We start from the raw sequence: 144,179 nt of genomic DNA on the forward strand, positions 1-144,179 counted from the left end.
TTAGATTTTAATGTAACCATCTTTGGATTATCTGTGGTGAAACGTTCTGTTTGGGTTGCTGAGTGGATCCTGTCTGACTGACTAACAGATCCTGAAACGGATCAATCCTCTTCTAGAAATCAGCTCTTGATCTTCTTCTCCAAACTCACCTTGTGAGACTCCACAGCGTGCCTCAGCTCCTCAGCCTCCTTCTCTCTCTCCTGGATACTCTGCTGGAATTGTGTCTTGTTTTCCATTAGCTTCTTCTTAGCTTCTTCTACAGAAACACAAGCCCATAATCCATCCACACAGCACTTAGAATGGAACATACACAGTATTATAAATACTGAAAATACAGGTTCTTTTCATCACTATTTAAAGCCTCAGAGTCTCACTGTATAAACCATTCCTGTTTCTGGAATGTGTCTGGAATGTTTGTGTTGGTGTCGTTTATCTGGTTGGCTGAGATTCTGGTACAGACAACGTGTTTAACAGGCTGGACTTAGTAAAGTCTGCTACAACAAACATCCTCAAGGTTTTATTTCAGCGAAGCTTCAAATGTTCACCGGCTGAGTTGAAGTTTTTATATGAAGAATGGGAAATTATTCCATTGAAATCGTAGGTTCTATAATGTATAAAGTGCTTTCAGATCTCGTTTTGCTCTGTTTCAGTTTAAAAAGACAACATTCTTACCTGTTTCTCAGCTCATGCTGCTGCAGCTGGTACTGTATCATGTCCTTTGTGGTCCTCCATGGTGCACAGCATGCAGATACACTGCTGGTCAGTGCGACAGTAAACCTCCAGATGTTTCTCATGCTGAGAGCAGATCTGCTCCTGGAGGCGTCTGGAGGCTTTGACAAGCTTGTGCTTCTGAAAGGCAGGAGATTGATAGTGAGGCTGGAGGTGAGTCTCACAGAACGAGGCCAGACACACCAGGCAGGACTTGACGGCTCTGAGTTTCCTCCCAATGCAGGCGTCACAGGTCACATCTCCAGGTCCAGCAGGCGAGCAAGCTGGAGAAGCAGCACGGAGCTCCGTCTTCTTCAGGTTCTCCATCATTTCAGCAAGCATCACGTTCTTGGATAAAACAGGTCTTGGCGTGAAGGAGCGTCTGCACTGAGGGCAGCTGTACTCCCCCTTCAGATCCTCCTGATCCCAGCAGCCGTTAATGCACACCAGACAGAAGCTGTGTCCACAGGGAGTGGTCACTGGATTATTCAGGACGTCCAGACAGACTGGACAGCTGAACTGATCCGCTGAAACACCGGCCATTTTACTGCAGATACACAAGCACCACGACAGAAACACCAGCGCAGTCAGAGATCCGTACAGCAGCAGCTCCGCGGTTGAAAGGAGTGAAGTTTCTGTTTCTCTGAACTGAAGAACAGAGACGTTTCCTGGTTCTGAGCGAGAACTGAAAGTGAAACTAGTTTGTCTGTCTGAGAGCATGCCTCTCAATTTAACCCTTTAACAGCTGAATAACTAAAGACTTGGTACTTCAGACCCACAGCACAATAAATATACTGTGAAGAAAAGCAACGTATAAACAGAAATAAACCTAAAACTGTAATAGTGGTGTTGGTCACAGCTTCTTGAGAAACAGGATATTTCAGACTGAAGCAGCTGATACTCCAAATGTTTAACACATTATTTGCAATGGGCTCCAAAAGTGCGTAAATAGATGTCTTTATTTCTAATTAACTTTCTTAATAACAATAATAAGCAATAAACAACAACAATGGTATTAATAATAATAACAATAATAATAGTAGTAGTAGTCATAGTAGAGATAATAATAGTAGAGATGATGAATGGTGGGAATGGAGGTTTGAGGGTTCAAGGTGACGCCGTTCCTGTTTTTCTGAGATACTTGGTGAGACTGTTTCTTCTTTTTATGTGGAGAAGATTATACAGCTGTGGTTATACTGAGTTGTGCATCTGTAATTAGAAAAGTGCAGGGCTGGTCAACAGGGCTCAGACTGTTAGACGCTCCAGGTGCCCTCGCCTCCAGCAGCAGATCCCCCGGCTCGAGGCGAATGGGTGGCGTCTTGACTGTTAGCTCTAAATCTAAATGTAATTAATATCAGATACTTCAACCAATTCACAATGAAAGCACCTTTGGTCTGAAACCAAAATTCAAGAGCGTGAGGTGGATCTCCACATGATCCTCTGGATACTGAATCTCTTCCTCAACAGGGAGCAGTTTGCAAGAGTTCATAGCTCCGTCTTTCCCGTCATGCTCACATCTACTGGTACTCTGTCTCCTCAGGGATTTCCCCTGCCCTGTTTTCCCTACATACCAACAACCTGTGGGCTCAGATGGTGTGTACATGGCCATGAAGCTTGCAGTGCAATGGGTGACACCCAAATAGTCCTGCCCACTTTGAAGGAAAGTGCAGTGGTGTGAGGAGCACTTTCCCCACGTGGTCTTTCTGGAGAAAGGCCGATTCTGTCCCACTGGTGACACTCAGGATGACCTTCAATGATAACACACAAACCATCTTCAAATGTGCCTGGAGAGGACTTACCTCCTAAGAAAGCTGAGGCCTCTGGAGCTTCACCCATCTTTCATAGCTTTTATATCTGCCATATAGAGATCCTCCTTTCTTTTTCTTTCGTAGCTTGGTGTGGGGGGCTCTCCGAGATCAATAATGCTAAACTGATCTTAGAGGGGGTCTAAGCTTTGCAGGAAACATTGTCTCTATGAAGAAAGCATGTATAATCACAAGGGACCCTGCACCATGTTGGTCCTGGAGGAACGTCATTTTGCTCCACTGTGTACCTGTACCCAGATGGGAGGACAATAAAAGCCTCTTGACTTGACTCGGCACTCAATTCATAACCCGAGCACCTGCCGTCAGGTCCTACCCTCTGGTAGGAGATATGCTGCCCATGTATTTAATACAAACAGGGTGGAGTCAGCTTTATCCCCCCTGCTGACAGGATTCCTAACAAGCATCACCCCCTGGGATCTCTGGGAATGCCCCCTCTGACTAGAACTGGATCTGCAGTGTTAACAACACAGCCACATTCATTTGAGCAGTTCCTCACATGTAATCCTAGTACACATTCCCTCTCTATATTTCAAGAATATAAAATGTCAGAGCAATACTAAAACAGAGATTTATTTCTGTTTGTGTTTCTTTCATCACATTCCCACTGGTTCGAGTGTTTACACATGGTGCCTTTAAATTGTTTAACTTGGTTGAAACTTTTCAGACGGCCTTCCACAAGATTCTCAGAATAACTGGAATTTTGTCTCATTGCTCCTCCTGAACTGGTGGAACTGAGTCAGGTTTGTAGGCCTCTTTGTTCGCACGTATTTTCTTCAGTTCTGCCCATTAATTTTCTAAGGGATTGAGGTCAGGGCCTTGGAAAGACCATGCATTAACCTTCATTTGTTGTCCATAAGCCATTTATTTTATCCTGCAGAACATGATGCTGCCACCACCTTGCTTCTTGGTTGGGATGATGTTCTTTGGCTTCCAAGCCGTCCCCTTTTTCTGATCACATAATGATGGTCATTATGGCCAAACAGTTCCATTTTGTTTCATTAGACCAGAGGACATTTCTCCAGACAGTAGGATCTTTATCCCCATGTGCAGTTCCAGACTGTAACCTGACGTTTCTATAGCAGTTTTGCAGCAGTGGCTTCCTCCTTGCTGAGCAGCCTTTCAGGTCATGTCGATGTAGGACGTGCTTTACTTTTGATCCAGATGCTTTTGAACTTGTTTCCTTCAGCATCTTTACAAGGTCATTTTCTGTTGTCCTTGGATTGATTTGTTTGCTTTGCACCAAGGTACGTTTATCTCAAGGAGACAGAACATGTCTCACCTGTGAGATGTCTGCATTGTCCCATTGTATTTAAACTTGTGTATTATCAGATGAATGAGGTGCAGAGCAGATGAATGTGGTGTCTTCAGGCATTTGGAAATTTATCAAGGATGTTCCAGACTTGTGGAGGTTCTGATGTCTTGGCTGATTTCTTTTGATTTTGCGATGATGTCAAGCAAAAGTTCAAGTACGTCCAATTAATTCAAATAATGTCATTTAGCCCAACAGAAACTTCTAAAGCAATGATATCATTTTCTGGAATTTTCTAAGATATTTAAAGGCACAGTCTTGGTGTTTGTAAACTCAGTGTATGTAAATTATGATACATTTGAATTTTGATGTATTGGAATTATGCATTAAATAATCTGTAAATATTTGTTGTTCATTGTGCCGAATGCAAAGTAGAAATCCTAAACAACTTGCTAAAACTATAGTTTGTTAATATGGAATCTGTGGAGGGGATGAATGAGTTTTGATGACTTCAACCTAAGTACAACTGTACTTATCTAATGTCTGCTCTTCTAAGTATCACAACTGAAGGATAAAAGAGTTCCTAATTCTAGTCATTTCTATTCACTATGTAGCCCATATGATGGATCATACAAAATACTCCACGCTGATCTTTCCACACTTCCTATAGGCTGTTGTGAAACCCTCCTCCAAAGATTGACCTACAGTCTTGGAAAAAATTTGTATCAATCTCCGCGATCTTCTTTAATTTCACCAAAAGACAACTGACCCATGCTGTTGCACAGCACTGCATCTGGTCATATACAATGTCTTCCATATTCTGTGTATCTGCAGAAAGCTGGGCGATTGCTGGTCAGACTGGGACCATTTCTCTTCCAAAGGATTTTACTACCAAAGCACTGATATTATCCAGACCAGTGGCTTTCTCTGTGTTACTGCTTCATCAGCAGCAGAGCTTATAATCCTGCCTAAGCTGGTTGGTATAACAGCCCTGAGAATATCAGCACATTTATCATCAGCGTTCACCATTTCAAACCTGGTGAAATTATCGTTTTGTAAGTTTGGAAATACAAAGTCATTTTCCACTGGAATTGGCTTCCTTGATGATGACATTCCCATCATGTTCTATATAACATCCCTCTTCAGGGTCTCTTCAGGTTCTTAGTTGTAAAAGAATCTTCCAGTCTTTTCCAAGCAACCGTAGTTATCCAGTCAGACGAATAAAACCAGACATGGTCTTACTTTAAGGGTTTCAGGGTTTGTGGACGTCGTCCGCCTCTGGTCATCATTGTGCCTCTGTAATGTACCAGTGAATCCAAACCTGCTCTGCCAGTGGAGATGAATGAAACCAAACTCTGCCGTTTTTCATCTCACCTGGATTTCAAATGCAAATTGTTGTCGATGTCCACCTGTGTTTACGATTCAAATTACTTCTGTAATAGACGGTTTACGGAAACGCCTGCTGGCACATGAGAAGGCTGAGAGTGAAAGGTTACAGAGGTCGACCTACTGAGTAGATCTGAGCTCATCAGACAGTCAGTGTGTTACTGATTAATTCCACAGATTAAACTTTCAGATCACAGAAATAAATAGTGAATTATGATCCAGAACACAGACCGCTTAACTCAATTCAGTTTGTATTTTAGCACCTTATAGTTTTTAATCCTGTCTTTAATCAGATCTCAGCTCATCCTGCCTCTACGCCTCCTTTATTACAGGAACGCATCAGAAGAGCTTCAGCCCAGAGAACTCGGCGGCGTTTCTGTGTGTTGTTGATTTGTGACTTGCCCTGTGCAGAGAAGTCTTAACTTGCACTGGCTGATGCAGCAGTGAACCGTGTTTTTGGACAGTGGTATGTCAAAGTATTCCTGGGCCCATGAATACCTAAAATCTTTGCAAACGATCATTAAGCAATGTTGTTTTTAAGCAGCTGGGTTATTTGCGTAAGGGGTGAGCCTCGATCCATCCTGGCTTTCATAGGCCTTTCCTAGATTCTCCTTTCACACCCAAGCACCAACTAATTACCTCTAAATTTCAACAATATCCCTCATCTTAAATTGCTGAGAAGCTAAAATTTCTTGTCTTTGTACTTTGTTCATTTAAATACACGTCAGATTGGCTTAACAAATCACTGCTTTCAGTTTTATTTCACAAACTGCTCCAACATTTTTGGAATTGGGTTTATATTAACAGTCATAGGATCAGTAGCACAAGTAAAAATCATAGTGATAGATAGATAGATAGATAGACAGATAGATAGATAGATAGATAGATAGATAGATAGATAGATACTTTATTGATACCGAAGGAAATTTAGCAGCCAGTTGCAGACGCACAACACAGTACAGTAACCGTAAACGGGTGTAGACATATAGCAGAATAAATAAACCAGATCCTCTACAGGCAGATATACAAATAGAAAAGATACCACAGTCTGTGATAAAATCTATAACCTGAGATGAGAGATTCAGTGCAATAATGACTGTACAGAAATGTTCAGATGACGGCGTATAATGACCACAGAATGAATAAATAAATATGGGCATATATTGTACCCAATACATAGTGACACTGGCAGTAGTCATAGAGTAACATATAGACTAGCTGCATGAATTTATTTACATCCTGACAAAGAAAATGACAAAATGACAATCAAGCTATAAATGATTATTTATATATGAAATATAATAAACAGAACTAAAGGCCTTTCGGTCCTTTTTAACGTTGGTACAGATGGTGTTGTTGTTCAGACGGAGTGTCAAATAAAACCCAGGATTTTAGAACCAGCTGCACAGAGAACTGGATTCACAGCACAATGCAGTCTTTAGTTTGGGATCCTTTCCTAGAACATGTTACTGTAATATAAGCACAAATAATTAGAAAATGTGTTGGTCATTATACTTGTGTGCTTCTCTTTAACCATTTCTCATGTGAAATGAAAGGAAAATTTCCTTCATACCGAGTTTGTCTTACCAGGAATAGTTAAAAGCACTTCTTGAGAGTGAATGTAGTTTTGTGCCCTGAAGCTCATTTAGTTGCAGCTTGTTTCTTGAATCAGAGAAGTTGTAAACTGTAAGATTTGAAATAATTCATTTAAATTTCACGAGATCAGATCAGTGGCACAGTTAAACTGCAGCAAAGCCACACTATAAACTCTACACACCTGAAGAACTGATTTGACGAAAGATTACAAGCCCTTATTCATTCTGTGACAGCAGAAATTGAAGGTCTCTAGAAGCTTTCGCCAAATATAAGCTGTGACTGACCAACCATCACGTGAACTGTTGTCCCAGAAGAGAGATGATGGTGCAGACGACGTCCAGTCCAATCCACATCCAGCTCAGGGAACACAGTTCAGCATTCCAAGTGTTCTCGTCCAAAATGAGCGGAGGAAGTGAAGGAGCACCTGCGCTGATGGTCATCTTTGTCTGTCTCTGGAGACGAGGAGAGACGAGGCCGCTGTCCTCCACGTTCTTCATGTGTCACAGGTAGAGAACCACTGCACAGCTGGACGCCAACATCACACACAGACTGAACAAATATAAGGCTAATGTAAACATGTTTATCTAGTCCACAGCGCACCCTGGGTTTCATCCCTGAAAGGATTTGTTAGATTCATATTGAATTATATTATAAAACATTCTACAGTGTGTTCCTCTTAAACCAGATGAAGACAGAATGCTGTAAAGGAACAACCTGGCAGGAGTGAAACACGTTCCTCCAGTGGCAGGAGGTAACGATGGTCATCACGGTGTACGTCATATCATAACTCTCAGAATCAAAGGGCTTATCATATGTAACAGGTACGAATTTTTAAAAAAATGTCTTTAAAAACAAACTCATTAATAAACTAAAGGCTGCAGAAGTGAACCGTGATATTGCAGCCAATAAGCGATCCCAGTAAAACCTTGAGGGGGTCTTTCAGCTGCTCTGCTCCTTGCTGTGCAACCACTATGCAGTAGATGAAAAAGATGTTCAGAAGAACGCTGACCGCAGAGAAGGGCACGTTCCATGAAGCGAAGGCTTCAGCACTCGTTTCACCAGAGAAGTGACAAGAGGAATTAAGAACCATGCTTGAAATATCGTCTTCCTGAAACAGCAGTGGCCAAAAGCATGGCCTGATGTGCTGATCTCAGACACAGGATTCAGGTTCCTCCTTCTTATTTTCACAGTTCCTCAGAAAACCCAAGAGGTTCTCCTGTCTTGGAGTGGACTGGCTCTTCAGAGGTGGTACTCCCCTCAGACTGGTTTTTGTTGGAGGGAGGGGAACAGGCTGAGCAGGATAATGTCTAAAATCTCCATTGCATTTTCTAAGTAATTGGATCAGTTTATGAAAACTACATGTGCCGCAGTGTAGATATTTCTTTGCCTCTGTATTTACAATGCAAATCACAGTAAGACACTCTGGAGATTCTCAGCTGCTTTCAATAGGCTGAAGACTGAACACTTCCACACCAACTTTCTTTTCCCTGTTTGTTCTACATCATGTTTTCCCCCACTGTATATTATCTTTCTCTACTTTTAGCCAAGAATACAAACGTCATAATTATTTATTATTATTTATTACACATTTAACAGTATTAGTAGCCTTTTACAACAATTAAATGGTTAGTTAGTTAGTTATGTGACCCTTATTAGTCCCACAACAGTGAAATTTCACCTCCACATGTAACCTGTCCAAGGAATAAACTGCACTGAACACGAAAAGTTTAAATACAGGCTCAGCTTCAGAAAAGACCTGTGGTTGAACATCCAGATCATCAGGAATTACCATACTCAATGCATTCACCTCAACTTAAATGAGAATGTTTACATGCTTTTACATTTACAGCATTTAGCAGACGCTCTTATCCAGAGCGACTTACAAGAAGTGCTTTGTCAGTCTAGAGAAAGTATCTTTGCTAGTTACCAATAGCTTAGAGAGAAAAGACGGTCCTGAGCTCAGATACTGCTAGAAACACAGTCACTGCAGACACCAAGAGAAAAAGAAAAAGAAAGAAAAAGAACCAGAGTTGAGCGCAGAACTCTGTGCCATTCAATGCAATACAATAACAATAAGATACAATACAATAAACTTGCAAGGGACATACAGCAATAAGTGACAGTAAAAACATTCCTGTGTCTCAGCCGTAGTAAGCTAGCAGTGTTGACGGGTTCTTGTTATTGGGGTGCGGCTTGAAACGACACCACAGTGCAAAGGTGAAACAAAAACTGTCTTGTGTGTAAGAACAAACTCATCAGCTAATGATAAATTAGCAGCTACTACAGTCAGTCTGCACACTTTCTGTCATTAAGGTACACCACGATCTTCTCTGGGAGACTATTTTTTAAGTCCTTTAGTAACATGAACTCTTTGAGCTCTTCAAACGTAGTGACCTTACTAGCCGCACACCATTTCTCAAACAAAACGGTCTCCTCCCTGGCAAACTCAACAAAGGTCTGGCTGGGGGTTTTCGTCAAGGATCTAAAATTTTACCTGTAGACTTCGGGCACCAGTTTGTAAGACCTCAGAATTGTGGCTTTCACTACATCATAATCCAAGCTCTGCTCCAATGAGAGAGAAGAACACACTTCCTGAGCTTTCCCAACCAACTTGCATTGCAGTAACAGGGACCATAGATCCCTAGGCCAACAAAGAGTGGTAGCAAAGTGCTCAAATATGGGAATGTAAGCATCCACCTCATGTTCTCTAAAGGTTGGGACAAGACTAACTTGTCGACTGACATCAAACTGACCAGCGCTACTTTCGGCTGTTGCGCATGCAGGAGAGCGGGGCTTGGGCACGGGTGGAGCAGCAGCTGCTTGAGGGCCAGCGGTAGTGGGTGACCAAGCCGAGAAAGAGGCAGTGCTCTGAGGGAGAGGGACTGGCTTGTCACCTGCCAAACTCAGCCTCCTCAACTCAAGGTCCCTCTCGGAGCTAACTTGTACCGCTTTCAGGCGGAGAGCCTCTGCTTCACGCTCTTTGATTTAAATCTCCAGCTCCTGTTGTTCTTCATTATGCACCTAACCGAGAGATTAAGACTGTGTTAGAGACTCACCTTGTGAAGTTGGGCATTCTTCCTGAGAGGGGTCCCTGGGTGTTGCTTTATGCCATACTCTGGGTGAAGAAGCGGCAGAGTTTGCAGATGGCTCAGAGCACCAGCTGCACTTGGATCCTGGTGGTGCCCTTTCTCCTGGACTTGATCCTCAGCCGAACACCCAGGCACCTTTCCCTCTCAGATAGTATGCCCAGCCTCACAAGGTGAGCCTCTAACCTGATCTTAATCTCTCGGTTAGGAGCGGAACAAAGAACAACCATTAAAAAAAATCAGCCGGCATGCATCAAATTGTTCCCAAGTAGAGTTAACAACAAACTCTGAAAGATCAAGCCTAGCCATCATGCCCAGTGTGCTATGCTATGAACACTCGAAGACGTTATTAGACGAAAGCCATTAAATCTGGGACGGAAGAAATCAAAGACTCTGGAGAAGCTTTCGCCAAGCATGAACTGCTCGCTGCCGGAACAGTGACTGACCAACCATCATGTTAACTGTTGTCCCAAAGGAGTATAAAGAGATGATGGTGCAGAGGATATTGCCATTCCAATCCACGTCCACATCAGAGTACTGTGTTATAATCTGAAAGATTATAAGCCCATCTGAGCAGAGGAAGTGAAGGAGCACCTGCATTGTGATGCCTGTGATGGTCATCTTTATCCGTCTCTGGAGACTAGGCGAGATGAGGCCGCTGTCCTCCATGTTCTTCATGTGTCTCCACAGGTAGAGAACAACTGCACAGCTGGATGACAACATCACACACAGACTGAGCAGGAAAATGCCCACCCTGATCCAGAAGCCCACCAATATTATCTCCTTTACCTGCAGGGCATTGAACAGTGCATTCATTGCATCATCTGAGGAATTATATGCTATGTATAAGTTAAATATTACAATTTCATAAGCAGCGCTGACAGCCATTCCAAACAAACAAAAAATGCTGCTTAAGATCAGAGCAGAGCGGATTAAGCCTCTCATGTTCCTCTTAAACCAGATAAAGACAGAATGCTGTAAAGGAACAATCTGGCAGAAGTAAAACACGTTCCTCCAGTAGCAGGAGGTAATGATGGTCATCACGGTGTACATCATAACACTCAAAGTCAAATTATGCAGAACATACGATGTGAACCAATTCGGGAAAATCTTATACAAGACAAAATCTGTCAAAACAATTAAAAAGCTGCAAGAATGGATAATAATGTTGCAGCCAATAAGCGATCCCAGTAAAACCTTGAGAGGGTCTTTCAGCTGCTCTGCTCCTTGCTGTGGAACCACCATGCAGTAGATGAAAAAGATGTTCAGAAGAACGCTGACCGCAGAGAAAGGCACGTTCACTGAAGCGAAGGCTTCAGCGCTCATTTCAACAGAGAAATATGAGTAGTTATACATCATGCTGGAGGTTTTATTCTTCTGAATCACAACCGATTGAAAGCATGTCATACACGCTGTCCTCAGACACCAAGTCCTTCCTCTTAGTTCAGCGCTCCCACTGACGTGTGATGGATGGCAATGTGTTCAAATTTTGTTTGCATTGTAAATACACACATATACACACACACACACACACACACACCATCTAATCCACTTATCCTTCTGCGTTACGGTGGAGTGCTGGAGCCTATCCCAGCTGTCACTGAGCAGAAGGCATATTGTTAATATTCAGATCAGTTTATAAAAATTACACCTCCTGTTGGAAGCCAGTATTTGCAATGCAAACTACTCGTACTGGTAATTCACATTGACGATTCTTAATCACTTTCCATGGTCTGGAATTTGAATAGACGGCCAAGCATGATGTGACACTTTCACATTTTCCTGGTTTGTTTAGGGAGCCCAGCACAGCGCAGTCTGTAGATGATCAATCCACTACACTAGCTCAGGGGGCACCCACCAGCTTTTGTAGTCAGTGGTCCACAACAAAGTATTCTATAGCAAACCGGCCAGCAAGTTAGACCCCCACACACAACACTCACCTCTGTGCTGGAAGGTCCTGTCATCTCACTGTCCTCCTGACCTCCTTCTGCTTCCTTAATACAACAGCACCTGTACTATCCTGCTCAGTTTTACGTCTGCATTATCATCTCTAATTTCTACACGTTGAAACCAGAAAAGTGCTGTATATCTTCTCACTTGCTCATCTTGACTCTGTGAATGAAATAAAATCTGAATTCAGAAAGTCACACATTTGAACTGATGCAACTGATGGATTGTAATATTGTTCAACTACCCACGTAGGTAAACCCCTGAATTCTACGTGAGAATAAATGAGGCGCCTGTTATAAATGCAATTTTAAAATGGCAAAAGACAAACTACACCACCACAGCAACGCCAAGGACAATTCAAATACAACAACATGCTCGATATTGATGTCAAACATATCTCTACAATTACTAATCCTACACTGTCTCACTGCTCAAGGCTGAGCACCAGTGTTAGCGAACATTAGATACTGTAGGACATTGTATATTCGCAGTGAACTGCCAAGCCAACACCAAAAATGAAAGTGTGGGCTATCTGCTAGCTAACATCAGTTAGCTAATATTAGATAAGAAGAATGTTAGCTTTATTAGTTAATTAGCTAAACTGTAACTTCAGGCAAAAGTTAGCAATTAGCTAATGTTAGCATTCATCCATAGATACCTGACACAACCTAATCTAGAATCTCTGAAGATGAGAAAGTGTGAAACTACTTACGTTAACATACTGTATCTTCAATCTCCACTGGCATGCCTAACAACAACACTGGAGCATGGACTGGGGAGAACCATGTTGGTGAACGAAGGTGCAAAATAAAGGGGTTCCTGTGGGGTCCTGGGGGCTCTGGGGCCTCCTGATACACGTCTTGGATGCCATGAATGTGTAAATCTAAGTTTTGGGGAGTTGTAATGCTCTCCATTTGGGTACATTAGACAAAGCTCAGTGTTTGGCCTGCTTTTCCCACAAAACAGTGAGTTTCTGTCTTAACTAACTAGAGCAGCAGCATTTCTCTGCCTCAGGGTGGCAATACTGCAGGTTGGTTTACCCAGTTGGTCCTAGCGACTGTAACTCCACCTGCAGGTTGGTTTACCCAGTTGGTCCTAGCGACTGTAACTCCACCTGCAGGTTGGTTTACCCAGTTGGTCCTAGTGACTGTAACTCCACCTGCAGGTTGGTTTACCCAGTTGGTCCTAGCGACTGTAACTCCACCTGTAGGTTGGTTTACCCAGTTGGTCCTAGCAACTGTAACTCCACCTGCAGGTTGGTTTACCCAGTTGGTCAAAAACTGTATTTGCTGAAAAACTTCATAATGTGCTGCAGCATATTTATGAATCTGAAAACTTGCCCAATTTCCCACAAGACTGGCAGAAAGAATTGTTATTCATTCCCCACACTGAAGATGAAAGAGATGTGTAAGATGTCAGTTAATGTGTGGAAGAGCGCATCACCGCACTAGAGAGGAGCATTTTCAGAAGAATTGTTAAAGCAATCAACCCCACAATGGGCAGTGAGTTAGGAGCCCAACTGGAAAAGCCAGTCGACATGGGACCCCCAAATACCAGGGAGTATTTCACACACTATGGTGAACTAAGGCTACCTGTTCTAGCTTCAGTGTATGAGTCAAGGGCAAACCTGTGATTATAAGTCAGCATACTCTCCAGAGTCAGGGAATGTTCTCTGTTTGCAATGTTGAGGGAGTGAGGGAAGCAGCTAAGTTGGTTCACACCCACATCTACACCTATATAGCCACTAGTGTACTAGGGTCAAATAACAGCCAGTGCAACACTGCAACACTGCTGTGTTGTGCTGGTGTGAGTGGATCAGATACAGCAGTGGCGCTGGAGTTTTTAAACACCTCAGTGTCGCTGCTGAACTAGGTGAAGGCTCAAGTAACTAGATGTGACCAGCTGAAACAGGAGCAGCTCAAGACTTACTTTTATCTCCACCGCTAAAGAGCCTCCATACTGGTTGTTTGATACACTGCATCTACCAAACTATTACACCTGTCTAGACTCTAGAAATTTCAGACCTAGTCTGGCCCAACATTGTTCTTTCACCGCTGCTTCCTCAGACCTCCAGAAGTGGGAAAGGTGTTGTCCTGATTCAAATTCAAGCACAGGTGCAAAGGCACGCCCTGTTTCCTGTGGATGGACAATGTTTATATCACCCCACTTCAGTGTAAACAGACTGCATGTTAGCCGATTACTGAGTACAACTCAAAAATATTCATGCATGAACAGCCACTTATGGACAAGTCCAGTATAAAAATGAATCAAAAGCAGAGATGCTCAAATATTTCACATTCCTTCTTTTAACTGAAAAACTCTTAATACTTATGAGATTTAATTCTGGTTGTTTACACATGACGTGTGTGGATAATGTTTGTTTTGTTCACGTCCTTAGGGCTGGATTTACACGATGAAGCTCAGAAATCTAGTTGCATGGTGTGAGTTTGCTGGTTACAGTTCAGAAACAAAGTTGCAGACAACTCATTCATTTTAAAGCATTATTCAGCCAAATTAGTAGCTTGAATGTTTCATGCACCATATTTTCTTCTTGATATAAAGTCATCTATGAGACCTAATTAACTATGTAATCATCTATAAGATGTAATTACCAGTTTTTCTTGATCTTTTTTCATATATTCTTCCAACTGTTATTGCCTTTATTTTTGTCTATATCTGTATACCTGTGTTTTATCTGTCTCTCTAGGGTTCTTCACTGCATATTTCTGTTTTTATCTGTTGTGTATGTTAAGGCTTTGAAAATTAATATTTAAGTAGTCGTTTTAGCCCATTTCTGTCCTAGAAGCTCAAAAAGTTCATTAAGAGGTGCATCTTTTCCTCTACATCTGCTTTAATGATCATTGTTTGGATCCCAAATGAATCTGAGATCTGTATGAAATTAGGACGATTCAGAGGACAAAAGGAATCTAGATGTGTAATAATAATAATAATAATAATAACATCAGTGGTACAAGCAGCCATTTAAACAGCAGTAAAGACACACTGTCTTGTTTGGGTTCTTGTTAAGTTCATTCAGCCCTGCTCTGCTGGATCCATTGTTGTTAATGAACTGTTCGCCGTTTCTACACCTTCACTATCACAGTCTGTTCTGTTGACAAAGCCTTTATTTTTTCTGTGTTTCTCAGGCGTCGCATCTTTTCACTCTGTTTAACTTTCCTTCTATGGGACACTGACCTTCAATCTTCTTCAGCCTTGCTTTCTGCTTCTATAATAACTAAACTAAAATCTGCTTTAAATTGCACTTGTCAGGTGTGATACCCGTCCTCGCCACCAGAGGTCAGCCTCACCCGAATACTGACATTCTCCCTCGTTGCACCCTGACCCCTCATCTGCAGCTCATTTCACCTGACTATTTAAGCACCTTCAGGACACTGACTCAGTGTGAAGTACTGCAGGTCTGTCTGCACACGGAGCTGTGGCTCCTCACTGTTTATGGTTTCTGTTCTCTTGGACTCTTCTGGATCTCCCTTTGCTGCTTTTGCTGGTTTGGATTTTTCTAGTGTTTTGACCTTCAGACTGTTTTTGGATTAAACGGGATTATGGATTCCAGTCAGCCTGGAGAGTCTTCCTCACAGCACTGTTTTTTTATTTAAAATGTGACCTTACAAACAACTAAATTAAAAACAAAACTGGGTGAGTGTAAATAATGTAAATAATGTAAAACTAATGTAAATAAATGACATTAAAAATAATCCAGTTTTCCAGTATGCTGTACTACCCCACTCTTCTGCTTGCTCAGTTTCAGTGGCCTCTTAGAAGAATCGCTTTAATGCCGTTACAATATCTTATACACCCATTCGGTTCACAAGTTAAAGCATCCATCCATCCATCCATCCATCCATTATCTTCCGCTTCTCCGGGGTTTGGGTCATGGGGGCAGCATCCTAAGCAATGAAGCCCAGACCTCCCTTTCCCCAGCCACTTCCACCAGCTCTCCAAGGGGGATTCCGAGGCGCTCCCAGGCCAGCTGGGCGATATAGTCGCGCCAGCGTGTCCTGGGTCTTCCCCGGGGTCTCCTCCCAGGTGGACTCGTCTGTGACTCCTCCCGAGGGAGGCGTCCAGGAGGCATCCTAACCAGATGCCCGAACCACCTCAGCTGGCTCCTCTCGATGTGAAGAAGCAGCGGATCTACTCCGAGTCCCTCCCGGATGACTGAACTTCTCACCCTATCTCTAAGGGAGAGTCCAGACACCCTGCGGAGGAAACTCATTTCGGCCGCTTGTATTCACGATCTTATTCTTTCGGTCATTACCCAAAGCTCATGACCATAGGTGAGGGTGGGAACGTAGATCGACCAGTAAATCGAGAGCCTTGCCTTATGGCTCAGCTCTTTCTTTACCACAACAGACCGGTAAAGAGCCCGCATCACTGCTGACCCAGCACCAATCCGCCTGTCAATCTCCCGCTCCCTTGTACCATCACTCGTGAACAAGACCCCGAGATACTTGAACTCCTCCACTTGAGGCAAGAGCTCATCCCCGACCCAGAGAGGGCTCTCCACCCTTTTCCGCCTGAGAACCATGGTCTCGGATTTAGAGGTACTGATTCTCATCCCAGCCGCTTCACACTCGGCTGCAAACCGATCCAGCGAAAGCTGAAGTTCGCGGCCTGATGTCCCCAATAGGACCACATCATCTGCAAACAGCAGCAATGTGACCCTGAGGTCACCAAACCGGACACCCTCCATCCCTTGACTGCGCCTAGAAATTCTATCCATAAAAATTATGGATAGAATCGGTGACAAAGGGCAGCCCTGACGAAGTCCAACTCTCACTGGGAACGAGTCTGACTTACTGCCAGCTATGCGAACCAAACTCCAGCTTTGTTTGTACAGGGCCTGAATGGCTCGTAGCAAAGAGCCATGTACCCCGTACTCCCGAAGCACCTCCCACAGAATACCCCGGGGAACACATTCGAATGTCTTCTCCAGATCCACAAAGCACATGTGGACTGGTTGGGCAAACTCCCATGAACCCTCCAGAATCCTGGAGAGGGTGAAGAGTTGGTCCAGTGTTCCACGACCAGGGCGGAACCCGCACTGTTCCTCCTGGATCCGAGGTTCGACTATAAGCCGGACTCTCTTCTCTAGTACCCCTGCATAGACCTTACCAGGGAGGCTGAGGAGTGTGATTCCCCTGTAGTTGGAACACACCCTCCGGTCCCCTTTTTTAAAAAGAGGCACCACCACCCCAGTCTGCCAATCCAGTGGCACCGCCCCCGATGTCCACGCAATGTTGAAAAGGCATGTCAGCCAAGACAGCCCCACAACATCCAGAGCCTTGAGGAACTCAGGGCGGATCTCATCCACCCCTGGAGCCTTGCCACCAAGGAGCTTCTTAACTACCTTAGCGACTTCGGCCTCAGTAATGGACAAGCCTATTCCCATGACCCCAGACTCAGCCTCCTCACTGGAGAACGTGTCGGTGGGATTGAGAAGGTCCTCAAAGTACTCCTTCCACCGCCCAATGACGTCTTCAGTCGAAGTCAGCAGCACACCATCTCCACTATATACAGTGCTAGTGGCACACTGCTTTCCCCTTCTGAGTCGCCTGACGGTTTGCCAGAATCTTTTCGGAGCCGACTTAAAGTCACTTTCCAAGGCCTCACCAAACTCCTCCCATACACGGGTTTTTGCCTTGGCGACAACTGAAGCCGCAGATCGCTTGGCCTGTCGATACCTGCCAGCTGCCTCTGGTGTCCCACAGGCCAACCATGCCCGGTAGGACTCCTTCTTCAGCTTGACGGCATCTCTCACCTGGGGTGTCCACCACCGGGTTCGAGGATTACCGCCCCGACAGGCACCAACTAACTTACGGCCACAGCTACAGTCAGCCGATTCAGCAATGGAGGAACGGAACATGGCCCATTCTGAGTCAATGTCCCCCACCTCCCCCGATATCTGGTCAAAGTTCTGACGGAGGTGTGAGTTGAAGATCAATCTGACAGGTTCTTCTGCTAGACGTTCCCAGCAAACCCTCACTATACGTTTGGGCTTGCCTGGTCTGACCGGCATCTTCCCCCACCACCTGATCCAACTCACCACCAGGTGGTGATCAGTTGACAGCTCAGCTCCTCTCTTTACCCGAGTGTCCAAAACACATGGCCACAAGTCTGATGACACGACTACAAAGTCAATCATTGAACTGCGGCCTAGGGTGTCCTGGTGCCATGTGCACTTATGGACATCCTTGTGTTCAAACATGGTGTTCGTGATGGACAAACTGTGGTTTGCGCAGAAGTCCAAAAACTGAACACCACTCGGGTTCAGATCAGAGAGGCCATTCCTCCCAATCACACCCCTCCAGGTCTCACTGTCATTGCCCACGTGAGCACGTGTCCCCCAGTAGGACAATAGAGTCTCCAGGAGGAGCACTTTCAAGCACCCTTCCCAAGGACTCTAAGAAGGCTGGGTACTCTGAACTGCTGTTCGGTGCATAAGCACAGACAACAGTCAGGACCCATTCCCCAACCCAAAGGCGTAGGGAAGCTACCCTCTCGTCCACCGGAGAAAACCCCAACATACAGGCACCGAGTCGAGGGGCTATGAGAAAGCCCACACCTGCCCGCCGCCTCTCACCATGGGCAACTCCAGAAAAGAATAAAGTCCAGCCCCTCTCAAGGAGATTGGACCCAGAGCCCAAGCTGTGTGTTGAGGTGAGCCCGACTATATCTAGCCGGTATCTCTCAACCTCGCGCACCAACTCAGGCTCCTTCCCCGCCAGTGAGGTAACGTTCCAAGTTCCAAAAGCCAGTTTCAGCAACCAAGGATCAGAACGCCAAGGCCCACGCCTTCGGACACTGCCCGATCCACAACACACCGAACCCCTACTACTGCCCCTCCCATTGGTGGTGGGTCGATGGGAGGGGGGACTCATGTAACTCCTTCGGGCTGGGCCCGGCCGGGCACCATGAGTAAATGCCCGGCCACCAGATGCTCGCTGGCGAGCCCCTCCCCCAGGCCTGGCTCCAGGGTGGGGCCCCGGTAACCCTGTTCCGGGCAGGGTACACAAGTCCCGTTTTTGTGTCTTCATAGGGGTTATTATGGATCACACTTTGTCTGGCCTGTCACCTAGGACCAGTTTGCCATGGGAGACCCTACCAGATGCTTTTGCTCCAGACAACATAGCTTCTAAGATCATTCAAGCACGCAAACCCCTCCACCACGATAAGGTGGTGATCCAAGGAGAGGCAAGTTAAAGCAATTCAAGTTAAATCTAAAAAATTAAACTTGTGCTGTTCTAACTCAACGAAGGATGCGTCAGCTTTCAGAGGTCTTTAGTCACAACTAGGCCAAATAAAACTGTACACTCAACATTTTTATAAAAAAAGACGCATACTACCAAATGAAAATGCTGTAAATACACTGCCTGTACAATAAAAATAAGAGCTTACTAGAAATACATTTTAGTAAATACTTACAATTAAGTACATTTTATTACAGAGAAACATAGTAGTAAACACTGTCAGAGTACTACTACAGTAAACGTCCCACATAGCAACCCAGTATGTTATAATAGACAGTCTAGATCTTTGTTCATCTGTTTGATTGGGATGCAGTGTTGATTGTTGTAGAACAGATCTAGAACCGGACGTTCTAATCTCTGCGTAGGTTCGGTACCTCCTCCAGGGTCAGAGTCCCCTTATTTTGGAAATTTGTGCTTCTGGATCTGGCGGTAGATCAGAGACGGGTCATCACCTGCTTCTGCGTCCAGAGGCCTGAGGAATGGGAGAAGAGGTTTAATCCACTTTCAGTAGGAAGAGCTGCTGAGAATCAACTAAAAGGTTATCTGTTGAATCAGTCAGTCGTCATAACCCAAGGTCTTCAGTTGTGCTCACTCAGTAACCGGTTTGCTGATGGTGGAGCAGATTGGAGCTGATGTTTCTGGAAGCCCTCATGTCTTTATGACCTTCTAGCTCGCCCTCTTAAATTTTCCCTGTTTAATCACAGTCGTTAATTCACGACGGGCGGGTTTCTTTTCTGTTTCTCTGTTTTCTTTACTGTGTATTGATTTAAAATCCTATCCCTGTCCCATTGCTTTGCTATCCAGTGAGATTTCTTCCTCTTGCTCTGAGGGATTTTTTTCTCGGTTTGCTCTTTTGGGGCTGAATTGAACTGAATTATAAGGCTGGTGTCCTGCACAGTTTGGTGATTTACCTGATCAGATACACCTGATTCACCTCACCTGTTAATCACCAGGTTTTGTGGGAGAGACTAAACAGAAAAGGCGTCACACTGTGCTGGACTCTGACCCTCCAGAACCAGAACTGAAGATCCCTGGAAGGAATTAAGGTTGTTAAGCCAGTTTAGATGTAATGAGAGAGTTTCCTCACTGGGTGGCAGCAGCGCATCTGCTGAAGCTCACAACAGCATACTGAACATCCTGACTCTGTGTGTTCTGAAGAGGAAGTGGGAATGTGCGGGATGGAGCCTCTTGTAGTGATTGAAAGGGTTTGAAATGAACGGTGGAGTAGTGGACATCATCCTGATCATCTACATCCTGAGAGAGAGAGAGAGATATAAATATATTTAAAAAGTGTGTGTGTGTGTGTGTGTGTGTGTGTGTGTGTGTGTGTGTGTGTGTGTGTATGTATATATATATATATATATATATATATATATATATATATATATATATATATATATATAAAGCCCCATGCAAAATGTAATTAAAAAACTAAATTCAACGATGTGCAAATCATTTAAACCCTGTATTTCATTGAAAATAATACAAAAACAACATTTTAAATGTTGAAACTGAGAAATTTCATTGTTTTTTGAAAAATATTTGCCCATGTTGAATTTGATGCCAACAATGTGTTTCAAAACGGTTGGGACGGGGGCTCAGAAACACATGAAAACCACTGTCTGTGAACACAGTTCATCACTGCATCCACAAACGCTGTTAAACTCTAAAACACAAAGAAGAACCCAAATATAAACAGGATCCAGAAACGCTGCCACTTTCTCTGGGCCTGAGCTCATTTAAAATGGACTGAGGGGAAGTGGAAAAGTGTCCGGCGGTCCGACGGATCAACATTTAAAAGTCTTTAGTAAATAATGGACGCTGTGTCCTCCGGGCTAAAGACCCCTCAGCTTGTTATCAGTGCTCAGTTCTAAAGCCAGTATTCATGATGGTTTAGGGGGCATTAGTGCACATGGCCTGGGTGATCTGCTCATCTGTGAAGGCTCCATTAAAGCTGAATGATATAAACATGTTTTATCAACATCTGCTGCCGTCCAGACGACGTCTTTTTCAGGGAAGGCCTTGATTATTTCAGCAGGACGACGTCAAACCACATTCTGCATGTATTACAGCAGCACTGCTCTGTATTAAAGGAGTCCAGGTGCTAAACTGACCTGCCTGCAAAACTACCGCAATTAATTTCCTCAGTTCCCAAACGCTTACAGAGCGCTGTTAAAGAAGAGGTGATGAAACATAGCAGTAAACAGGCCCCCGTCCCAACTTTTTTGGAACATGTTATTGGCATCAAATTCAAAATGGGTAAATACAGTATTTAAAAAAAACAATATATATAAAAAACTAAAATTTCTCAGTTTCAACATTTGATACGTTGTCTTTGTAGTGTTTTCCTTTAAAATATGGTTTATATGATTTGCATATAATTGCATTCTATTTTTATTTACATTCTGCACAGCATCCCAACTTTTTTGGTTATAGGGTTGTGTGTATATATATATGTATGTATTCCAGTGGTCCAATTTATCACAATATTTTCACTGTATTTTCGATGTAAAGAGCAGCTGCTCTGTTCAAATAATGTAGAAAAGTATAAATCAACAGCAGTGGACATACTTTGGGTTTTTATTTTGGACAGCAACAATTTTCTAGTTACATTCATTATTTTCATACGGCCATAAACTTTTATTACACCCTTATATTACCTAAGAGTAGCTCAGCCAGTTTGCACTGATGTCCTTGTAGTTACTGAACAATAAGCCTTTGTATGTAATATGGCTGGGATTTTAAGTGGTCCACCTTAACACTGACCAAGTGTTCTGATGAAATGAGTCTACACTTTTATTAATATGATCCAGCTGCCTAATTGGTTGCCATCCTTCACAGATGTGCACATGTATTTCTTTGACATGTGACGAGACGTTCTGTGGGTAAAAGCAGCCTTGTTTGATTTAGTGTTGCTGTTATTGTAACAGAGCAGGTCTAATATACACACAGTGTGCTGTAGCAGATACATGTTATTAATGATGGGTTGGGGTAAAAACACTGGAGAGGAATGAAATGAATGGAAATAAACTAGACACAGTCCCTCCTCTCAGATATGCTCACCTGTGGACGCCTGTGGTTTATACCTGAGCTGAACTTTCTGCTCCTGAGAAATAAACAATATGAAACCTTTTTTCATTTTATTAACAGTCACGTTCAAAATCTGATTATTTATAATTAATATTATTAGTAGTATATTCCTAATATCCAAACCGTATTAACATCCATGCTGTGAGTATTACAGCCAGAAGTACCGGCACTCCCACAGTGATGAGCTTCATCACAGCGTTCTTCTTAGGACCTTCTGAAAGAATCAATAAACCATGTGATTAACTACAGCAGGTTAAAGTAAATGTGATTTCTACAACAAAACAAATAGACTATACATGAAAAATGTAATTACATCCCATAAAAACCTGCGTTTTTCCATGTAAGAATATATTAATTATTTCAGGAACACTGGAAGTGAAAAGTCACACGCTAAAATAAAATAATGCTCTGTCACAGTGTTAGCCTGCTGGCTAAGCTACTGTTACCTTAGTGAACATGCCACAGATCTAAATACCACAGAACAGGTTTAAACTTCAGCTTTCTGCACCTCCAACACCACTGAGGGACTCAGACCCAAGACCCAACCCCACCTCACTCACTCAGAATCGAGGCAGTGTTATCTAAACTTGTGTCAGAGATGCTTTGGTTCTCCAAGCTAATGCTAAACTGCCCATTTCTCCTAGTTAGCAGCACCATTTAACATTTAGCTCTTGTTGTTGGATTGATGGCTTTAGATTTACTGTATAGTAGATTGAAAACTGTGCACTGTTTTACTGTGCAGATATTTAGTGACTGTAAGTGAACAGAACTATAGATAGATAGATAGATAGATAGATAGATAGATAGATAGATAGATAGATTGATCCCGAAGGAAATTTAGCAGCCAGTGTCACGATTGGCCCCTCCCAGTCCTGTCCGTGTGCTCCTTTGTTTTGGTTTAAGTTCTGCCCCCTGTTTGGTTACTCCACCCCTGATTGTTTGATTCTGGTTCCCTGATTGGTGTGAAGGCTGTCCCTGATTGGTGTGAAGACTGTCCCTGATTGGTGTGAAGACTGTCCCTGATTGGTGTGAAGGCTGTCCCTGATTGGTGTGAAGACTGTCCCTGATTGGTGTGAAGACTGTCCCTGATTGGTGTGAAGGCTGTCCCTGATTGGTGTGAAGGCTGTCCCTGATTGGTGTGAAGACTGTCCCTGATTGGTGTGAAGACTGTCCCTGATTGGTGTGAAGGCTGTCCCTGATTGGTGTGAAGACTGTCCCTGATTGGTGTGAAGACTGTCCCTGATTGGTGTGAAGGCTGTCCCTGATTGGTGTGAAGGCTGTCCCTGATTGGTGTGAAGACTGTCCCTGATTGGTGTGAAGACTGTCCCTGATTGGTGTGAAGGCTGTCCCTGATTGGTGTGAAGACTGTCCCTGATTGCTGTGAAGGCTGTCCCTGATTGGTGTGAAGGCTGTCCCTGATAAACTAGACGTCTGCCACGGTGGTCACCATCTTTAGAACTTTTTTCACAGCACTGTGAGTTTTTCTAGGTAAGTTATACAGCAAGGTTCATAAATATTTGGAAGTTGTTACTTTAGCTGTCTACCACAACACATTGGCCTTGAAATTATGTAATGCTAGTCAGCTTTCAGTTCAGGGTCTTTACATCCAAATTGGGTGAACGGTGTAGAAATTCTAAAATTTATGGACCTGACAGAAACACATTGCTTTATAAATGATAAAGGAAAGCTGAAAATGTTCATATTGAATTTCGGGAATGTGGAATGGTATTTCTCATGAATGACAATAGTGTAGGCTACATTTTATTCTGATATAAAACAGAATCTAGGCAGAACTGTTACCTCCTAAAGCACACGAGTACTGGAGAATATCAGTATAGCTTGCTGACTCCAAGTAGAGCTGGTTGTATCTGGTGGGTTTATTAGTTACAGGCTGTCCATCCTTGTACCAGATGTAAGTGGGGTTGTTGGGCAGAGTGCAGGAGGAGATACAGGTCAATGTTACTGCCTGTCCTTCTGGTGGAGTGGTGGGACTCACCAACACCTGAAGATCTCAACATGCAAAGAGACATGAATTTTTATTTTTTTTCATATCCTAATATATACAGCTGTCACAGAGATAATGGACTTGAGTGGGTGGAAACACAAGTGAAACCTTATGACAAAAAAAAAACTAGAAAACAAGACAACTGAGCAAAGAAAGGAATGGTTAATACTGAACCATGCAAAGCAAAGAAACCCAAACTCTAACAATGGAAACACAAATGAGAATGTAGCAAACAGAAGGCTTAGGGTTAGCACAAAGCACATTCATATTAAATGTCAGAAGGCTGTCCCTGATTGGTGTGAAGACTGTCCCTGATTGGTGTGAAGGCTGTCCCTGATTGGTGTGAAGACTGTCCCTGATTGGTGTGAAGACTGTCCCTGATTGGTGTGAAGGCTGTCCCTGATTGGTGTGAAGGCTGTCCCTGATTGGTGTGAAGACTGTCCCTGATTGGTGTGAAGACTGTCCCTGATAAACTAGAAGGCTGTCCCTGATTGGTCAGAAGGATGTCCTTGACTGGTCAGAAGCCTGTCCCTAAAAAATCAGAAGGCTGTTCCTGAATGGGTGGAAAGTTGTCCCTGATTAGTCAGAAGCCAGTTCAAGATTGGTCAGATTTTGTTCCTAAGACAACAAAAACATGGGTTAAAAATTCACAGACTAACTAGACACAAGTGGCACCACTAACTGGGAAGGCAAGCCTACAACCCCAATTCCAAAGAAGTTGGGACATGGTGTAAAACATAAATAAATACAGAAGACGATGATTTGCAAATCCTTTTCAATCTATATTCAATTGAATTCACTACAAAGACGAGATATTTAATGTTCAAACAGATAAACTTTATTGTTTTTTGCAAATATTCACTCATTTTGAATTTGATGCCTGCAACACGTTCCAGAGAAGTTGGGACAGGGGCGTGTTTACCACTGTGTTACATCACCTTTCCTTTAACACTCAATAAGTGTTTGGGAACTGAGGACACTGATTGTTGGAGCTTTGTAGGTGGAATTCTTTCCCATTCCTGCTTGATGTACAGCTTCAGCTGCTCAGCAGTCCGGGGTCTCTGCTGTCGTATTTTGTGCTTCATAATGCGCCACACATTTTCAATGGGAGACGGTCTGGACTGCAGGCAGGCCAGTCTAGTACCTGCACTCTTTTACTACGAAGCCACGCTGTTGTAACACGTGCAGAATGTGGCTCGGCATCGTCTTGCTGAAATAAGCAGGACGTCCCTGAAAAAGACGCTGCTTGGATGGCAGCAGATGTTGCTCCAAAACCTGCATGTACCTTTCAGCATTAATGGGGCCTTCACAGATGTGCAGGTTACCCCTGCCATGGGCACCAACACCCCCCCACACCATCAGAGATGCTGGCTTTTGAACTTTGCGCTGAGAACAATCCGGACAGTCCTTTTCCTCTTTGACCCGGAGGACACGACGTCCATGATTTCCAGAAACAGTGTGAAATGTGGACGCGTCAGACCACAGGACACTTTTCCACTTTGCGTCAGTCCATCTCAGATGAGCTCGGCCCAGAGAAGCCGGCGGCGTTTCTGGGTGGTGTTGATATGTGGCTTCGCTTTGCATGGCAGAGTTTTAACTTGCACTTGTAGACGGAGCGACGAACTGAGTTCACTGACAGTGGTTTTCCGAAGTGTTCCTGAGCCCATGTGGGAATATCCGTTACAGAATGATGTGGGTTTTTAATGCAGTGCCGCCTGAGGGGTCGAAGGTCACGGGCATTCAGTGCTGGTTTAACCGGTTAAACTGTTGGACTATCTGCTCACGCAGTTGTTCACTAAGTGGTGAACCTCGCCTGTCCTCGCTTGTGAACGACTGAGCCTTTCAGGGATGCTCCCTTTATACCCAATCATGACACTCACCTGTTTCCAATTAACCTATTCACCTATGGAATGTTCCAAACAGGTGTTTTTACAGCATTCCTCAACTTTCCCAGTCTTTTGTTGCCACTGTCCCAACTTCTTTGGAACGTGTTGCAGGCATTAAATTAAAAATGAGTGAATATTTGCAAAAAACAATAAAGTTTATCTGTTTGAACATTAAATATCTTGTCTTTGTAGTGGATTCAATTGAATATAGATTGAAAAGGATTTGGAAATCATCGTATTCAGTTTTTATTTATGTTTTACACAATGTCCCAACTTCACTGGAATTGGGGTTGTAGAACAGAGGCAAAGCAGGATAGGTTGGAGGTAGAGCTGGAAAATGAGACAGGGTACAAAACAATAGAAGGCATGACATGGCTGGAGAAACCCTAACAACAGCAGACCTGGAAAAAATGAACATGAACACAGCTGGGTATGGACCGGTACCTGTAACCTGCAGAATAACTCCAGGTTTACCAGAGAATCTCCCTCTTGCAGAGTCAGTTTTGAATCTAAAGAAATATTCTCTAGAGTCAGTCTTTCTCACATCTCTCATTCTCAGAGTGCAGTTTCTCTTTTTATCCCCAAGAAACTCTACTCGACCAGCAAACTGCTGTTCCTCACTCAGATCTGTCGGCTCCACTTTAGGCACGAAGTAAAACCAGAACATTTCAGTAACTGTCTGATCACTGGGATATGAGTAAGTGCAGGGAAAGTCCACTGATGACCCCTCCAAAGCACAGACTCTTCTGTCTGAGTAGGACACACTCCAGCAGTTCTCATCAAAAACACCTGTAGAAGCAAAACATTACTACTTTCTGATTTGTTTGGTTCATAAATGATTATTTATTACAGCTTTTATACTCACACACTGTATTGGAATGGATTTTATTGGGGCTGCTAACAGAGCAGGAGTAGCTTGCAGGATTGATGGGTGAAACCAAAAGGTCCTGATATCTAAACTGTTTCTGCTGTCCATTTTTGTACCAAAGAGGTTTAGACGTTAAAATGCAGGACGTGTTACAGTTCAGTGTCCAGGCCATCTGTTTTTTGGTCATTCTCACCTGTAGATCTGAGTGGAAATAAAATAGTAAATATTACAGCAAATATCTTGAAGCTTCTCAACAGTTTTAATATGAAGTTTCAAGGTTTACCTGAAACTGTTAGAGTAACTGCTGTTGAGCTGGAATATTTCTGTCCTGTTTCTGTGATGATCATGAGGTGATATTCTCCCGAGTCTCTCTCTCTCAGGTCTGTTATTCTAAGAGTTGAGCGGGAGTTTGTGGACTGAGTATAGTTCACTCGTCCTGCGTAGTCTGGGTCTAAAGCTAAATCCTCTGGATCTTCCTCGTTCCTCCATTTAGCTTTTTGTTTGGGGCTGAACCAGAAGCTGGTCTGAGGTCTGATGGTGGTGTTTGAGTGAGAGCACTGCAGGTCCACTGTTGATTCCCGCAGAGCACAGATAGTCTGCGGACTGCAGGTCACTCTCAGAGTCTCACCCAAAGAACCTGAAACTGACACAGTGTGAACCACACACAGAGTGCGTTAGTCCTACAAATCAAAACATCTCACAACCTTGCAATTCTGTTTCATCACGAGTTGTTTCTACTGTGGACAGCAAAACCCCTGAGTAACTGTAGCTCTTCATGTTGATGAAACTAGTGTAGTGAAGAACAATATCAATCCAATCTGGTTTATAAAAGGGCTCTAATCTGCTTGTGATGATCAACTTCTCAGGTTTCAGATAATCAGTAGGACATTACCAAGCTGTGAATGAACATCTTTAGATGTTAGATGAGTTTAAAACAAACAGAGCTTAAGAAGAGACTAACCTGACTATCAAAGCTGTAGATCATCATGAATTCAGTTCTAATAAAATTAATACCCAGAATTGATCATATTTCAAAAGGTCAAAACGTTAAGGCAGACAACGTGACCTGAAACAGGTTTGAAATTTGATATTTACAGTTTTAAATATTCAATAACATTTTTAAATTATTTAATAACTTCTTCTCGACGTAATTATTGAATGTCGAATCAAACATCTATGAAAGACATCGTGCTGAGTAGTTTGTAATGTTTATTTCCACGTTGTACGAGTTGTTATTATCTGTAAATTGTTTGGTATGCACACTGGCCATCAGTACTTTACAAAGCACTGTGTGTAAAATCACATTTCATTGCAACTGAACCAGCTACTCAGGTTCACTGTTCCCTGGAGATTTGGATTTAGACTAGTTCGCTGTAGATTTAGACTTTTTGTTGTATTTAAAAGCAGAACTGCATACGTTTGAGGATCTGGAGCCCTCAGTTCTGATAACTGATAGTGGGGGTTACATGACTGATGATTTTTACTACACTGTTAGAAATAAAGGCGCAATGCAGGTACGTGATTCGTTCATCAAGGTACAAACAGTGTAAACCTTCCCTCAAAGGTACAGCAGTGGTTTTAAGGTCCAATTGTGTACCTTAAATAAGTTTTTCCCAGTGGAAAAGTATATATTTATATCTTTTTATAAACTAATATTTTAAAAAAGAACCATTTAATATACGTTTCAGCTACGTTCCCTGACTAAAGGGACTGAGATGGAGCCCTGAGGGTACTGCCCCGGTGACAGTGTCATACCTTTAGTCGACTACACTCTCAGAACAAGTCATTTAGAAAAGTTGTCAACTTAAAAAATCAAGATGTCACTACAAATATTTCATAAGTAGCTGGACACTAGAGCTAGATCTGCACTGCTGAAGATTTTGCCTGTTATGGGTGAGAAGAGCACAGACTGATGTAAACTGCATGATGAAATCCCAGCAGCTCTCAGAATCTCTCGTCTCATTGATGTCTGCGCTGCTGCGCACCAGTTTAATCAGTTCGATACGAAACCAGTGATTGTTTATGAAGTTAAATGCTGCTGTTAGCAATCAGTCGTCCTCTCTGAGTACCTGTGAGCCTTTCAGAGAGAAATACAGTCACTATATGTCCCTGCTGTCTGATCCACTCAGACCAGCGCAACACACACTAATACACCACCACCACATCAGCGCAGCTGCAGTGCTGAGAATGACCCACCATCTAAATAGTACCTGCTCTGTGGGGGTCCTGGAAGGGCCTGACCACTGAAGAGCAGGGTAACAGAGTATGGAGAGAAACAGGTGGACTGCAGTCTGTAACTGTCTCTTTGTGGTCATCCATCAATCAGGTTCTCCTCTTCCCTCAAACCTCATCACTACACACATTAGAACTTAACAAAATCAGAACAGTCCTACCTGGAATATTCAGCAGGACGGTCAGTAAAAGGGTTCCACGTTTGAAGAATATGGATCCACCTGACCTGCAAACAGAGACAGAACACGTCGAGTCCTTTCTCCAGTTTTAATGAGTAACACCTTACATACGTTATAAACGTAGACACACGTAAATGCTGGTGTGCCCAACATTCACAATTCTTCTTTACGTTTTTATGATGTCTTCAGACGCAGGACTGCGTTACATATTCAAATACAAAGGAACTCTGGGGAGTTTGAATGGGTCTGATGCAGCTGATATAATTTTATTATGTAATTTTTATTATGTATCTGCTCTGTACTTATTCTTAGAGCAACAGGTGGAGCAGACCGGTTTAAAGGAGGGAGGATTGCAGCGGGAGCACTGTTTGGGTCAAGTAGGAGAACCCCTTTGCAAAATTTTGTTGGCCGATGAAAAATCTGTAGAATTGAGGAGCCTGTGGAGTTTAGACCTTCTGTACAGTGTGGTAATACCTGCCCAGAGGAACATATTAGTTGCTCAGATGTTCCTCTTTGATGGCTCAGGAGATTTAATGCTCATAAGTTCTGTATGAGAACTAAAAATTACACTCAGATTAGTCAAGTGAAAAGATCCTGAATCGATACCATACTGTGGCGTTGGTGCAGAAGACTGGGAGGAAAGTGCTTGAACAGCAGATTGAGAGGGGAACTGAACTCACGAGGAAAACTAGGGGGAAGGTCACCACCAGCCGAAGTCCACACGAAGATGGTTACGCACAAAAGCACAACCAAGCCGTAACACATATAACGACTAACAGACAACAGTATTAACAACAAAAAAATTTTTTTTTTTTTTTTTTTTGGAGCCGTGAACTCTAAACATTTCAATGTTCATATCAAGGCGAGCTAAATATTGTACAACAAAAAGAGTTTAAAGCTAAACAAATGTAAAATGTATCTGAAGAAATTATTTCTTCCCTAATTCTGGATGTTAATGTGTTATTAAATGTTACATAACATTTAAGCTTTTATCTATGAAAGCTGGTAAAAATACCTCTAAAACACTAAAATCTTTAAAAATGTATGTTTGAAATAATACTAAATAAGAATTAATTGACTAAAATGTGACTAGAACTGGTCAAAAGACTAAAACTGCACCAAAACCTGCGGCCAAACTTAGCACTGAGTGCAGCATCAGACAAACAGGAGAAACGCCAGATCAGTCGCTAATGAGGACGAGTTATTCGTGAGACTTTATTGAGATGTTTACTGAAACTCCAGAGGAAACACTGAGATTTCTCAGGAGAAACATCTGAGCAGAAGAAGAGACGTCAGTTAAAGATCTCCTTCGTCTTCCAGTCTGATCTCAGCAGAAACTACAGAGCAGTTTATTCTGCTTCATCATTAGGGCAGAATTTGGAAAAAGCCATAAAAACATTGAAGAAGCTGTAGAATTTGGTAACATTATAATAAAGGAAAACATAATTATGTAATAAGGGTGTCATATGTGGACTTGTAGGCAAACACCAAGGCATGCATGTTCCTCTAGTTTTATCTTCTCACTGAAATCAAACCGAACCCTCCGTTTGTGAGGAAACGTGGTTGTGAGCGGTTTTGCTGCTGGCTGATGTTCCTCAACGTCCATTCTGGTGGCCAGTTTAACGACTGCATATGAAATCAACCAACTCTGAGCTTTAATCTGAGGGACAGTCCAACAAATCACTGAGTCGATTCTTCAGAAGACAGTGTGAGATTCAGACCAGAGCCATCTACCTGCTGGAGCCGAGGACACTGAGACTTGCACTGAGGCAGAAGGAGGACTTCACAGTTCCTCATGGTAAATCTGCTCAAAGTGGGGTTTCTTCACTGTTTTGATATTGAGAATTGAAATCTGCACTAAATGTGTCTCTGAGTTCAGGTCAGCTTCTGCATTCAGCTGCTGACCGTTATTATTCTTCAGCGTTTTGAAGTAATAAATCATGCACAGAGCGAAACTCATGAAGAAATTATTAATTCATGAAAATGTACTTACATTCTGCTGAAAAGCGTCTGAGACGGTTCTGGTTTACTGGAAGTGAGATGAGGAGAGCATGTGAGCTCAGTCACACTCAGAGTGTGCAGTCATTTCTGGAGTCCAGCTTCAGCTTCCTTCCTTTTTTCTGAGTTCAGAGCTGAAGCACATTTCATCATTTCATCATTCATTTACTGATGTACTTCATCCCTTTTTACTGCAGGACCTACAGATTTATTCAACACAGTAAACGACAGATGGAAGCTGTTAAACCAAATTCCTGCTGAAACAGGATCGATTTCAACTGTAGGTTGAATGTCCTTTTTCAGGCATGATATTGGAGTAAATCATTTCACACCAAACCGCTCTGAATCTCTCTGTTTACACCTCACACACAGAATTATGGGAGAATTTTGGAAAAATCTGTGGAATTCCCTTTAAAACACTTTTCTCTTATCCATTCCTTAATCCATAATTATATGGATCCATAATTCTTATCCATGTGTTAAGTCCAGTGCCACCACCTGACCACAATATTTCACACTGAAATGTCATTGGGTGACACAAAATACAAACATCTGCAATTAAAAGGCCAGTATTAAATATAAACAATCACAGGAATGAAAACAAAATTTCAAAACAAACAAATACAAAAAAGTACTGACTGGGCCCAAGCTCGTCTGAAATTGTCACGATTGGCTCCTCCCACTCCTCCATGTGCTTTGTGTTTTGGTCTTGTATGTGCGTCTGTTTACGTGTCCATGTGCTCCTTTGGTTCCCTCCCGGTTCTGCCCCCTTGTTTTTTTGACTCCGCCCCTGATTTGTTCCAACTGTTTTCTGTGTCTTGTGTCTTGTGAACAATCGTTAACCCTGTTGTTTTTAAGCCCTGTGTTTTCCCCTGTGTGTTTGCTGGTCTTTGTTGGATGTATGTATTGGATGTGTTGTTTGGGATGTTTGTTTGTGATGTTGTTTGGGATGTTTGTTTTGTTTGCAGTATTTGGATTTCTGTATTCTGTGTTTTTCTTGTTATGTCTTTCCCTCCATTTCTCCGTATTGGCTCGTTAAACCTGGACTGTATCGACCACGACCCTGGATTTGCCCTTAATAAAAGTCGCTTATCTCCGCATATGCATCCACCTCCAAGCTCTGCGTTACAGAAATGAACTGATGAAACATATATTGTGGTCAGACGAGTGAAACTTTTAGATTGTTTATGGAAATAATGGGCCAAAAGAAGAAAAGCACCATCCAGACTGTTACCAGTGTAAAGTTCTAAATCCAGTGTCTGTCATGGTGTGTGTGTGTGTGTGTGTGTGTGTGTGTGTGTCAGGGGGGGTATTAGTGGGTAACCTGTACATCTGTGAAAGCACCGTGAACACTGAACACATTCTGGAGCAACACATGCTGCCTTTTAGACTCCGTCTTTTTCCGGGACGCCCATATTTATTTCAACACGATACCAAGAAATATTCTGCTCACGTTACAGTAGCACAGCTGTGTAATCAGAGACTGCAGCCACTAGACTGACCTGCCTGCAGTCCAGAACTGCCTCCCTTTTAAAGTTAAAGTTTTAAAGTTAAGTTCAGAAGATGACAGTGGAGGCGCTGTGCGGTTGCACAGATGAACACTTGTATAGAAGAAGAATGGTGAAAGCTTTAAACTGGATCAGTTTGTGTCTTCAGCCCTTCAGTGATTAGTAAGCACTGTTAAATGAAAGGTGCTGTAACGCAATGGAAATCCGCTCCAGTACCTTTTTGGCACAGGTCACAGACATCAAAATTAAAATGAGACCATATTTACAAAAACAGTGACATTCATAATATAAAACATCAAAAATTGTGTTTTTGTACTCTTTTCAATGCAAAACAGATCAAACAGGATTTGCTGATCACTGCTTTCTGTTTCATCAGCAGTTTATAACCTGGCTCAGATTTTTGGGACTGGGTTTGTATAACGGATAAAAAATAAAGTAAATAAAGGAAAATATGAGGAAAATGTGAAATAGAAGGACATCCTGGTGTAAAACTGTGTCAATCCTCAGAAAACAGTGTCAGATCCTCTGCGTGGAGCTGTAATTCCTGTGCGGCCCAGCAGGGAGCAGCAGTGTAGCTCGTTTTTATACCTATAGTTTTAAAATGGAGAGGACGTCACCTCCACATGATGAAAACTGCCACAAACTTTCATGAGTAGGCGTGAAAGTTTGGCCGTCTACGCTCTCGAATGTTTTGTGTGCACGTTATTCCTGTCCGATATCAACCCGTTAAAACATCAAAACACGTTACACAACCAACAAGAACCAACACCCACACTTAATAGTTTCTACAGGTTTTAGCCATTTTGCTCCTCTTGGCCTTCAGTACAGTTGCTGACCCCCGGCACGATAAACGCCTAGTAAGCACCTGCACGCAGAGAAACCTCACGGTTTCACAGATAAAGACATGTTTATGTTTAAAGACATGTTTTATGTTTATGGACCCAAATCAGCCTAAATCACCTCGTCGGGTAACACTATCGTTATTAAACCTACAGGGGGGATGTTTTAACGGCCTAAATCACCTCGTCAGGTAACACTATCGTTATTAAACCTACAGGGGGGATGTTTTAACGGCCTAAATCACCTCGTCAGGTAACACTATCGTTATTAAACCTACAGGGGGATGTTTTAACGGCCTAAATCACCTCGTCAGGTAACACTATCGTTATTAAACCTACAGGGGGATGTTTTAACGGCCTAAATCACCTCATCGGGTAACACTATCATTATTAAACCTACAGGGGGATGTTTTAACGGCCTAAATCACCTCGTCAGGTAACACTATCGTTATTAAACCCACAGGGGGGATGTTTTAACGGCCTAAATCACCTCGTCGGGTAACACTATCGTTATTAAACCTACAGGGGGGATGTTTTAACGGCCTAAATCACCTCGTCAGGTAACACTATCATTATTAAACCCACAGGGGGGATGTTTTAACGGCCTAAATCACCTCGTCGGGTAACACTATCGTTATTAAACCTACAGGGGGGATGTTTTAACGGCCTAAATCACCTCATCGGGTAACACTATCGTTATTAAACCCACAGGGGGGATGTTTTAACGGCCTAAATCACCTCGTCGGGTAACACTATCGTTATTAAACCTACAGGGGGATGTTTTAACGGCCTAAATCACCTCATCGGGTAACACTATCGTTATTAAACCCACAGGGGGGATGTTTTAATGGCCTAAATCACCTCGTCAGGTAACACTATCGTTATTAAACCTACAGGGGGGATGTTTTAACGGCCTAAATCACCTCGTCGGGTAACACTATCGTTATTAAACCTACAGGGGGGATGTTTTAACGGCCTAAATCACCTCATCGGGTAACACTATCGTTATTAAACCCACAGGGGGGATGTTTTAACGGCCTAAATCACCTCGTCGGGTAACACTATCGTTATTAAACCTACAGGGGGGATGTTTTAACGGCTAAATCACCTCGTCGGGTAACACTATCGTTATTAAACCTACAGGGGGGATGTTTTAATGGCCTAAATCACCTCGTTGGGTAACACTATCGTTATTAAACCTACAGGGGGGATGTTTTAACGGCTAAATCACCTCGTCGGGTAACACTATCGTTATTAAACCCACAGGGGGGATCTTTTAACGGCTAAATCACCTCGTCGGGTAACACTATCGTTATTAAACCTACAGGGGGATGTTTTAACGGCCTAAATCACTTCGTCGGGTAACACTATCGTTATTAAACCTACAGGGGGATGTTTTAATGGCCTAAATCACCTCGTCGGGTAACACTATTGTTATTAAACCCACAGGGGGGATGTTTTAAAGGCCTAAATCACCTCGTCGGGTAACACTACCGTTATTAAACCCACAGGGGGGATGTTTTAACGGCTAAATCACCTCGTCGGGTAACACTATTGTTATTAAACCCACAGGGGGGATGTTTTAACGGCCTAAATCACCTCGTCGGGTAACACTATCGTTATTAAACCCACAGGGGGATGTTTTAACGGCCTAAATCACCTCGTCAGTAACACTATCGTTATTAAACCTACAGGGGGATGTTTTAACGGCCTAAATCACCTCATCGGGTAACACTATCGTTATTAAACCCACAGGGGGGATGTTTTAACGGCCTAAATCACCTCGTCAGGTAACACTATCGTTATTAAACCTAAAGGGGGATGTTTTAACGGCCTAAATCACCTCGTCGGGTAACACTATCATTATTAAACCTACAGGGGGATGTTTTAACGGCCTAAATCACCTCGTCGGGTAACACTATCGTTATTAAACCTACAGGGGGATGTTTTAACGGCCTAAATCACCTCGTTGGGTAACACTATCGTTATTAAACCTACAGGGGGATGTTTTAACGGCCTAAATCACCTCGTCGGTAACACTATCGTTATTAAACCCACAGGGGGGATGTTTTAACGGCCTAAATCACCTCGTCGGTAACACTATCGTTATTAAACCTACAGGGGGATGTTTTAACGGCCTAAATCACCTCGTTGGGTAACACTATCGTTATTAAACCTACAGGGGGATGTTTTAACGGCCTAAATCACCTCGTCGGTAACACTATCGTTATTAAACCCACAGGGGGGATGTTTTATCTGCCTAAATCACCTCGTCGGGTAACACTATCGTTATTAAACCTACAGGGGGATGTTTTAACGGCCTAAATCACCTCGTTGGGTAACACTATCGTTATTAAACCTACAGGGGGATGTTTTAACGGCCTAAATCACCTCGTCGGGTAACACTATCGTTATTAAACCTACAGGGGGGATGTTTTAACGGCCTAAATCACCTCATCGGGTAACACTATCGTTATTAAACCCACAGGGGGGATGTTTTAACGGCCTAAATCACCTCATCGGGTAACACTATCGTTATTAAACCCACAGGGGGGATGTTTTAATGGCCTAAATCACCTCGTCAGGTAACACTATCGTTATTAAACCTACAGGGGGGATGTTTTAACGGCCTAAATCACCTCGTCGGGTAACACTATCGTTATTAAACCTACAGGGGGGATGTTTTAACGGCCTAAATCACCTCATCGGGTAACACTATCGTTATTAAACCCACAGGGGGGATGTTTTAACGGCCTAAATCACCTCGTCGGGTAACACTATCGTTATTAAACCTACAGGGGGGATGTTTTAACGGCTAAATCACCTCGTCGGGTAACACTATCGTTATTAAACCTACAGGGGGGATGTTTTAATGGCCTAAATCACCTCGTCGGTAACACTATCGTTATTAAACCCACAGGGGGGATCTTTTAACGGCTAAATCACCTCGTCGGGTAACACTATCGTTATTAAACCTACAGGGGGATGTTTTAACGGCCTAAATCACTTCGTCGGGTAACACTATCGTTATTAAACCTACAGGGGGATGTTTTAATGGCCTAAATCACCTCGTCGGGTAACACTATTGTTATTAAACCCACAGGGGGGATGTTTTAAAGGCCTAAATCACCTCGTCGGGTAACACTACCGTTATTAAACCCACAGGGGGGATGTTTTAACGGCTAAATCACCTCGTCGGGTAACACTATCGTTATTAAACCCACAGGGGGGATGTTTTAACGGCCTAAATCACCTCGTCGGGTAACACTATCGTTATTAAACCCACAGGGGGATGTTTTAACGGCCTAAATCACCTCGTCAGTAACACTATCGTTATTAAACCTACAGGGGGATGTTTTAACGGCCTAAATCACCTCATCGGGTAACACTATCGTTATTAAACCCACAGGGGGGATGTTTTAACGGCCTAAATCACCTCGTCAGGTAACACTATCGTTATTAAACCTAAAGGGGGATGTTTTAACGGCCTAAATCACCTCGTCGGGTAACACTATCATTATTAAACCTACAGGGGGATGTTTTAACGGCCTAAATCACCTCGTCGGGTAACACTATCGTTATTAAACCTACAGGGGGATGTTTTAATGGCCTAAATCACCTCGTCGGGTAACACTATTGTTATTAAACCCACAGGGGGGATGTTTTAAAGGCCTAAATCACCTCGTCGGGTAACACTACCGTTATTAAACCCACAGGGGGGATGTTTTAACGGCTAAATCACCTCGTCGGGTAACACTATTGTTATTAAACCCACAGGGGGGATGTTTTAACGGCCTAAATCACCTCGTCGGGTAACACTATCGTTATTAAACCCACAGGGGGATGTTTTAACGGCCTAAATCACCTCGTCAGTAACACTATCGTTATTAAACCTACAGGGGGATGTTTTAACGGCCTAAATCACCTCATCGGGTAACACTATCGTTATTAAACCCACAGGGGGGATGTTTTAACGGCCTAAATCACCTCGTCAGGTAACACTATCGTTATTAAACCTAAAGGGGGATGTTTTAACGGCCTAAATCACCTCGTCGGGTAACACTATCATTATTAAACCTACAGGGGGATGTTTTAACGGCCTAAATCACCTCGTCGGTAACACTATCGTTATTAAACCCACAGGGGGGATGTTTTAACGGCCTAAATCACCTCGTCGGTAACACTATCGTTATTAAACCTACAGGGGGATGTTTTAACGGCCTAAATCACCTCGTTGGGTAACACTATCGTTATTAAACCTACAGGGGGATGTTTTAACGGCCTAAATCACCTCGTCGGTAACACTATCGTTATTAAACCCACAGGGGGGATGTTTTATCTGCCTAAATCACCTCGTCGGGTAACACTATCGTTATTAAACCTACAGGGGGATGTTTTAACGGCCTAAATCACCTCGTTGGGTAACACTATCGTTATTAAACCTACAGGGGGGATGTTTTAATGGCCTAAATAACCTCGTTGGGTAACACTATCGTTATTAAACCTACAGGGGGATGTTTTAACGGCCTAAATCACCTCGTCGGTAACACTATCGTTATTAAACCTACAGGGGGATGTTTTAACGGCCTAAATCACCTCATCGGGTAACACTATCGTTATTAAACCTACAGGGGGATGTTTTAACAGCCTAAATCACCTCGTCGGGTAACACTATCGTTATTAAACCTAAAGGGGGATCTTTTAACGGCCTAAATCACCTCGTCGGGTAACACTATCATTATTAAACCTACAGGGGGATGTTTTAACGGCCTAAATCACCTCGTCGGTAACACTATCGTTATTAAACCTACAGGGGGATGTTTTAACGGCCTAAATCACCTCGTCGGGTAACACTATCATTATTAAACCTACAGGGGGATGTTTTAACGGCCTAAATCACCTCGTCGGTAACACTATCGTTATTAAACCTACAGGGGGATGTTTTAACGGCCTAAATCACCTCGTCGGGTAACACTATCGTTATTAAACCCACAGGGGGATGTTTTAACGGCCTAAATCACCTCGTCGGGTAAGACTATCATTATTAAACCTACAGGGGGGATGTTTTAACGGCCTAAATCACCTCGTCGGGTAACACTATCGTTATTAAACCTACAGGGGGGATGTTTTAACGGCCTAAATCACCTCAGTCGGGTAACACTATCGTTATTAAACCCACAGGGGGGATGTTTTAACGGCCTAAATCACCTCGTCGGGTAACACTATCGTTATTAAACCTACAGGGGGGATGTTTTAACGGCCTAAATCACCTCGTCGGGTAACACTATCGTTATTAAACCTACAGGGGGGATGTTTTAATGGCCTAAATCACCTCGTCGGGTAACACTATCGTTATTAAACCTACAGGGGGGATGTTTTAACGGCCTAAATCACCTCGTCGGGTAACACTATCGTTATTAAACCCACAGGGGGGATCTTTTAACGGCCTAAATCACCTCGTCGGGTAACACTATCGTTATTAAACCTACAGGGGGATGTTTTAACGGCCTAAATCACCTCGTCGGGTAACACTATCGTTATTAAACCTACAGGGGGATGTTTTAATGGCCTAAATCACCTCGTCGGGTAACACTATTGTTATTAAACCCACAGGGGGGATGTTTTAAAGGCCTAAATCACCTCGTCGGGTAACACTACCGTTATTAAACCCACAGGGGGGATGTTTTAACGGCTAAATCACCTCGTCGGGTAACACTATTGTTATTAAACCCACAGGGGGGATGTTTTAACGGCCTAAATCACCTCGTCGGGTAACACTATCGTTATTAAACCCACAGGGGGATGTTTTAACGGCCTAAATCACCTCGTCAGTAACACTATCGTTATTAAACCTACAGGGGGATGTTTTAACGGCCTAAATCACCTCATCGGGTAACACTATCGTTATTAAACCCACAGGGGGGATGTTTTAACGGCCTAAATCACCTCGTCAGGTAACACTATCGTTATTAAACCTAAAGGGGGATGTTTTAACGGCCTAAATCACCTCGTCGGGTAACACTATCGTTATTAAACCTACCGGGGGTTTTTTTTAACGGCCTAAATCACCTCGTCGGGTAACACTATCGTTATTAAACCTACAGGGGGATGTTTTAACGGCCTAAATCACCTCGTTGGGTAACACTATCGTTATTAAACCTACAGGGGGATGTTTTAACGGCCTAAATCACCTCGTCGGTAACACTATCGTTATTAAACCCACAGGGGGGATGTTTTAACGGCCTAAATCACCTCGTCGGTAACACTATCGTTATTAAACCTACAGGGGGATGTTTTAACGGCCTAAATCACCTCGTTGGGTAACACTATCGTTATTAAACCTACAGGGGGATGTTTTAACGGCCTAAATCACCTCGTCGGTAACACTATCGTTATTAAACCCACAGGGGGGATGTTTTATCTGCCTAAATCACCTCGTCGGGTAACACTATCGTTATTAAACCTACAGGGGGATGTTTTAACGGCCTAAATCACCTCGTTGGGTAACACTATCGTTATTAAACCTACAGGGGGATGTTTTAACGGCCTAAATCACCTCGTCGGGTAACACTATCGTTATTAAACCTACAGGGGGGATGTTTTAACGGCCTAAATCACCTCATCGGGTAACACTATCGTTATTAAACCCACAGGGGGGATGTTTTAACGGCCTAAATCACCTCATCGGGTAACACTATCGTTATTAAACCCACAGGGGGGATGTTTTAATGGCCTAAATCACCTCGTCGGGTAACACTATCGTTATTAAACCTACAGGGGGGATGTTTTAACGGCCTAAATCACCTCGTCGGGTAACACTATCGTTATTAAACCTACAGGGGGGATGTTTTAACGGCCTAAATCACCTCATCGGGTAACACTATCGTTATTAAACCCACAGGGGGGATGTTTTAACGGCCTAAATCACCTCGTCGGGTAACACTATCGTTATTAAACCTACAGGGGGGATGTTTTAACGGCTAAATCACCTCGTCGGGTAACACTATCGTTATTAAACCTACAGGGGGGATGTTTTAATGGCCTAAATCACCTCGTCGGTAACACTATCGTTATTAAACCCACAGGGGGGATCTTTTAACGGCTAAATCACCTCGTCGGGTAACACTATCGTTATTAAACCTACAGGGGGATGTTTTAACGGCCTAAATCACTTCGTCGGGTAACACTATCGTTATTAAACCTACAGGGGGATGTTTTAATGGCCTAAATCACCTCGTCGGGTAACACTATTGTTATTAAACCCACAGGGGGGATGTTTTAACGGCCTAAATCACCTCGTCGGGTAACACTACCGTTATTAAACCCACAGGGGGGATGTTTTAACGGCTAAATCACCTCGTCGGGTAACACTATTGTTATTAAACCCACAGGGGGGATGTTTTAACGGCCTAAATCACCTCGTCGGGTAACACTATCGTTATTAAACCCACAGGGGGATGTTTTAACGGCCTAAATCACCTCGTCAGTAACACTATCGTTATTAAACCTACAGGGGGATGTTTTAACGGCCTAAATCACCTCATCGGGTAACACTATCGTTATTAAACCCACAGGGGGGATGTTTTAACGGCCTAAATCACCTCGTCAGGTAACACTATCGTTATTAAACCTAAAGGGGGATGTTTTAACGGCCTAAATCACCTCGTCGGGTAACACTATCGTTATTAAACCTAAAGGGGGATGTTTTAACGGCCTAAATCACCTCGTCAGGTAACACTATCGTTATTAAACCTAAAGGGGGATGTTTTAACGGCCTAAATCACCTCGTCGGGTAACACTATCATTATTAAACCTACAGGGGGATGTTTTAACGGCCTAAATCACCTCGTCGGGTAACACTATCGTTATTAAACCTACAGGGGGATGTTTTAATGGCCTAAATCACCTCGTCGGGTAACACTATTGTTATTAAACCCACAGGGGGGATGTTTTAAAGGCCTAAATCACCTCGTCGGGTAACACTACCGTTATTAAACCCACAGGGGGGATGTTTTAACGGCTAAATCACCTCGTCGGGTAACACTATTGTTATTAAACCCACAGGGGGGATGTTTTAACGGCCTAAATCACCTCGTCGGGTAACACTATCGTTATTAAACCCACAGGGGGATGTTTTAACGGCCTAAATCACCTCGTCGGTAACACTATCGTTATTAAACCTACAGGGGGATGTTTTAACGGCCTAAATCACCTCATCGGGTAACACTATCGTTATTAAACCCACAGGGGGGATGTTTTAACGGCCTAAATCACCTCGTCAGGTAACACTATCGTTATTAAACCTAAAGGGGGATGTTTTAACGGCCTAAATCACCTCGTCGGGTAACACTATCATTATTAAACCTACAGGGGGATGTTTTAACGGCCTAAATCACCTCGTCGGTAACACTATCGTTATTAAACCCACAGGGGGGATGTTTTAACGGCCTAAATCACCTCGTCGGTAACACTATCGTTATTAAACCTACAGGGGGATGTTTTAACGGCCTAAATCACCTCGTTGGGTAACACTATCGTTATTAAACCTACAGGGGGATGTTTTAACGGCCTAAATCACCTCGTCGGTAACACTATCGTTATTAAACCCACAGGGGGGATGTTTTATCTGCCTAAATCACCTCGTCGGGTAACACTATCGTTATTAAACCTACAGGGGGATGTTTTAACGGCCTAAATCACCTCGTTGGGTAACACTATCGTTATTAAACCTACAGGGGGGATGTTTTAATGGCCTAAATAACCTCGTTGGGTAACACTATCGTTATTAAACCTACAGGGGGATGTTTTAACGGCCTAAATCACCTCGTCGGTAACACTATCGTTATTAAACCTACAGGGGGATGTTTTAACGGCCTAAATCACCTCATCGGGTAACACTATCGTTATTAAACCTACAGGGGGATGTTTTAACAGCCTAAATCACCTCGTCGGGTAACACTATCGTTATTAAACCTAAAGGGGGATCTTTTAACGGCCTAAATCACCTCGTCGGGTAACACTATCATTATTAAACCTACAGGGGGATGTTTTAACGGCCTAAATCACCTCGTCGGTAACACTATCGTTATTAAACCTACAGGGGGATGTTTTAACGGCCTAAATCACCTCGTCGGGTAACACTATCATTATTAAACCTACAGGGGGATGTTTTAACGGCCTAAATCACCTCGTCGGTAACACTATCGTTATTAAACCTACAGGGGGATGTTTTAACGGCCTAAATCACCTCGTCGGGTAACACTATCGTTATTAAACCCACAGGGGGATGTTTTAACGGCCTAAATCACCTCGTCGGGTAAGACTATCATTATTAAACCTACAGGGGGGATGTTTTAACGGCCTAAATCACCTCGTCGGGTAAGACTATCGTTATTAAACCTACAGGGGGGATGTTTTAACGGCCTAAATCACCTCGTCGGGTAAGACTATCGTTATTAAACCCACAGGGGGGGTGTTTTAACGGCCTAAATCACCTCGTAGGGTAACACTATCGTTATTTAACCTACAGGGGGGGTGTTTTAACACCCTAAATCACCTCGTCAGGTAACACTATCGTTATTAAACCTACAGGGGGATGTTTTAACGGCCTAAATCACCTCATCTATATAGCATAGTTATATATAGTTATTACTTGTAACAATAGCAGAACCCTTTCTGGTTCTGTGTAGAACCATAAACACACTCTCCTTTAATATGTAAACAATTTCACCATGCACTTGGTTCTTTATGTGTTCATGGCTGTATAAAGAACCACTGTCTTTACTGAAGAACCCTTGGAGAACCGTGTCTGTGTGTGTGGTGTGAGATCTTCCAGTAGCCCTGATCACCTTTTCAGACGGCAGCATCATTACTTTCATATTTTGGTCTCCAACAAACCTGTTGCTATGGCTACTATCCTGCTCTCCAACAAACCTGCTGCGGTTGTTATGGCGATCTCCAACAAACCCTCTGCTATGGTTGCTATGTGGTCTCCAGCAAACCCGCTGCCACGGTTGCTATGGCGACGCGAACGACTTCTCGGCTGGCCAATCAGCACAGGGGGCGGGGGCTGCCCGAATGCGGGTGGGTTGTGGAATAGATAAATGAGAAGGGCCAGTAAAGCGGAGGAGCAGAAGCTCCGCTCTGGTCAGCAGGTCCACGCCGCCGCAGGAGCCGAACAGGAGCGGAACAGGAGCCGAACAAGAGCGGAACAGGAGCTGCTCTCATCGAGGTAGAACCTGATTAACAGCTCTCTACACTGGCTTTTACTGCTCCAGCCCACTGAAGCTTGGGAGACTCTGGACTGTCAGTGACCGCATCTGTGAATGTGTTTAAGTCGGATGTTTTTCAGGATCAGACCGGGTTTTACTGACGTTTTCCCGATTTGGGAAGCAGGTGGGTCTAATGAAAGGAATGTTAATCCCCCCTGCTCCTTGCGAGGCTAAAATTGGCTTGCTTTTCGAATTTTCCCGTTCCACATTAAATGGTGCACCATTTAAGGTGGAACGGGAAAATTCCTCGAAGAAGCTGGCGAATAGACAGATTATTCACTATTAGATGAAAACAAAGTCACCGAACACTATTAGATCACCGATAAGAGCCAGTGGATCCGATCTAAGATCGATATGATCGATATTTGTAGTCATTACTGTGTAAACAACTCGCTAAGCTAGGAAGCTAACGCTAGCCGCGTTAGCATGCGTGCTAACATCGTATTTTCAGATGTGACACATTAAAATTTATGAATTTAGTTCGTTTCTTCTCTAAATTCCGTGTGAGTTTAGACTTTATCGGCGCTGAACGGCGCGGTTTATCGCCTCATATCGGCTGTAGAGCTGGCCAGCTTTAGCAGCCAGGCTAAGCGGCTAATATCCGAGTGAAACGCCCTGAAATCGCCGAATAAACCGCGTTAAATCGCGAATCTCGGGTATGTTAAAGGTTCTCAAGCCGGGCGAAGGCGACCTAGAGCCGTAAGTGCGGTTCCAGCGTTGGTCGGTTGGTGTTTTGGGCGTTTTTAGCGGCGGAAACGCCCTGAAACCGTCGGCTGCTCTGCGCTAAGCGCGGAAATGCGGTGTGGACGTTATTAAACGATTAATAACCGCTAATAACCGACGGGCGAGGTGAGCCTCGGACCACGGGACGTCCTCTGAACGTCTCTCTGAGGTCTTGGGCGGTTTGAGGAGCCTCGGGTTTAGACCTGAAACCCTGGTATTGTTCACAGCTGCTCTGCCCGCTGAACACCCGGAAGCAGGGCTTTAAAGGGGATTAATATTAGTGTTATTAGTAATATTAATCCCAGAGATCTGAGTCGGATCTGACGCCGTATTACTGTTAAAGCAAGGCGTGTTCGCGCCGTGGGGTCGACCTTATAGCTGTCATGTAGTCTTAAACGGTTTATAGGGAAGGGGCGGATATTCGGCGTCAAGCGCGGCGAAGGGGCGGATATTCGGCGTTAAGCGCGGCGAAGGGGCGGATATTCGGCGTCAAGCGCGGCGAAGGGGCGGATATTCGGCGTCAAGCGCGGCGAAGGGGCGGATATTCGGCGTCAAGCGCGGCGAAGGGGCGGATATTCGGCGTCAAGCGCGGCGAAGGGGCGGATATTCGGCGTCAAGCGCGGCGAAGGGGCGGATATTCGGCGTCAAGCGCGGCGAAGGGGCGGATATTCGGCGTCAAGCGCGGCGAAGAAAAGGTAGATAAAGGAAACAGTGACCCAGTCGAACCCGGGCTGGAATATTTCGGACTAAACTGGCCGCGGTTCTCTCAGCTTGGTCCTAACGCCAGGTTAGTGGCCGTTCAGTGACCGTTGTGTGAACATAGTAAAGATGTAAATACAGCGTTTAAACGTCGTACGAGACTCAGACGTGGATAAAAGGCTGCTCAGCTCTGTAAACGGTGAAGTAACACTGTTCGTGTTAATCAGCTGTGTAAAAAATGAAGATGTGTCGAGTCTCCCGGCGTATTTCACGCTTGTTCTTCATCGCAGTCGTCTGCGTTTATTCAGAACAGTGTGGGATGTTTTCTGGAGGAGAATGATGTTCAGATATGGTTCGTTTACAAATTCACATGTTCAGATGGCCACGTCGGTTAAAACGCCGTCACTGCCTTTTCCTTTCTTGCTGGTTTTGGGAAGAGCTGAGCGGCTGCAGTGTGTTTAGTCCATGTGGAGCTGAGATGGACGTTTGACTCGGGTAGAGTCGGCGCTCTGTGTTTCCAGGTGCTCACAGGTGTGTGGCGTCAGGCGGCTGTGTTTGCTGTTCCTGCTCTTTGTTCTTTCACAGTCGATCATTAACGCTCGCCAGCGGCCTGATGGTCTGACAGTCGGCCAGGAATGTCGCGGCTCTGAGAGAGGGGGAGGGTAGCGGGGGTCCTTAGAGAGTCGGAAGGGCTGGTGCTAGAAACTGTCCTGGAAGCTGTGCTCCTGGATTTCCTATTCCAATACACAGATAGATGGATGGACGGATAGACGCACGGACGGAGAGCGACAGTTGAGAAACGCCCACGTATTTGACGTATTAGTGGCTGCAGTCCCGCGTGATGGACACCATCACAACCTCGTTTAGCTTGCTCAGGTGAAACAAACACTTCTGAGTTGCGAAGCCAGCAGTAACAGTCCCAGACGCCTGGTTACTATGGGCACCGAGTCGCGCGTCGCAGGTATGCAGACCTCACAGCAGCTGAACGCCAGTGTGAAGATCACTCCAGCTGTAGCCAGGCACCAGTACATTCACCCACGGTTCCATGTTCCTCCTCACACATTCATTGACTTGCCAGTGTTGAAGGTGTGACTGAAATATAAATGAATGAATACAAGTGAACTAATCTTTATTTGACCATGTACTCTTAAAAAAAGGTTCTTCAGGGGTTCTCATGTGAAAGAAATGGTTCTATTTAGAACCACGATTCTATATAAAGCCATTTCATGCTTAATGGGTTCTTCGCATGGTAAGTGCTTCTTCAGATTGATGGAAAGCGTGAATAGAAAAAACGGTTCTGCTGTTGTTACGATGTCAAGCTTGTAAACAATAGCAGAACCGTCTTTGGTGCTATACAGAACCATTTACAGCAAATTCTTCATCAATCCGAAGAACCTTTTCACCACGCAAAGAACCATTTAATCATGCAGAGGGCTTTTGAGAGTTGAGTGTGGGGTCCCATATAGAACCATTCCCTTTACTAAAGAGCGCTTGAAGAACCGTGTTTTTAAAGAGTGTAGCTTTATTGCATGCATCACGTTGATCCTGATGACCAAATGGACAGCGTTTCTCTCGTTTTCTGTTTTTGTCTTTGGCTTCATCTTCATGGTTCCTCTGATCGTCTCCGTCCGTCATGTTGCTGGCTTTACTCTTCCTTTTTTACCTTCACTTCTTCCAAGTCTGCTCTGATGACCTGGTTCTTCTCCCCTTTTCTAATGATTTGGTTCCTCTTGCGTTCTGCCAACATTTTTCCACAGTGGAAAGTCTAGTCACTGGTTTGACCCCCAGAGCCGACAGTCCATGACTGAGGCGTCCTTGAGCAAGACACCTAACCCCCACCTGCTCCCCGGTGCTGTGGATAGGGCTGCCCACCGCTCCGGGCAAGTGTGCTCGCTGCCCCCTGGTGTGTGTGTGCTCAGTAGTGTGTATGTGGTGTTTCACTGCACGGACGGGTTAAACACGGAGGTGAAATTACCTCTGTGGGACTAATAAGGGTCACATAACATGTTTTTACACGTTGAACCTGCTGTTGTAACATCTTTAACTGTGCCGTTATGGAATTATGGCAGGCTTGGTATCGGTTTCATGCCTCTCTGGCGTTTCACCAGGGTGTGGACGTTATTTATGTATAAAAGTGGAACAAGAAGGTAGAAGCTGAGCTGCTGGGGACACAAGAGTCTAAACACTGACACAAGCTTAGATGATTAAACGTAATAATTAAAATCTGAGAGTGAGTCTGGGAGGCGCTGAAGGGCCGGAAAGGCAAAATTAAACCTGTTCTGAGGCGTTTGGCTCTGAAGCCTGATGGGCTACCTTAACGTGAGCTTAGCCAGCAGCTATAAACCCAAGCAGCACCTCCCACCACAGTGCTGAGAACTGGTGCTCTGTTGACACAGTTCAGATGACGGCAGTTTTTCTGAGATTTTTCTGGCTCCGTTGGTTTCTGGCTTCTGGTTTCCTCTTTCTCTGTTAGCGCCACCTATCAGTGAAGTTTCACACCACAATCCGTGAATGTGATTACATTCTTAAACCTGCAGAAAACCTGACTGTCAGTAACTGGTTCAGGGTGCTTTCGTGCTCCTGAGTGATGAGATCATGGGGAAACTCCAGGTCTACATCAGTCAGACAGCAGTCAGATTTCTGCGTTACTACCAGCCAGTAATCCCTCGGAATAAGACGCGACGTGAACGTAAAGCTCAAACGTCATGAGCGGCTTCTTTAAACCTTGTGTCACTTCATCTGAAAACGCTGCGTTAAACGCTGCCCGCTGTTTTCACTCATGCTCAGACTGAGAGAAACGAAAGAAATCAGTGAGAGTTTACACTGAAAACCCCACTACTGACTCAGATCAGCCTCTTCATCAGATTTACTGATCAGATGTATAGACCTTAATCTGATCTAAGACATCGGAGTGTGTGTTTACACGACCACTTAATAATCTGCAGAAATCTGATTATGAGCGGATTATTAATTGCATATAAACGCACTCAGTGAGCTTTAAGATACAAGTTGGTGGAATGTGTTTATTTATTTATTCAGTCAGGACGTCATCATTTCAAGATACTGTCATTTTAAAATTTCGTCGTAATTTTTCGCACCGTGGTTTTTACCGTATTACGGTCACACTGCCCAAACCTACCATGCGTGACATCAGAAGAGAGACATGGCAGCTTAATATATGATTTACTGGTACAAGCATATCAGACAGCAGTGCTGCGAAGGTGTAAATCCACGTCCTGACACATCCGGCCCCGAACAAGTTACCGTGGAATAAATCTGCAGCTGAAGTGTTTTACAACATGAAGCACAGTCCCTTACATCTTTTCTCATCTTCACATTTTGTGTATTAAAATATTTTTCTTTTTTTTCTCTTTCAGGGTGAACAATGTCTTCAAGCAAGTTTCAAGCGACTTCTCCGGCTCCTATCGTCCATTTTCCTACAGACTTTACGTTTACCTCCACAGACACGTCAGATGATTCTCTATCAATTAATGTGTCCGATTTCTTGCAAAGACAGATCCCACTTGAGTATTTCAACTTAGCCTCCACGAGTAGCTCCTCTGTTCTTTTCCCAGACACCTTACCATCTTACAGACCGTTACAGAGGGAGAAGATTCACTTCTGCCTGGAGTGCGGGAAGAGCTTTGGAGATACCAGCAACCTCAAAACCCACCTGCGCATTCACACAGGAGAGAAGCCGTACCAGTGCTCAGAGTGCGGGAAGAGCTTTAACCAGAAGAACCATCTGCTCAGACATCAGCTCGTCCACACGGGAGTGAAACTGTATTACTGCTTCGAGTGTGGGAAGAGCTTCACTCGGCAGACCACTCTGGAGCAGCACCAGCACATTCACACCGGGGAGAAGCCGTTTCAGTGCTTAGACTGCGGGAAATGTTTTAATCAGCAGAGCAATCTGAGACTGCACCGGCGCATTCACACCGGAGAGAAGCCGTACGATTGTCCGCACTGTGGGAAGAGCTTCGCTCTGAGGAGCGCTCTGAAAAAACACCTGCCCATCCACACCGGAGAGAAGCCCTATCACTGTACGGAGTGTGGAAGGAGCTTCACTCTGAAGAGTCACCTCACCACTCATCAGCGCCTTCACACCGGAGAGAAACCGTACTTCTGCGGAGACTGTGGGAGGAGCTTCAGGCATTCGGGTACTTTAAAGGACCACAAGTGCATTAGAAGGGAGCAGGAGGACGAGGAGGAGGTTCTCGACCTGTCACTGCCAAAAAAACAGGATTTTCAGGAAAATCAGGATAGCTTAATAGTAGTCGTTCCTTGCCAAATCAAGTAGGACTTGGTGGGTTCCGTCATATATTTACATAAAAAAATCGAGTGAAAAAGTTTATAGCAGTTCTAGTTTGTAGTTCTGGATGTTCAAAGTTTCTGCAGCAGTTTCCTAAAGACATAGCTGAGGTATTTATTGGGTGTAAAGCAGCACTAAGAGTAATATTTTTAACGCGTTTGGTTTGCAGGTTTATTTATATCTTTGTGAAAGCATGAAATGCTTTATTTGTGTTCGTTTAGCTAAATTCTCTTTACGTAGCATTCCTACATTTCATATAATACGCTTTTCTGCATGTACTTAAAACAACTTCACAGGGCCCGAAGCGCACTTCACGCAAGGAACACAGACGGGGTTTCACACGTAGTTACGTAAAAAATTACGTCATCTCACGCGAAGACGGCTCAAATAAACAAATACGGTCCATTATGGCCTTTCCTTTTCAGCAGAAGAGGTAAAGCAGCTCACCCTCGTAATTACAGCAGATCCTCTCCGATTTGTCCTCTAGCGCCCCCTTCAGTACTGAGCGTTTTAGCCGTTTTAACTGAGTTTGTACAGAAGGGCCGAGTGTCTGCCGTGCGTTGGCGAGTGTTTGCGAGTGCTGTCCTTTGCATTTGCGAAAGTGGGTTGAATCTGTTTCAGGCCTAAAAGTCCATTTCAGAGGCCTTTTGACCAAAAATCTTCTCTGCAGATTTCTTTTAGTGTTTCTTGCTAAATAACTGACATTTCCAGAACACTAAGTCACATTATAATCTTCATTACCGTAACGGTCGCCGGGGGTTGCACATGTTTTTGTTTGCTAAAAGGTCTTGGTTTCAGTTTCAGTCACTCTCTGTTGTCGTGGTGTTCATCTTCGAAGTCGTGAAAATCGCCTCTGTAAGAATAAATGACAGAAATCTGATGAATATGCATCGTTTGTTCTGTTTCTAAATTAATCAACAAAAATGTTCATTCTTGAATTTTTATTTGTTATTTTAATTTAGTATTTTTCATATTTTTGTGTTTATTGATGCGAAAGTATAAATTTGATGTAAAAATAGTTTTTGGGTTTGATTAAATCTTAAAAATGTCTTACAGTTAGTGACATTCTGACGTGTAACTGTAAAACTGAAATATAATCGGTATTTAGGTCCAATATTTATCTCTTTATTTAATGCATGGTTAATGAGATCTCCCTTTAGTGTTTGATGAAAATAACTAAAAATACTGACAGTTGTAAGTGGTAAAATATCAGCGGTGTCACTCAAATATAATAGAACAAGCGCAATATGTCCATTTCTAAACACCACGGGACTTATTTAACTCGACATGCAGCAAAAGCCTCCACCCTTCGTTTAATTCATTTCCAGTCCATAAAGCTCATTAATGTCGTGTTTATTTTGCAGGAAAGCAAAAGTAATCCAGAAGCTTCAGTTACTGTATCAGCTGTGGTCAGTCAGAGTCTCCCTCCCTTTATTCTAGCTTCTGTTTTTCTGAGGAGCCTCACTTTCAGCTCCTCAGAGAACCTGCAGACATGCCTCCAAAGTTCAGTCTGAGAAGCTGGTTGATGATCAAACCCATTCAGTGGTGCTGAGGTCTGGACTCTGGGGCGGTCAGCCCATCGTCCAGCTTCTTTGTTTGATGTGTCTGTCTCCTTTTCTCTGTGAGGTTCTTCTTGATCAGCTACACGTCCTTTCAGACCCACAGCGCTGAGTGGTCTTCTCACAGTGGAAGGCTGGACAGAAACACCTGTGGATGTTTTCAGATCTGAAGCAGCTTGATCTTCTCCTCTCTCTCAGAGATCAAAGCTTTAAGTGCTGTTTATCTGATGGGGCAGTTTTGGGGTCTCCCCGGCACTGCGGGTAGTTGTTAGGAGCTCCATTTTCTCCGTAGCCTTTAATCTTCTCCTCCTCTAATCTTCTCACAGATGTCTCCTGAAAAGCTGAAACTGGTACTTAAAGGCTGTTTGGACTGGGAATGAAATAAATAAAGGGCTCTGGCTTTTGCTCAGCACTCTGCCGGCCTGTGGCTTTCAGTGGTGTTACGGCTTTGCTGCAACGCTTGTTCCGCCACAGAGAGAGTAAAGGCGATGGGTAAAATGCAGATCTGTGTTCTGCTGTAACACACGGCTCTTTGACGTGTCCGAGGTGCGTAGGTGCTGCTGGAAGGCAGGGTCAGCCGCCGATGGTGCAGCTTTATGTTGCCTTTGTTTTTACTGAAAAAAATCAGCTGGAAAATGAAGAGTTTTAATATCTAATATCTGTGTGAAATGTTCTTTCTGTGAGGTGTTTCATGTTTTAGGTAGAATGAACAGTCACTTTGAACCAGTTTAAGCCCACCAGTAACTTGGGTCGCCACGGTGATTTGTTATAAAAGTACAAAGTGAAGTGTTACAGATTTTTCAAGACTGTCCCATGAGCTTTATAAGCGTACGGTTTCTGTCTTGTGGTAAAGCTGGTAAATATTTCCTGGCCTCAGGAGGAAATTCTCTCCAATAAACGTTGATACTTGTGTGTTTACTGTACTTTTTAACTGGCATGTTCGAGTTTATTGAAGTGTGTGTGCTTTACTGTGTGGGTACAGTTCAGCTGTCAGCGCCGGAGACTTGAGTATCAGACCCTTCAGTGGGGCCGTGTGTCCGGATTCGCAGTGAAATCTCTGATTATGTGCAGACTTGCTGTAATAAGATCCTCTTTTCCTAAGTTTGTTGATTTATAACCACCTACATTTTACACTTAAATCAGTTCATCAGTCCGACTGAATAAGCTGGACCTCCTGCCTGTAGATGCTGTAATGAGTGAAAGGCCAGGTTTTCTCTCAGGGTTAAATCAGTGTTTGTGCTCCAGCTGGTCAGAGATGTCTGCGGTCCGGCTCCAGCTCTTCTGTGTTCTTTGGTTGCCATGGTCATGTCAACAACGTCTCAACTGCTGGCCAATCGTAGTGTAGGAGGCGGGGTTTGTCTGAATACAGGTGGGATTAAAAACTCCTTCAGGCTCTGTGATGACGTGGTTCCAATGAGGTTCTGCAGTCCAGGTGGGGGCGCTAGCTGTATCAGTGTGGTTCCTCTGCAGTCCAGGTGGGGGCGCTAACTGTATCAGTGTGGTTCCTCTGCAGTCCAGGTGGGGGCGCTAACTGTATCAGTGTGGTTCCTCTGCAGTCCAGGTGGGGGCGCTAACTGTATCAGTGTGGTTCCTCTGCAGTCCAGGTGGGGGCGCTAACTGTATCTGTGATCTTCTCCAAGCCCAGTAAAGCGGAGAAGCAGAAGCTCCGCGCGTCCGCGCTGCTACAGTGTTGTTGGAGGAGCCGAACAGGAGCTGCTCTCATCGAGGTAGAACCTGATTAACAGCTCTCTACACTGGCTTTTACTGCTCCAGCTCACTGAAGCTTGGGGAGATGTTCACTCTCTGACCAGCAGGGTGAGAATATGGAGACCAGCTCAGGAGCAGCTTTAATCCAGACTTCACTGGACAGGAGAACTTACAGCTTCATCCTCAGAGCTTGGAAGTGAATGATTTGGATTCTAAATCCTCAAAAGCTTTATTACATTCCCGTGTGTTGTGGTATCTGGTGGAACGTGAATGAGGGATGCACGATAATAGCAGCATCATGATCGTATCGGCAGATTTTCTTTAAAGATGAATCTCTTGACAGATGTTTAAAATATAAATGATGTGCAAAATATAAATAAAAACAAAATGCAATGATGTTCAAATCATTGAATCGTATATTTAATTGAAAATACTACAGACATGACATATGAAATGTTGAAACTGAGAAAGTTTTGTTGTTTTTTGAAAAATATTTGCCCATTTCGAATTTGATGCCCAAAACACGTTCCAAAAAAGTTTGGACGGGGAACAAAAGGCTGGTAAAGTTGTGTAATGCTAATAAAACACCTGGTGTTTGATTGGCAGCAGGTCAGTAACATGACTGGGTATAAAGAGCATCTCAGAGAGGCGGAGTCTTTCAGAAGTAAAGAGGAGGAGGGGTCACCACTCTGTGAAAGACTGGACCATCAAATAGAGCAACAATTCAAGAAGAACGTTCCTCAACATAAAACAGCAAAGAGCTTCTGCTTTCCATCGTCTACGGTGCAGAATATCATTAAAGACTCAGAGAATCTGGAGAAATCTCTGTCTGTGAGGGACGAGGCTGAACACCAGTATCTGCTGGCCGTGATCTTTGGGCCCTCAGGCAGCGCTGCATTAAAAACAGACATGGTTCTGTAGTGGAAATCACTGCATGGGCTCAGAAACACTTCTGAAAACCACTGTCTGTGAACACAGTTCATCACTGCATCCACAAACGCTGTTAAACTCTAAAACACAAAGAAGAACCCAAATATAAACAGGATCCAGAAACGCTGCCACCTTCTCTGGGCCTGAGCTCATTTACAATAGACTGAGGGGAAGTGGAAAAGTGTCCGGTTGTCCGACGAACCAACATTTGAAATTCTTTATGGAAATCATGGACACTGTGTCCTCCGGGCTGAAGACCACTCAGCTTGTTATCAGTGCTCAGTTCTAAAGCCAGTATTCATGATTGTTTAGGGGGGTGTTAGTGCTCATGTGAAGGCTCCATTAAAGCTGAATGATATAAACATGTTTTGACAACATCTGCTGCCATCCAGACGACGTCTTTTTCAGGGAAGGATATTCCATATCCCTCAACAAAAGGAGCAAATTCCTTAAGAATATTTTTAGTCCTCTCGGGTCTCTCAGGAGTACATTTCGCCAAGCAGACCAATATGTGATGTTCAACAGCAATGTTTTTGGTAGTTTGCAGATACAGAGTAGTGTTTAGTCTACTTATCTAAATAGCCATTTATGCCCAGATAACGGCTGGGGTGTGATGTTGCATAAAAATGACACCCAAAATTTTAGCTGCAAATAGAGGGAGAACGGTGAGGTAAGGGTCTGCACGGGCCTGATTATTAGTGCCCACCATCTCCCAATTTGACCACTAATCTCAAACCTTAGTGTCAGTCTTGCCCACTCCCACCTGCAAGACCTGGCTTAGCTGAGTCAGCAGTCTGTTATCATTAGCTAATTATTAGATGTCTATAGGTCAGCTGACAGTAAATTAAAGCCAAAACAGAGACAGAGGCCAAAAGATTGGTGCTGGAAATCAGTCAGTCGGACTTCGTGCGAAGTTATTTACTGCATGTAACTTTGTGTTTTGCTGCCTGTGTCACTGTTTTCCTCAGCAGCTCACTTGCAGCTCATTTGTTGCCTGTTCGCTTTTATAAGCAGCCAATTACTGTCCAGTCCCGCCCCACTTAGCCTGACATAATCCACCCATGATGGGGCAAACTTCATAAAATTCATAAAAATATTTAGAGCACAGCTTTGAAATTTGGTATAGTTGCAGGAATTTAATTGTATTTGCTTGTTTTTTTCTTTGTTTGATTTTGGATTGAATTGGATGATCAGGCCTTACATGAGCGTTGACTTTTACATTTAATGCAAAACTCTTATTTATTCATGTCTGTCACAATGGATTCATGAATAAATATATTTCATCTTTTTACCTTTTCCTGTGTTACTGAAGAATCCTAAAAATTTGGAATGTTTTAATTGTGTTCATAGCAGTTTAAATTCGTGTCATTAGAGAAACCGCATGTTTTTGGCTTGCTAGGCTTTTTAACTTTTTAACTAGTTGCAAGAAAGAACTCGTTTTTAGGTTTAGGAGTTATTCCACTGCTGCCGTCGCAGCTGCTGCTCCAACTTTAAAGCTCACAGTGACAGAAAACCACAGAAAGTTTATATATCATTTTTATTAGATTTCTGGGTTTGATTTATTTGAATTGAATCATTTTTAAATATTATACCTTTATACCTATTTTAAAAACAGGTCCCAGTAGTGATGTCACAGCGGGTGACATATGGGTTTAGTATAAAACAATAATTTGGAGTTTTGTCTCAGTTTGGACAGCATTCGCATAATCCTCAGAATATTTATTAACCTCAGATTATAAACCCAAATTTACGATGTCACTGAGGCGAGTCACGGGTACCAGCAAGACCCATCATCAACCATCTCCAAAGATAGTTCAGTAATAACAGCATCATTTATATAAAAACACGGGGCTGACGCTGAAACTCGTTAATGAAGAAATGTCCAGTGAATTTTACTGCTGTCTGATTTTTGTCTCTTCTTTAAGCCTCTTTTTTCAAGAGAGACATTTTTCTGAGAAAACTGATTTTTAGATTATTACATTACTGAAAAACATCGTGAGCGCAGCAAAATAGTAAATACATCAAAATAATTATTTCCTTCATAAATGTTGCAGCATATCTTTAACCTTTCAGCATTTCATGCCCATCACTGATTGGCTGATCTGAAGTTGAGGATGAAGAAACGTTTCTGGAGATAAGTGTCCAGACGTGGTTTGATGTGAATGTGGTGTAGAAAGTGCAGTACAGAGTTCAGTGGTTAAAAGAAAGAAGAGTGGAAACTGGTTTAGATCCTGTTGCTATGGCCATTTGAATGACCACTCAACTGACCAGTCAACAGACCACTCTCATGCATTCCTAGCCACTCATACCTGAGGAGGCGTGTTTTTTGGTGGGATGAAAGTGACAGTAGAACCCCTGAAGAGGCTGAATCGATGTGGTGGAACCTAAAAAAGAAAGATGAAGATGAAGGACATGTGATTATCTACCTGACAAGCTGGACGGGAGGGGAGTTCAGCCGTGAGGCGGCTCTGCTGTAACTCCATAAATCAGACCTTAGATCAGGCATGAGCACAAGCCTCAAGCCAGTGTGGATCTCTGAGAGAGGTCTGACTTCAACCATGTGCTCACAGAAATATCAGGGTTTAAGATTCTCATCAACCACATCCGGTGCTTCATTAAAATCATCTCCCACCACCAACTGTCTGATGGTCTTTCTGCAGAAAAGGCGACGCAGCGATTTCTGTGTTTTATGAGGGGAACAGGTCACAGGTTTGGGTAACAGGGTCATGCATAAAATGTGGGACACAAGCTAAAATGACCTTTTTGTTAAATAGATTAGGGAACATATGTTCTACATCAAATTGCTGGGAACTGGATTAGATAACTCTGTAACGATGCCGTTGGGTTTTAATGAGTATATTTCGTAGAAAAGCTCGGTGCCAGTGAGCTGGGCCAACCCAAGGTCAACATATTAAAGGTGCATATAGACATTTTATGTGTTTTGTGGTCATTTAAATGTGAAATTATAGGTTAAAGTACAGATTTCTTCACTTTTCCCAGAGATTTGAAAGATATCAAAAGTACATTTATTTTTTACAATTGGTTGTGGTTGGTTAGTGTAGTGGGTAACACCTCTAGCTTCTACGCTGTAGACTTGAGTTCAATCCCCCACCTGGGGAAACACCCTACACTAAACCAATAAGAGTCCTTGGGCAAGACTCCCAACACCACCTTCACCTCCCTGTGTAAAGTGATCTGGATTAGAGCGTCAGCCAAATGTACATCAGTGGTTACGTTATCATGTTAAAAGGTAATGGAACATATTCATGGAAGGTGAGTTTTCATATGAAAGCCATTTTCTTCTTGTACTGTTTCAGTCTTACATTCATCAAAACACTGACACTCTCAAACGCTTCATTTCTCAGGAGGTGATAAAACGGCCAGTATCTCAACTTTCTCACCATTTTAATGAGCACAGAAAGAGAATTGACTGCGGTAACACCCCGTCCTGTGCTAGGACACCTGACATGGGCAGCTTCCATCAGGCTCTCTCGCTCCGTCCCCCACTGTTTTCCTACAGAAGTGAATAGGCAGGCGTTCCGGTAGGGGGCGCTACTGCTCTGTGCAGGAACTCCGGCGAACTCAGCCCACGCCTCCGCGCTGCTACAGTGTTGTTGGAGGAGCCGAACAGGAGCTGCTCTCATCGAGGTAGAACCTGATTAACAGCTCTCTACACTGGCTTTACTGCTCCAGCTCACTGAAGCTTGGGGAGATGTTCACTCTCTGACCAGCAGGGTGAGAATATGGAGACCAGCTCAGGGCCTAGAGCAGGAGAACTTGGAGGAGAACGCGTCCTCAGAGCTGTGGGGCAGAGGGGCTGCAGATCTCTGGCTCTCTGGCTCTCTGGTGGAGATACAGGCTGCTGGTTGTTTCTGTCTGATTGATTCTTATAGAAACGCTCTGAGCCGCTACCCGTGAGCGTCGCGGGGTCTCGCTGGAGGTCTGGTTTGAGTAGATGCTGCATCATGGCGAGGCTGAAGTTAGCCCGTTGTTCACATTTTCCGTTCCACCTTAAATGGGGCAGCAGTTACTTTGTAGTGCCTGCTTTTAAGGTGGAACGGCCAATTCGCTACAGCTCTCAGGCAGAGCCCCTTTCAGAAAGGCTCCCGAAGCCCGTCGCGCGTGAAAAGGCCGTTAGCGCGACGGGCTTCTGTTTATCTTCATGAGAAGACCGTTTTTCAGTTTGTCCTCGTTTGTTTGTCTGTCCAGACGCCCTTAAGCCTCAGGGAGACGGCAGCTTTCTGAATCTCGTGTCTGAGACGAGAAGCCAACAGGAGCTGTGATGTTTCATTATGACTGAACCTGCTGCTGATGTGAGACAGGCTGAAGGGTTGTTGTAACAGGTGATGTGCATGAAATACTCTTTAAAAGTTGGTTCTTCAAGGGATCTTTAGTAAAGGCAGTGGTTCTGTATAGAACCTTAGGCACTGTGAGAACCTTTGAGTGTTCTCTGCATGGTTCTCTTCAGGTTGATGGGAATGTGTTGGTTATGATTCTGTATAGCACCAAAACAGAGTTCTGCCTTTTTATGATGTCAGTCTTGCAATAGAGCAACAGAAGAACCTTTTTTGATGCTACATGGAACCATTTTCAGAAAGGTTCTATATAGAGCCATACACATTCTCCATCAATCTTAAGAATAAGTTCACCATGCAAAGAACCATTTAAGCTTGCAAAAGTTCTTTAGAACCATTGTCTTTGCTAAAGAACCCTTGAAGAACCTTTTTTTAAGAGTGCTAATGTTGATCAGTGGCATAATTATTGTTTTGGAACAGAAATGTAAGATTAATCATTAGTTATTAAGTCATTAGTTAGACTTTAGTTGTAGTCGATATTACCACCACGTCGTCTTGATGAGTTTTGAAGGGAAGTGACGGAGTTCCTGAGTTGCCTGTGGATGAGTTTGACCAGCCCAAAGCAAACAAACTGTACATAACATACATGTACATATATATATATATATATATATAATGCATATGTTTGTTATATATATAAAATGTGTGTGTGTGTGATATGTAGCTATAATTCTTTCTTTTGACACCCCTTAATTTTATAGAAATCAAATAAAAACAAAACGTTTACAGAAGCGGAGACTGAGATGCTCCTCAAAGAGCTTGTTGTGCTTCGATGACCAGATGAGTGGAACATTAATTTTACTCAGCAGATTAAAACAGAATCTACAGCAAAGAATCCTCGATAGATAAGCAAAACAGAAATGGCAACGACAGCTGGAAAAAATCTGAAGATCTTAAAAAAGCCGCAAACATGTAAATGATACCTCAGATTACTTTATAGTGAGAATATACAGTATCAGAAAGTAGGAGCTGCTAATTTGGCTGTGATGGAGTGTCTGAATGTGTTGAACGCATGATTTTGAATTGCTTTGTGTCTCGAGCTGCATCAGAATTATGTTGCAGGCATCTCCCAGCGTTTCAACCATGTAAAGCCATCCATAGATCCCAGCAGAATTCAGGAACGTTCTTGTTTACCAGCGTTTCACACAAAACCTTTGACCATAAATCCAGAAGATAACAGCAGTTCCTTAACAGTGGTTGTGATATTGTGCTTTAAAATCATGTCATACAGGTAACGTTATCTAAATCCCCTAAATTTTACAGTGTCTGTTCTCTTAAAGACTGAAGGAAGTGTCAGACATAGTGAGTCAGTAGGATATTGAAATTAAATAAATATTAAACTAATATTTAATAACTAACTAAAATATTAAAAGAGAAATGTCAGTTAGTTTGACTTCATTGGTTTACCTGATTCCTACAAGACGTGAACTGCTGTACATCTAACACATAACATTAATATAACTTGCATCAATGCTAAACAAACTTTATGTTCACCTTTTAAAGTTATTTCACCCACAATAGAAATTAGAGCACTGAGTTATTAATGGAGTCATTCTGTAAACCTTCTAAACTGGCCATGAAAACACGTCACTAAACTGAGATTTTTTTTATTGTTGCGCAATTCTGAGATAGACGTGGCACAACTGACATTTACTGAACTTCAACATGTTTGATTAATCATAATAAACAGCGAACAATCTGGCTGATGGATGTTGTAGTATCATTTGATGCTGGTGGGCTATAGACTCTACCGTATAACTGTTTTTGAACCGTCTTGCTTTGCTCAGTTCAAGTGTTGCTTGATCCTGACTTCTGTTCAGTGATGGTGCCCAAGTACATGATTTTTAAAAAGGAAGGAACATTTAAGGTGGAACTGAATCAGGTTCCACCTTAACCCTGTAGGTGCAGGTTACACTGATATGATCTAATGTGTAAATGAACTGCAGCTACAGGTGTGAATGTGGAGAGCCGGTAATGTTTGGTGGGAGTTGTTGGTCGATGACTGGTAGATTTAAAGGAGACACAGCCGATGGTCATTGTCTTTGGTGAGTGATTGACAGCTTTGAAGATTTTTGAATTGTGGATGATTGGGCGGTTTAAATGGGGGAGGGGTGGTTGGGGGTAAGAGTGGTTTAGGAATCTGAAGACCTGGTAGTAGAAACAGTGCACTTCATTGCTCCCCAAGCAGAAATGAGTATAAACACACAGGAATGTCAGCTCTCAACACACTGAGCGAGAGTCCCAACACAGCACAGCAGCCCAAGCTATTAATCCATGTTTAAAATGGACATATTCCTAACGATCTCTGGAATGCTGTTCCAGAGTTTAGAAGCTCTATAAGAAACTGATCTTCCACCATCCGAGTTCAGTCCTAACTGAAGTCGTCATGGTGGCTGAACAGATAAGATTTCAGTGTGAAGGTGTTTCTGTATCCCTCCTAGACTCCACCCCTTTCCATTTTCAGATATGAACCCCTTATTTTAGGTCAAACAACATTGTTTATTAATATAATAATAATGTCAGGTCATTGACTTCAGCGTGAGCGCACTTAAGACCATGAAGGCATTTTCCCAGCATAGTTTTCATTAATGATTCCAGCTGATGTTTCCGAGACAGTGAGTCTATATTTCTCTGACAGCAGCATGTTTACATGCCGTCCACTGAGGAGAAAAGACTGTAGGGTCTACATCAGCATCTGACACCATTAGCATTAGCTCATTAGGGCCTCTGAAGAGGCAGCCTCCAATATTTAGTCAGTATGATAAACGACCAGTTGCACTCTGCTATCATTCCATAATAAAACATAATAAAACTCAGTGCTTTCAGTTGTATGAAAGTTCTGGCCAGAGTTAGTTTTTTTCCCCTTTTCATTGTTCAGTTTTTTCTGACCAGATGTCTGTCCATCAACTCTTACGGATACTTGGATATCAAAATTACTCTGCACATCTCTAAAAAGTACCCATTAATTAACAGTCAGCGCGCTCAACTGGGCAAGTGATCTTCAACGGCGCTGTACCAAATAAATATGTTACTCGACCTGGGCTGGGCATTCTGGCAGTGGTTACCATTGAACCCTGTAGAGGCGTCATCAAGCAAAGTAGGGCTGGGCAATATAGGCTGGAGTTTATTGTGGATATCGTTAGTACTTCTAGATCACTGACCAACTGTATGGTCCATTACAATAAGAGCATAATTAGTCATGTTTAATTTGGATTTAGTGCAGTGAGTGAAATGTTGAATAAAAATCGCTACTCCTAGTTTTTAAAAGCATTTTTAAGTGGCTCTACTGTTTTTTTTTCTACCTTATTAGTTGTCAGAAAAATAATCATTAATGGCCAAATGAAGTATGTGGACAAGAGAAGCGGTCAGTTTCTTAGCAGGTACCATGTATTGGCATTGTCATGCACACAATTGGTTAAAGTTATACTGCAGCTTTTGTTTGGTCTGTGGCAACACAATTAGTTTGTAATCTTTGAATGGTACCCATGCATATCAGCAGTAAAATGACTCTTCCCAAGCAACAGTGTCACTGAATCTGAGAGATACACATCTGGTTGAGATGTATATCTGTCTCATTAGCAAAAATAGCCAATATTGTGTTTCTGAATTATGTGGCCAAGGGCTTGTAATAAATAGAGAACAATAAGGGCCCTAAAATAGAGCCCTATGGAACACCATATTGCATGCTCTAGTTCTGAAAACCCTTCATTTACATGAGCATATTTGCAGCAATCTGTTAAGTAAGAGTTATTTCAGGTGAAAACTGTCTGTCTCAAACAAACATGTTTTCTAACAGATCCATTTTGGTCAGTAGTGTCGAAAGCTGCCCTCAAATCCAGTAGTACCAGAAGCGACACGTTCTCAGTCGACAGATATTGTACTCATTACTAACTAATAAAAAGAGCACAGTGTTTAAGCAGTCACACTGGCTTCTTAAAGAATGGCTTGAAGAGCTCAAGTCCATTTTATACCTGGTATTAACATCCATCTTGAGTCATCTCTTCATATGTGAACAGTGAGATGGATAAATGTTTACACCCTGCATCTAAACCCATTTATGCTCAAAGAATTTCACCTGTCTTTTTCACAAATTTCTTCAAATTTGGTGTGAGGCCAGAATGTGACCCAACAAGAACTTTTATTCTTGCAAAATTCTTGCTATAACTTTAGGCATATCCACAACACCTCTTAAGCTTTTGTTGCATTTCTACATTGTCTTTATAATTTTTCTTCTTCTGTTTCTCTTCCAGAAATGAACAACATCATCTGGTCCTTTTGTCCACTTCCCTACACGCTTTAAATTTACCTCCACAAACACATTAGGAGAAACATGACCTCCAAAAGTAGCTCCAGTGCTGAGTCCTCTGATATTCTCTACGCGAACATATTTTACAGACAAACGCAGAAGAATACAAGCAAGGAGAAAACCCACCACTGCATGGACTGTGGAAAGAGTTTTAGAGACAGATGCGGCCTCCAAACCCATCAACGTGTCCACACAGGAGAGAAACCTTTCCAGTGCCCGGACTGCGGGAGGAGTTTTAATGTGCAGAGCAGTCTCCAGGTACATCGGCGCATCCACACAGGAGAGAGACCCTATCAGTGCCTAGAGTGTGGGAAGAGCTTTCATGTCCACAGTCATCTCCAGAGACATCAGCACATTCACACAGGAGTCAAACTGTATCACTGCTCAGAGTGTGATAAGAGTTTTACTCGACAGAGTACCCTGGATCTGCACCAGCGCATTCACACCGGAGAGAAGCCGTATCTCTGCTCAGAGTGCGGGAAGAGCTTTACTGCCCAGTCTCATCTCCACAGACACCAGCTTATTCACACGGGAGAGAAACCGTATCACTGCTCGGTATGTGGAAAGAGTTTTAATCAACTAAGCCATCTCCAGCAGCACCAGCGCATCCACACGGGAGAGAAGCCGTATCTCTGTCCAGAATGTGGAAAGAGTTTTACTCTGAAGAGTCATTTTGAAACTCATCAGCGCCTTCACACCGGAGAGAGGCCGTATTACTGCTCACAGTGCGGCAAGAGCTTCAATCAACACAGTCACCTGCGACTGCACCGGCGCACTCACACGGGAGAGAAACCGTACGACTGTCCGGACTGCGGAAAGGGCTTTAATCAGAGAAGTCATCTCCAGCAGCATCAGCTTATTCACACCGGAGAGAAACCGTATCACTGCTCAGTGTGTGGAAAGAGCTTCAGGCATCCCAATTCTTTTAAAGCACACAAGTGCATTAAGAAGGAGGAGGAAACTGACAACCTGTAACTTCGTCAGAAATCAAGACTTCTAGGTTCACATTAGAGGGGAATCCTCAGAGCCTTCTAAGCCTTCAGAGAAGGCCTAATTATTTCTGGGAACTAAAAAAAAAAACATGCCTGCAATTATTTTATGATAGACTCATCATGATTGTTGTAATTGAATACTGAAAGTATTGTAGTAATACTTCTGTTTTATTGGCTTTGTCTGAAATAGCATACTGTGTACCGCAGTGGTCACCAACCCTGGTCGTGCAGATCGACCTTCCTGCGAAGTGTAATTACAGCTACAATATGCCACACCTGCTCCACCTCATTAGCATCTGTAATCGCCTTTGATGAGCTGGATTAGCTTTAGAGAAAGAGGAAGACAGTATGCTAGATGATAGAAGTTCCAGATACTTCCCTGACTGTGAACATGAGCGATTTGCCAGGTTTGCCAGGACTTATCACTAAATCAGCCACTGTAAGCTCGAATATGTGTTCATGTCTTTTGTGCACCTGCATTAGCCAAGTTTAACACTAACATACTAATTAGAAATCCTGTGGGGACACCAGCAGAAATTAGCATCATTGTAGAAGTGTATGTATATATTTACAGCCCAGACTGAAGACCAAGCTCTAATAGTCAAGGTTCACCCATGGTTAACATATGTCGTTCCTTGCCAACTTATCTAGGGCTTGGAATATAATATATTTCAATAATAATAACAATAATAATAATAAGTCTTTATATAAATATATTCTGTGCCTAAGAAACTTTTCAGCTTTGTCATAGAATCGTAATGGTTTTAGAAACAGACCTTTTCCTGACAAAGTGTAAATACTTCTTCAAAGAAATCCACAATTTCATTATATATTTCATTATCAATAAAATATAAAATACAAAGTATCTGACTAAACAGGTTTTCACCCACATCCAGTCATTATTTAGTAGATGCACCTTTAGCAGCATTCACAGCCTTGAGTATGTGGAAACAGAGACTCCCTGTCAGATTTACACCCTGCAGTTTCCCCTCACTCCTCTGCTCAAATCGAGCCTGAGCAGCCTTTTTAAAGTCATGCCACATTCTCCCTATTGGGTTGAGATCTAGACACTGACTCGGTCACTCCAGGACATTCATATTGTTTGTGAGCCATTTCTGTGTAGGTTTGACTGCCTGCTTGGGGTCATCGTCGTGTAGGAAGACAAATCCTCTCCTAAGGCCCAAGTTTCTTGGTTTTGCTCCAGGTTCTCACTGTATTTTGCTGCATTCTTTCTACGCTCACAAGCCTTCCAGGGCCTGCTGCAGAGAACCATTCCCACAGAATGATGCTGCCTCCACCCTGCTTCCCATTAGGGGTGGAGTGTATGAAAGATCGATTTTGGTGCCTTCAGACCATCAAACCTTCTTCCACCCAAGTTCAGAGTCTTCCACATGCCCACTGGGAAACTGTAGCTGAGAGGTGATGAGTTTTATTTAACAGTGTTTATTCACCGTGACTAGTGAAGCACCAACGCATCAGTAGTTGCCTCTCTAATCTCAGCCACTAAGGTTCGGCCTTTATTTGAGAGGTTATATGGCCACACTTACTAGTCTCTTGTATCCCCTGGTTTATGCTCTTCTTGCCACAGATGTGTGTGGAGTGCTCATGAGGACATGGTGTAGGATATGCCATGATACTGCCTCACTGGGAGCTGGACCATCTAAATGCAGGTGTGTTTATATTGCAATTGCTTGCAACCCCATGATTGCACACAGGCGAGCTCAGCTGCACCTGTGATGATTTAAGAGTCGTGTTGAGGGGGTGAAGTCTTAAGCAGTCAGGTACGATGTGTTTTACTTTCACTTTGCAGAGATCTTTTTTTTTACTTTGACATGTTCCTATTTATTCATGTAAAAGTGTTTCTAGGAATAAAACATGGAACAGCACAAAATCACAGTGCTTTACACGGGAATATCAGTTAAACGTTGGACAAATAAAAACGCTACACCCTAAATGAAAATAACTCCACAGTGGAGAAAATGAGTGTTTAGTTCTAGCCTAAACAGTTTTTTAATCTAGATTCAGGAATGATGTTCCAGAGGTTAGGAGCTGCATAAGAAACCAGTCTTCCACCAACTGAGCTGTAAGAGATGCTAGACGTTCGCAGTGAAGCTGCCTCAGCTGTGTGAAGGGATCTGGATGGTCAAGCTCAAACATTCATATGACCGGACTTGGTGAGCTCACGGGCCGCTGTGAACTAGTCTGAGCTGATTTAGAGAGACAGCAGAGCAGCCAGTAACACGTCCAGTGGATTAATCCAGTAGATACGCAAGCATGAGCTCATTCCTCACCACGTGTGTCTATTTGGAAAGTTTCTTGAGTAATAAAACTGACTCTAAAACCTGATATGGGCGTCCAGTATTTTCCAAAAAGCTTCTGAGCTAAAATTCTTTTTCTTGACCTCATACCTTCTTAAAATGGACTAGTCCTGTTGTCTCAGAACATCTTGAACAGTTAAGTCTCATTAAGGTGCTGTGTCTCCTTCATGGTTTATCATCTTAAATCTGCCTTTTTCTCAAGATTCTTCTCTTATTTTTCTCCTTTTTTCAGTTTTTGTCTGTGTGTTGATCAGAAAACCTGCTGGACACACTCCTTCAATAAATCTGACAAGGACAGTAGTGGACTGTTTGTCTCTGAGAAGTTCTGAGAGTAATTGAACTCATTCTGTATATTGCTGTGTTTATTCAGAATATTTGTAAGTGATGTAATTGATTCACACATTGTAGCGTTACTGATATCTAAGGTTTTAAAACTTAGTCAGCTTCAAGACCTGTTTTTAAGATGGGCTTCAAACGACAAGCGGAAGTAAGTTGTGAATTACATGCTGTGTCATGTCATTTTTATGAACATTGTATTTTTACTCTTAAGTAGTTTGGTTAATTAATTACTTTTAAAGCTGTGTAGTCAATAACTGATAAACTGTCAATAAACTGGATTTCCTTCTGTCAACGTAGATGATTGTCTCTCATTTAGAGATTCATGTAAAATGTGCAGTAAACAATTTATTTCTACATCAGTTTTTTAATATTTTAATGAGATGAACATTGTCCCCTTGCAAGTCTTCTTCTGCACCTGCACACTTTACTTTGCATCAGATTTCCAACAACACTTCTGAAAGCAAGTCAGGCTGCTGACATCAGGAGGAGTCAAATGGCATCCAGAACAGACTCCAGTACAAAGAGAACATCCCCTGGTTCTCTCCACACCAGAAAAGTCCCCACTGCTCAGAGTGTGGGAAGAGCTGTACAGAGTCATCTCCAAAGACACCTGGTCGTTCGCACAGGTGAGAAGCTTTATAGCTGCTTGGAGTGCGGAAAGAGTTTTAATCAATAAGGTTATCTCAAAATACATCGCCATGTTCACACGGGAGAGAACCCGTATTGCTGCCCTGAGTGTGGAAAGAGCTTAACTCACTTGTCTTCTTTCCTAATACACCAGCGCATCCACACAGGAGAAAGACCAGGACGACATGCCCCCATCCAGCAGTCGTCCTTCTGCCCACGCTGCCCGACTTGTGCTGGATACAGGGGTCTCCTGCAATGTGGTTGCTCCATGACCTCCAACCCTGTCTTGAACAGTCCGTCCCATCAGCATTGAGTTGGTCCCTGCATTACTCCATTACAGGCTGAGAGGGTCGGGCTGTGTTCTATAGGCTGAGAGGGTCGGGCTGTGTTCTATAGGCTGAGAGGGTCGGGCTGTGTGCTGTATGGTTCGATAGATTATAATGTATATAGTATTGTTACAATGTCAAGCTTGTAACAAAAGAAGAGCCCTTATTGGAGCTGCATAGAACCATAAGCAGCACATTCTCCATTAAACTGAAGAACCATTTCACCACGCAAAGAACAATGAACATGCAAAAGATTGAGTGTTCATGGTTCTATACTAAATAAGTTTTTAACTAAAGAACACTTCAAGAACCATCTCTTTAAAGCGCGAGATCCTGATAGCTTTCTGATAGTTGGCAAACGCAAATCTTGATCAAGCTTTATATATGAATTATATTACATGTATTTCATTAATGGATTTACACTCTATTTCCAAAAGTATTCACTCACCCATCCAGATCACTGAATCCAGGTGTTCCAGTCACTTCCATGGCCACAGGTGTATAAAGCCGAGCCCCTAGGCCTGCAGACTGCTTCTACAGACATTAGTGAAAGAATGGGTCACTCTCAGGAGCTCAGTGAATTCCAGCGTGGTACCGTGATCGGACGCCACCTGTGCAGCAAGTCCAGTCGTGAAATTTCCTCACTACTAAATATTCCACAGTCCACTGTCAGTGGGATTATAACAAAGTGGAAGCGATTGGGAACGACAGCAGCTCAGCCACGAAGTGGTCGGCCACGTAAAATGACAGAGCGGTCAGCGGATGCTGAGGGGCATAGTGCGCAGAGGTCACCGACTTTCTGCAGAGTCCATCACTACAGACCTCCAAACTTCAAACTGAAATCTTGTTCCTTTATAATTGAACTACTTATTGGTAATAGCTAGTTTGTAGTTCTTTTCAGTGGCTGTAATATTCCGTTCAGTGGTTTCATTCCATAGGTATTTGTTGTACGTTGGCTTTAAGGTTTTGTATGTCTGTGTGAATCCTGTTGAGCCTGTGTTTCGTTGGGTTCAGGATGTTTGGAAGTTACAGCTTGTAATGGCTTGATTTGTTGCACACTAGGTGGAGTGATATTGCTGTAGTCAGTTGAAGTTACACACAGGAAAATATGTGAAATTCCTTGTGCTGTTGTCGGGGTGTTATTCAGTTCATATGTCAGTACACTTAACAAGAAAGCCAGCAGTGCATGCTCACACATTACAGCTGAAATACAGAGAGAAGCTTCTGACACCCGTGGAGACAGCGTGTTTCACTGTGTGTGGCATTTTATAGTCTCAGTGTCATTATGATTCCATGACAGTGTCATCTGGTTCTGATTCTGATTCTGGTTCTGGTATGGTACTTAGTACTTCACTTAGTAAGTGAAACACTGTTGTGAAATACAACATGATTGTTCTGTCAGATGGTGGTGGTGGTGGTGGTGGTGGTGGTGGTGGTGGTGGTGGTGGTGGTGGTTGTTGTTGTTGTTGTTGTTGTTGTTGTTGTTGTTGTTGTTGTTGTTGTTGTTGTTGTTGTCGTCGTCGTCGTCGTCGTCGTCGTCGTCGTCGTCGTCGTCGTCGTCGTCGTCGTCGTCGTCGTCGTTGTCAGGCTTGGAAAAAAGGTCCAAAAAGTCAGATACAGGAAGCAAATACACTTTGTGAACAAGCACATATAGACAGGACTGTAATCACTAAAATCCCGGGGAGGTTTGCACTCCTGCTTCACTTTCATGAGAATGGCCTGAATTGTGAGTAAAGGTGGTCATTTTTCACAAATCCCTTAGATGTTTCGTGTTGAAGTGCAGACTGGATGCTGCATTAGTAGGATAAACAGTCACAGTAGTACATGTACACAGTGTAGGGTTCCACAAGTAAACAAGAATATCTGGTTCTGTTTCTCCAAAAAAGAACATATTTCACCAACTGTGCTTCACAATGTTCCAGTCAAGTGCTGCCCACATTACTACATCCTAATGAGCACGATATTATAACTATAACAGATTAGAAATGGCATCACATTGTGACTCGCATATCATCTGAAACTCACTGAACGTTTTTCTTTCTCTCCTGCAGAAATGCGCGCTGGCCTGTTTAACCTGCTCCAGTCTGTCAGATTTCCAGGAGTAATACGGCAAACTGCTAAAATCATGTAAAATGAAACGGGAGAATTTGGCATCCAGGAGAAGGTCCTCTGGTGTTCACCATACTAAGAAAAACTGGAGCAAGGAGGGAGCGCACCACTGCCTAGACTGTGGGAAGAGTTTTACTCAGCAGAGAATTCTTAAAGAACACCAGCGCATTCACACGGCATCGGTGCTCAGACTGCGGGAAGAGTTTCTCTCGACAGACTCGTCTCCAGAGACATCAGCACGTTCACACAGGAAAGGAACGTTATCCCTAGATAGTGAGAAACCTTTTCATCTCCCGAGTCGCAGTCACACAGGAAAGAACCTGGATTACTGCACAGAATGAGGAAAGAAGTTCAGTCAACAGCGTTATCTGAGAAGACACCAGAACATCCTCAGAGGAGAGAAGCCGTGTCTGTGCTCAGACTGCGGGAAGAGTTATACTGTACAGAACCATCTCTGAAGACACCAGAACATCCACACAGGAGAGAAGCCGTATCACTGCTTGGAGTGTGGACAGGGCTTTACTTTGCAATGTCATCTCTGAGAACACCAGCACGTTCACGCAGAAGAGAAGCCACGTCAGTGCTTGGTATTTGGGAAGAGCTTTAAGAGACAGAGTAATCTCCAGGTACACCAGCTTGTTCACACCGTGGAGAAACCGTATCACTGCTCAGAATGTGGGAAGAGCTTCAGACGTATGAGATCATTAAAGATTCATAAGTGCCCTAAGAGAGAGGTGGCAATTCAAGAAACATGATTTCATCAGCGGTTTTGGGTTTGAATGTATTTATGGGACTAATGAGCTTGTAATTGAGATATTTAGGTGTTGTGTAAAAAGGAGGCCCTGGTGGTCTTCCTTTCAAATAATTTGTATGTCCATATTACTAATTATTAGGTATGTATTGTGTACAAAATCAGCCATACGTTTGAAGGTAAGCACTGGTGCAGATCTGTTTAATGTATAGACGTAAAAGGCCAGGCTGGCGGGCAGGGCCTCAGCACATGGCTTCCTGTATTTTGAGGTATTTATTAATTGGGCTGATTTTTTGAGGCTGATCTGCCTCTCCTGGCGATTGCTTCTGTGATGGACTGGTGACCTGTCCTAATATTCAAACCCATTGGCCTCCGCTGAGCAGGGCAGAAGCTGAGTGGCTATCAGACATAGCTGCATCGTGGTCTAATGCAGCTAAACTGGTCACACCCTGACTGGCCACCTGGGCTTGCATGCTTTCACCCTCCTGGCTCAGTAATGCTGCTGCTTTAAATTTTAACAGCTAAAAAGCTTACAGAGAGCAGCTTCAAATGAAACCGGAGGCGTTTGAATTTTATAATCAAACCACGAATTTCACTCTTATCAATGTACATACTATTAAAATAGTGTTTATTTTATTGAAGATGTGATCCAGTCATGAATATTGATTATTAGAGCTTGTTACCTGATATATAAATTTGAAAATCCCCAGTTTGAGCGGGACATTAAACATATGTCAGTAAAGACATGAAATGAAAATGAGTCCCAGATTTCAGGAAGACTCACTAAGACCTCGTACCACGACTTATAACCAAGCCAGTACAGCCAAGTTCAAAATTCCTTACAACAGAAGTGTCAAATGTGGTTTACTCTGAACTTTTATTGCTTTTTAAAGGAGGATCTGAGTGAAAAGTCTGAGGTGGCACAACCTGTTGCACTGTAAGTCCACAAGATGGGGCTAGTTACCTTTTTTCAGTTGGTTCAGTGGCCTTGCGTCACACTGAAATGGCTGTAACTGTTTTTGGCTCATTTTTACCTAGAAGTTAAATTCATATGCAGAGGAAAAACCCCTGAACTATATGAGCAATACGGTCTTTTCTGACTTGATGTAAATTACACACTTGCATTATGGAGTAATATTGTGTGTATATACGTATGTACGAATGTAAACACGAAATACCTGATTAGAATCAAATGCAACTGCTGTCCAAGAATCAATCATTTCCATTTTTGTCTATTTTTATTTTTCTACAACATTTGAACGCAGAGGCTGATTGGACCAACATAAATTCTTCAAAAACACTCAGAATAAAACTCATTTACATTAAAATTTATTAAAGATTAAGAAGATTTTTGCCCTCTCCCGTAAAGTTCCATCATAACGCCTGTTTAACATACAGGTCATTCACCTGTGTTAACAGGTTTGACTACCCTGGAGAGCTGAGCGGTGTAAAGACATCAGTTCATGGATTCCAAATGTTACTTACCTTCTAACTTTGTCAACTTGGATGATCTTGATTCCTCTAATAAGGAGACAAATCTAAAAGCATCAGCTGTACGCGTAAGACTGGAAACTTCCAAATGCTCCTCACCTGCTGGGACTGAACTACAGGGATACCCACTGGAACTGAGATACGAGTTAGACTGACACACTTACACACAGGTGTGCTCACTGCCCCCTAGTGTGTGTGTCCACTACTAGTGTATGTGGTGTTTCACTGTACGGATGGGTTAAAATGCAGAGGTGAAGTTTCCCATATTATTGGTTGTGGGACTAATAAGGGTCACTTAAATTGACCTGATCTGTCCATAGGAAAATAAACAACATCTGAAACGTCCAGTGTGATGCGGTGTCCAGTCCTTCCTCTTACAGAGTTTTCCACATCAGTCCAGAACACCTCAGTATAAGTACACTGGGAAAACAGATGGATGGAATAGATGGATATCAGCTCTCTAATCCTATTCACAGCCAGCACATCACTGCTATCCATCCTCCACTCCAGTAGGTGGCGGTAATGCCCTCTTTCAGCTGGATGCTAACCGCCTCGCCACTGAGAAGCAGAAGCTCCGCTGTGGTCAGCAGGTCCGCGCCTCCGCGCTGTTACAGTGTTGTTGGAGGAGCCGAACAGGAGCTGCTCTCATCGAGGTAGAACCTGATTAACAGCTCTCTACACTGGCTTTTACTGCTCCAGCTCACTGAAGCTTGGGGAGATGTTCACTCTCTGACCAGCAGGGTTAGAATATGGAGACCAGCTCAGGAGCAGCTTTAATCCAGACTTCACTGGACAGTCTGGACATCCTGTTTTTACAGTGTTTTAGTTTAGTTTAAAGTACAGCGTCTGGTTTGGCATTCAGGTGTGATTTACAGCCCTGCTGGAAAAAGACCAGCAGAAACAGTTCAGACTAAACCCAGTGGCTGTGCTTTCAGTAGAGACCACTAGTAGAACACCTTTCACCATCAGATGCGTTCAGAATCAGCCACTGGTCACCTGTTAACCTTTAGAGTCCTTTACGCTGTGATGTTGACCCCTTTAAAAGCCACAACACACTAAAACCCATCAGGACCCGATGGAAACGGTGAATAGTTTCTGTGGGTTTTCTGCAGGGATGACGTGTCTGAAAACCCCATTAGTGGTTGGTTAGTGTAGCGGGTAACACCACTGCCTTCTACGCTGTAGACTGTGGTTCAATCCCCCACCTGGGTCAGCACCCTGCACTATACCAGTAAGAGTCCTTGGGCAAGACTCCTAACACCGCCTTCACCTCCCTGTGTAAAATGATCCAGTTGTAAGTCGCTCTGGATTAGAGCGTCAGCCAAACGCCGTAAATGGATTCACACTTGTAAAGTTCTTCTCTGGCGGAGATTCAGTGGAGGAGCCAGCAGACCTGACTGAGCTGATCTCGCAGGCTTTTTCTGGATCAGTTCACCATCTTTGGTTTTATGTTGTACTGTAATTATTTCTGTCTTTGCTCCAGCTGTGAAATATCACAGTTCTCTGTTGTCAGAACAAAACCTCGTATCTCCATTTTTGTCGATTTTCAGTTTTTGACACAATTTGAAAAGCCACATTGGCCTTTACATTCTGTATGAATTCCACGAAGGATGGAACAAAATAAACTGCCAAAAATGACTTGATCAAAACTCCACACGGTTCCATTGACTTGCATTGAAAGTAAGGCATGTTTTTTCCTTCTCCTGTAAAGGTACCATTTTGGAGATACAAGGTTTTGTTCTGACAGCAGGGATAAGTTGGGCGGAAGAAAGGACGGGAGGCATGGCGTGTTTGTGTTAACTAGTCTATTTGGTCTAAGTGGACACGAGATCATGGGCAGAGAGGAAGTCACTACAGGGACACTGAGAGTTGCTTTTTTGCATTTCTCTCTTATTCGTGATCTGGAGCTTCAGTTTAAAACACAGAGCTTGTTTTATGGGTAAGGCCGTGTTTGTTCCTCACCGCAGACAGAAAGAGCACGTAGACGGCTTCTTGTTATGCTGATCTGGCATCGTCTGCAACTGTCCATCACAACAGAACCACTGAACTGCCAAAAGGGGGTGCCATTCCCATTTGAGCCCAATCCTAGCCCATCATCATCATAGCCTTTCCTTACTCTTCCTCCAAATCCGCCTGATTCCTCGCATAACCACTGTGTTTCACGATTATGGCTGAAATTTTTTCTGATATTTTTCGAATATTTGTTTTCTTGTTCTCCTCTAGAAAGGAATGGCGTCCTGCTGCGAGTGTTCAGCTGCCCCACATGTCCACTTTCCTACATCCACTAGCTCCAGAAACTCAGCAGGAGATCCATAAGGAATACGTTAGACTGTTTAAACTAGACAAAATTAAATGTTAGAGTATGGCGTCCAGAAGAACCTCCAGTACAAAGAAAACAACCTCCGGTTCTCTCCACACTAGAACGTCTCACAGAGAGATCCAGAAACATGCAGAGAAGGAGAGAACACACCACTGCCTGGAGTGTGGGAAGAGTTTTACCCAGCAGGGCCACCTCAGAGAACATCAGCGCATTCACACTGGAGAGAAACCGTATCAGTGCTCAGTGTGTGGGAAGAGCTTCACTCAGCAGAGTCACCTGAAGGGACACCAGCACATTCACACGGGAGAGAAACCGTATCGCTGCTCGATGTGCATGAAAAGCTTTACTCGCCACAATTATCTGCTCATACACCAGCGCGTTCACACGGGGGAGAAGCCGTATCAGTGCTCCGAGTGCGGGAAGAGCTTCATTCGGCTCAGTTACTTACAGACACACCAGCTCAACCACACAGGAGAGATGCCCTATCAGTGTTCAGACTGCGGAAAAGGTTTCAGCGAAAAGAGCAACCTTAAAAAACACCACCTCATCCACACAGGAGAGAAGCCGTACTGCTGCTCAGAGTGCGGGAACAGGTTTCGATACGGAGACACTCTCCGAAAACACCAGCGCATCCACACCGGAGAGAAGCCGTTTCAGTGCCCCGACTGTGGGAAGAGGTTCACTCAGAAGAGCCACCTGAGAACCCACCAGCGCATCCACACCGCGGAGAAGCCGTATCAGTGCTCAGAGTGCGGGAAGATCTTTACCGTAAAGAGTTACCTCCAACAACACCAGCGCATCCACACCGGAGAGAAACCGCATCACTGCTCGGACTGCGGGAAGAGCTTCACTCTGAAGAGTCAGCTCCAAAGACACCAGCGTATCCACACCGGAGAGAAACCCTATTACTGCTCAGACTGTGGCCGGAGCTTCCGGCATTTGATTACTCTACAGCGTCACAAGTGCGTTATGAAGGAGGAGGAAACGCATTGATTCAGTAATATTCAACACTCAACACACATTCATTTGATGACTATTCGTCTCCAAAATGGAAACTTTACAGGAGATGGAAAAAAACATACTTTACTTCTAATGCAAGTCGATGTAATCCGACTTTTTCCTACTCATTTTGGGCCGTTTCTTTTGGTCTCTTCTTCATGAAATGTACGCACAATGTAAAAGGCGACAGGCATTTTCAGATTCTGACAGACTGAAAAACTTCACAAATAGAGACGTTTTATATGCATATGAATATGAATGTCAGTGGCAGTAGGGATGCTCCAATATTTTCCCAAACGTCTGAAACCACATTGGAAATCTGGGATTTTGAAATAAACATTAAACTTTCAGAATTCCGAAAATGTTGAAAAGAAGAAAAAAAAAAGATAAACTGAAGACGCTGCACTGTTTCTAGGCCGCAGTTGGGATTTAAGCGTGTGTATGACATTAGCCACGTTGGGACTTTTGTACCAAAAAAAAGTTTTTTTGTCTTATTTCTTTTGTTGAATCTTGTGCTCAGATGACTCTTGTGTGGATTTGATCTGCAGATCAGGGGCTTTAGCTCAAGCTTGTGGAGTCCAGTCCCCTAAAGCAGGAAGGGGACGAAGGGCACTGAACCAAATTCAGAGAAATTCTGAAATTCATGTTAAAATTTTGAAGATTCTAGTTTTATTTAAATTGTTATGCTGATCATTTGTAATGAAAAAATGCTGCATTACGTTACAAATGAATGCAGAACAGAAGCGTTTTTCTTGTGCTCTCAGACTTTTGGACTGTGTCTGCTAAAGCCAATACACAAACATTTATAACCATAGAAACTGGAACTGAATCCACCTGGAGTTAGCACTGTGTGTCACTCGTTTTATAGGGACAGAAATGCAGTGAAACAAATAAAATGCTGGGATTTTAGCGCAATAGTTCCTTAAATACAGCATCCAGTATTGGTTTAACATGTCAGACGGATCTACACAACTGACTGATTCATTTATTTATCTTCCAATACAGAAATCATGGAGTTCTTTTACCTGCACTTAATAATGTGATAACTGCAGAAAACCTGATTGTGTCAGTAACTGGTTCAGGGTGATGAGATAACGGGGAAACTCCAGGTCTACATCAGTCAGACAGCAGTCGGATTCTGCTTTACTACCAGCCAGTAATCCCTCGGAATAAGACGCGACGTGAGCGTAGAATTTCATGAGCCGCTTTTTTTAAAAACATCTCGCCACTTTATCTGAAAGTATTAAAATACGTCATCTAGAAGTTGAAGAATATTTAAGTCCTGCATTTCGTAAAGTATGTATTTGGGTTCATCGTCGCTCAAGAAGTGTTTTGCTGTGTCTCAAGGCGACGCTGCTCACTTATTTCCCTCTGATTTCGTGCATGCTGAGAAATCTGACTACTGAGCTCAAATCCAGCCTCTTTATCTTAATCAGATTTCCAGATCAGCGTGTTCTTCACATTTGAATAATCAGATAACTGTAGAAATCTGATTATTGTCATTAGAATATTGAGTGCATGTAGGGCTGGGCGATAAAACAATAACGATAATTATCGCAATATAACTTTTTAATATTATAGACATGTTTGATTTCAAGTTACAGCCCTGATTTAAACAAAAGAAACTGAGGAAGCTGTGAGGCACTGGAGAGCGGGAGAATGCTGTTCCTTCCAGGGTAACTTTTTAGCAGCTGGCTAGTTGATGATACTGTAGATCAAACAAGACACAAAAGCACCACTTTCAGTTTAAACGCACCTAAAAGAAGCCTTTCTTTGTCTGCTGTTAGATACATTGCGGTTCACCCCTCAAACTACTATGATCGAATAGAGAAACCCAGTCATCTGCTAGCTGGTGCCTGGTGACTGTGATATGCTCTGATATGGATGTGGTAGGAGTGAGGCTGGCTAGCTGACTGTGATCCATCACTGACTTGCCGAGGCAGCTGACGTTCGCGGCTTGTACTTGACGTCGTTGAGAAACTAAACAGTTTAACACTGTCTTTGGCCACTTGTCTAGCATTTGTAATGGGACAGCCGAGCGCTCGTCACCAGACGAAGAGTCTTTTCTCTCTTAAATTATGACTATTTATGACTTTCCAGCTGAGAAAAACATACAGGAGAGTTTAAAACAGCGATTAACCACCAAGGAGCAAAAATCTGCCTTCAAACTCAAAAGAAATAATGATTAGACATTTATCGCGATACGTATCGATATCGAATGATATGAATTTTGTTCATCGTGACAGCGTTTTTTTTGCCACGTCGCCCAGCTCTAAGTGTATGTAAACATCTTTAATCGGTTGGTTGTCAAACAGTTTGAACTGTATGTTTGTGATTTAAACAGCTTCAGATGAAAGCGGCTGTCAGAGGTCCTGATATTCTGTCTATTGAATGATTATCATGCCCGTATTAGTGTGATCATCATGCCCGTATTAGTGTGATCATCCTGCCCGTATTAGTGTGATCATCATGCCCGTATTAGTGTGATCATCATGCCCGTATTAGTGTGATCATCATGCCCGTATTAGTGTGATCATCCTGCCCGTATTAGTGTGATTATCATGCCCGTATTAGTGTGATCATCCTGCCCGTATTAGTGTGATCATCCTGCCCGTATTAGTGTGATTATCATGCCCGTATTAGTGTGATCATCCTGCCCGTATTAGTGTGATCATCCTGCCCGTATTAGTGTGATCATCATGCCCGTATTAGTGTGATCATCATGCCCGTATTAGTGTGATCATCATGCCCGTATTAGTGTGATCATCATGGCCGTATTAGTGTGATCATCATGCCCGTATTAGTGTGATTATCATGCCCGTATTAGTGTGATTATCATGCCCGTATTAGTGTGATTATCATGCCTGTATTAGTGTGATTATCATGCCCGTATTAGTGTGATTATCATGCCCGTATTAGTGTGATTATCATGCCCGTATTAGTGTGATCATCATGCCCGTATTAGTGTGATCATCATGCCTGTATTAGTGTGATTATCATGCCCGTATTAGTGTGATCATCATGCCCGTATTAGCGTGATCATCATGCCCGTATTAGCGTGATCATCATGCCCGTATTAGTGTGATCATCCTGCCCGTATTAGTGTGATCATCCTGCCCGTATTAGTGTGATCATCATGCCCGTATTAGTGTGATCATCATGCCCGTATTAGCGTGATCATCATGCCCGTATTAGCGTGATCATCATGCCCGTATTAGTGTGATCATCATGCCCGTATTAGTGTGATTATCATGCCCGTATTAGCGTGATCATCATGCCCGTATTAGTGTGATCATCATGCCCGTATTAGTGTGATCATCATGCCCGTATTAGTGTGATCATCATGCCCGTATTAGTGTGATCATCATGCCCGTATTAGTGTGATCATCATGCCCGTATTAGTGTGATTGTCATGCCCGTATTAGTGTGATTGTCATGCCCGTATTAGTGTGATTGTCATGCCCGTATTAGTGTGATCGTCATGCCCGTATTAGTGTGATTATCATGCCCGTATTAGTGTGATCATCATGCCCGTATTAGTGTGATTATCATGCCCGTATTAGTGTGATTATCATGCCCGTATTAGTGTGATTATCATGCCCGTATTAGTGTGATTATCATGCCCGTATTAGTGTGATTATCATGCCCGTATTAGTGTGATTATCATGCCCGTATTAGTGTGATCGTCATGCCCGTATTAGTGTGATTATCATGCCCGTATTAGCGTGATCATCATGCCTGTATTAGTGTGATTATCATGCCTGTATTAGTGTGATTATCATGCCTGTATTAGTGTGATTATCATGCCCGTATTAGTGTGATTATCATGCCTGTATTAGTGTGATTATCATGCCCGTATTAGTGTGATCATCATGCCCGTATTAGTGTGATCATCATGCCCGTATTAGCGTGATCATCATGCCCGTATTAGCGTGATCATCATGCCCGTATTAGCGTGATCATCATGCCCGTATTAGTGTGATCATCATGCCCGTATTAGTGTGATCATCATGCCCGTATTAGTGTGATTATCATGCCTGTATTAGTGTGATTATCATGCCCGTATTAGTGTGATTATCATGCCCGTATTAGTGTGATTATCATGCCCGTATTAGTGTGATTATCATGCCTGTATTAGTGTGATTATCATGCCCGTATTAGTGTGATTATCATGCCCGTATTAGTGTGATTATCATGCCCGTATTAGTGTGATTATCATGCCCGTATTAGTGTGATTATCATGCCCGTATTAGTGTGATCATCATGCCCGTATTAGTGTGATTATCATGCCTGTATTAGTGTGATTATCATGCCCGTATTAGTGTGATTATCATGCCCGTATTAGTGTGATTATCATGCCCGTATTAGTGTGATTATCATGCCCGTATTAGTGTGATTATCATGCCCGTATTAGTGTGATTATCATGCCCGTATTAGTGTGATTATCATGCCCGTATTAGTGTGATCATCATGCCCGTATTAGTGTGATCATCATGCCTTGCATAATTGTAAATGAATTGTGTATATTTGTAAACACTTCATACGTCAGCATTTGTATCTAAATTTAAGTTTCGATCAAATGAATGATTGACTTGTCAGTTCGGAGTCACTGGAGCCCAGTTTCTGCTGTGGGTGGTTGATGTGAAGTTTTTTATCTGTTTGCAGTGAAAAATATTAATATGATCTTATTATATTATTAAAATTGTTTACTGTGCCAGGCAGAGGGACAGTTTAGTGTCACTATTTCAAAGTTATTAGTTTATTCATACAATGAAAATGTTTGCTTGATGAATCTTCATGGTCACCTTCTCCTAATTGTCATGGACTCTGTCTAAACTAATGCCCAATTAATATTCACCATCATTTAGTCATAAAGATCCTGGAGCACGCCACCTTAACAGAAGGCAAATTTAGCTCAGATGTTTATTAAAATATTGGTATTTTATTTTTATCTTAAAATGGGATTATTAATGCTAATTATTAATGCTTTGATGTGGCTTAGTTACCGTATTTTCCGGATTATAAGTCGCACTTTTTTTCATAGTTTGGCCAGGGGTGCGATTTATACTCCGGAGCGACTTATAGTCCGGAAAATACGGACTTCACGGCAACCGGGAGAATGCGCCACGCTACGTTCTCGGAAGTCATTGAATGGATCAGCAAAGCATGGGCTTCCGTGAAAACCGAAAGCATCCTGCTGGGATTCAGAAAGGCTGGAATAATTGCAAATGTAACTGACGACGAGTCTGACAAAAGCGACGAAGAAGAGGAAGCGGCGCTTCGTCCACCTCCAGAGTTAGCGGAGTTGTTCATAAGTGACACTGAGGATGAAGAGTTCAATGGATTTGATGATTTGGAGTGATATAAACTTTGATAAAAATGGTTTGATAAACTTGTTAGCATGTTCTTTGTTATAGTTTGTCATTGTTATCTGAATAACTGTTCATGTTACGTTAACTTGGATTTTATTAAATCCCCCCCCAAAAAAAATGCGATTTATACTCCGGTGCGACGTATAATCCGGAAAATACGGTAAGTGTTTTTTTATTATTTAACTATAATAACTGATAAATGATTACAGTGTAGCATCCATTCTGTTATACCAGTATAACAGCTGGTGTTAGAGCCGTGTCTCAGTCCTGGTCCTGGAGGTCCAGTGTCCTGCACCTTTCAGTGTTTTCCCTGCTTCCAGCACACCTGGTCAGCTCATCGGCTCATTAACGGCGCATTACTGAGTAGGAGTGCGTGTGTTAAAGCAGGAGTGGCCCTAAAATAAGCAGGACAGTGGGACACCAGGACCAGATAATCAGGGGATACTGGAACCGGGCAGCAGGAAACACTCAAGGTGGGTTGGATGTTTGAAAGAATGACTAGAAGGAACGAATGAATAGAAAAGAACACAAACCCCATGCATAAGTTTAAGTTCACTCTCAGAAATAAAGGTTCTAGACTGTCTCTGGGTCAGTTCTCCTCTGATCATTGGGGTGGAACCCTTAGGGCTCCGTCTCAGTGCCTTCAGTCAGGGAACATAACTGAACCATAATCCACTGAAACGATCTGTTCTAAGCTGGACTGACTCCACACACCCCGCCTCGCCTCCCGGCTTTTACTCTGAGGGAACATCTACACTGTTTGTACCCTGATGAACAAAAACTAAACAGAACCTTTATTTCTAACAGTGTATGTGGTAAGATCTGGTAGGACACCTTCTACTTCATGGAGTCTATGGAATCGTAAAAAGCTTGGCAGTGTGTCTGGAGAACAACCAAAGGCCCTGTGAACCTTACAGGTCTAGAAATAGATCATTATAAGGCATGCCGGACTCGTATTGTGCGTAAGTGTAGAGGTGCCAGTGCTTGTGGCACATGGTTTCTTTCTTACACTAAACCGAATATTTATAAATGTTATGTTTGTCTCGTATTTTCAGTGTGAGATCAAACTAATTAACCACAGTTTCTCCCATGACCTCCTTTATCCATCTTTACAAAGGGTGGCTAAAATGATGGAGCTGAAAATAGATTCATCCATTTTTTTATTTTAGTATTATCATTGTTTTATAACATGTTCCACTGTTGTGGTTTATTTTGCAGAAACTCTGAACTTCATATATTTAGCAAAAATGTTTCTGTAGCCTTTGAAATGATTACAAGTGATCTGTTAATAATAAAGGTCCACTACCAGATACACAAGCTGGGTGTTTACATGTGAAATTCCGTAAATAAAACCGTTTAGTGAGATTTTGTAGAAATGCAGAGATATTCAGTTCTGTGAGTGCACACTTCATATATCTGTAATTATTAAATAGCATTAAGTTGATAACATTATATAGAATATGTGCACTGTATGTTTAATAAAGGTTCTCATATTTAATAACCAGTTTTTTCTAATGGTAACATGAAATTATTATTTAATTCAAAAGGAAGTTTTTCAACAACAACAATAATAATAATAATAATTAATTGTCAGTTTTTCAGAAATTACATTTTTATTTTAAAATTTAAAACAACCTTTCATCACAAGTTCAAGGTCTGTTTAAATATATATATATATTCTTTTCCATCTGGCTACAAATTCTAACAAACCTTCAGAAAACAGTAATCAAAATAGATCCCTATGTTTCAAGCTAAGCTCAGTCTCAGTCACCGACTAGACGAACGACAGAGTCAAGCTTAACCTTAAACGCTCTGAGACGCTGTATTCACCCGATCTACAACAGGAGTACGAACATGTGGTTTACCCGTTTACCTCAGAGTCCTGGAGATATAAGCCCGACGTACACTATATTTCCAAAAGTATTCGGTCGTCTGGCTTCACACGCATATGAACTCAAGTGACGTCCCATTCTTAATCCATAGGGTTTAATATGATCTCGGCCCACCCTTTGCAGCTATAACAGCTTCAGCTCTTCTGGGAAGGCTTTCCACAAGGGTTAGGAGTGTTTATGGGAATTTTTGACCGTTCTTCCAGAAGCTCATTTGTGAGGTCAGACACTGATGTTGGAGGAGAAGGTCTGGCTCACAGTCTCCACTCTAATTCATCCCAAAGGTGTTCTATCAGGTTGGGGTATCAGTGTGGTTCCTCTGCAGTCCAGGTGGGGGCGCTAACTGTATCAGTGTGGTTCCCCTGCAGTCCAGGTGGGGGCACTAACTGTATCAGTGTAGTTCCTCTGCAGTCCAGGTGGGGGCGCTAACTGTATCTGTGATCTTCTCCAAGCCCAGTAAAGCAGAGAAGCAGAAGCTCCGCTGTGGTCAGCAGGTCCGCCCCTCTGCGCTGCTACAGTGTTGTTGGAGGAGCCGAACAGGAGCTGCTCTCATCGAGGTAGAACCTGATTAACAGCTCTCTACACTGGCTTTTACTGCTCCAGCTCACTGAAGCTTGGGGAGATGTTCACTCTCTGAAAAGCAGGGTGAGAATATGGAGACCAGCTCAGGAGCAGCTTTAATCCAGATTTCACTGGACAGGAGAACTTACAGCTTCATCCTCAGAGCTTGGTTTCTACACAGACGCTGCGTTGAGCCTATTGGGGTTTAATCCTGCAGTGTTGACAGTGCAGTATTTTAGCTCAGCACAGCCAGAAGATGGTTCTGAAGAAGATGTTTTGAACCACGAGTTTTATATAGAACCTTTTTATGTTTATGTGGCTTTTCAGATTGATGGAGAATATTTATGGTTCTGTCTAGAATCCCTTTGAAAATGGTTCTGTGTAGCACCAAAAAGAACCACTAAAACTTGATTAAAACTTGATGGTTTTGCTTTTTAATGGGAATTGGGTTAAGGGTTTTTATTAGAGACCACTAACTTCCTGTAGGACACCTTTTAGATCCTATTAGAAATCGGTCAGGTACGTCTGGGACCAGAACACCTGTTAAACCATTAGGATCCTTTACCATGTGATAGCAACCCATCAGGACAGCACAGGATACCATTAGAGACTCTCAGACACCGCTGTGTCTTTTTCAGCAGGGAGGTCAGATCCATCACCCAGTGCTGGGTCACTGCATAACAGGATGCCCTCCTGGTCAGTTTAAGTGGATGTAATTGGTCATAACTGTATTGTAGTTGGTTAACGTCAGCCTAGTCACTGAGTTATATAACTAACTGATGTGAAGCATCTCTCCTGTCTGTGTGTTCATACACTACTTTTGATAAGCTGCTGTTTTGAGTGTGAACGATGTTGTATGTTTTGTTGTCTGCTTTTTTTGTTATTGAACAGTCATTCCTGAGCAGTCGTTTGGTGGTTATGACCCACCCTGTCATTCGTGTAATCCATCAGCTTTTCTGTTATGTAGTGACATAGCACTGGTTTATAGATCTGACCTCTGTCAACTGAGTAACATTTGTTGTAGTTATCAGTGGTGATTTAGTAGAGAACTGCTACTTTTGCTTCAAGCAAAATAAAAAAAAGATTCTACAACAATAGAACCATGGTTCTACATAGAATCGTGAACCCTCCAAGACCCGTCGCATGGCTCTTTACATGGTGAATATGTTCTTTAGATTAAGGGAGAATGTGTTGTGTGTGTGTGTATGTAGTTCTGTATAGAACGTTTTTGAAAAGGATTTGATGCAGCACCAGTGGTGTCAAGCTTGTAACAGAAGAACCATCACATTCTCCCCCAATCTGATGAACTATTATTAAATCATTATAAAACCCGTTAAGCATGTGAAGGGTTCTTTGAATGCTCATGGGTTTATACAGAACCAGTTTCTTTACTAAAGAACCCTTGAGGAACCATCTTTTTAAAGTGTGTAGTCAAGCTGATCTGGAACAGAAATACTTCACTGCTTCATGAAGAAGTTGAGCGCACAAGAAGCAGTTATTCTAAACCAATAATAGAACCATGTGCTGAATTTAACGTGTTAACAGTGTAAATATATGCACAGATATACTGAAATATTTAATCTGCTTTCCTTGATTTTGCCTGATCTAGTAGCCATGCAGGTCCACATGCCAGTCAGCTCTGCTGGTATATCTAATAAGATTGTGGGCTACAGATCAGGCAAAGCTAAGAAAGCAGATAGATAACGGACGTTAATAGGAACTCTTCAGATGCAGCTGATAGTTGCTGGTCAGCAGCTGTTATGCTAATGTAATGGCGAGCAAATCAGTTGTGGGCAGACACTTGAAGCAGATGTTGTGCTGAATTCAGACTGTCACAGAAATTAAATCCCCTTAATGTGCGTGAACTTCATGCAGTTATATGAATTCTAGCTTACATTCCCTATTTCTGTTGATGCTGTTCATAAACAAATGTACACTGACATGCCAGAATTCATGGGACAGGTACTAGTATCATGTGGGAGCCCTCTAGCCCAGCGAAGTGCATCCTCTCTACGTGGTGTTAATTGCAGGAGTGGACAGAAGACTTCTGGAGGGATGTTGAGCCATGCCGTCAGGATTTCCACTCACAGCACTTTGGTGTTTGGAGGTGCAGGATCTTGGGTGCGAATGGGCCATTATCCTGCTGAAATATCGGATCGTTGTGGGGGTACCTGAAGTCCACGAAGGGCTGTAATGGTCCAGTTAGCAACCTCATGAGCCCAAGTGAGGTGCTGTGTCCAGTGTCGTTGTGTTAACAGAGGCACTCTAGTGTGTCTTCTGCTCCTGTGTTGACTGTGGATGTGATTTCTGCCAGTCGCTTTTCTGTCAGACAATTGTAGCCGGATGCCACCAGCCACGATCATTAAGCACCCTTGGGCGGCCACTGTGCTGTCCACTGTGGGTGGTAATGCCCTCTATGATGTATCCCTGGTATACAAGTGACCCTGTGGAGCAGGGAATGGTCAGTAGCTGCGCAATCAGAAATGCAGTTTCTCATTTGTCTGGAACCCACTGCCTTGCCTTGTTCAAACTCTGATAATTCAATTCGCCTTGGCATGAGCACATTACCCAGTGTTCAACCTTTCAACTTAAACATATGTGGGTGTTCCTAAGCCTGAGGCAACACTACTTCATAATCAATTTACACACTACTGTCCCATGATGTCTGGCACACCAGCATATATAGTTAGTAAATTCAAGAATAACAGCTATTCATGTATACAACAGGAATTCTGAGCTTAATCGGTGGTGTCCGTGTACCTGTGGTGTGCACATGTAGGGGAGTTGGAATTCAGCCCTATACCTTTTAATGGCCTGAGAACCAGTAAAACGTTTTTCTGTTTGTTTTACCTTTTGTCTATTCAATTGTTTATTTTATATAAAACCAACTGAACACTTGAACTTATTCCCCAATATCTCCCTAAGTGTATTCTTGAGAAAGGTCCTAAGAAAAGGTCTACGTCAGATTGTTGTCGCGTTCTTAAAGCGCAGAACTGTTCTCAACTGTGTGCTCTTGAATGTGTAGATTCTGGGTTTTTTTGGGGGGGTGTGTATTTAGTTTTTTTTAATTAAGGGAATGAGTAAAAACATCAGGAAAACAAAGAAATGAAGATTCTGTTCTTACCTAAGAACAAATACCAAATAAGAGAAAACTGGTGAATTTTAGAATCTTCTTGAACTGCATAAGTGTCCAATGTGCGCACTAAGTACAGTGTTGAATAATGTTGTTTCACATTGTTTTTTAAAATTAATCATTCTTTTTCTTTTCCAGCAATTTACCTCCACAAACACATTGAGAGCATTCCCACCAACACTAATGCATCAGATGAAATGAAGTGTGAGTATGCTGTCCAAGAGAAGCTCCAGCTCTCTGAAGACATCTTCTGATACTCTCAACACTAAGACATCTTACAGACAAAGGAAGAAGAATGCAGGCAAGGAGAGAAATCACCACTGCGTAGAGTGTGGGAAGAGTTTTACTCAGCAGAGTATTCTCAGAATACACCAGCGCATTCACACAGCTGAGAAACCGTTTCATTGCTCACAGTGTGGAACAAGTTTTAACCAACTGAACCATCTCCAAACACACCAGCGCATTCACACAGGAGAGAAACCTTTTCACTGTTCAGACTGCGGGAAGAGCTTTACTACACTTGGTAGTCTCCAAAGACACCAGCGCATCCACACAGGAGAGAAACCGTATCACTGCTTTGACTGTGGGAAATGTTTTAATGATGCATGTAATCTCCAACGACACCAGCGCACCCACACAGGAGAGAAACCGTATTACTGCTCAGAGTGTGGAAGGAGTTTTACTCGACATAAACATCTACAAGAACACCAGTACATCCACACAGGAGAGAAGCCGTTTCACTGCTCAGACTGCGGGAAGAGATTTAGTCACCTGAGTCCTTTCCGAATGCATCAGCGCCTTCACACAGGGCAAAAATCATTTCACTGCTCGGACTGTGGAAAAGGCTTTACTACCAACGGTAGTCTCCAGAGACACCAGCGCATTCACACAGGAGAGAGACCGTATCAGTGCTCGGACTGTGGGCGGAGTTTTAACGATGCATGTAATCTCCAAAGACACCAGTACATCCACAGAAACCAAGAGAAACCGTTCCACTGCTCAGAGTGCGGGAAGAGATTTACTCACCTCGGTCCTTTCCAAATACACCAGCGCATTCACACAGGAGAGAAACCGTATCAGTGCTCAGACTGTGGGAAGAGCTTCAACCACCTGAGTCATCTCAGAACCCACCAGCGCATCCACACCGGAGAGAAACCCTTTCATTGTTCGCACTGCGGTAAGAGTTTCAGCGAAAGCAGCAATCTCAGAAGACACGGCCGCGTTCACACGGGAGAAAAACCGTACCGCTGCTCAGAGTGTGGAACCGGATTTGTTACACAGGGTCATCTTGAAACACACCAGTGCATTCGGACCAGAGAGAAACTGTATTACTGCTCAGACTGTGGGAAGAGCTTTACTACGCATGGTAGTTTCCAAAGACACCAGCGCATCCACACTGGAGAGAAGCCCTATCAGTGCTCTCAGTGTGGACGGAACTTCAGGTATTCACGCACTTTAAAGTCACACAGGTGTCCTCAGAGAGATGTGGAAGTTCAAAACATAAGTGTGTTGCATCAAAAGGCGTGATGTTTCTTATTTATTCGTTTTGTGCAGTAAGAGGAATCTTCTCTTGAATTATTTGTTGTTGTAATGTTGTTTATCTAGAACCACATGCAGCTGTTGTTTAGTCAAGACATGCCAATCTATTTGCAGTTGTGTTTTTCTCTTATTTTCTGAAGACACAGTTCCTTAAGCTGGAGTTACACTACACGACTGTTACCTTTATTTTAGCCCTGATTCTCAATCTGAGTCTGAGCTGGTCGGCTCTAGTCTGCGGAGTTTATCAAACATGTTTGATTTTTTTCATCCCAATTCTGAACGTAATCTCGTGATCAATGAGTCAATCTGAACAGATTCCTGCAACAGCCAATGAAAACCGAGCAAAAAAGAAGAAAATACATCAAGTAAACAAAGAAAAATGGCCAAAGTCTCTCACATGTGGAGAGAAGCTTTTTAATGAGCTGAGTTTAGGGCACAATTGAGTTTATGAATATTTAAAACTCAATACAAAAAAATCCCACTGATCTAATTTTTACATCAGTGATTCTCACTTAAACATGTTTATCTCCTGCCTCTTTACTGTCTGAGAAAACAGCAGCAGCTCCACGTTTGTTTATTTGCATCTCCTAGTAGGGAGAACGCGTGAGTTCCGTGAGTTCCGTGAGTTCCGTGAGTTCTGTGAGTTCCGTGAGTTCCGTTCAGCAGCTGAAAAGTTGAGTAATGTGTGATCTCTCTCTCTCTTCCACAATATTTAGGTTGCCCAAAAAATCTGCAAAAACCAGTCTGATGGTGTGAGACACCCAGTCTGTTATAATCTGTTAGGACTTTAAAAGTCATGTAGTGACCCAAGGCTTTAGTTGAATATTCCTCGAGAAGGTCATTCTGATTGAGATAAGTACTCATTCGGGCTCATGTCCAAACAAAGCTTGGAGATAAAATATCACAACTGGAGATTTTAGATCCGGGATGAAGGGGCTTTGCTGAGAATGTGAAGGCTCTTTCCGAGCGAATGCAAAAAAATTAAATGGGAAATATTCGGATTCCATTTTTCACATCAGAACCGGGCATTTTGGGGGTGTTTTACTGCATTTTACTGCGCCTTGACGAAAATTCAGATTTATGCTAAATTCTTTTATTCTCATGCTGTAAACAAACGAAACTGACATCAAGCCATGAGACATCAAGACGTCGCCAGAACATAAAGCTGTGTACCGTGATAATCAGATCCTGGTCCAGTCTGATTGTAGAATAAATACAGTTGCCGTGTTTGTAGTGTAACTTTCTTACGTCCACAGACACTTTTATTCTGTTGACGGTTTGTCCCAGACTGACTGGTCAGCTGTAGAACCTCCTGACTGGTCAGTCAGTCTGTTGACTGACTGGTCAGCTGTAGAACCTCCTGACTGGTCAGTCAGTCTGTTGACTGACTGGTCAGCTGTAGAACCTCCAGATTCCTTCAGAGAGTGTTTTAAACCACTTATAGGAATTTAAACAATGAAGACTGTGAACATGCAAGGAAACCTCCTCGTGCTTTACTGGCTGTGCGGTGTAGAGAGTCCGCCTTGGGGCGCGTGTGGAGCTGTGGGGGTGAAATGCTCCTACTCTGCGAAATATTCATGTTTCCTGTTCTGTCTGTGGTGATTTTGCACGGGCTTGAATTTTATTAAATAAAGCTTAATGTAAAGCCAGACGAGCGCGTGCGGAGTGGAATTCTCTCTAATACGAGCCGCGGGATTTTATAGGAGAGAACAGAAAGGAGGAGAGCCCGTTTGAAGCGTGAGCGGCTCGTGGTGACGCGCTCTGAATCCTGGGCCTGTTGATCTCAGCTCGGGTCTGTATCCGCGTCTCCTGCGCTGCCATTGGCTCGCAGCACCGCGAGCACGGCGCTGATTGGACGTTCGCGTTGCCATAGCAACCACAGAACACGGGATGCTGAACGCTTCCTTCACTATGATTGGTGCGTTATTACTCGAGCCGTGCGCTGATTGGACAGTCGAGAAACGAGGCCGAACATGCGGCGCCCTTTAGGGCTGGGCTGGTAGCAGCGCTGGTCCGGAGGCGGCGCCCTTTAGGGCTGGGCTGGTAGCAGCGCTGGTCCGGAGGCGGCGCCCTTTAGGGCTGGGCTGGTAGCAGCGTTGGGGATCAGCCTGCCGTTAAACTGACCTCGAACCTTTGGGGCTGCATTAGAAGAGTAAACTGAAATATAAAACACTGTTTAGCCTCAGAGTGAAAATGCGCTGCAGTCTGTCAGCTTTACTGTAGTGTAGCATTTTATGGCCTTTCTTTGAATTATTCTAGTGATCTCTCACTAACAGTATTTTATTTAACAGTCTTTATTTAATAGTGATGAAGATTACTTCTGTGATTTAAAGCAAGTTAAGATAAAAATATGTTTAAGAATAAAAAATAACGCCCAGGATCTGTGACAGCGTGTTTCTATTGCGGTTCCCCTGCAGTCCAGGTGGGGGCGCTAACTGTATCAGTGATCTTCTCCAAGCCCAGTAAAGCGGAGAAGCAGAAGCTCCGCTGTGGTCAGCAGGTCCGCGCCGCTACAGTGTTGTTGGAGGAGCCGAACAGGAGCTGCTCTCATCGAGGTAGAACCTGATTAACAGCTCTCTACACTGGCTTTTACTGCTCCAGCTCACTGAAGCTTGGGGAGATGTTCACTCTCTGACCAGCAGGGTGAGAATATGGAGACCAGCTCAGGAGCAGCTTTAATCCAGACTTCACTGGACAGGAGAACTTACAGCTTCATCCTCAGAGCTTGGTTTCTACCCAGACGCTGCGCTGAGCCTGTTGGGGGTTTCAATGCTTCATTGAAGTGCTGTCAGAAATACAATGAGGAGAGCGCAGATGCGCTGACCCAGTGCTGTTTACTATTGTGGTTTTATGATGAGCCTACACTCTTAAAAAGATAGTTCCTCAAGGGTTCTTTAGTAAATGTTTTTTTTTTCCAGATTGATGGAGAATGTGTATGGTTCTATTTAGAACCATATTTGAAAATAGGTCTATGTAGCACCAAACAGGATTCTTCTGTAAAAAGCAGATGCACAATTCATTGTGCAAAGAACTATTTAAGCATGCAAATGGTTCTTTGAGCATTCGTGGTCTAAATAGAACCATTGCCTTTACTAAAGAACCCTTGAAGAACCATCTTTATGTGTGCAGCTGGGTCCTTGTCAGCAACTCAACAGCTGGCTTTGATTCATCATCCACTGCAGGATAAAATCATCTACAAGCCAAAATGCAGGTGTAAACAGATGTAATGTGGAGAGACTAATTGGACAAAAACGCATCCTCAGCTCTTCATCCTCGCCGAAGTAATGAGAAATAAATACTCGTTAACGACGGAAAACAGAAGTAACTATAACTTTATTTACAGTGTGTCAATAGTTTGATGGTAAGGAGAAAAGAAATAATGTATAACATTAAATTATAAACATACAAACAAAAAAATTAGACAGTAACCCGGTGATGGATCAGAGTGACCATGTGCTAGGGTAACTCATGACCCAGCCTGTGGGGTTATTCATACTCAGAGATGCTAAATATACAGCATTTGTCGATTTTCTTTACAATATATATTTTAGACACCCCTGTTAATTGACTGTACTGGTTTTCAGTGCTTCTGTATGGTGGAGAATTACCACTTTGCTTGTGGGCAAAAATTGCCAATTCGATCCCTAAGAGAAATGGTTCTCTGCTACATTATGAAGAGAAATGTTTCTCTGCTACATTATGAAGAGAAATGGTTCTCTGCTACATTATGAAGAGAAATGGTTCTCTGCTACATTATGAAGAGAAATGGTTCTCTGCTACTCTAACAGTGTCAGTATGTGGGCTGATATAATAGAAGGTTCACACAAAAACGTGGAGTTGTGTGTGTTCTTCCTCAGAACATTTCTGGTAGCCAAGCTCACCAGTTTTTTTACCTGAGAGCTTGACCATCTGAACAGTTGAATGGACTGGTTTCTTTGATTTTGCTTGATCTGGTAGCCATGCTAGTGATATATCTATATGGGACTGCTGCAACCAAAACCAAGGAAAGCAGATTAAAAAGAGGTTTCTAGTAATTATTCACCCTGGTAATGGGAAATAGTTCCTGGGTGAGGGTTGTTGGTCAGTGGCTGATGGATTAAAGTACAGGTGTCCAATCTTTTCCACTGAGGGCTAGTGTGGCTGCAGGTTTTCACTCCAACACAGCAGGAAATCATGTGGTCAGCAGTTTGAAGACTGAAACCAACTGATTAAAGAGGTATAATCAGGTGAACACCAGCTAGTTTGGAGTGAAAACCTGCAGCCACACTGGCCCTTTGTGGATAAGATTGGACACCCCTGGACTAAAGTAATGCTCCACTGAGCAATCAAATTATAAGCAGAGCAGGGGTGGCAAACTACAGTCCTGGAGGGTCCAGGGGCCGGTGTCCAGCACAATTTGGCAATTTTCCTTCTCTTAACACTCTTAGCAACTAAACCAAGCAATTAGCTGCTGAGTTTAATCAGGTGTGTTGGAGCGGGAAACTGACCAAACTGCGCAGGTGAGTTCAGGCTCTCCAGGACTGGAGTTCTCCACCCCACCCCTGCTTTAGACATCAGCTGTTGTGTTGAATTCAGACAGCCCAGCAGAATCCGAGTCCTCTTAGTGTGCATGCACATCACACAGTTGTATAAATGTTAGCCTATGTTCCCTGTTTTTGTTTTAATATGCATGAACATAATCTCTAACCAGAAAATTCAAAACTCACAGTTATTTATAAATAAAAAACATATTCTGAATGTAATTGGCGACAGTAATATACATGGACTGACTCGTTCAAGTGAAGGGGAGTCAGAATTCAGCTGATCAAAAACATCCTGAGAACCTTTAAAGCTTTATTTTTGGTTTGTTTTTCTGTTCAATTCAGATTATTGACAATTTTAAGTAAAACTAGCTGTATGTTGTGTGCATGAGGTACAGTCTCGATTAATGTTGTTCCACCGAACTTCAAAAAAAAGGAATTTGTTTTTTCTTTTCCAGGAGTGCTGTCTAGTTGCATTTCTCTCCTGTTGCTGGCGTCCACTTTCCTTCGTGTCAAGCAGTTGAAGGGAGGTCAAACGAAGTGTGAGAGTATGGTGTCCAAAAGAAGCTGGAGGACTCCGAAAACATCCTCTGGTTCTCTTCACACTAAGACATCTCACAGACAAGCTGAGAAACACGCAGGCAAGGAGAGAAATCACCACTGCCTGGACTGTGGTAGGAGTTTTACTCAGCAGAGTATTCTCAGAGTACACCAGCGCATTCACACGGGAGAGAAACCCTATCAGTGCTCAGACTGTGGGAAGAGCTTTAATCGACAGAATCATCTCCAAACACACCAGCGCATTCACACTGGAGAGAAACCGTATCCCTGCTCAGACTGTGGAAAGAGTTTTACCACACACAGTAGTCTCCTGAGACACCAGCGCATCCACAAAGAAGAGAAACCGTATTGCTGTTCCGACTGTGGGAAGAGCTTTTGTACTGGAGACACTCTCCGAATACACCAGCGCATTCACACAGGGGAGAAACCCTTTCACTGCTCAGAGTGCGGGAAGAGTTTTAATCAGCAGAGCCATTTCAAAGCACATCAGCGCATCCACACAGGAGAGAAGCCGTATCAGTGCTCAGAGTGCGGGAAGAGCTTTACGTTAAGGAGTTATCTCCAGCTCCACCAGCGCATTCACACTGGAGAAAAACCCCATCGTTGCTCAGACTGCGGGAGGAGTTTTAATCAAATGGGTCATCTCCAAATACACCAGCGCATCCACACCGGAGAGAAACCGTATTACTGCTCTGACTGTGGATGGAGCTTCAGACATTCCATTTCTTTAAAGCATCATAAGTGCACTATGAACGAGGAGAACAGTCACAACACATAAATTTTCTCCAGCAGTTTAAGCGTAGATGAATGTATATGTATGTATCGGGGGAGGAACAATACCGGTACCGTAACCTTAAGTGGCTGGGATACCGAAACCCAACTGGTATCATCTTTTTCCTCACGTAAGACCTCTTGGGAAGGGATTTTCCATGAGCAGGTGGGGTTATACCAATTTACCTCCGGACGTCTGTACTGTTAATGAGTGATTCGCCTGGGAGAAGTAATCTCAGTATAAATGACGGAGATGGGAGTGGCTACTCCATTTGTGCTCTCTATTTACTCCAGAAAAGATGTTACTCTAACTATTTACTTTTCTGTCTTTAGTGAATGCAGTGCAGCGTTAGCCTCGCAGTAGCCTGAATTCACAACCAACGCGTGAAAACAAACTTTTTCCTGTAATTTTTATGTTCAGAATTTTACGAGTGAGGCAGCACAGTAACATCTCAGTCTGGTTTTAGCCACAGAGACCAATAAGGCTAAGGTCAGCTTTCTAATGTTGGAGATAAAAGACCCTTCTTCTGCTGATCTCGTGGTGCCTCAAGTCTGGGGAGATGGAGTTTAACAGACTCAGCTTTATTCACAAAGACACAGAGTTTATATATCTCCCACTTGGCTCAGGGCCCACACCTTAGGCAGGTGTTGGCACAAAAAACATGAACAGACAGTATATGACAAAATGTTCTGGAACCCATGGAACTTCCCATTCAGGCCTCAAGGCCGAAGCCCTCAGTCTCTCCTTGATAAAAGCAACTCAGCATATCTTTAAACAAAAATGAGAAACACACTCCGCTTTCAGTGATTATTGCGGAGTCATAGTGAAATAGCAAAGCTGACACGGCTATGCACTCTAACACTTTCAACCAGCTTCCTGTTAGAATTTTCCCATTAAATGATTTTCACATTCCGGCATCAAATTAACCACCACCCCATTTCAGGAGGAACAGGAAAATTTGAACAAGAAAATTCAGCTTCATCTGAGAACACATGTAAATGCTTTTTTGAGTCTCTCAGTAGTTGAGAAAGCCCATTTCCACAGGATGTGGTGGCATGTCGATTCATATGGGATTCATATGACCTGATCTTATTTTTATGGCTCATTTTATAGACGGTAAAAGACGACAAAATCTTTACTGAGGCAGGAGTGAACTATTGGTAAAAATGACTGACATGGCACATTCGGACAGGACTGAAATTACTGAGAAACACTGGTAATAATTACATTACATGACCTTATTTTCTCATAATAAATGAATCCCATTTTAATATGGCTTTAAACTATGAAGCTGTTAATAATGCATTTATCTGGATGCACTTTGTTTAACCCAGCCATCTTAATGTCACAGTCAAACTGTGAAACAAGTATTCTCCTCCCCCAAACGAATAAACAGCCTACAACTTGACTCTGTTATGCAGTACTGCTATAATTCATACTTGAGTTACAGGGCTGGCAAAAATTGATTTCTGAACACAGGTTAAAACCGGTTAAGTTCGATATTCAAACATGGGTTCAAATTTTAAAAATTACGCATTATGTACATATGAGGACAAACCAATACAACAGATTTATTTCCCCCTCAAATTCACGTTCCCCTCTGTGAACAGCGTCTACAGGAGCAGCATCCACTAAGCAGAAATCTACCCAAACAACACTGCAGATACAGAAGGTGAAAAAGGTTCAAGAAAGTTGTGGAGCTGTATGCCCTCCTCGTTATATGATTGTCTTTAACAGCTGATAATTGTGAATTTATGGTTATATGTGAAGATATTCATAACGACAGCATAGTCTCCCTTCAGGACGGTACTCATTTACATTTTACATTTACGGCATTTGACAGACGCTCTTATCCAGAGCGACTTACAGTGTGATCATTTTACACAGGCAGGCAAAGGAGTCTTGCCCAAGGACTCTTATTGGTACAGTGTAGGGTGGTTACCCAGGCAGGGATTGAAGCCCAGTCTACAGCGTAGAAGGCAGCGGTGTTACCCGCTACACTAACCAACCCACCATACTCGTAGGAGACCTATGGGTGTATTGATGAGCAGCAAACTAACAACAGCAAATTGGAAACAAGATGTAAAGTAGCTGCAATATAAGAGCGAAAAGCTACAATCAGACAGAAGGTAGAATCATTAGCTGTATGTATGATGCGCACAAACCCTCTCCAAAAATTTCACTGTTGATAAGACACAAATAGAAAGTCACTTGCTAATCCTTTTTGAGCTGTATACAATTGAAGAGAGTACACATACATGATATTTAATGTTTCAACTAGTTAATTAACTAGTTAACTAAGTTTGATTCTTGCAACATATTCAAGAAATTTGAGACAGGAGCACGTTTGTGAACTGAGGACACCGGTTGTTGGAGTTATGAAAGATTAAAAATGATTTAGACCTTCTATGCAGGACATTAATCTGGATGGTCTGAGGGTGGTTCAGCCGTGGCAAACAGTCAGCAGGCAGCCACCGTATGGAACCAGTGGACCGATATATGCTTACAATATATGTAGGTAGCCACTGTTTAGCCCAGTTTTTCTAAGGTGATGTGGCAAAGGAATGTGAAAATGTCCACTCACGATATTTTGGGTTTTGTGACAAACAAAACAAACATATTCCTTAGTTTTAAAAAATCACGCTTGGGGTGTGTTTAATCTGACATTTGTGCTCCGCGGGTGTTTTTGGTTGGTGGCCGTGTTAACTCAGTTAGGAAAAACTCAGCCCAATGCCAGATTAAACATACTGTAGCCATGCTGATTAACACCCAGTCATTTTCCATATGTGATTGTCAATGTCTACATTATATCAAGTTAAACTAGCCTTAAAAGTTGTGAGTTTTCTTTACATGCAACTTATAAGTACAATGTTAGATGTTTTGTGATGCCTCTTATGTTTTATGTAAGTTTGTTTTACCCCGTAATGGCTGATAGAATTATTGTTCAGGCAGCTGCAAATATATTTGCATTAACTAGAAATAAGCATGTGAAGTGAGTATCTTCCAAAAATTTCTGTGTTTTGTACTTTTATACTTTACAGTTTTACATTTGATTGTGCACCTACAGCCTTGCTTCAAACATCTCACTGTACTTTTATAGTGTAAAGTCTCACCTTTTTTACCTCTCACCTGTTTGCATTACTTGCAAAGTTGAAATCATTAAATAAAAAATATATATCAGGATCTGTTGTTGTGTAGTTTCAGTGTGGTTCCCTCTGCAGTCCAGGTGGGGATGCTACTTGTATCAATATGGTCAGAGGCTCTGTATGGGGCCCTGATAGCAAGAGGATAGTGGACCACTGATGGCAAAGCTGGCATCCCACTTGTGTTTTGTTGAGGATTTTTCTGTGTGGCCAAATTGTGGTTGAGCAGAGTAATAGACAAAATTCCACGTATCAACGCTCAGTTTCCACTCACAAACATCTGTGTGCATTAAAAATCTAGTTTGAGGTTGTATGCAGGACAATAATCTAGGTGATCCAAGGGTGGACCAGCAGTGGCAAACGGTCAACAGGGTGCTGACCTTATCAAGCCAGGGGGTAGTTAGGACGATTCTTAGGGCCTGAGACTGACAGGGGCTCTAAAAATTCTTAAAATGTTTGTTTTTTTCATATTAAATTATTAACTTTTTATCATTAATAGAATATTCTATTTACAACATACATATAAAACTAAAGGCTTCTTTTTCCTTTGTTGTTTTTGGCAAAAACTAAACGTCCAGAGAGCCTCTGTATTACCCCCATATACATGAAATGGTTCAGTCTTGCTTCCAAACCAGGTGTGAATGGTACTTGCTAACTTCCCATACCCCTACCAATGAGTCAGACCCATCTCCCATCCCCATACCCCTACCAATGAGTCAGACCCATCCCCATACCCCTACCACTGAGTCAGACCCGTCCCCCCGTCCCCATACCCCTACCACTGAGTCAGACCCGTCCCCCCGTCCCCATACCCCTACCACTGAGTCAGACCCGCCCCCCATCCAAATCCCCCTACCAATGAGTCAGACCCGCCCCCATACCCCTACCGATGAGTCAGACCAGTCCCCCCGTCCCCATACCCCTACCAATGAGTCAGACCCATCCCCCTGTCCCCATACCCCTACCGATGAGTCAGACCCATCTCCCATCCCCATACCCCTACCACTGAGTCAGACCAGTCCCCCCGTCCCCATACCCCTACCACTGAGTCAGACCCGTCCCCCCGTCCCCATACCCCCACCAATGAGTCAGACCCGTCCCCCCGTCCCCACACCCCTACCGATGAGTCAGACCCATCTCCCATACCCCTACCAATGAGTCAGACCCGTCCCCCCGTCCCCATACCCCTACCAATGAGTCAGACCCGTCCCCCTGTCCCCATACCCCTACCGATGAGTCAGACCCATCTCCCATCCCCATACCCCTACCACTGAGTCAGACCAGTCCCCCCATCCCCATACCCCTACCAATAAGCCATCCAGGATGGCACATCAATGCGAGCTGTGGCAAGAAGGTTTGCTGTGTCTGTCAGCGTAGTGTCCAGAGGCTGGAGGCACTACCAGGAGACAGGCCAGTACACAAGGAGACGTGGAGGAGGCCGTAGGAGGGCAACAACCCAGCAGGAGGACCGCTACCTCCACCTTTGTGCAAGGAGGAACAGGAGGAGCACTGCCAGAGCATTTGCCAGAGAACACCAGGATTGGCAAATTGGCCACTGGCGCCCTGTGATCTTCACAGATGAAAGCAGGTTCACACTGATCACATGTGACAGACGTGACAGAGTCTGGAGACGCCGTGGAGAGCGATCTGCTGCCTGCAACCTCCTTCAGCATGACCGGTTTGGCAGTGGGTCAGTAATTCAGTAAATTCAGTAAAACTTGGACTACTTAATATAAGATCATTAAACTCATGTCTTGTTGGTTTTACCCAAAATGCAGCAGGGCCTACACACGACTGTAGTCATACGTTAGATTTAGTTTTGACACGAGGTCTTAACATAGACAAGCTTAATATCCTCCCGCAAACCTCAGCGATCTCCGACCATTACCTAAATTCATATGAGCTACGACTGAGCCATAACATATATACGTCCCCTCGTTATTCAACAAAGCGCTCAATAAAACCTTCTACCGCCCTACAATTTATAGAAAATCTCCCAGAGCTTTCAACCCCAGTCTAAACTCCATCAGATCCAATGGAACTAGATTTACTAACCGATTATTTAGAAAATACCTTCAGATCCACTTTAGAAAATGTGGCCCCACTTAAAATAAAAAGAATAAGGCAGAAAAAGCCCCGTGGTACAACGATAAAACCCGGACCTTAAAACAAACAGCTCGGAAATTAGAGCGGAAATGGCGTCAAACCAAGCTGGAAGTGTTCCGCTCTGCCTGGAAGGACGGCCTTATAGAGGATAGAAATGCTCTCACTGAAGCTCGCTCAGCATATCTGGCCTCGCTGATCGAGAATAATAAGTATAATCCTAGAGTTCTGTTTAATGTGATTTCCCAAATCACACAAAATCAGGCAGGTACTGAACCAGAAATCCCAGCAACTCTCACCAGTGAAGTTTTTATGGACTTAATAACAAAATTGAAAATATTAGACGACAAATTCAGCCCATATCAGGGTTCCCGTGGGTCCTTAAAAAGTCTTAAAATGTCTTAAATTAAATATCATTAATTAAGGTGTAATATTGTCTTACATTCACCGTAAATGAGCTGTAGGTATTAAATATTGGGATGGTGAGTTTAATGCCGATGGGAAACGCAGTGGTAAAGCGTCTAATAGTGTAATTGATTGATTAACTTTGTAGAAAATGAGAGCCCGCGCGCACAATCGCTTTACGGTACGTGTGCGACAGACGCCTGGCGTCGGGCGGCGTGACCGTTCGCGGTTGTCGAGGTGAGCGGTGATGCAGGGAAGGACGGGAAAGTGGCAATTTAACGACAGATGGATGGAAGAGGAAGCGCTTAGGATGTGGCTGGCACTGTTTCTTTAGGGACCGTGGGGGTCAAAGCCGTCGAGCCGCAGCTGAAGAGAGCGAGGCCGGGCTGATGCTGCAGGTTCAGACGCCGCCTCTCAGTCCACTATTAAACACTGTGTTTCACCGCCAGAGACGCAAACGGCAGAGGTCATTCGGGTTCTCCACACCGTAATGAGGCGCAGCTCATTGAAATCTAATGAGGAGGTGAGTGGAGGCTTGGCTGCCATGTTCCCCGATTCCCAGCTTGCAGAGTCACTCAGCTGTGGTGGAAATAAAACCGCATGTATCGCCGAATGTGGCGCTGCTGTTGAGACGGGCGCACAGCAGGTCCTCTCCCGCTGCTGTGGGTCGGAGTTCATGGGTCAGAGCCGAGGACGTGTTGGGACATGTCAGTGTAAGTAGCTTCACGACTGTGTCTGAAATTGTCTAGCACTGTTCTGTTCGCAGCTCGGTAGCTCGGAGTTTAAGGGGTGAAACTGTTGGTAGTTGATTTTGTTGAAATCTGGCGTTTTGTGATTTTTTTGGGGGGGGTCGTTCAGACTGTTGGGCAAATCTAGCTAACAGCTGGTAACGGCTGTCACTTGTTGCTATATCAACTGTAAACATTCACCTAAGAGCTATAAAGAGTTCATTTGCAAAAACCATCTCCATTTTTATTACTAAATATGTATTTTTTTATTGATAGTGCGTTCAATGCACAATAACACATGACTTATGAATTAAATAGAATTTGAAAAACTGTTTTTTTGCGAATCTGCAAAGCACAATAAAAATCAAGCGTTTTCATCAATAACAAATGGATTTGATCTGTTTTGCAAATGAACTCTTTAAGATGCAGAATCAAGCCATGTTGTAAGTACAGATTAGAATTGTTGTATTTTAGCACAGAATACATGATTTTACCAGTTAGTGAACCTGTAGAAATAATAATACACACACAGTAATTTTAATGTGTATGATGTATGAGTGTATGTATAAGCAAGAAATCGTTAAAATAACAAATAATAGCAAAAGAATACTTGTGATTATCACAATTAAGATGGGTGTTTTGACGGATGTTTTTTGATCTCTGCTATATAAGCTGTTATTTTTATTATTATTATTATTAGTAGTAGTAGTATCATCCTTACACTAATGGAACCATTTTTTAATCTAATGTGGATTACCTGGCACATTGAATTTAAAACCTCTTCCACCCCTTATATGTGCAGGAAGGTACAAAAGAGCTGAATCTGAACAACATGCTCTCACTCTCGATGGATGGGCCCAGTGTTAATTGGAGGTTTGTTGAACTCTTACAAGAGGAACACAGAGAGCAGTGTGGTGGAGCCCAACTACAAATAATTGGAAGTTGTGGCCTTCACACAATGCACAACTCATTCAAGAATGGCTTCACGGTTTGGCAAGTTGAAAAAGCTCTGAAAGCCCTGCACTACCTGTTTCAAGATGGCAGAGCTCATCACTAAATCCAACTCCATGTGAAAAAGATGCAAGGACAAGAGAGGGGAGTTGATGGACCTAGACCATGAAATTGAGAAGAGAGTGGCAGAGCTACGCTACATGTCTTGAAGAGAATTTTGACCTCTTGAATTTGACCTGTTTCTCTCTAAGATTCATGTGATAACATTTTGTGTTGTTTTGCAAACAAGCTGTTTTTAGCTTATTTACAACGCAGTATGCTTTGTGTTATTTTATAATTCTGTATGGTTTCTACAGTGTGTTGTTTAATGTAATGCAGCTTATGTATCTTATGCTGGCTGTTCTGCATCACAAAGGAACAAAATTGAAAAGATTGTTGATAACAATTAAGTTTTGCTTTCCAATGTGGGAGACAATAAATTGAATATTTTCTACCAAATTATTTTTTATGACATTTTTGGGTCTTAAATTATATGTATTGAGGTCTTAGAATGTCTTTAAAAGCCTTAAATTTTACTTTTAAAATGGTGCAAGAACCCTGTATTAGGACCATTATTATTTACACTATACATGTTACCGTTAGGCACAGTTATAAGTAACCATGGCGTAAACTTTCATTGCTATGCAGACGATACTCAACTGTACAGATCAGCCAAGCCTGATGACCAACACAGGTTAAAGAAAATAGAGGACTGTGTAAAAGACGTGAAAGGCTGGATGTCACGCAACTTCCTCCTATTAAACAGTAACAAAACAGAGGTTCTCCTTCTGGGTCCAAAATTAGCAAGAAGTAAATTACCAGATTTAATCTTAAAGCTTGCCGACTCGCAGCTGGGGGAAGAGCTTTTTCTTATAAAGCCCCCAAACTCTGGAATGATCTTCCAGAAACTGTTCGGGACTCAGACACAGTCTCAATCTTTAAGACTAGGCTGAAAACGCACTTGTTCAGTTTAGCTTTTGGTAGCTAATGTTCCCCCCTAGATAAAGGCAGCAGATCCAGGGGTCCATGGACACAGGGAATTATAGTAAACTGAGACGCTGGTGCTGTCGTCCCGCTGCTCGCACGCGGTCACTCAGGTTTGTGGACGGTGGAGCGGAGGGATGCCAGACTGTCTCAGAGTGCTGCCGTGTCTGTGTGTCCTTCTGGTTCTCTCCTGTTAGTTAAACTGTCATAGTCAGATCTGCCGGAGTCGTTAGCCACACTCTGGAAATGTTTACATTCCCTGTTTATGTACAAACGGATAGAATAAAACTAATTCCATCTCCCTGCTTTCTTTACGAGAATACAATCACCCATATGTCTCGCTGGACACTGAAGGACGACTGACTGCTGAGCCCTCCTGCTACCCACTTCAGACCAGCTGCCCACGCCCCAGCTACCACCACCTGCCTTGGACCAGCTGCCCACCCTACGCTGATGTTCTCATGGACTCCTAGTTATTCCTAATATCAATATTACTGCTATTAATATTAGTAGTATAATCACTTGTAGGTAGTCTGACCAGAGGAGGATGGGTCCCCCCTGGTGAGCCTGGTTCCTCCCAAGGTTTCTTCCTCAGTTCTGAGGGAGGTTCTCCTTGCCACTGTTGCCCCTGGCTTGCCCATCGGGGGGGTTTTGTACATTCTTACAGTCCTGTTGAAACTTTGTCTTTTCTGAAACTCTGTAAAGCTGCTTTGTGACAACATCCGTTGTAAAAAGCGCTACAAATAAATTTAATTTGATTTGATTAATGGTGTGGGGTGGCATTTCTTTGGAGGGCCGCACAGCCCTCCATGTGCTCGCCAGAGGTAGCCTGACTGCCATTAGGTCCAGAGATGAGATCCTCAGACCCCTTGTGAGACCATATGCTGGTGCGGTTGCCCCTGGGTTCCTCCTAATGCAGGACAGTGCTAGACCTCATGTGGCTGGAGTGTGTCAGCAGTTCCTGCAAGATGAAGGCATTGAAGCTATGGACCGGCCCGCCCGTTCCCCAGACCTGAATCCGATTGAGCACATCTGGGACATCATGTCTCGCTCCATCCACCAACGCCACATTGCACCACAGACTGTCCAGGAGTTGGCAGATGCTTTAGTCCAGGTCTGGGAGGAGATCCCTCAGGAGACCAACCACCACCTCATCAGGAGCTGCCCAAGCGTTGTAGGGAGGTCATACAGGCACGTGGAGGCCGGACACAACACTGAGCCTCATTTTGACTTGTTTTAAGGACATCACATCAATGTTGGATTAGCCTGTCGTGTGTTTTTCCACTTTAATTCTGTGTGAGACTCCAAATCCAGGCCTCCACTGGTTAATAAATCTGATTTCCATTGATGATTTTTGTGATTTTGTTGTCAGCACATTCAACTTTGTACAGAACAAAGTATTCAATGAGAATATTTCATTCATTCAGATCTAGGATGAGTTATTTGAGTGTTCCCTTTATTTTTTGAGCAGTGTATTTTCAGGGCTGGTGTGGCCTGTGGTGATGGGGCCCAAAATCCCTGATGGATCACATGCGTGTGGTTCCCCTGCAGTCCAGGTGGGGGCGCTAACTGTATCAGTGTGGTTCCTCTGCAGCCCAGGTGGGGGCGCTAACTGTATCAGTGATCTTCTCCAAGCCCAGTAAAGAGGAGAAACAGGAGCTCCGCTGTGGTCAGCAGGTCCGCGCCTCCGCGCTGCTACAGTGTTGTTGGAGGAGCCGAACAGGAGCTGCTCTCATCGAGGTAGAACCTGATTAACAGCTCTGTCTCGTGTTTTTGGTTCTAAGAACTATTGTTTTTAATCAAGAACCGTAGAATAGCCATTTTTTGGAGGCTTGTAAACAACTGGCTGTATTTAATATATTCAGCAGCCACACATGAGCACTGCAGGATCATCTCCTGGCCAAAACACAGATGTTTTGTGGAGCTGCTAACTGGATTAAAACACCCCTCATCTTTTAAACATCCACTGCTCTTTACTTTCTCGGCTAAACCTGAAGGCCAAATCTTTACAGAGGAGTTTTTGCCCGGATTAATGTCACAGTAACCATGTTTTTAATGTGTTTTATTGGTTTTTAATGTGTTTTATTGTTTTTTTGTGTGTTTTATTGGGTTTTTAATGTGAGCTCAGTAGCTCAGTGTTCTTAGTCCCTGATGAGGTGATTTAGGCCAGGATAGCAGGAGTCAGTAAACCACCTAATATGAATCTTTACTGCTTACTATTACGTGAAAACAGTAAATATTTCAATTTTTACGCTGAATCTTTCATTCTAAGCTGTGTTTTCCTGGTTGTGGTGTGAGACTGACAGGATTCGTGGCGTTAGCCTGCTGTTTGTTTACTCTTTTTGGAGAATCACTGACAGCTGCAGCTCTTTATATGATATTTCTCTGAGTCTGTAGCTGAATGAGGTCATTTTAAGTGGACATTAACTAATCTGTATAATTGTCTGTTGTAGGGACTGAAGGTTAGCCTAGCCACTCAGTTACATAGCTGACCGATGTTAATTAAACAGACTTGGTTAGACTTTCGATCATCGCTCTTCTCTCAGTGCGTGGTTCACTACTTTTGATGACCTGCTGTTTTGGAGTGTAAGATATATCATGTATTTTGTTGTGGGTCCTTTCTATTGTTGAACAGTGTCATTAATGACTAATAATGTGAAGGTAAGAAGAAGAAAATAACATATTACATATAAAACAAACAATAAAAAGAGATAAAATAAACCCAGTACTGGAGTTCAATACTATGACCCAGCCTGTTATTCATATAACTTCTCCTGTTATTCCTGTTATAAAAAAAAACTTCATTAAAAGTTCCTGGTGGTGTCTAGTACTCTGTATGGGTTTTCTGTGTTTGTCTGTTTGCTTGATCTGATTCCATTTGTATAAGGTATATATTTATATATACAGTTAACATGAAACAGTCCTACTTCCTATGCCTACACCATTTATATGTGTATATACATACATGACCTGCCTGACTGCATTGTGCCAAGTGTTAAATTTGGTGGAGGAGGGATGATGCTATGGGGTTGTTTTTCAGGGGTTGGCCTAGAACCCTTAGTTCCAGTGAAAGGAATCTTAAAGCTTCAGCAGACCAAGACATTTCGGTCAATTCTATGCTTCCAATTTTGTGGGAACAGTTTGGTGTGGAAGAAGTTGACTGGCCTTTACAGAGAACAGAACTTTGGGATGAATGAGAACAGAGATTGTGAGCCAGGCCCTCTCATCCAACCGGTCATTCTCACTAAAGGAAGTTTCTAGGAACTGTTCACCCTGGTAATGTTTGGGAGAGGGTTGTTGGTTAGTGGTCCTGGAGGGTCATTTGGTAATTTTCCTGCTCTTAACACACAAACTAAACCTGCCAATTAGCTGCTGAGTTGAATACGGTGTGGGGTAGGAAACTGACAAACTGCACAGGACTCCATTCCTCCAGTACTGGAGTTCTCCACCCAGCCCTGCTTTAGACAGTTGACGGGTCTGCAGAATCTGAATCCCCTTATCCCCTTAGTGTGCATGGCTGTAGATATCTGAATGCTAGCTTATATTCCCTATTTGTGTTATTGCTATCCAAAAACATTATATATATATATATATATATATATATATATATATATATATATATATATATATATATATATATATATATATATATATTTCTTCTTCTTCTTCTTCTTCTTCTTCTTCTTCTTCTTCTTCTTCTTCTTCTTCTTTTGGCTGCTCCCTTTAGGGGTCGCCACAGCCGATCATCTGCCTCCATCTTGCCCTATCCACTGCCTCCTCTACTTTCACACCAACCATCTCCATGTCCACCTTCACTACATCCATAAACCTTCTCTGAGGTCTACCTCTTCTCCTTCTACCTGGCAGCTCCATCTCCAACATTCTTTGACCAATATATCCACTATTCCTCCTCAACACATGTCCAAACCATCTCAACCTGGCCTCTCTGGCTTTATCTCAAAACTGCTCCACCTTCACCGTCCCTCTGATCTGCTAATTTCTAATCTTGTCTATCCTGGTCACTCCCAACGAAAATCTCAGCATCTTCATCTCCGCCACCTCCAGCTCAGCCTCCTGTCTTTTAGACAGAGCCACAGTCTCCAAACCATCCATCATAGCAGGACGCACTGCTGTCTTGTAAACCTTCCCTTTCACTCTTGCTGCTATCCTTCTGTCACACATCAGCCCTGACACCCGTCTCCACCCACTCCATCCTGCCTACACCCTTTTCTTCACCTCTTTTCTACACTGTCCATTGCTCTGGATGGTTGACCCAAGATATTTGAAGTCATCCACCTTTACGACCTCTACTCCTTGCATCTTCACCTTTCCACCTGCCTCCCTCTCATTCACACACGTATTCCGTCATCTCTCTACTGACCTTCATTCCTCTCCTCTCCAGTGCAAACCTCCACCTCTCCAGATTCTCTTCCACCTGCTCTCTACTCTCACCACAGATTACAATGTCATCTGCAGACATCATGGTCCATGGAGCCTCCTGCCTGACCTCATCTGTCAACCTGTCCATCACCATTGCAAACAAGAAGGGGCTCAAAGCTGATCCCTGATGTAGCCCCACCTTCACCTTGAAACCATTCGTCACTCCAACTGCACACCTCACCACTGTCTCACTATCCTCATACATGTCCTGCACCACCCCAACATACTTTTCAGCTACACCTGACTTCCTCATACAGTACCACAGTTCCTCTCTTGGCACCCTATCATCTGCCTTCTCTAGATCCACAAAGACACAATGCAGCTCCTTCTGACCTTCTCTGTACTTCTCTACCAACACTCTCAACGCAAAAATTGCATCTGTGGTGCTCTTTCTGGGCATGAAACCAAACTGCTGCTCACTGATCTGGACCTCTCGCCTTAGCCTTGCTTCAACAACTCTTTCCCATACCTTCATGGTGTGGCTCATCAACTTTATACCTCTGTAGTTACTGCAGCTCTGCACATCACCCTTGTTCTTAAAAATGGGGACCGTTGTTAACCCGGGCCTTGACCGATCCAGAATGGCAATCATATTTGTGATCCGCATGATAGTTTTGGCACAAGTTTTACGCCGGATGCCCTTCCTGACGCAACCCTCACCATTTATCCGGGCTTGGGACCGGCACCAGAAGTACAGAAAGTACACCCCTAATGGCTGGTTTATTTTTATTTATATATATATATATATATATATATATATATATATATATATATATATATATATATATATATATATATATACACACACATTATAAAATTGAAGAATCACAGTTGTTCATGAATAAAAATAGCAGAAATTCTGAACGTCATCAGTAGCATTCATGTACCTGTAGTGAGAGACGTTCACATGAATGGGAGTCAGAATTCAGTAATGTGTTTAAAAAACACTTTCTAAATATTTTTTCTTTTCTTTTCCAGAAGTGAAGTTCTGATGCAAGTCTGCTCCTGGCCTCCACTTTCCTACACATCCTTAAATTTACCTTCGCAACAAGAGAATCCCCCCAACACTAATACGTAAGACTGTTGAAGTCAGGTGAAATCAAATGTGCAAGTATGGTGTCCAAAAGACTCTCCAGCTCTCAGAAAACATCCTCTGGTTCTCTCCACACTAAGACATCTCACAGAGGAACTCAGAAAAATTCCGGCAAGGAGAGAAATCACCACTGCCTGGACTGTGGTAGGAGTTTTACTTATCGGAGTATTCTCAGAGTACACCAGCGCATTCACACAGGAGAGAAACTGTTCCAGTGCTCAGACTGTGGGAAGAGCTTTAATCACCTGAGTCATCTCAAAACCCACCAGCGCATTCACACTGGAGAGAAACCGTTTCGTTGTTCAGACTGTGGAAGAAGCTTCAATACTAATGGTAGTCTTCAAAGACACCAGCGCATTCATACAGGAGAGAAACCGTATGTCTGCTCTGAGTGTGGGGAGAGCTTTCGTTATGGAGATGCTCTCCTAAAACACCAGCTTGTTCACACAGAAGAGGAACCATATTGCTGTTTAGACTGTGGGACGAGCTTTCATAATGAGGTTACTCTTCAAAAACACCAGCGCATTCACACAGGAGAGAAACCTTTTTATTGTTCAGAGTGTGGAAACAGCTTTTGTAATGCAGACACTCTGCAAAAACACCAGCGCATTCACACGGGAGAGAAGCCCTATCATTGCCCAGACTGTGGAAAGAGATTTACTCAGCAGAGTCATCTCAAAGTGCACCAGCGCATCCACACAGGAGAGAAACCGTATCAGTGCTCAGAGTGCGGGAAGATATTTACTTTAAAGAGTTCTCTCCAACTACATCAGCGCGTTCACACAGGAGAGAAACCATATCACTGCTCAGAGTGCGGGAGGAGTTTTACTAAACTGAGTAATCTCCAAACACACCAGCGCATCCACACAGGAGAGAAACCGTATCACTGTTCCGACTGCGGGAAGAGCTTTCGTCATGGAGATACTCTCAGAATACATCAGCGCATTCACACAGGGGAGAAACCATATCAGTGTTCAGAGTGTGGAAAGAGATTTAATCAACGGTATCATTTCAAAGCACATCAGCGCATTCACACAGGAGAGAAACCCTATCAGTGCTCAGAGTGCGGGAAGAGATTCACTGTGAAGAATGATCTCCAACAACACCAGCGCATTCACACGGGAGAGAAACCATATCACTGCTCAGAGTGTGGGAGGAGTTTTAATAAACTGAATTATCTCCAAGCCCACCAGCGCATTCACACAGGAGAGAAACCATATCACTGCTCAGACTGTGGTAAGAGCTTTACTACACTTGGTAGTCTCCAAAGACACCAGCGCATCCACACAGCAGAGAAACCGTATCAGTGCTCAGAGTGCGGGAAGAGCTTTAATCAACTGAATCATCTCCAAACGCACCAGCGCATTCACACAGGAGAGAAACCATATCTTTGTTCAGACTGTGGGAAGAGGTTTACTTCGCAGAGTAATCTCCAAAGACACCAGTACATTCACACAGGAGAAAAACCGTATCAGTGCTCAGAGTGTGGGAAGAGCTTCCGTAATCCAGATGATCTCCAAAAACACTGCACATCCACACAGGAGAGAAACTGTATCAGTGCTCAGGGTGTGGAAAAATATTTACCGTAAGAAGTTACCTTCAACTACACCAGCGCATTCACACAGGAGAGAAACCCTTTTACTGTTCAGTGTGGACGGGGCTTCAGACATTCCATTTCTTTAAAGCATCATAAGTGTACTGTGAAGGAGGGGAGAAGCCACGACACGTGAATTTGTGTTATACAAAAAGAAAAAAAATGTTTTTCCAGCAGTTTCTTGAGTTTACATGACTGTATTTATGTATGCATGTATGTTTGTATGTAAGCAGCTGAGAATAGTTTCTTATGAGGGTAAGACTTCGTAAGAAAAAAGATTGTGATTATTATCTTTAACGACTGGTAAGTATGTATATATGCTTATGTGTGAAGATATTTATAATAATAGCATAATATTCAAAATTTAGATTTTGATCAAGTGCATTCATGACTTCTCAGGCCACTGTCACTGGAGTCTAGGGATTGGGTGGTTGATGCCACTGTCCAGCATAGTTTCCCCAGACAGTGCTCAGGGGAGACCTATGGATGCTTAAACAAACAGCTAACTAACAACAGCAAATGCGAAATGGAAATCTATTGTTCTACTACCCTGGAAACAAGAAGTAATGTAAGAGTGAGAGACTATGATCAGAGATGGAACCATTGACTGTGTGCATGATGTACATATACACAAACCTTATTGCAGATCAAATAAAAACACAACAGTGATTTGCAAATCTGGTTTGAGGTGTATATTCAATTGAATGCAGTACAAATACATGATATTCAATCATATTCACAATCCAATTTTCTTATTTCCCCTTAATTTCTTTCCTTTGTGAATTAGTTTAGTAAATAATAAATAATTTGGTACAGTATTGCAACATTTTCAGCAAAATAATTTTATATTAGGCCTAGTCATACATTTTTTCTTCTTAGGTGTTTGTAGTATTTATCTTGCTTTATTTTCCAAAATAAATGGTTGTGTGCATTTAGAATCTGTTGGAGGAGATAAAAAACAAAGTAGACCTTGTATTCAGGACAGTGATCTGTGCTCGGTGGCCAGAGGGTGGACCAGCAGTGGTACACAGTCAGTGGGGTGCCACCTTATCAAGACAGTGGACCATTATGCTCGCTATGTGGGTACAAATAGTTTAAAATTTCCTCTTGTGGTTCCTCTGCAGTTCAGGTGGGGGCGCTAATTGTATCAGTGTGGTTCCCCTGCAATCCGATGAGGGTGCTGATTGTGTCAGTGTGGTTCCTCTGCAGTCCAGGTGGGGGCGCTAACCGTATCAGTGATCTTCTCCAAGCCCAGTAAAGCGGAGAAGCAGAAGCTCCGCTGTGGTCAGCAGGTCCGCGCCTCCGCGCTGCTACAGTGTTGTTGGAGGAGCCGAACAGGAGCTGCTCTCATCGAGGTAGAACCTGATTAACAGCTCTCTACACTGGCTTTTACTGCTCCAGCTCACTGAAGCTTGGGGAGATGTTCACTCTCTGACCAGCAGGGTGAGAATATGGAGACCAGCTCAGGAGCAGCTTTAATCCAGACTTCACTGGACAGGAGAACTTACAGCTTCATCCTCAGAGCTTGGTTGAAAATCGGTAATGCATAGATTTTGGTTGTCAGTGCTGTTATCCAGAGGAGGTTGGGTGGAGAAATCTTGTTTTGCTTCTGAGAAACTTTGCTAGCCAATCTAATTCTACAAAGAAAGCCTTGTGTGCTCCATTATGGAGAAGCATGGAGTGGGAAATATGGAAAACTATTATATCACGATATTTTCAGCGTACACATTAGGGATGTTTTGACTTGGAGACATCGTACACTAGTAATACTACATATAAATAAACACTGACCTGACCTGAATCCCACTGAACAGGAGTCACTTTCTCAGTCTGTAATGAAACGTGTAGTTGGTCTGTGCTTTGTCAGAAGTGATGATATCCACACTGTGCTCAGAAAAACACCACTATAGTAAAATGTTTTATGATAAAAAAAAACGATAAAAATCCCTTCGTATTGCTCAACTCTACAGTGAGCAGATGTTATAAAACCGACAAAAAAGAAATTTACATGGACATTCAGTGTAAATGTTTGGACAGGTATTCTGATATGATAGAAGCTACATGTGAAAATGTAAATGTGGGCTTAAATGTTATTCTACCAGGATGCTCACGTTCATATGCAGGGAATTCAGTGATGTATTCAGACTACATTTGAAGTCTCTTTATAATACATATTGATGAGACACATAAGAAAAACTCTGAGGTCATTTTACTTAATTCTCGCCATTCCTTGCTGTTAATGGCGGGCAGTTTTCTTCATGTAATTCTTCTGTTAATTTATCAGTCTACTCAGGCTTTAGCAGAGCTCAGTAACACTGAGATTAATAACTGATCACATTGATTTATCAGTCTACTCAGGCTTTAGCAGAGCTCAGTAACACTGAGATTAATAACCGATCACATTGATTTATCAGTCTACTCAGGCTTTAGCAGAGCTCAGTAACGCTGAGATTAATAACCGATCACATTGATTTATCAGTCTACTCAGGCTTTAGCAGAGCTCAGTAACACTGAGATTAATAACTGATCACATTGATTTATCAGTCTACTCAGGCTTTAGCAGAGCTCAGTAACGCTGAGATTAATAACCGATCACATTGATTTATCAGTCTACTCAGGCTTTAGCAGAGCTCAGTAACACTGAGATTAATAACTGATCACATTGATTTATCAGTCTACTCAGGCCTTAGCAGAGCTCAGTAACGCTGAGATTAATAACCGATCACATTGATTTATCAGTCTACTCAGGCTTTAGCAGAGCTCAGTAACGCTGAGATTAATAACCGATCACATTGATTTATCAGTCTACTCAGGCTTTAGCAGAGCTCAGTAACGCTGAGATGGTCGTCATTGTACTCCACAGCTCTTTCGCAGTGTTCTGCTGCAGGATGCTCTCCAGCTTGTCCCTGTATTTCTCTTTTCCCTCAGAGTTCCTTTTTCAGCTCAAACTGCATTTGCTTGGTTTTCTTCCTTATCTCCTGATCTGAAGGCTCTCTTATTGTTGACCCAATCATCAGGAGAGTCAGATTCTTGGTGGTGCTAGAGTCCAAGAGATCACAGTTGTCCTCGCTCTCTGGGTGGGTAGGATGGCCCCCCGTCTCCCCCCATCACTCAGAGTGAGGCTGTTCAGCGCAGACGTCTCTTTAAGTAATGTAACAGATCTGGCGGTTGGTGCTTTCCTTCGAGCGCATTCAGCTGTCCAAGGGCATTGCGTGAGCAACAGTTTAAAACTATGCGCTGGTGCTTCACAGGACTTGGAGGAAGACCAGCGGGTGGAAGTGAAGATTGGGGAGAAAATTAGGGAGGGGGAAAAAACAGGACATTGCCAGGTCACTTTGGATCATTTACATATACGGCTCTGATGGGTTGATATCACAGTTTAAAGGATTCTAACGATTTAATGGTTTAACAGGCGTTCTGCATCTGCTTCCACATGCATTTGATCCTGATGGTCCTAATGGGATGTAAAGGTGTCCTACAGGAAATTAAAAGGAAAATACCCATTAGAAAGCAAAACCATCAGGTTTTAATCCTAATGGTATTAGATTTTTGCCACTGCTCTCATGTTCAAAATACATTCCTATAAAGTTTTCAACTCGCATAACAAATCTAGAAAACTCCACTGTTAAACTAAAGAGAAGTTTCACTTTGATGGCTAGATGTTCTGCATTTCCCACTAATGTATTGGCTTTTGTTCACTCATGAGCCGTCCTGGTAATTTTCCAGTTACTGTACTGGGTCTCATGCAGGTAAACTGTTGGGTCAGTTACTGAGATTTTCACATTTTGAAGCAACTCGTTGTTGTGAAGTGATGGTGCCCGTCCCTGGGTTTGAGTTTTGCTTTGGGTTTTGCTTGAAATGATCTGAATATTTCTGCCTTATGAATGTAATTCTCTGATCTTCATTAATCTTGAATCTCGAATATTTCTCTTTTAGAAATGAATGACGGTATTTTGAAAGTCTTCTCCTGCTCCTGGTGTCCACTTTCCAGACCACTTTAAATTTACCTCCACTCATGCATCAGGAGATTCAATCAGAATCAGATTTACATCAGACCGGAAAAATGAAATGTGAAAATATGGCAGCCAAACCAAGTTCCAGTGCTCAGCAAGCGTATTCTGGTACTCTCCACACTTACACACAAAGGTGTAAAGTTTCTGGCAAGGAGAAAACTCACCACTGCTCAGAGTGTGGGAAGAGCTTTACTCAAAAGGGGAATCTCAAAGTGCACCAGCGCGTTCACACGGGAGAGAAACCGTACTACTGCTCAACCTGTGGAAACAGTTTTCGTGACAGATCTACTTTCAGAACACACCAGCGCATCCACACGGGAGAGAGGCCGTATCAGTGCTCGGAGTGCGGGAAGAGATTTACTCGACAGAACAGTTTTCTGCAACACCAGCGCATCCACACGGGAGAAAAACCGTATCGTTGTTCAGAGTGTGGGAAGTGTTTTGCTCGACATAGTACTCTCAGAATTCACCGGCACGTCCACACACGTGAGAAGCCACATCACTGCTCAGAGTGTGGGAGGGGCTTTGTGAAACAGAATCATCTCCAGATACACCGGCGCATTCACACAGGAGAGAAACCCTTTCGCTGCCCGGACTGTGGAAAGAGATTTGCTAATCCATGTCATCTCCAAATACACCAGCGCATTCACACTGGAGAGAAACCGTATTACTGCTCAGAGTGCGGACGGAGCTTCAGGCATTCAAACACTTTAAAGACACATAAATGTCCTCAGAGAGATGTAGAAGTTCATGCCGTGAGTTTATTGAATCAGAACACATGTTTATGATTGAGATTTTTGTTCGTTCTGTGTCAGTGGTATAACGTACGTATGTGGTTTAGATGCTTCTAATGAAGGTAATTGTTTATACGTGTACTTCATATGACAAAAGAAATAAATAAAAGCAAACTACCATGGAATATTAAAAGTATATATAAAAAGAACTCTGTGTACATCCCACCACTGCTAGAAGCCAACTTTGTGCAGTGGACCAGGTCCCAAATTGAACAAGTACTGATTAGGACCAATCACAGCCAGGGGGAGGTCTCAGAACAAGCAGTGCAGTGATTAGGACCAATCACAGTCAGGGGGAGGTCTCAGAACAAACAAGCAGGCCATTAGGGCCAGTCACAGTCAAGGGGAGGTCGGTGATTAGGACCAATCACAGTCAGGGGGAGGTCTCAGAATAAACAAGGAGGTGATTAGGACCATTCACAGTCAGGGGGAGGTCTCAGAACAAGCAGTGCAGTGATTAGGACCAATCACAGTCAGGGGGAGGTCTCAGAATAAACAAGGAGGTGATTAGGACCATTCACAGTCAGGAGGAGGTCTCAAAATGAATATTGTGGTGATTAGGACCATTCACAGTCAGGAGGAGGTCTCAAAATGAATATTGTGGTGATTAGGACCAATCACAGTCAGGGGGAGGTCTCAGAACAAGCAGTGCAGTGATTAGGACCAATCACAGTCAGGGAGAAGTCTCAGAACAAACAAGAGGCAATCAGGAAAAATTCCCATTCAAAAGGAGGTCTCAAAAGAAACGAGGAGGTGAACGAGACCAATCCCAGTCAGAAGGAGATCTTAGGACCAACAAGGCATTGATTGGGACCATCTGCAGTCAGGGGGGGATGAATGATGAAGAGTTGACTTAAGTGAGCTGTGCACACCACTCCGCAATTTTGCTTTGAAATGTTGAAGTTTAGACTAGACTTAACCAGGACCTCTTTTTCTTTTCTTTGACCAGAATGATTTCTATTTCACCTTTTCAGACCACTGAAAGCTGGTCAGACCACTGTACTGGTGCTGGCCCACTTCCGTCATTCACATCCTTTCTTCACACATTTCTGTCATGCGTCCAGCAATACGGTGATGCCACAAACCGTTAGAAGGCCTAGAGTCTTAGGATTTGATTCCTGCAGGACAGTTCATGATCTGTTATTCACAGCAGTGTCTTATTTGCAGCATAAAGCACCAAAATGAGCAGACGCTAGTCCGAGGCTCAGGTTGTGCCGAGGCTCAGGTGTGTCTGTATAGGGAAGTAGAGTAGCTCACCAACAGGAATCGGCAGGGATCAGTTTAGAGATCCGTGCCTCAGATGGGAATAAACCCCATTCTAGTCCCTGTTACTCTGGCAATAATCCATACAGTTGTACTGATGGTAAACAACTTAAAGCGAGAGAGAAGTCATGACGGTGTCCTTTTGGGAACAGCGCCCCCTTCTGTATAAGGTATGTGGTTTTAGAAGCCAGAGAACCTCTTTCTTGTGAGAAAAGCACCTAAATATCACAGATTTTTCAGATTTGATGTTTAAATCCTAAAATGAAATGAAGTTAATATCTGCGTTAAGCTTTCTTTCAAGAAGCATGTTTTATATTTCTATTAGAGTGAAAACAGTAACATTTGTGTTCCTAATACAGGTTGTTTAGCAAAGTCAGCAGTTTTTAATGATCTAAATAGAACCATTAAATGCTTAAATTGCTCGCTGGATGGCGCAACGACTCTTCAGATTGGTGGAAAATGTAGTGTTCACCATTTTCTGGGTGGCCCACCAGTGTTTAAGCAGATTAATAGACCAAATGCCACTTATCATCACTCAGTTTCCACTCACAGCCCACTTTCCTGATTTCCCTTCCTTCCTTTCTTTAGTTACGCCGTAATTCAGTAAATAATTCCAGTCTAACTCCGTCAGCAGCAACATTTCAGTCCTAGTCATTGTCCTTCTCTCAGTTGTTTGTAATATTTGTCTAATTTAATTTTTAGTGAAAGGATCTGAATTTAAAATCTGTTTGGGGTGCAGGGCAGTAATCTGGGTGGTCCGAAGGTGGACCAGCAGTGGCCACAGTCAGCGGCGGGGGGCACCTGATCAAGCCAGCGGACCGATGTGTGCTGCTATCTGGACTGTTAGAATTTCTGCTTTAACCACTGTTGAACTACCAAACTACTACGTGTTCTACCGTTGCTATGGGGATGTGTATAAACAACCATCATTTGCATTAGTTTTATTTACAAATTTTAAATTTACATTTTCTCTTCATCGCCTAAGAAATAAAAATTTTAAATTTACACAAAAAAATGAAAAAGAAAAAAAAGAATAAAAAAATAGAAATACCTATAACCCCCCAAGTAATACCTGAGCAGTTAATTGGCTGAGCGACGCGGCTTGAAGCCAATCACACAGCTGGAAATGACTGATTTTTTTTAAAGTGAAGCAAAATTTAAATAAATCAAAAATACAAATAAACAGCACCAACAGGTTCTGTGATCACGTGTTTCCAGTGTGGTTCTCCTGCAGTCCAGGTGGGGGCGCTAACCGTATCAGTGATCTTTTCCAAGCCCAGTAAAGCGGAGAAGCAGAAGCTCCGCTGTGGTCAGCAGGTCCGCGCCTCCGCGCTGCTACGGTGTTGTTGGAGGAGCCGAACAGGAGCTGCTCTCATCGAGGTAGAACCTGATTAACAGCTCTCTACACTGGCTTTTACTGCTCCAGCTCACTGAAGCTTGGGGAGATGTTCACTCTCTGACCAGCAGGGTGAGAATATGGAGACCAGCTCAGGAGCAGCTTTAATCCAGACTTCACTGGACAGGAGAACTTACAGCTTCATCCTCGGAGCTTGGTTGAACATTGGCAGAAGCAGAATGTTCTGTTTATGCTTTGTATTGGAAAACTCTGTTCAGTGACTTTTATTTTGAAAATGCTTCTGTCTGGTGTAGAAGTAGCTTCGGTGTCTGTGGTTTATGAAATGGGGGGCAATGGTGGCAGTTGTTAGAGTGGGGCAGGGTCGATAACTCATTGGAACCGCACTGGAACTTCTAGAACATTCAGCATCTGTCAGCACAGCAACTGAAGTCCACTGGATCCTTTTGGATTGAATGCTCTTTTAAAGTGATCAAGCTTGATATGATTTATTGTAAAATAATGAAGCTGAAACATAAAGGCTGGCTTTAAAGTAGCCATCTGTACCCTTAAAGCTCCTTTGGTCTGATGAACTAAGTGATTGTTTAGTTTATTGATGGATTAATGTAAATAAACGAACAGCAGTCCTGTTTTAAGAAGGGCTGATAGCAGCATTTCGACTGGGAACCACTGTTAATGTAGATGTTCAGTGGTTTATGTATTTAGTAGTTTAGCGTTCTTAAGCCTGGTTTGAGCTGTTAGTTTTACCAGAGGAGCATATTCTGGACTTTTTTAAGAACTTGATTATTTATTGACCTGTGGATAGTATGTTTATCATTCATATTGCAAACATGCCATTGAAGCACTTCATTAGGAACAACATTAATTGTCTAATTGTGACACTTTATCCCAAAGGTGTTGGGTGGAGTCAGGGCTCAGTGGAGGCCAGTCAATATGTGCCCCTCACCGAACCTTATGGAGCTCACGCTCTTCTCTGAAATAGGAAAGGGTCTTCCCCGAACTGTTCCGAACTGTTCCACACGCAGTTCACTCTAGAATGTGAATGCACAGTGTAATAAACCATAATTCATCACGTTTCCAGTGGCGACCAGTTTACACCCCCCCAGCCGATGCTTGGCATGCACATGTTGATCTTAGGCTCAGGCATGGAAACCTAATTCTTGATGCTCCTCGCTGAATATTTATTTCTCTTTCTTTTCCAGGAATGAATGACTTCCTGTTGCAAGTCTTCTCCTGCTCCTGGTGTCCACTTTCATTATCACTTCAAAATCTTCACAAATGCATCAGGATTTCTCTTTGACCAGCAGTAAGATGTCAGACTGTTGAATTCAGGAAAAATGAAGTGTGAAAATATGGAATCCAAACCAAGCTCCAGTGTTTATAACACTCTCCACACTCAGAAATCTACTGGTGAGGGGAAGACTCACCACTGCTCAGAGTGTGGGAAGAGCTTTACTCAAAAGGGGAATCTCAAAGTGCACCAGCGCATTCACACGGGAGAGAAACCGTACTACTGCTCAACCTGTGGAAACAGCTTTCGTGACAGATCTACTTTCAGAACACACCAGCGCATCCACACGGGAGAGAGGCCGTATTGCTGTTCAGACTGTGGAATGAGTTTTGGTGATAGAGGTACTTTCAGACAACACCAGCGCATCCACACAGAAGAAAAACCGTATCAGTGCTTAGAGTGCGGCCAGAGTTTTAAAAAAGCAGGCTGTCTCCGAAACCATCAGCGCATTCACACAGGAGAGAAACCGTATAACTGCTCAACGTGTGGAAGAAGTTTTCGTGACAGATCTGCTTTCAGAACACACCTGCGCATCCACACAGGAGAAAAACCGTATTACTGCCTGGAATGTGGAAAACATTTCCGCGACAGATCTACTTTCAGAAAACACCAGCACATTCACACGGGAGAAAAGCCGCATCACTGCTCAGAGTGTGGAAAGAGTTTTAGTCGACTGACTCGTTTCCAACAACACCAGCGCATTCACACAGGAGAAAAACCGTACTATTGTTCAGAGTGTGGGAAGAGTTTTAGTCGACTGACTAGTTTCCAACAGCACCAGCGCATTCACACGGGAGAAAAACCGTACTATTGTTCAGAGTGTGGGAAGAGTTTTGCTCGGTGGAGTACTCTTAAAATCCACCAGCGTATCCACACAGGAGAGAAACCATATCACTGCTCAGAGTGTGGGAAAAGCTTTAGTAAGATGTGTCATCTTAAAACACATCAGCGCATTCACACAGGCGAGAAACCTTATCACTGCTCAGAGTGTGGGAAAAAATTCACCAAACCATCTCATCTCCAAAGACACCAGCACATTCACACAAGAGAGAAGCCGTATCACTGCTCAGCGTGAGCGGAGCTTCAGGCTCTTGAACGCTTTAAAGACACACAAATGTTCTCAGAGAGATGTGAACATTCAAGACATTCTGGGAGATGTGGAAGGTTTTTGTATGATTTTCATTGAAGTATTTCTGTTTGCTTCACACAACTGGTAAAACCTGTATATATGTGATTTAAATAACTTCTAAGGAAGGTAGACTGTAATTGTTACATTGATTTTTTATGTTGAAACATATGCATCCATTGTTTATTCAAGGATGTTACATTTTTATCTGTGCATTATGTGTGTGCTCTGCTTCCTTCTTGTTTTCTGAACAAACATTTGCTAAGAAGGTTGCTCTGACTGAGGTAAGGACTTGTTCATGCTCATCTCCAGAAGATCCCTGGAGGCATGACTACACTGCTATGGAACCAGAGAAGATTGCTTTTCCTGATGTTTTTTGAGACAGTTTGAGCGTGACTGAGATGGATGTGAGAAACCTGAGAGGACCTCATCTTTGTGTACTAAAGTTGTTTAGTGACTTTGTGTCGAGTTAAAGGAATCATTCTCTGATAGGTCTTTGAACTCATTAGTACTATTACACATCATGTTATAGCCATAGACTTTGCTCTGTAGCAACACATTTAAAATTTGATGCATACAGTGACTAATTTGCATAAAGTATTAAACTAGCTGAACTTCTTGTGAAATACAATGTCTCACGTGTTAATTGACTGGAAAAGGTACAGTTGAGGAAACAGTTGAAAGTGAACAGTCGTATAGTGTGTAAACGACTCCCAGGCAGGTTTGTTCAGCAGTCTGACTGGTGTCAGGAAGAAATGGTCTGGAGGACCAGGAAAAACTGCAGAATAAATATTTATCAGGAAAGTGCACAAAAACCATAATAACATAATAAAAAAAATAAATAAATAAAACTCTAATAAGCATTTTTAGTATTTAGCGTGTCCACACTTTATCTGCATTACAGCTTCCGTTCTTTTCAGGAAATTAACTTTTAGATTTTCAAAGAAATCTACAAGAATATTTTTCCTCACCTCCAAAGTTCAGTCTGGACATTGTTTATTGCATTTTTTGCATCTCACAAACACGTTCAATACCACACCTGTGATCCTGCAAGTCCGTGACCCAGTGATGGACCAAGTAGTCTTTACTACCTGCTGCAGTGCTTTCCTGTCTGAGACAGATCAGTTTCTATACCAGGTCAGGATGTTGTCAGTGATGCTACAGGTCAATGTTTCTGGTGACTCCAGACAGTGATAAAGTAGGTTAGGATCTTCTGTATCAGTGGTCTTGAACACTGGTCATAGAAAACTACCTTTGTGCAGAGTCTAATTTCTATTGCAACTTGCCACACCTGCTTTAGCTAATCAACCTCTTAAAGTTCTTTATTGCCTAGATCAGATGTACTAGAGTTCAGTAAGTGGCAGGGCAGCTTACTGGAAACAGGTTGGCACTGAACTCTGCAGGAGGGTAGCTCTCCAGGACCAGGGTTGGAGAGCCCTGCTCTGTATGATTCCAAACAGTGATGCTACAAGTCAGGTGGTTCTATGTGATTCCAGACAGTGATCTTACAGGTCAGAATGTTCTCAGTGATTCCAGACATTGATAGTACTTTGGAAGTTAGTAGAATCTTGTCTGTAAAATATCCAAAGCATCAGTCCATCAAAGAAGCCTCTGTAGCAAGCAGCTGCTTTAGGAAATCATTTCACATGTATGCTGCATCCCTTGTACTGCCTTGAATTCACTCATTGAAATAGATCCAGTATTTTTTTCTAATGGTTACTGGTGTCTAAACAAGACATTCTTGAATATATGCGTTTGAATAATACAATAAGAACAATACGTTTATTTATATATTTTATTATTTATATATATTTTTTTACAACAGGTGTCGTCACAAAGCAGCTTTACAGAAAAATCCGGGTCAGAGCCCCCATGAGCATCGCCAGTGGCAATAGTGGCAAGAAAAAACTCCCTAAGAGGAAGAACCACTGAGAGGAACCAAGACTCAGAAGGGGAACCCGTCCTCCTCTGGACCACACTGGATAGGAAACAGTGTTAGTATAAAATATTACAATACAAAACAGGGGAAATAGGCCGAGTAAAGGTTAATTAAATATTAAGAGTTTATGCTGCAGCATAGAGAGGAAGTTTCAGTGACACGGCCCCAGGTTTGGTAACTATTGACTCCAATTAGACTTGAAGTTTTTAGTCTGCATACTATTTCCAACCTATAATGTGAATGTTTGGTGTATTCAATGTGGACAAGAGCAATATTTTTGTGTTATTAGTGTGAACAGATTGTGTTTGCTCTTTATTGTAACTTAGATTAAGATAATATTTTGAAATGCCATTATACACATTATTTCAGATCATTCAAAAGGGAACACATACTAGATGTTGGCCACAAGAATGGATTGAGATCACAGAGATACAGGCCTCAAAGGTAACATTCACACCATATGAGCTGGAGCATATATTAAAGTTTCAACACATTTGAAACAGGTTTTACATACCACATTGACAACCTTAACACCTAAACTACTTGTTACTTTAATGAAGCATAAGTGTTTCTCAAGTTGGTGGTCAGGGAACCAGGAAGCAACAGGGTGTAACTCTCTCTCCTGCCTAACGCTTCCACCTGGTTCCAATCCAGCGTTTTTAGGTTGAGATCCCTGCTGGACTGGAATTGTCATGACACTACAATACATGAAAAGAAACAAACAAACAAAAAAAAGTAAAGAACAAAACATCATGGTCCCTAGGGTCACAACACCCCCACACCTAAAGAAACAAAGTTTGTTTTCCTACTGCCTAGACGACACATCAGTGGCTGCATTTTCACTAACTTTCTTGGGCAGAACATTAAGATTAAAATCTTGTACCATCAGGAATCATTTCATCAGCCGTTGGTTAGTATTTCGCGTTCTAGATAAAAACACTAGGGGGTTGTGGTCTGTATAAACCACTACTGGCAAAACTGGAGCTAATGCTTCTTTTTCAGTGGTGCTATTCATGATCTGATATTTTTTAAATTTTGAAAAATAACAAACTGGATGGTCAACACTTTGAGAGTCTTCTTGAAGGAGGACAGCTCCAGCCCCGGGTGGAGGCATAGTTATGTCTTTTCTCAAAAGATTTGTCAAAGTGGCAACCACAACTTCAAAATTCTTACAAAACCCTCTATAATAGCCTGCCATTCCTGGAAAACACCGGAGGTCACATTTAACGGTAGGCACAGGAAAATTAGCTAAGGAACATGCCGATACCCCTTCAGCAAGTCAAGCTTGATTACAAATATTGCAGAACCCACTCGATCAATACAATCTTCCATTTGAGGCAATGGAAAAGAGTCAGGTTTTGCAACAGAATTCATCTTGAGATAATCTGTGGAAAACCTGCTAGTGCCATCAGGCTTTGGTACTATTAAACAAGAAGAACTCCTTAAGCTCCTTAAGAAGAGACTTAAAAGACAGGCATCACAAAACGTGAGCTCAGCATTGTACTCTGGCTCTTTGGACACAGTTACCACTGCCACTGGTTTAACGGTGTAACGGTGCAAGTACTTTACCTTTAACTTGAAATTGTAATAGCACACTGGTATTCTCCTCATCCTCAGTAATGAGTTTCTCCCTCAGAGGTTTTAAGGGGCCTCGCATTGTGTGACCAAAAATCAGCAGTGAAGGGCTAAAACCAAGGGAATCCTGAACAGTTTCACGAATGGCAAACATTAAGAAAGGAATGCTCTTAGCACATTCTTTCCATCCCTCAAGAGAGTAGGTGCGAGGCACTGATTTAACTGATTGGTGGAAACGTTCTAAGGCACCCTGATGATACGCATTGGACATTTTATGATTAATTCCCAACAATTTAATAACTTGTGCAAATAGCGGGAAGTAAAGTTAGTTCCCTGATCTGTCTGGATGTACTTTGGTAAACCAAAAGTAGAAAAGAATTTGATCGGTGCCTTTACAATGCCTTTAGCTTTTAAACTACGCAAGGGAATGACGTCAGGGTAGTGCGTAGCTGTAGACATCAAGGTGAGCATCCAACCGACTTGGTTTTCGACAGCAGTCCTACACACTCAATGATAATGATTTCAAATGGAGCTCCTAATGCTGGGATTGGATGCAGTATATACACTACTGGTCAAAAGATTTAGAACTCCCCAAATTTTCCAGTTTTTATTGGAAACTATTCAGTTTAATGTCTCATTGCACTCTGAAATTAAAGCATAGTGCAAATAAAAATTGGAGTTAAAAAAGAAATCATGGAATCAATTTATAGACCAAAATGTATTCTAAATTTTTGACTCATCAAAGTAGCCCCCTTTGGCAGATATAACAGCTGAACACACTTGTGGCATTCTTTATACAATAGAAATCAAATATTCTTTAGAAAGTTCTTTCCATATCTTTTGCAGAAGTTCCCATAAATGTGTGGCACTTGTAGGTTGCTTTGCTTTCACTCTTCTGTCCAGTTCATCCCAAACCAGCTCGATGGGGTTAAGTCTGGAGGCTGTGCTGGCCACTCCATGTTTCCAAGCTTACCATCTTGTTCTTTTTTCCTGAGGTAGCTCTGGCAAAGCTTGGACTTGTGTTTTGGGTCATTATCATGTTGTAGGATGAACTCCTGACCAACCAGGCGCATACCAGAGGGCACTGCATGGCTCTGCAGAACGCTGTGGTAGCCGTTTTGGTTTAGGGTGCCTCTCACTCTGTACAAGTCACCGACCCTGGATCCAGCAAAACAGCCCCAGACCATCACACTTCCTCCTCCATGTTTGACAGTTGATGTCCACACTGTCGCTAACTTGACAGTGTACAAAGATCCTGTGTGATGAACCGAAGATTTAAGATTATGATTCATCATTCCATAATACCTTCTTCCAGTCTTCAGTAGTCCAATGGCAGTGTTTCATGGCCTAGGCAAGCCTCTTTGTCTTACTCTGATGTCTTAGCAATGGCTTTGTTGCTGGATGGATTTGATTTGATTTAGCAATGGCTTTGTTGCTGCAACTCGTCCTGTCAAACCTGCAGCTCGAAGTCTTCTCTTCACAGTTGAAACTTACTTACTACGACCACTATTAAGCTGTGCTTGAAGCTGTTGACCTGTGAGCCACCTATTACGCAAGCTGTTAACTCTCAGAAATTTGTCCTCCGATTCAGCTGTGGCTCTGGGTCTGCCAGACCTCTTCCTGTCAGAGTTTCCCCCAGTTTCTGAGTGCCTTTTGAAGGTGAAGAAAACTGCTCACTGACACCTTGACTTTCTTGGCAATTTCACTGTAGGAAAGACCTACATTTTTGAGTGTCATGATGGTTCATCTCTCTTGCATTGTTAATTGCCTTTTTCTCACCATTTTTTTTCGCCAGCAACACACTACTTTCAGCAGTACAATACTGTTCAACTGATGCTCACGAGGGTGTGGTACAACAGTGTGTTCCAGCAATGCTTTTATGCAGAGAGTTGTAAGCAATTGAGAAAAGTTGGAACACCTAAAGGAATTGGTAGCACCAGCTTTCAAGGCTTGATCAACCTTCATTGCTGCAGAACAGCTTTTAATCTTTAACCTGTTACATGTTCCCTGAAAGAGACCTGAAACTGCATGTTCTCTGAAAATACTCTGGCAGTTTTTTACCTACCTTTTTACCATTTCAAACTATTCATTGGAGTTGAACAACTTGAATTGCAATAAATAAAAAATAAAAAAATTGGGGTGTTCTAAACTTTTGACCAGTAGTGTTTGTGGTGAGGTTTATTTGTTGTATTCTTTGGTACTTTTAGCAGACAATAGTCAGCCATGGATTTTAGTAGGCTCTCTTTTATCCCTGGGCCTGGTGTCATTTATAGAAATCCAGTTCCTGTGGCTGAGATCAGTTCATTGCTTGGTGAACTGTACATCAATAGTGAAGCTGGAGAAAGTGATGAGAAAGAACAAACATCCCAGAGACCTACAGGGAGCGTCATCGACCACCTTGAGTCTGAAGTGGCAGGCCTGTCCCAGTCGGTTCAAACACTGAAAACGGAAATGAGGAACATACAGGAAGATTTTAACAGCGAGAGAAAGTGCAACAAACCAAGAGATCATACTCAGAGAAAGTATGAATCAGCGGTTTGAGGCCCTGGAAGAACTAATTAAAAGGTCCTTAAACCAGCTTGAACAAGGTGTGGTGGATTGTCTGCAAAGGAGAAATGAGCAGTGGAAAAGGGAGATGACTCGGTTGAGATCCAGCACTCTTTTGACCAAGGCATTTTTCTTTCTAGTAACCCCTGCAGTGGAAGGCCCATGGTCAGTCAACAGTGCATCCTTTTACTCAAAACCACCCATTCATCTGGAATTCCCCACTTTCAGAGAATCAAGGGATGTAGCAAGGGTTTTGGAATTTTTGGAAAAGTGTGAGAACTTCCTATCTTTAAGACACTTAACCAATAAAGAGCTTATGGCTACCCTCCATGCAGTTTTAACAGGGCCTGCTAGAAGCTGGTGGATGGCTGAGAAGAACAAAATCCACAACTGGGCTGGTTTCAAGAGAACATTTTTTGCAGCTTTTCTCCCCACACACTATATGACTGAGGTTGAAGAACAACTTAAAGCCATGGTCCAAGAACCAGACCAATGCATTCAGGTCTTCACTTATGACCGCCAAGCCCTTTGCCTGAAATGGAAGAACGACTTGCCAGAAGTAAAATTGGTCAGGAGAATTCTGAACAACTGCAATCCTGCACTAGCAGGGAGCCTAAGAAGGACGATACATAATGTGGAGCAATTGTTCAAAGTCAGGTCCATGGTTGAAAGACATTTAAATGCCAAAAAACTACTGAGCCAGGGTGAACGAACTTTAAAGAACAGGACAAAGGCAGAAAAAAACATCCTAAACAAGCCAGTCCTCAGTCTCCACATTTAGCTCTAGTTCAATCTGTATTGCCTCCACTGCTGAAGATTGCCGTTGCTGTACAAGTCTTTCAGGAGGAGGCGGTGTTGGATACTGGCTGTTCTTACATCTTGATGCAGATATTTTCCTTTTCTGTTTTCTGGGGTGACATTCCTGGGTAAAACCCAGAGAACCAAAAGTCAACCTTCCTTCCAAACACAGGAATTTGATGGACTGCTGAAAAGCCACCCACCTGAGATGTAATGACTATTCGAGAGATCAGTCTGCTCAGAAAGGCTGGGAAGGACAAGCAAGATCAAGCATCATATTCTGACCACTGATGAAATGCTTGTCCGTTCCAGAGCCTATCGAGTCTCTCCAGCGAAGAGAGAGGTCATAAGACTAAAGATTAAAAGTGTGTGAAAGGCAGGCATAGTAGAGCCATCTATTCATCCTGGGCTTCTCCAGTGGTAATTGTACCCATACCTGATGGAAGCACCCATTTCTGTGTGGACTATCGTCGGCTAAATGCCAAGACTCCCCAGGATGCTTACCCCATGCCCCTTGTGCATGATGTCTTGAAGTCTTTATATGGAGCCAAATATTTTTGCTCCCTTGACCTTTAGTTAGGCTATTGGAAGGTCGAAATGGATGAACACAGCAAGGAAAAGACTGCTTTTATCAGTCCATTCGGTCAGTACCTTTTTTTGACCATGCCTGTGGGTCTCACAACTTGTGGATTGTATTGGGTGGTGGTTATGTCTTTTTATCTAACTGTGTTTGTTCTTTCTCCTTCTGTAGACGCTCTTGATAAGGCTGATGCTTTGGTGGATCACTATCATATATTTATCCCCAAAACTGTGTATAAACATATCAAGCTTTTCTTGTGTAGTCAGCTGATGGAGCGTCGGGTATTACCAGGTGATCCTGAATTGGCTGAGGGTGCTGCTGTGGGTGGAGAAGGTGCTGAAGTCAGAGTGGGAGCGATGGCTGCGGCCTCCTCCACAGGCATTGGTCCTGCCAAGTCTCAGGTTATTGACGATACAAGGATGCTAATCGCTTAAAGGAGTTAGAATTACAGGTTGAGCTGGAGAGGAGGGAAGCTCAAGTCTTGAGAGTGCATGAAGTGGATCTACAGCAGCTTCACCGAGATGAACGTCCACCGAGTTGGCTGTCTACATCTACTGAGCTTCAGTCTCCCTCAACCTCTGCTTCTGCAACAGTTGCTGCAGATTTTGGTGTAAGTGCCTCTGTTTAGTTCCTCAGTTTTGTGAATTTGAAATGGATTCGTGTTTTAGTGCATTTGAGCGTGCTGCTACAGCTTTACGGGGGCAAAAGATGTTAGGTCTTTGTTGCTGCAGTGTAAGGTAATTGGAAAGGCTCAGGAAGCATGTACTGCTTTGCCCATTGGTCAAAGTATGGATTATGATTGTGTAAAAGCCGCGGTTTTGCGTGCCTATGAGGTGCTTCCTGAAGTCTGAAGACAAAAGTTTCATGCTCATGCGAAAACCTCCAGCCATACCTTTGTAGAATTCACTCAGCTTTGTGATAAATGGCTTGCTGCTTGTAAGCTTCTTTTGAAAAATTCCGAGAATTAATAGTACTGGAAGAGTTTAAATGTTGATTGCCAGAGGGAATCATTTTTCATCTAAATGAGCAAAGGGTCACCTTGCTATGTGATGCTGCTGTCTTAGCATAATTCCTCGTTTTTTCCGTTGTCAGCACGCAGTGACCATGTTGTGACGTCACTGTCTGCTGACCGGCATTTGAAATTCGTGACACTGTCCCAGGGTTTTGGTGTGTTTTATAATCCCTGTGTTTTATAGCCCTGTGTTTGGTCTTTGTGCTGTATGTATGTACTGTGTGCAGTTTGATGTTTTGTCATTGTTTGGATTCCGTGTTTCTGTTCGTGTTGGCTATTTGAACCTGGACCTTCCTGATTATGACCCTGGATGGAGACAGCTGTCCAGATGTGAAGCTGGGAGGTCGCTGTGTTTACAGAGCGCTGCTGGGGTGAGACAGCTGTCCAGATGTGAAGCTGGGAGGTCGCTGTGTTTACAGACCGCTGCTGGGGTGAGGCAGCTGTCCAGATGTGAAGCTGGGAGGTCGCTGTGTTTACAGAGCGCTGCTGGGGTGAGACAGCTGTGCAGATGTGAAGCTGGGAGGTCGCTGTGTTTACAGAGCGCTGCTGGGGTGAGACAGCTGTCCAGATGTGAAGCTGGGAGGTCGCTGTGTTTACAGAGCACTGCTGGGGTGAGACAGCTGTGCAGATGTGAAGCTGGGAGGTCGCTGTGTTTACAGAGCGCTGCTGGGGTGAGACAGATGTCCAGATGTGAAGATGGGAGGTCGCTGTGTTTACAGAGCGCTGCTGGGGTGAGACAGCTGTCCAGATGTGAAGCTGGGAGGTCGCTGTGTTTACAGAGCGCTGCTGGGGTGAGACAGCTGTCCAGATGTGAAGCTGGGTGGTCACTGTGTTTACAGAGCGCTGCTGGGGTGAGACAGCTGTCCAGATGTGAAGCTGGGAGGTCGCTGTGTTTACAGAGCGCTGCTGGGGTGAGACAGCTGTCCAGATGTGAAGCTGGGAGGTCGCTGTGTTTACAGACAAGCTGCTTATCGACCCAGAAATACAGAAGTGCACACCTGCTCTGTTGGTGAAGCTGCTTATCTCATTTTATCACTACTCGCCTTTTAATATCAGGCTCTGAGCCTTGCAGTCGGAACTCCAGTGGCCGCTCCGCTCGGTCTAGTGTCGGGGTTTTGAAGAAAATGCCCTTGAACCCTAATTAATAAAAGCTTTGTAACGATTATTAGCTTGGGGAATATTAAACATAGTTATAAGCACTAAACTGAGACAGACAGGCCTATAGGCATTTAACTGAGGCAGGCAGACTGGGACCGGAACAGCAGGCGTAACATTTCCATATATGGAATGGAGTGAACTCCAGACACAGAGCAGGGTATTGTGTGGTAGTGTAATGAAAGGAGCCACTGTGGTAGGAAAACACCTGGAAGGTCAGGGATAGTGGGAAAACACCACTTTTACAGTAGAAGCTAACCGGGAATAGGAAGGCTAGCTGATAAGGGTTGGTAAGAACCGGTCTTTGAGCCAAATTAATAAGAAGGTGTTACAAACAACGGACACAGGGAGGACAGGGAGGCCTGATAAAACAAGGCAGAGAACATTCATTAAAAACATCTTGAGTTGGGTGAGAAATAAGGGTTACCAGACTTCTGAGGAAAACGAGACACATTGGGAATCAAACTGGGTCCAGGAACATTAATAAATGAGGGGTGAAGGAAAACGCCCGGGAGGGCTGATGAGGTCGCTCAGTTTTGGGTGTAAGATGTAATGTGTTTGGATTGTCTGCACATTTTTGGTTTTCAGGCGCCGTTTTGTCACATTGGAAGTAATAAATGAAGAGGGACTTTTCTCCTTCGCGCCGAACCGGCGGCTGAAGTTTGGTTCTTCACCTTTCTTTAACTTTTGCCAGAACGCTTTATCAATCCTTTTAATTTGCTACTCATTGTAACATTAGAGAACGGATTCAATTAGAATTAAAACTTATATAATAATTAATTAATGTTAATGTTTTTCCACGCAGCTCTGCTGAACAGGATGAACCGCGCTGCTTTGTGTTTGTTTGTTTGTTTGTTTGTTTGTTTTCTGCTCTGTCTAGATTAAAGAAAAGTGAAATTCTACAGGATTATTATGCACAGCGTGACTGAAGAGGCTGAGTCTGAATATATTAACGTCAAAATATGAAGTTGGACATTTAAACAAAAATCGATTTATTCTGTCTTTTTTCATGGTGAAATAATGTAGGCCTTTATATTACTACTCAGAAACATTGGTTTATTATTGCTTGTGTTTTCCGAATACCTGGAGATGATCACATGGTGTATTAGAGAGTTTGATGTCTGTCTGCTGGGCCAGATGAAAGGTGCTAATGGTCTGACTCTGCAGCCCTGATCTATTTAAAATAAACAGAAGCGAAGATGTTGACGAGGGGGAAATAAGCACTTATTTTACGTTACGTTTTGGTTGTATGTGGTTCCTAAAGCACCCAGGTCAGCTGTTGAGTACATTCACTTCCTCTTAGTTCTGAGTTGTTTGATCTTGGTTCCCAGCTTGTCTCTGATTAAAACTGTACAGTTGAAAACGGATCAGTGAGTTAATCCCTGCATGTTTTCTGCCAGTGGCTGTTTGTGGAGGACTCGTTATATTCTCATTATAATCTACACCAGGCAGTGCTGTGGGAGTCCTGGTAGTCCTCTGTTGTAATGCTCAGTGTGGCAGAACCTCCAAACTCGTACCACAGGACTTTTTGTAATGGACGCTCTTTGGTCTCAGCTGAACTGTCGTAAGACACAACATGTCTCTGTCTTAAAACAAAGCGATGTATTAAGTCATGCCTCATCTTCAAGACACACATCATGATTACTTCTGTCTTAAGACGTTTACTTTCATGTCTCAAGGCAAAGACAGTGTCTTCACTCACACGTCTTAAGACGTTCTTGAGATGTCTTGACTTAAGACATCTTATAAATGCTGTCAATGCATCTTAAGACGCAGTGACAGCTGGGTATGTTAAGGGTCATTGCAGCACTGCAGAAGGAGGAGAGGGCTATTCCAGTGGTCACACCTGTGCCATCAGCCTCCACCTGACCAGACCAAGTACCTGAACCTTTTGTAAACTCGTGCTATTGTTGTATGAGTTTGCCTAAATACCTGTAAAGTGCTCTCTTTCTAAGAAAACCCTATTTTGTTTGTTTGTTTGTTTTCTCCTTGGTTGGGGGGGGTGTTAGCTTTATACCTTTGCTTTGAGTTAGATTAGTTTAGTTATCTTTGTTCGTAGTTTGTTTTGGCCTCGTCTCACCCCCTGAAGTTTCTGTTGTGTAAGCTCATCTGCATTTGACCAACTAGACTTACCAGCTTTTATAAGATGGTGCCTTTAATTTGTACAAGTTAAAAGAAATAAATGCTGGTAGTTGGTCGATCATTTGTAGTTGGTGGTCTGGTCTGGCAGTTTGATGGCATTGGCTTGTTTTATTTATTTATTTATTTACTTTTAATGTACGACCTTAAGTTTTCTAGACATAGGAGGTTGGAACAGCATAAGTCTCCAATGCTCTGCTGATCAAACCTTCTCTGGCATCAACACAATGTACAGAAACTGCACCGGGAGCTTCATGGCAGGGTTTCATTGATCGAGCAGCTGCATGAAGCCTTACATCACCAGGCACAATGCCAAGCGTCGGCTGGAGTGGTATAAGGCGCTGCCACTGGACTTTGGAGCAGTGGAACCGTGTTCTGTGGAGTGACCAATCAGCTTCTCTATCTGTCAGTCTGATGGACGAGTCTGGGTTTGCTGAATGCCAGGAGAACGTTACCTAGGCCCCTTAGTTCTAGTGAAGGGAATCTTAATGACTCATCCCCACAACATTTTGGACAATTATAGCTTCCAACTTTGTGAGACGGTTTGAGGAAGAACCTTTTCTCTTCCAGCATGACTGAGCCCCAGTGACCAAAGCAGCTCCATAAAGGCCGGACTGGGTGAGTTTGGTGTGGAAGAACTTGACTGGCCTCCATAGAGCCCTGACCTCAACCCCATCACACACCTTTGGGATGAAGTAGAGCAGAGATTGTAGGCCAGGCCCTGTCGTCCAACATCAGTGTCTGACCTCACAGATGCTCTTCTAGATAAACGGGAAAAAATTCTCACAGACTCTCTCCAACATCTTGTAGGAAGCTTCTCAGAAGAGTGGAAGCTGTTAGAGCTGCAGAGGGGGAACAACTCCATATTAATGCCTTTGCATTTAGAATGGGATTCATAAAAGCTCCTATAGGTGTAACGTGTAGGTGTCCCAATACTTTTGTCCATATAGTAAATCGAGCAGAGTTTTGGCTGCACAGGCAGTGTCGGTAGTATATTGCTCAGGTTAATAAAGGCTCTGCTCGCACAGAAAGACGGAGATTGGATGGTTTCAGTGGAGCAGTGGAATGGCCAACATGAGATTAGAACTACAGCCATAGGAAAACAAGATAAACATGCTAGTTTACACAATAGTGGAAGAGGTTGAAGACGTATTGTCTGTGGTTATGGAGAACTGCATAGTGAAATCATTCGTATTAGACTGGTAGTGGGGTTTCATGACCGTTATCTGAGCAGCTGCAGACGGACCCAGAATTAACCTTGGAGAAAGCAGTCATGAGAGCAAAGAAACAGCAGGACATGCTCAGAAATCATTTAAAGAGAAAGAGCATGCTCAGATGTAGATGTGCAACGATAAACCAATGGAAAAATATAAAACAAGGCGAAAAGGCAGCAAGTCCCAGAATGGCCCTGACAGCGATGAGGGAGAGAAGCTCATTCACAGCCATGTCCAGCTTGTGATGTAGTCTGTAACTTCTGCCAGAGAAAAGGCCTTTAAACCAAAGTCTGCCAGTGAAAGACAGTAGAGGAAAACAGTGCTTCTGGTGAGACTCAACAGGACATTGCATTGCTTGGTTCTGTGAGTACAGAGGCCAGCGGTGGAGCACATGCTTGGGCAGGTAGGGGCTAAAGTGTTCTCCTGACTAGACGCAAATTCCAGCTTCTGCCGTCTCATTTGCGGCAGAGAATTTTCAGAAACGCGTGTTTCAGATGTTGGAGTATTGTGCTAAATAATGATGTGCTGGTGTTTGGGAAAACGCAGGCAGAACACAACCACCCTAAATAAATACATTTACTGCAGTTGTCCAGTTCCCAGAATGAACAGATGAGTAGAGACGTGTGCTGTTAGGGAGATACGAGATCTCTTTATTATTCATTCAGTACTGTAGGCAACACTGATATTGGCGGCTATTCATGAGCAGTATCATAAATCCACTGTCTGTAGTCTCGCTGACATATATCAATGAAATGTGTTGAGCCTGTACAGAATGATGTAGGACCACAGACATGAATTCCGTAAAGCCTGTCATTTGCAGTGAGACCACTGCCCGAGTCCCCCTGCAAAGGAAATCAAACGGTGTGGTTTAGTGCCATTTAGATGCTGCTGCCGTCAATTTCGGTATATCTGTCCTGATTAGAATCCTGCCCCTAGGTAGACTGTGTAAGGGTCCTTTCAGTGTCAGGAGTATGTATTTGATGCAGGAGAAGGAGGATGCTCACCTTATTGCCGTCGACACCTAAACGAAAGGCACAGAATGTGTAACCACGACTGTAGGGATTCAGACAAGGGGTAACATACATTTGTCCACAGCGAAGTCTTCCTGCATTATAAGGGTCTGTGGAACATCAGAGATCGGTCATCAGTCACATGCAAACATAACACCAAATGAGCTACAAGCATTTAATAAATGTTCAGAAATATTAAAATGTAAAATATTTGCTTTCCCACAGACACAATCTCTTTTTTCTTCACCGCTCATTTTCTCCTTAATCCCTAAACCCTTCTGTGGTGTTCAGGTCTGTGGGACATGTGGTGTTGGGCTGAACCCACGGGGAGTAAAAATGAGGAGGTGCCGTGTCCTTCATTCTGTTCTCCTCCTACATGGCCTGCTGTGTGTGTGTGTGTGTGTGTGTGTGTGTGTGTGTGTGTGTGTGTGTGTGTGTGTGTGTGAGGGTGAACAACCTGGACAGGCTGCTGACTGGCTACAGCTGCTAAAGGAGAACCCCACACTGGACACTGTGCTATTTTAAATATCTGGTATATTTACATAAATTGTGGCTGTATTGATTAAAAAGCAATAATGTGGTGGGTAGACCAGACAACTGAGTACCAAACACATCAACACCACACACGGCTTAAAAACTGTCTTACAGAGCACATAGGAAAAACCTATGGTCTCCGATTGTTTAATGACCATGCTTACAACTTACGCATTTCATTGGTGTTGTCTACGAATGCAGCTTGCCAGCCAAAAATATCAACTGGAGCGTGATTGTTTGGCGTGATGCAGTTTCCAAGCTCAGGCAGTGCAGCAAAACCTTGCAGAGCTCTTCTCCTTAATCTCAGCAACATGATGTCATGCTCACCATATCTTTCTTTCCTTGCAATGCGTCTTACGTTATTGACATTGGGATGTCTCCCCACAAGCACTATTAGGTCTCTAAAAAAAATAAATAAAAACCTTAGCAGACACCTGATGTAGTTTGTGGTAGTGTAGCTGATTATTCCTACTGATGCTGCTACATTATGGTAGCTGTATCAGTGGCGCTCACAGCAGGAGCACTGATGAAGTCTGTTTTTTTGTAATAGCATACTGTAACTGTATTATATCCCGTGTGGTTCTTACTCTGTATCACAGTGTGTAGCAGTGAGGACCCAGTCTGGATTAATCAGTGTACCACCACAGTGGACCATTTGGAAATCTCTGATCTGTGATGTGTAGAAGTGTTATTTTGATTATGGATAGAATAAACATTTACGCATAGGCATTACATATGACTTTGTTACAGAAATGTGGCTTGTTCAGTGGTGAGTTAATGTTTTTACCCATGCTGGAACATTGTTGTCTCGAAGTGCGTTCCGTGACAGCATTACTTGGTGTCTGCCCTGAAGATCGTCACAGTCACGAGAGTTATCTCCAACTATTCTTTTCTCAATTGATCCAAATGTGGCATCTAGAGGGAAAGCAGAGAGAATGAGATTTTCTTTTGTTGATGTTGTTCGAGGTGTGGACCAATGGTAGATTACTGCTAATGCTGTTATCCTGTTCAGTACATAAGTTTGTTCTCATATATTTTTCATTATAAATCATTTAACATAGTGAAAGTATCAAAGCTAGGCAGATAACTCATGAGTGTAGATCTGAAAATGCAGGACTGATATGGAGAGTTATGCAGTAACATTCTGTGGTACCATTGAGGTGCATCTGTAAAATTAGTCAAATTTATATGTCAAAGTTGCAGTAAAGGCTGCATATATGTAATGTTACTCACCAACCAACAGCAAGAGAAAGAGAACAGGCATGTTCCTCATGTTGGTCCTTCTCCTGAAGAGAGTCTGACCCTGAAGTCGGTCTGCTTGAGTTTGAACCTCTCCACATTGTTTCTGGCTGCGCTGCCGATAGACGACCAATCAGCTTCACACACCTAAACCTTCTTTGGCGCGTTGGCTGACACTCAGCCTCCTAAATTCGTCAGTTATTGATGTAAGATATCTGAGAAGCGTATGAGAGCGCTGTTGTATTAGGGAATGATACCGCAGAACGGAACAAAGAGCTGGCTGTCATCTTATCACTCGTGTCATTTGGATGTACATTCCCCTTCATCAAGGTCACTCCTACTAATGAGCTCTTAGCTGATAAACTTTCTGGATATTAAGGAAAGTTTTACAGATTGTTGATGTAATAATATAAAAATGTAATAACAAAAAAACCAAACACGATAAACCTTTGCCATTTAAATGGACAGTAATGCCAGTAGACAGATATCTCTATAAATGCTGTAGTGACAATGGTGAGCTGTTGTTCTTCATAATCTCTGATAGAAAGATCTTGGAAAAAGTTGTGGCAAAACAATTAAGTTCCTATTTGTACAGGAATCATACACATGAGAAATTTCAGTCTGGTTTTAGGCCACATCACCGTGCAGAGACGGCACTAGTGAAAATTGTAAATGATCTGTTATTTTTCTCTGACCAAGAAAATGTCTTTGCTAGTCCTCTTTGATCTTCGTGTGGCAATTGATATGATGGACCACTCTATAGTACTAGATAGACTACAAAACCTTGTAAGAGGAACAAAAATGGCTCTTTCCTGGTTCAGATCTTACCTGACTGGTATGGCATTGCACAAGATTCAGGACTTATTTATTCACATTATATATGCTTCCACTGGGCACCATTATCAGTAAACACGGCGTAAATGACCACTGCTACGCCGATGACACACCCTTATATATATCGAGCGAACCAGATGACAAACTTCAACTTGGCAAGTTTGAGGACTGTCTAACAGACATTACAAGACTGGGTGTCTAGTAACTTTCTTACTTAACTCTGATGAAACAGAGGTCCTGCTTCTTGGTCCAAAAGCAGCTAGAAACAAACTGTCTAACTCAACACTTAAACTTAACAATCTCTCAGCTGCTTCAAGCTCCTCTGTTAAAAGTCTTGGTGTTGTGATGGACGCTGATCTGTCCTTCAACGCACATATAACTAATATCACTAGAACAGCCGTCCTGCATCTCCACAATATCGCTAAATTAAGAAATGCATGATCTCTACAGGACACAGAAAAGCTAGTTCATGCATTTATTACTTCAAGGCTGGACACTGTAATGTCCTGCTCTCTGGACATCCCAGCAAAAGCCCCAACAAGCTTCAGCTGGTCCAGAAAGCTGCAGCCAGAGTCTCACAGGAACCAGAAGAACCAGTTCGACCATATTAGTCCAGTTTTATCAGCCCTGCACTGGTTACCAGTTAAGTTTCACACTGATTATAAAATCCTATTACTGACCTATAAAGCTCTAAACGGACTCGCCCCTCAGTACCTGAGTGACATTCTCTCCCACTATGAACCATCACGCCTACTTAGATCACAAGGTGCTGCTCACTACTGGTACCTAGAACTAATAAAGCTCCATCAGGGGGCGGGGCTTTCTCATACAAAGCCCCCCAGCTCTGGAATAACCTTCCTGTTAATGTTCGGGACTCAGACTCAGCCTCAGTCTTTAAGTCTAGGCTAAAACCCACTTGTTTAGTGGAGCCTTTAGTAATTAGTGTTTCCTGTTGGATAAAAGGTGCAGATCTGGGGTTCATGGTCGTAGAGTATGATGGTAAACTGGCAGTGCTGGTGCCGTCGTCCCGCTGCCTCACTCACTCACTCAGGTTTGTTGACGGTGGAGTGGAGGGGTGCCGACGTCTCAGGGAGCCTCATGACTCTGTTACTTTCTGGTTTCTCTCTTTTGGTAAAGGGCTGTAATAACGAGACCTGCTGGAGTCTCTGCTGCTCTGTTAACCCTGTGATCTGTGGTCAGTCACTCTTTACAGAACCGACTCTGTGTGTTTCTTTCTCTGCCGAGTTGATCCGCTGCCCATCCTGTGGGTCTGACGCTGTTGCTTCTTCTGCCTTGACCAGGTGCCTCTGCTCACCAGCCTTTTGGACCGTTTTAGCCTTCTGTAAAGTTTTGACCACCATGGAACTTCAGTCTGTACAGCACTGTGTAAACCTCACGCTCCTGAGCTGATCCTCCTGCAGCTGCATAAACTCAAACTATCTAATTGAGCGTTGCTCCGCCTGTTTTTCCCCCTTTTGTATTCTAATATTTTATACTAATGCTGTTTGCTGTATGGTGTGGACCAGAGGAGGATGAGTTCCCCTTTGGAGTCTTGGTTCCTCTCAGTGGTTCTTCCTCTTGCTCTTGGGGAGATTTTCCTTGCTGCTGTCATCATTGGTGACACCCATGGAGGCTCAGACCTGGAATTTTGTGTAAAGCTGCTTTGTGACGACTCCTGTTGTAAAACTCTTTAAATAAACTTTGACTTAACTGATGTTCACAGCTGTACTGAACATTACAGCCCACCGTCATCACCACAACTGATATGGTAATATTCACAGCTGTGGTGGTAACGGTGGGGTTTAACATTCCCAGCTGTGGTGGTAACGGTGGGGTTTAACGTTCCCAGCTGTGGTGGTAACGGTGGGGTTTAACGTTCCCAGCTGTGATGGTAACGGTGGGGTTTAACATTCCCAGCTGTGGTGGTAACGGTGGGGTTTAACGTTCCAAGCTGTGGTGATAATAATGGGCTGTAATGTTCAATGCAGCTGTGGTGGTAACGGTGGGGTTTAACGTTCCCAGCTGTGGTGGTAACGGTGGGGTTTAACGTTCCCAGCTGTGGTGGTAATTCTGTAACTCAAGTTAGCATTGAGTTAAATAAAACGGGCATGTTCCTCATGTTGGTCCTTCTCCTGAAGAGAGTCTGACCCTGAAGTCGGTCTGCTTGAGTTTGAACCTCTCCACATTGTTTCTGGCTGCGCTGCCGATAGACGACCAATCAGCTTCACACACCTAAACCTTCTTTGGCACGTTGGCTGACACTCAGCCTCCTAAATTCGTCAGTTATTGATGTAAGATATCTGAGAAGCGTATGAGAGCGCTGTTGTATTAGGGAATGATACCGCAGAACGGAACAAAGAGCTGGCTGTCATCTTATCACTCGTGTCATTTGGATGTACATTCCCCTTCATCAAGGTCACTCCTACTAATGAGCTCTTAGCTGATAAACTTTCTGGACATTAAGGAAAGTTTTACAGATTGTTGATGTAATATAATAAAAGTTTTGCCATTTAAATGGACGGTAATGCTCGTGTTTTATTGTTAAACTTTGGAAACAAAAGGGTTAAATCTGCGGTGCTCTGTTCTTGGAGGGTTGGTGTCCAGCACAGTGTGGAGGTTACTCTCTAGTCCTACTGAAAGTTCTAAATATATCACTGACTCTCAGTTCAAGCTGTGGACTAACCTTTGGGTTTCGGTCCCCTTTTGCTTAGAGCTGCCGTATTACTAGAATCTTATAGAGGCACTAACAAGAAATTAGCATCAAGCAGAGGTGGGCGCTTTTTTAAATTCCTGGCCCAAACTGGAAGCCTAGCTGACCACAGTCGTGGTTCACTACAGACATTCCTGCACTTTTTCCAGAGTGGCTTACAGTTTAATCCCGTTACGGTGGAGTCCCCTGTGGCTTTAAGAGTCTTGCTTATTTTCTACCTCTGCATTAACGGACAAAGGAGTTGCACCGTAATGGCTAGGGACATATGGAGATCATGAAATGTGTGTGTTTGTGTCTCACCCTCACACACACTGCTGACGCCTGTTAATGACATGGTCCTTCAGTGTAGGGCAGAAGTGCTTCTTTGAATGAGCAGAAGTTTTGATTCATTTAACTGACAGTTTTTGCCAGTTTGACGTAAAATAACGTAATTACTACACAAACTACATAATAACACACCTCTCCGTTAGTAGATACACCTTTGGCAGGTTGATGCTAATTAAAGCGTCACTTCCCGTATTGACATTGCAGTGGATTTCCTGGCTAAAGTAAGGAACATATTAAATATGTCTGAGTACTGCCTTCTCCAGCACCCCCCGCGACCCTGAGGGAGAAGCGGCTTAGAAAGTGTGTGTCTGTGTGTGTGTGTGTGTGTGTGTGTGTGTGTGTGTGTGTCTGTGTGTCTGTGTGTCTGTGTGTGTGAGTGTGTGTGTGTGTGTGTGTGTGTGTGTGTGTGTGTGTGGTTTTAGGAGGTACTATGATTCTTAGAAAATGCGAGTCCCTTCTCCGTGAGAAGCTGGTGCCTCTCAGCCATCATGCAAACAGCACAGCAGCGTGGGGAATCCTGATTGGTTGCTGAAAGATGAAGCGATATGGAGGACTTTTCTTCTCTCTGCGTTGTGAGTGAGTGAGTGAGTGGTCATCAGATGAGAAGGTGGACGAGCAACATGAAGAGTTGTTTTGTGCTGTTGGCTCTGTGGGCAGGTAACTATTACTCTTAACTTCTGTCTTACAACATGTTCAGTTAGTCACTATGGGTCTCTGTCTGTCTGTCTCTCTCTCTGTCTGTCTGTCTCTCTCTCTGTCTGTCTGTCTCTCTCTCCCTCTCCTTTCTGCTCCAGGTTCTACCAGGGTGCTCAGTGTCCAGCTAGTTGCTGGTGACTGTAAGAGTGCTTTGGATCAACATCATGCAATTCTGACCATTCCTGGGGATAACACTGGCCATTGTTCTGGACTTCTCCTAAACAAAGGCTGGATTATCACTGCAGCCCAGTGCAACATGACGTAAGAACACCTCATCAAACTGCTAGAACGTGTTACTGTGTATCAAAATCTTACTTCAGATATCAGTGTTGCGATTAGCAAAGACAAAGTGAAGGTATTTGGACCTTCGGTAGTTCTGAGTGGTTCTGAGTGGTTCTGAGTGGTTCTGTGTGGTTCTGTGTGGTTCTGAGTGGTTCTGTGTGGTTCTGTGTGGTACTCTAATCTTGATCATCTCTAAATGCAGTTCTAAGTCAGAGGTGATGGAGAAGTGTGTTCATTCTGAAAAGCTGCCTTTGACCTGAAGTGAACAGGAGTGTCCTGAATTACTACCGGAGAGGAGCTGATTTTCGTTAGAGTATCCCCTAGTGGATGATTTTAAAACGGTGTGTCCGGTCAATGTGTTGCTAAGGGGGAATCAGGGTATAGAATCAGGGTATAAGTAGGTGCCATTGGAGCTTATCTACTAAATTTGGGTTCTGTACATTTTGCGTTTCTGGAACCTACAAAATAGTAATAATAATGAAGATCAGCCCAAATCCCAGAAAGCTGTCGCAGAGCAATCCAAAGTGTTACTGATGCGTACGATTGATGAAAAAGCGGAACAAATAGGTGTGGGTGTAGCTACGCCTGTGGGTGACCTTCATCCTAATGAATGAGTAGCAAGTAGCCAGAGCAGCACCATCCGAGAATGTGTCGAGAGAAGAGAGAGTGCGGGCGTCTTCCTCAGGTCTTCACCCTTTTCACACGGCATCCCTCCGCAAACCATGACCATTGGTTCTTATGTTTTTTAGGGATTTGGAGGTGATCCTTGGTCAGAGTTCAAAGAAGAATGGGGAGAGGTTTAAAATCCAGCAGATTAAAGTGTTCAGAGACAGCAAGGGAGCTCATGACCTCATGCTGCTGAAGGTGGATGAAAACGCTGCGAGTAAATTCCCCGCAGTTCGTCTTCCTGACCACAATACCTGTAAACCTCCGGCTAATAAAGCAGCCGTTCAGCTCTTTGGCTGGACGGGCGAAGCCTTTAGTTTTAAACACAGTGAGTTCAGCAACATGTGATCGCTGTCCTGACGGATTACTACGTCTTGCTGTGATGAGTGACTAACCTGTCGACTGTCTCACCACAGACACCACACTCCCACCCCTGCTGCAGTGTGGGACGGTCACTGTGGCTGAATGTGGAAGCATGTCCAGGTACGGAGACCATCTGAGGGAGAAGATGAAGGCCTACAGTTACCAAACGTTGCTCTGTGCTTCACACCCCACTGACGCCTGTGACGTAAGTCTAATGAACTCACAGGGGCTTTCATACTGTCTCTGTATTCTGGCTGGAAGTATGTACAATTACAGAGTCTCTCCCTCTCTCTCTCCTCTCTCTCCCTCTCTCTGTCTCTCTCCTCTCTCTCTCTCTCTCTGTCTCTCTCCTCTCTCTCTCTCTCTCTCTCTCTCTCTGTCTCTGTCTCTCTCTCTCTCTCTCTCTCTCTCTCCCTCTCTCTGTCTCTGTCTCTCTCTCTCTCTCTCCCTCTCTCTGTCTCTCTCCTCTCTCTCTCTCTCTCCTCTCTCTCTCCTCTCTCTCCCTCTCTCTGTCTCTCTCCTCTCTCTCTCCTCTCGCTCTCTGTCTCTCTCTCTGTCTCTCTCTGTCTCTGTCTCTCTCTCTCTCTCTATCTCTCTCTGTCTCTCCCTCTCTCTCTCTCTCTCTCTCTCTCTCTGTCTCTGTCTCTCTCTCTCTCTCTCTCTCTCTCTCCCTCTCTCTGTCTCTGTCTCTCTCTCTCTCTCTCTCTCTCTCCCTCTCTCTGTCTCTCTCAGTTGTTTTCAGGTGCTGCTCTGATGAACAGTGGGATCCTACATGGAGTTCTGGTTAATTCTGATATTTACTGTCAGGCTTCATTAGAATTCATTGATATCTGTGGTAAAGACTATAGAAAGTGGATCTTTGAGACCACTGGCCTGTAGCTTAAACACACTAGATAATAAACAATTCACATCTGGAGGGCAAAGCAACATCTGTATTTCACTCTCTTCATTTCTTCATTTTCTGGTTCAGCTACTTATATTTTAATACGTACCTATTTAAAATGGGGAAGAGTGACGTATAACAGCCAGATTCTGAGTTAATAAAGTAAAAATTAATAGCTTTATTAGAATTGTTTGGTTAGCACTCTATCAGCATATTGTTTATACATACATTTATAAACACATCATAATTAGTTTTTTAGGGTTGCACACTGTATAATACAGTATAATGCTGAAACAAATACCTTTCACTGGTGCAATACTTTATATGGTGCAATATATACATGAGATGTGATGTATGGTTCGTTGACACGATGTGTGTCCAAGTCCATTAATTTCCCCTAATATATTTTAATAAATGCATCATATACATGAAATTATTCAACAGTACCTTCTTGATGAGAAACGATTTTCAGTGGCTCCATATAAAATTAATTTATATTGCATTATATATTCTGTTGTTGGATCCACACGTTGATAAAGGAGTTTGGTATGATTTTATGTTTAAAAACCGTTGCAAAATAAGTCAAATTTAAAAGTTCTCCACTTACTGAAAAACTTACTAAAACTCAAATGGCAGCTTGACCAAAAACAAAGAACTTTTATTCTGACATGCTTTTATGAAAGAGCAGCCAGTGTACGGCGTCACAAAGTAGACCCCAGGTGAGGTCACTTGGTGCAATGCCAAGGTCACAGATTTAGATGTTCTGATATGATGTTCTTCTATTATTACAAGCTTGGCGTTGTAATAATAGCAGAACCCGTTTTGGTGCTATATACCCTTTTTAAAAAAAGGTTCTATATAGAACCATCTACAGCACATTCTCTATCAGTATGAAGAATCATGTCACCATGGACAGAACAATTCAAGCATGCAAATGGTTCTTTGACTATATAGAACCATGGTCTTTACTGAGGAACCCTTGAAGTGTCGGCAAGGCAAGTTATTTGTACAGCACCTTTCATGCACAGACGCTACAAAAGCAGTAGATAATAACACAGCTTAGAAAACTCCTGAGATCCCGCACCTCAGAAAGGCTTTGAAGGGTTGTTACAGACATAAGAGTGTGAGAAGGAAGAAAAGCAAAGGCAGTTACATTTGAGTCATTTCCAGCACCAACAGAGGAAAAGCACCAACATTCGCTGCTTTCACTGCTGAAGCTGTTACTGAACACAATCCAGCTTCTGAGTAAAACTGACCGCTAAGCTGTTAACCAGTCACTGGCCACCAAATTTTTAAAACCCTCAGAGTTGATGGAGCTTAGGAGAACATTTAGATGTTCAAAATTTTAAATTCAGGAGCGAAAGATAAAAGGTAATAAGGGATGAAAATAAGTTAAAACATTATCGAGAATACAAGACAATAAAATAAAGTGCAGTGAAAATTTTACAACAGCAAGTAAAACAAGGACTTAAAAAAGAAGCTAAAATACTGATTTAAGATAAGGTGCGGTCCTAAACAAAGGCACAACTAAGACTTTTCAATCTGGTCTTAAAAGTGGATGCAGTAGGAGCAGTAGGAGCTTATCTGTCTGGGAGTTTGTTCCAGCAGTTGGCAGCATAATAACCGAATGCCACCTCATCTTGTTTGGTTCAGCAGTGCAGTGGTAAAAGTTGACCACAGCAGATCCTAAAGCTTTTCAGTCTCCCCAGGAAGAACAGCCACTGCTGGGAACATTACCTAATTTCATATGAGCTACGACTCAGCCATAATATATATACGTCCCCTCGTTATTCAACAAAGCGATCAATAAAACCTTCTACTGCCCTACAATTTATAGAAAATCTCCCAGAGTTATCAACCCCAGTCCCCACTGCATCAGACCCAATGGAACTAGATTTACTAACCGATTATTTAGAAAATACCTTCAGATCCACTTTAGAAAATGTGGCCCCACTTAAAATAAAAAGAATAAGGCAGAAAAAGCCCCGTGGTACAACGATAAAACCCGGACCTTAAAACAAACAGCTCGGAAATTAGAGCGGAAATGGCGTCAAACCAAGCTGGAAGTGTTCCGCTCTGCCTGGAAGGACAGCCTTATAGAGGATAGAAATGCTCTCACTGAAGCTCGCTCAGCATATCTGGCCTCGCTGATCGAGAATAATAAGTATAATCCTAGAGTTCTGTTTAATGTGATTTCCCAAATCACACAAAATCAGGCAGGTACTGAACCAGAAATCCCAGCAACTCTCACCAGTGAAGTTTTTATGGACTTCTTTAATAATAAAATTGATAATATTAGACGACAAATTCAACCCACAGTATCAAATTCAAATCCAGCTTGGCTGCCATCTGACTTGGCTGATATAGAACAAAACACAGCTGTAGAAAACAGAGGTTCTCCTTCTGGGTCCAAAATTAGCAAGAAGTAAATCACCAGATTTAATCTTAAATCTCGCCGACTTTCCAGCCACACCTGGACTAGCAGCAAAAAATCTCGGCGTCATAATAGATTCAGATTGATCATTCGATCAACACACAGGCGGCATCACTAGGACAGCTTTTCTACATCTTCGCAACATCGCCAAGATCAGAAATGCCCTGTCCCTGCGTGATGCAGAAACACTAGTACACGCCTTTATTACTTCTAGGCTAGACTACTGTAATGCGCTACTGTCAGGATGTACGAGCAGGAATTTAAACAAACTCCAACTAGTCCAAAACGCTGCAGCCAGGGTCCTCACTAAAACTAGAACATCTGATCATATCAGTCCAGTGCTATCATCACTTCATTGGCTGCCTATTAAATTCCGTATTGATTATAAAATCCTTTTATTGACGTATAAAGCCCTACATGGTCTCGCTCCTGAATACCTGCAAGACCTTATTTCTCATTATGAGCCATCACGACCACTCAGATCCCAGAGCGCTGGCTTATTAATTGTTCCCAGAATTCCTAAGGCTGCAGCTGGGGGAAGAGCTTTTTCTTATAAAGCCCCCAAACTCTGGAATGACCTTCCAGAAACTGTTCGGGACTCAGACACAGTCTCAATCTTTAAAACTAGGCTGAAAACTCACTTGTTCAGTTTAGCTTTTGGTAGCTAATGTTCCCCCTAGATAAAGGCAGCAGATCCAGGGGTCCATGGACACAGGGAATTATAGTAAACTGAGACGCTGGTGCCGTCGTCCCGCTGCTCGCACGCGGT

The 144,179-nt window shown here is 43.1% G+C and overlaps 7 protein-coding genes and 1 pseudogene across 9 annotated transcripts in view; 5 read left to right on the forward strand and 3 right to left on the reverse strand.

Moving 5' to 3' along the window:
• Positions 1 to 1,351, reverse strand: part of LOC108412116 — an 8,290-nt pseudogene extending 6,939 nt beyond the window's left edge.
• An 8,884-nt stretch (positions 1,352 to 10,235) lies between these two features.
• Positions 10,236 to 11,210, reverse strand: LOC119263557 (taste receptor type 2 member 42-like). The gene has a single exon (XM_037538987.1). The coding sequence runs from the start codon at positions 11,208 to 11,210 to the stop codon at positions 10,236 to 10,238; it is 975 nt and encodes a 324-aa protein (XP_037394884.1).
• Positions 11,211 to 19,201: 7,991 nt separating this feature from the next.
• On the reverse strand, positions 19,202 to 31,400 carry LOC108412114. Its single transcript, XM_017684012.2, has 10 exons — positions 31,320 to 31,400; positions 29,309 to 29,373; positions 27,199 to 27,558; positions 26,913 to 27,116; positions 26,492 to 26,836; positions 23,957 to 24,166; positions 22,280 to 22,370; positions 22,130 to 22,172; positions 20,154 to 20,320; positions 19,202 to 19,538 (listed from the first exon to the last, which is right to left on the reverse strand). Coding segments are annotated over exons 1-10 (1,563 nt in total). The 5' UTR covers positions 31,322 to 31,400; the 3' UTR covers positions 19,202 to 19,462.
• Positions 31,401 to 43,767: 12,367 nt separating this feature from the next.
• On the forward strand, positions 43,768 to 66,478 carry LOC108412112 (zinc finger protein 665-like). The gene is made up of 3 exons (XM_037539101.1): positions 43,768 to 43,902; positions 48,742 to 49,660; positions 62,530 to 66,478. The coding sequence occupies exons 2-3, from the start codon at positions 48,750 to 48,752 to the stop codon at positions 63,506 to 63,508; spliced, it is 1,890 nt and encodes a 629-aa protein (XP_037394998.1). The 5' UTR covers positions 43,768 to 43,902; positions 48,742 to 48,749; the 3' UTR covers positions 63,509 to 66,478.
• A 5,550-nt stretch (positions 66,479 to 72,028) lies between these two features.
• LOC108412109 (zinc finger protein 420-like) lies at positions 72,029 to 96,335 on the forward strand. The gene is made up of 6 exons (XM_037539103.1): positions 72,029 to 72,139; positions 73,710 to 74,798; positions 85,964 to 87,283; positions 87,856 to 87,947; positions 89,717 to 89,854; positions 92,278 to 96,335. Exons 2-6 carry the CDS (start codon positions 73,849 to 73,851, stop codon positions 93,156 to 93,158), a joined length of 3,381 nt encoding a protein of 1,126 aa, XP_037395000.1. The 5' UTR covers positions 72,029 to 72,139; positions 73,710 to 73,848; the 3' UTR covers positions 93,159 to 96,335.
• A 6,792-nt stretch (positions 96,336 to 103,127) lies between these two features.
• Positions 103,128 to 113,572, forward strand: LOC108412111 (zinc finger protein 850-like). Its single transcript, XM_037539005.1, has 4 exons — positions 103,128 to 103,245; positions 106,924 to 108,538; positions 108,604 to 108,675; positions 112,808 to 113,572. Exons 2-4 carry the CDS (start codon positions 107,059 to 107,061, stop codon positions 113,431 to 113,433), a joined length of 2,178 nt encoding a protein of 725 aa, XP_037394902.1. The 5' UTR covers positions 103,128 to 103,245; positions 106,924 to 107,058; the 3' UTR covers positions 113,434 to 113,572.
• A 593-nt stretch (positions 113,573 to 114,165) lies between these two features.
• On the forward strand, positions 114,166 to 119,101 carry LOC108412113 (zinc finger protein 239-like). 2 transcript variants are annotated; one of them, XM_037538986.1, is made up of 2 exons: positions 114,166 to 114,296; positions 117,259 to 119,101. In XM_037538986.1, the coding sequence occupies exon 2, from the start codon at positions 117,394 to 117,396 to the stop codon at positions 118,420 to 118,422; it is 1,029 nt and encodes a 342-aa protein (XP_037394883.1). In that variant the 5' UTR covers positions 114,166 to 114,296; positions 117,259 to 117,393; the 3' UTR covers positions 118,423 to 119,101. The 2 variants fall into 2 exon arrangements, with proteins under 2 accessions (XP_037394883.1, XP_037394882.1); XM_037538985.1 differs by lacking the exon at positions 114,166 to 114,296 and adding an exon at positions 115,989 to 116,082.
• A 19,443-nt stretch (positions 119,102 to 138,544) lies between these two features.
• LOC108412115 (kallikrein-7-like) overlaps positions 138,545 to 144,179 on the forward strand; it is a 6,455-nt gene continuing 820 nt past the window's right edge. The window contains exons 1-5 of one of the 2 annotated variants that reach the window (XM_017684014.2): positions 138,545 to 138,743; positions 138,881 to 139,043; positions 139,814 to 140,058; positions 140,147 to 140,298; positions 140,826 to 141,022. In XM_017684014.2, the coding sequence (XP_017539503.1) occupies positions 138,686 to 138,743; positions 138,881 to 139,043; positions 139,814 to 140,058; positions 140,147 to 140,298; positions 140,826 to 140,972 (765 nt within the window). In that variant the 5' untranslated portion in view covers positions 138,545 to 138,685 and the 3' untranslated portion in view covers positions 140,973 to 141,022. Of the gene's footprint in view, positions 138,744 to 138,880; positions 139,044 to 139,813; positions 140,059 to 140,146; positions 140,299 to 140,825; positions 141,023 to 144,179 lie in introns of those variants that run through there. The other variant, XM_017684015.2, reaches the window with a different exon arrangement.

The sequence above is a fragment of the Pygocentrus nattereri genome, chromosome 6 (assembly GCF_015220715.1).
Source record: "Pygocentrus nattereri isolate fPygNat1 chromosome 6, fPygNat1.pri, whole genome shotgun sequence".
In the NCBI taxonomy this organism is placed as follows: domain Eukaryota; kingdom Metazoa; phylum Chordata; class Actinopteri; order Characiformes; family Serrasalmidae; genus Pygocentrus; species Pygocentrus nattereri.

Bases quoted from the DNA above. Each gene is read 5' to 3' on its own strand.
- LOC119263557 (XM_037538987.1), bottom strand. From the start codon at position 11,210: ATGATGTATAACTACTCATATTTCTCTGTTGAAATGAGCGCTGAAGCC.
- LOC108412114 (XM_017684012.2), bottom strand. The intron at 26,837-26,912 runs GTGAGTATAAAA...TTGCTTCTACAG, and splicing joins AATCCATTCCAATACAGTGT to GTGTTTTTGATGAGAACTGC. The intron at 22,173-22,279 runs GTTTGGATATTA...TTTATTTCTCAG, and splicing joins ACAGCATGGATGTTAATACG to GAGCAGAAAGTTCAGCTCAG.
- LOC108412112 (XM_037539101.1), top strand. From the start codon at position 48,750: ATGTCTTCAAGCAAGTTTCAAGCGACTTCTCCGGCTCCTATCGTCCAT. The intron at 49,661-62,529 runs GTAGGACTTGGT...CACGCTTTAAAT, and splicing joins GTCGTTCCTTGCCAAATCAA to TTACCTCCACAAACACATTA.
- LOC108412109 (XM_037539103.1), top strand. From the start codon at position 73,849: ATGGCGTCCAGAAGAACCTCCAGTACAAAGAAAACAACCTCCGGTTCT. The intron at 87,284-87,855 runs GTGATGTTTCTT...CTGAGAAAACAG, and splicing joins AGTGTGTTGCATCAAAAGGC to CAGCAGCTCCACGTTTGTTT. The intron at 87,948-89,716 runs GTGAGTTCCGTT...GTTCCCCTGCAG, and splicing joins CCGTGAGTTCTGTGAGTTCC to TCCAGGTGGGGGCGCTAACT.
- LOC108412111 (XM_037539005.1), top strand. From the start codon at position 107,059: ATGGTGTCCAAAAGACTCTCCAGCTCTCAGAAAACATCCTCTGGTTCT. The intron at 108,539-108,603 runs GTAATCCAGATG...ATCAGTGCTCAG, and splicing joins AGAGTGTGGGAAGAGCTTCC to GGTGTGGAAAAATATTTACC. The intron at 108,676-112,807 runs TTTACTGTTCAG...AGGAGAAAACTC, and splicing joins TCACACAGGAGAGAAACCCT to ACCACTGCTCAGAGTGTGGG.
- LOC108412113 (XM_037538986.1), top strand. From the start codon at position 117,394: ATGAAGTGTGAAAATATGGAATCCAAACCAAGCTCCAGTGTTTATAAC.